Source organism: Protopterus annectens, chromosome 1.part1, assembly GCF_019279795.1.
Source record: "Protopterus annectens isolate FY-2018-M chromosome 1.part1, PAN1.0, whole genome shotgun sequence".
In the NCBI taxonomy this organism is placed as follows: Eukaryota; Metazoa; Chordata; order Ceratodontiformes; family Protopteridae; genus Protopterus; species Protopterus annectens.
In genome coordinates this window covers 1,338,704,327-1,338,848,505 of record NC_056726.1, presented here as the reverse complement: position 1 = coordinate 1,338,848,505, position 144,179 = coordinate 1,338,704,327, and the positions used below count along the sequence as shown (strand labels likewise).

Here is a 144,179-nt window from a genome sequence, read left to right as displayed (position 1 = left end):
TTCAACTCTGCAAATTTTCTTTAATATGTCCTGTAGAAACAGTCTTAGATAGTGTCTCCCAAAAATGTATAATGGTTTCTTAGGTATTACTTGATCCTTGCTATCTTTTGTCAGCCTGGCATGTCAGTGAGACCAGTCCTTGGATTAGTAACATTACTATCTTCAGAAAATGGTTCCAGTGGTCACACTGTGCTCTGAGATGCTTGTTCAACTAAGTGCTGACAACTAATTTTTGCATTTCATCTTGTAATATGTTATCATCATTCTTTTAATACAAATGATATAACCATAAAACTATTAAGTTCTGAAGACCAACAAAATTCTGTCACCTGTTGTGCTCCATTTGTTTATGGTCATCCCTGCAATTATTGAAACATCTCTGTATATTTCAAGTTGTGTTATGTAAAACAGCTTGGTCCTCCAGTTCAGTACTCAGCGGGACTACCTTCTGTATGGAGTCTACATATCTTCCCTGTGTATGTGTTGATTTTCACTTGTTACTTGTTTCCTCCTACATTCTTAATGATTGCTGTAAATGACTCGGCAGTTCTCCAACTTGTCCAAAGGTGTGACTGCTATGTGATTTTGTGTGCATGTGTGTGTGTGTGTGTGTGTGTGTGTGTGTGTGTGTGTGTGTGTGTGTGTGTGTGATGTGGGAATAAGACCTCACTCCCTTGTGTCATGACTCCTTTGTGTTACTTTTAATTGGATGAAGTGGGTAACAGGAAAATGAATGAATGGCATGGAACCTTCTGATGGGGCTTAGCCTTGTGTCCTTGGTAGCATTTTTCCAGTTGCATCCACAGACAGTCTAAGAACAAACAAAGAGAAAAATAGTGAAAGGGTTGACTATGTCTCTCAACTGTCCGTTCATTTGCAGAACACCCCTGATTTTGCCTTATATTTTTGCCCTATCCCTCCTAAAACTTTTGATTTGCTGGCAAGTCACTCAGGATTACAGTCAGTCAATAATGTAAGACATTATTTCATACTTGTTATTGCTCAGAAAATGCATATTGCTCTGTTGTTCTACTATTTATATATTTATTTTATTTATTTTACATTTGCTTAACAGGTAATGTCTGAATGGGCCAAGAGACCATTTTCAGTGGAGACCCAGGGAAAAAGGCTTCAAATAATATGGAATAAATGCAGCAGAAAAAAACATGATGAAGAAAAAACACATATAACAGCAGAATAAAACGATTAAGAATACACATTTTACAAATATTTTTGCTTTACCAGTTAACATAAATGCTAAGTTATTTAAGAATTGTACATATAGCAAAGTACCATAAAGTAGTGGTATATACCAATCATAAAGTAACAGAGCAGGCAAAACAGTATATATTTAATTTCTAACAAATCCAGGCTGTAGTTGCAACATAAAATATGTTTTTGGGTACATAAGTGTGGTTCAGACTAGCAGGTGTTTGAAAAAGTGCAGGTAGACTAAAGAACATGCTTAACATAGTCGATAAATATTGATTGAAGAGGCTGATTCAGTGGTGAGAGATAGAGGAAAGCACGATTGGTATATACATTTTTAGAAATTTAGAATAATTGTCACTAGTTGAGTAAAAAGAAACCATTAATAATAAGAGAAGGTCCTGGTGGTAGAAGCTACAGCTGGAATATGAGGTTGGTATAGGTATTGGGGTGTAATTAGCTAGGTGATGAGCAGGAGCATAGCCAATGATTAGTTAGGTGTTTTTTCAGAAGCTGCTTAAATTTGTGAACATTTGTACTGTTTAGGATGTGTTGGGGTATTGAGTTCCAGGTGTTGGACACTTTGTTAGAGAATAGGGTATCCTCAAAGTTTTTGCTGGATTTAGTGACCTTTAGCAGAAGTTAATCGGAGGGCCTTAGGGATCTGCAGTTAATATTTGCTTGAACAAGGTCTTTGAGAGCAGGGCAGTCTTTGAGTTGGTAGATGATGGAGTGAGCAATGATTAGTTGGTTCAGAGATAATAGGTTGGATAGTTCAATCCATTTGAGTTTGTGAAGTACAGTGCAGTGGTGTGATCTATGTGATTGGTTTGTAGCAAACTTGGCTATTTTATTGTAGCAAGTCTCTAGTTTATTTAAGTCTGCTTTTCTTAGCTTGGTAAAGATGTGAGCAGTGTATAGGAGGGTGGATAGTAGGTGTTTTCTAGCGGTGGATAGTCTAGTGTTGTTGGTAAGGTATGGTGTGGCTCTGTAGAGTGAGCCACGTTTAATGTGTACCTTTTTGGTGGTTAGAGCTATGTGTTTGACAAATTTTAGACAGTTGTCTATTTAATGACCCCTAGAAGTTTTGTTTGTTCTACACATATTGTTTGAAGAGTAGATAATGAAGGGTTGTTTTTAGGTTTGATATTGGAGAAAAACATTAGTTTTGTTTTGTCTGGGTTGAGTATTAGTTGGTGGTCAGTGAGATAGTTTTCTATGTCATGTAGTGCTCTTTGGGTTTTTCTAGAAGTTCAAGAAGGGTTGGGCAGAACAGGTGAGGAAGGAATCATCAGTAAATTGTATGATGGAGGCTAGGTGAGTGATAGTACTGAGGTTATTGGTAAATATGATGAAAAGCAGAGGTCTAAGGATAGAACCTTGTGGTACTCCAACAGAGATGGGTATGAGAGGAGAGAGATTGTTATCTCACTTGACTGACTGTTGTCTGTCAGAAAGATAGCTGTGAAACCAAGATAGAGAAGGTTGGATGAGGTTATATGTTGAGAGTTTGTTGAGTAGTTTTTCTTGGGATACAGTATCAAAAGTTATTGACATGTCAAGGAATATGGGTGAAATGAGTTGGCCTTGAACTTTGAGGAGGTCTACAGTATTAGCGAAAGTTATTAGTGCAGTAGTGGTGCTGTGCTTGGCTTGAAACAGTGTTGGGAATCAAATAAGAAGTTATGTTTAAGTAAGTAATCAAGGAGTTGTTTATGGATGCATTTTGCCAGAATTTTGGCTTGGGGGAGAGAATAGCAATGAGTCTGTAGTTTGAGAAGTCTGTAGAAGGGCCACCATTGTGTAGGGGATAGGTATGGGATATTTTCCAGAGCTTAGGTATGTATTATTTGGACATAGAGTGGTTGATTAGTATTGAGATAGGATAAGAGATGGAATTAGCAGTTAGTTTCAGAAATTCATTGGGGAGCAGATCACCTGCAAAAGTTGAAGGTTTTAATTTGTATAGGAATTTTTTTATGGAGCTAATTTGTATGGTCTTGATAGAAAAAGAGTTATGGTTAGATCCTGGAGTGTTTGGGACTGTTAGGGGTGAGCTGTTATTACTGTTTATAAGGGATGTTATGGATTTGATGAAATGTGCATTGAATTGGGATGCTATGCTATTGGTAGTATTAGTGGAGGTAGGTGATGGGGTGGTGGATCTCCCTGGATTAAAGAGTTGTTTGATACTTAACCAAAAAGTTTTGAGGTTGTTCTGGTATTTTTGTTGGGTTGTATGGTAGCATGTTTTTTTGTAATTTTTGATTTGCTTTTTGGGCAGATTTCTGAGTTGTTGATATGAAATAAAGTTTTCTTTGTTTTTGGATCCTTGGTGTAATGACCAGGATCTGCCCCTCTGTTTGAGTAATGGCTTGGTGTCTTTACTGAGCCATGGTAATTGTTTACCTTTGACATGATTTTTTTCTTGAGGAAGCCAGGTTATTTAATATATTGAGAAATCTATCATTGAAATGTTGAACTGTGAGGTTCAACTGGAGGTGTTTTAAAAGAGACCAGTCACATTGTTGAAGTAGTGTACTGAATATGGTAGGGGAGAAGTTTTTTTTTTTTTTTTTTTTGCTGTGAATGTGTTTAAATCTGATGTTATTGCCTAAGAAGGAAGATTGGCAAATGGAAACTTAGGCTGCCTGGAAGGCAACCTGTTTAGTGACCAAGGTTGGGCTTGTTTGTTACTATCCAGCCCAGGACTGAGTGTTTTGTTGCTATGTTTATCAATGCGGGTGGGGGAGTTTATAGTTTGAGAGAAGTTATAGAGGTCAATAGAGGGATTTTCAGAGGAGCAGGTGAGCTGGTCTAAATTAAAGTCTCCTAGGACCATGGTTTCTTGGCTGAATGTTGCAGATGACCAGCAGAGAAGGGTTTATATGTTGGATTGCTTATTTCCTGTTGGGAAGTCAGTAGTGATTATTATTATTATAGCCTTTTTGGGATTTATTTGCAAGCCTGTTGTTAATATTTCAGAGTTGGCAAGGTCTGGTGATATATAGTTCAGTCAGTCTAGTTTGAGAGTATCTTTGATCATAATTACAGTTCTGCCTCCCTGCTTGTTTATTCTGTCAAGTCTTATAATGTTGTATCCTTGGGTTAAAATGTCTTCATCTTTTATGTGGAGTTTGAACCAGGTTTTAGTTAAGACAAATATATCAGGTGAGTAAGGGCATGGATAGCATGGAATTTGTCTACTTTGTTTATAGTGCTTCTTAGATTCATGTTAATAATTAACAGATCAGAGTTGTTGAGTTTTGTAATGGGGCTGTTGGGTGAAAGGTTGCTATGGTACTGATTGGGTGTGTTTTTTGTGGGGGGAGTTGGTAGTAGTGGGCTTGGGTTAGTGCTTTGGGGAGTGGGATGTAGGCGGTCTGGGTTAGGGTGTATATCCTCTCGTAGTTTGATTTGGGTGAGAGAGTGTAGAAAATGGTGAGTGATTTTGAATAACAGTCTGGAATATTTATAGAGTGTGTGTTGGGGGGTTTGTGTGCAGGCATATTTGATAGTGAAGAACAGTGTATTGGACGTATTGTATAGTTGTGCTGAGATGTGTATGTTAGTTCTGGGTGTGCTGTGGTTAGAGTTACATGGGTGGGTTGGACAGTGGATGTTAGTGACTTGGAGTTTTTGATAGGAGGTGGCTTGGTAAGCGAGGATGAGTAGATAAAGTAGTGCAGTGATTGGTGGCAGGATGTTTCTTGAAAGCATTGTAGTGTGGGGAGATGAGGTGCCTGGGATAGTGGATGCAGCTAATTAGTGTTGGTGGTAATGGGTGGCATTAGAGACACTAACTATTTAAGTAAATTTGAGCAATATGTAAAACCTGACACTGATTTGGGGCCTATGCCCCTCCATTATATTTGGTTTTGTCACAGATTCTTGACCAAAGAAGAGGAAAGCTATGTGAGCTGATGTGTCTCTCAGTGATTATTGAGGCTCTTCTGACTAAATCATGAACAAATGCTAAACTGCTGCTCTCAGGTGGCAATATTTACATTCACTAAACACCAATAAGAGTATTTCCCAACAACTCGCTGACACAAAATGGCAGAAAAGTAAATATAAAAACAACATCAAGGTAATATGCTGCAAAGACTGGAACATAAGTGCTAAACCTCTCAACCTCTTAAAGCAAGAAATCTGGACAAAGCCATAAATAAAACGGGGACAAAGGCCCCAAAATAGGGACTATTTTAAAATATTGCTCTTATAAACTTGAAAACTTGATAGAATAGCAGGTTTTGCATTAGCATGAATTTTCTGATAGATATGAAGTCTGAAACTCAAATGTCTGTCATTATTTGCTAACCTCAATCTTTAGTGATTTTCCACTAATTTGCCAGAAAACCACAATTTTATGAAAAAGGGACCAAAAATATCAGGCAAAAATCTGGACATTCTGTGAAAATCTTTACAGTTGATAGGTATGAAATGGACTTTGAGGCACCCTACAAGTGAATCATCAGAATGTCTAAGGCTAAATAAAAGTAGAAATCTGCAACCGTTCATATGTCTCTTTGCTATCAGATGATGTGACTTGATAAAATAATAAATCAGCAGTGAATTGCCTATTTAACTCAGTGAATGTTAAATGTGCTGGCCATGTATAAGAACTCTTGGAACTGATTGTGTCTAAGCAATTTTCAAACTCAGAATAAAATGAAATATAAATACTAAAGTGAGATAACTATTTCAAAGGAAATGCCTCACCAATACTCTTAGGTGCAATGCATGAAACATGCAAGGTCAATTAAAATGTGACCACAAAAGCATTTGTTTGGCTTTGTGATCATGTGAGGCAGTAGTACTGTATTAAAGCTGCCATTTGCTTGTATGGACTTATTTATTTTTTTATTTTATTTCCGCTCCAGTTGTATAAATTGTAGTTTTATGTGCACTTACGAGATATAGCCTGCAGATTCTATTATCTGGTCAGCTGTGGGTAAAATGTAGTTACATATGTTTTTTTTTTTTAAAGTGCACTTGCTAAACATAGCCTGTACATTTTATTGTTTGGTCACCTGAGGGTAAAAAAATGATTTGCTGCATTAGGATAGCTGCTAATCTATGACCACTAAGATTTTATTAGTGCAAAAAAATCAAGACGTCTCTGAACAATGAAGTAAACTAGAATGTCCTGACACAGAAAGCACTGGTTGCATGGTTTGTCCTTTCTACAAAATATATAATGTCTATATGCAGAACCTCCTGTAGAATTCAGATTCAGTCATGAAGTCAAAAATTAGCATTCGCATTATTAAGAGTCTCTGTAGCTTGCACGTGTGGTTAGGTAGTAAGCAGTTCAGAAATGCTATGGCAACTGCAAAGACAGATGTCAGTATATAGTCACTTATTATCTTATACAGGTGTAAGCATGGCCTTGGTAAGTCACTGGCATTGGTACAACAATGTGCATCCATTGCATTTGGAATTACATGTAATGTTTGCCACTGACCTCTGATTATATGGAATGTTTTAAAGTGATGATATCAGAATTAAAGTTTCAAAAGGCTGATAAATGCTTTCACTGTTTTATCAACAATTTAAGGTTACCTTACTTAGATGTGATCTGCTTTGTTACATGCATAGTGCAAATATATTAACAAAAATACAGTGATTATAAAAATGTATACAGTTATTATTTTTAATAGCTGATATCCATTACTCATACACAGAGCCAATATGTTTGTCATTGTAAGTTCTGCTGTAAGAACAAGTTATAGAACCTGACAGAAGTGAATGAACATCTTACGAGTAAAGGTGCTCCTGCAAAATATAATATTACGGCTGTGTTAGTAGTTATGAAAGTTACTGGGATTCTTTAGTAAATTAACAAAAGGAGGAATGTGATGTAATAAGTTTCAAAATGTATTCTTGATTCAGAGGTATACTATGCTAAGGCTGAGTACTGATTAAAATGGAAACAGCATGTCACAATAGTGCATATTTCCTTTTGGAAGGCATATCACTAATGTACTAAGTATATATTATGGTGGTTGGTAAACGTCTTAAATTGCAGCAATATGGGTTATAAAGATTAATGTGAAATTGTCCTATCTTGCCTTCATTCTTAACTGATGGGTTCAGAGCCGATCCTCAGCTCCGACCCGGCCATTTATTTCTAGTTCGAGGTCTTCAACCAGCTTGAGGCTAATCTCCTATCCCATCATGCACCAGTGTGTTCCTCAGATCTCATTTACCGTGAAACAGGTCGAGCGTTGTTTGACCAGCTCAGGCTAAGTGTTAATATTTTTTGGATTATAACTTGTTTATATTCAAGCGTTGTCTATTGTTGTTGTTAATAGTGGGTAGTTTTTTCCTACCTTTAAATCCTTTTCATAGTTTAAATAAGGTTTTTCCAACTTTTAGAGTTTAAAAAATTGTATCCCTTAACTCCCGGCCCTTTTTTGTTTGTTGGCTAACCTATCCCATTTTTCTTTGAGTGTGTATTTTCATAGCTTTGTGTGCAATTCAGTTTATAAGAATCCTTCTCTTTAGCCTGTTTTAATTAGAGGGCTGTAATATTCTTAATCTTTGGTGTGTGCATTAACCTTTAACATATTTTAGATATTAGTGTAGTATTTTTCCCCTTAGAGAAAAAGTCCGTTTTAAGTTAGCAAACTTTTTTAATTTCTTTATTGTGTTGTTTGAGGAAGGCTCTTGTGTGCACGCATAGCCAGCCTTAGGCATAGGCCAACTAGATGGTGGCCTAGGGCACCGGTCTAGCAGGGGTGCTTTTCCAGTATTTATTTGGTGTAGGTAGATGAGGATGGGGGCACCAGGTAGTGTGGTGGGAGGCACCGTGGAGCCCTTTTGCCTAGGGCACCAATTGACATAGGGCCGCTCCTGTGTGCACGTGTGTTTTTTTCTGCCTTTACTAATAATTTTTAGTATAGTTTAATAGTTATCTTAAAAAAATGCATTTAAGTTAGAGGACTCCTGCTCCTTTTCTATCATAGTATTGTTAGTGGAAGGCTTATGTTTGTGCGTGTGTGTGTGGTATTGCCTTCTTAATAAATTAGTGTGGTTGCTTGATAACCTCGTTTGAGTTAGAGAGGATTACAACTTCTGTTTCTCTTGGTTATAATGTCAAAGCAAGGGAAAGACACAAAACCTTTGGGTTTTAAAAAAATGCCCGAAGTGTGGGCAAAAAAATGTCATTGACAGATGGACACACGCTGTGTGTCTATTGCTTAGGTGAGAGTCACTTACAAGACCCTTGTTCTATCTGCCATTCATTCAGCAGTAGATTCCTACATGAGAGAAAGAATAAATTGATTCTGAAGTGTATGGTAAAGTCTAGCTTTGCTGAAGCATTAGAGAAAAGTCAAAACTCTCAGTCAAAGTCTAAATCCTCTTCTTCAGACAAAACAAAATCATCCAAAAGATCTTCTACTTCAGAGGAGTCAGAGCTGGCCAAGAAAACCCCCAGGATGTCTCCGACAGTATCTAAAGATGTTGCTTCTGAAAAACCATCAACCTCGTCTCCAATACCTTTGGAGACATTGGTTTTAACTGTACAGAGCCGGTCGCCCACTTTGGAACCGGTATCCCCTACATTACGGTCTCCATTATTACAAATGTTGGCTTCTCCAGCCCCATCATCCAGGTCTTCTAGGAGCCTTTCTGATTTGGATGTGGATCATGTGGTGCAGTGACTGCTGAAGACACCAGCATTAGCAAAACTGTTTATCGGAACCAACACTTATAGCCTCAGAACTGACTGTGCCTATGCCTTCTTTATCCATTCCTCCTCCGGCCCGACCAGTGGTTTCTGAGCTGGAAAGGGTGAAACCAATGGTGATGGATGTGTTGGAACCAAGATCCACTCTGGGACTTTTGGCTCTGACTACCTCGGTGACATCTCTGGAGTTTGGGAGCCGACACTCACCGGCCAGCTCTGGGGGGATGAGTGGAGCTGACATTTTGTCAGATCCTACTCTACCTCTTGGTGCCCCAGCTCATGTGAGCTTGGCAACTACCTCTGCCTTGGAGCCTGCTCCTGGGGTGCCAGAGCCTCCTTCGACTTATGGGAGTGGGGCTTTTGAGGCTATGAGGAGAGCCCTGTCCTCTGAGACAGCATCATCTTCAGTTACTCCTATTCCATCCCTTAGAGCTCTGGTATCTGTCTCTACAAAAGCGATTCCACAAAACCATAGAGATCCGGAACTTCAGGAAACCCGAGTGGGTGAACCCTTATCTTTTCAAGACCTCTCAGGAATATCCTTCCAAGGAGGGTCCTCGGAAGAAAACTTGCAAGAGGAAGCATTTGAACTCCCCACAGGAGTCAATTACATCTGACATGAACCTCGATGAATCAGAGGGGTCCCCATAGTCACCCTCTGAGGATGTCTCCTTTGCAGACATCCTAGAGATCCTGAAACAGAGAGGTGGTTGGAATTCCATCGACCCTAATAACAAGAAGTCCATGTACCTGAAAGCTTTTGGATCTTAACCATCCTCCTCCTGGGTGTCTCTGGCTTTTGACGAGCTTATTGATTTAGTTTGCCGAAAGGCGTGAGAGTCTTCAGACTATGTGGAGCCTGTCCCTAGGAGGCCTAATAAGTTTATCACTAGTTCTGATGACAAAAGTTTTCTAACAAAAGGAGTTCCAGTGCATGCTATGGTGGTGGTGGTGGTGGCCACTTAAAAAGGAGTTATTGGAAACATCTTCATCTGTTCATCCTCTGAATAAAGATTTGCGCACGATGGGCAGATATGGAAAGTGCATGTTGTCATCAGTGGCCTTTACCCTCTGGTCCCTGAATTATTTAACCCATTTTACAAGGTTAAGTGCCGCGGTGGTACAGCGGTAGCATTATTGCCTCACAGCAAGAGGTTCCCCTGTTCAATTCTCGACTGGAGTGCCTTCTGTGTGGAGTCTGCATGCCCTCCCCACGGTCGAGTGGCCTCCGAAAGACATGTGTGAATGGGCATGCCTTCGCTGAAGGTTGGGCATCGGGCTGGCAACTTGGCACCATAAAAATCTACTGCCAATCATTAGCGGATTGAAGTTCTGCTGTGGCGACCCCTAACCGGGAAAAGCCAAAAAAACAAACAACAGAGAGATCTCATAAAGGAGCTAGGAGATTCTCTCCAGGGTTCAGTAGCTGAAGGGGTATCAGAGAAAATATCATCCCAACTCTCCACCCTTAACTCCTTGGTGAACTCCTCCATGAGGCTAATCTCATATGCAGCCAATGGAGCGAGTAGATCAGCATCTTCAGGAATCGCCCTTAGGAGACACTCCTGGATGCGTTTATGTAACTTCGTGGAACCCTGCAAGTCATCCTTTATAAGCACCCCCTTTGATGGCTCGTCTCTTTTTGGGCCTAAAGTAAAAGAGACTTTAGCCAGATGTGAATAGGAGGGAAAGACTCTCTGCTGTGGGAGTATATTTTTCCACCCCTTCCAGACCCTACCCCAAGGGTAAAAAGGGGGGAAAGATGTGGTTCCAGAAATCCCAGAAAGCCTTTCCTGACACACATGGTGAACCTTCCCTCCTTCAAGGGCAGAGGAGGAGGTTACAACGGAAGACATTGACCTCACGGCAGAGGGGGTCTGCAAAATCAAGGCAACCGCGAATCCTTTTTTGATAAGCCTTTTCAGTGCCCCTGAAAGGAGGCCTACCTGTCCCACTCTGGAGGGAGTCGGAGGAAGCTTGTCTTTGTACCCAGTCGCCTGGCTAAAAATTACAAAAGACAAATGGGTACAAAGAATCATATCCAGAAGTTACTCAATACCCTTTTCAACACCACCTCCACTAAACAAAAGAATCCCACATGTGCCACCCAATCAAAGAGATTAAGCATCCATAGAAGTTCAAAGGTTGCTAAAAAAACAAGTCATCAAGTCAGTCCCCACAGACCAAACAGGATCCACAACTTACTCAAAATTCATTTTAGTTCCTAAGAAGACAGGAGACTGGAGACCCATTTTAGATCTCAGCAGACAGAACAAGTCAGTAAAAAAGACAAAGTTCTGGATGGTCACATTGCAGTCAATACTTTCCTTTCCTAGGGAAAGACAATTGGATGTGCCCAATAGACCTTCACGATGCGTACTACCATTTTAAAATGGACAGACCATCCAGAAATCACCTGCACTTTTGGCTGGGAGCCAGTCATTTTCAATTTTGGGCTATGCCCTTTGGCCTCACTACAGCCCTCAGAGTGTTCACCAAATGCACAGCTCACATGAAGTGATTAGGATTCCGGGTGTTTCCAAACTTGGACAACTGGCTCCTAACCACCACTACCAAGCAACTACTCATCCAGGCAAGGGACACAACCTTTGAAACTATTTGCACAGTTAGGAATTACTGTCAATTATGAACAATCTGCCTTATTGCCATCGCAACATACCATGTTTATAGGAACAAAATTAAACACACCAACAATGAGGCTAAACCTTCCAAAAGAAAGAATTCAAGTCCTTCAAAAAAAAGCTCAAAATCTTCTGCACAAAACAAAAGTTCAAGCCAGAGAGGTCCTAAAGAAACTGGGCACAATGGCAGTTGCTGTCACAGTAATTCCCCTAGCACGCATGCATATGAGGATCCTACAGTAACTTCTTTTGGCACAATTGTCAATGCAGACGATTCCGATATCTCACAAAATTATTATGATGCAAGCTTGCAAAAAAGATCTACTTTGTTGGCTTCAATCAGACCAGGTGAAAACACGCAAACCCTTTGCTCCCCCAGCTCCACTAGCCACGGTGACATGGATGCTTCCCAGATAGGGTGGGGGGCATTATCTGGGAAGAACAGCCCAAGGCACATGGCAAGAACATGAGGAACATTTGCACATCAATGTTCTAGAGATGACAGCGGTGTTTGCAGTGTTACAGGCATTCCAAGACTCTCTACCTGTAGGAATGATTGCAATTCAAACAGACGATATGTCAGTGGTATGGTATACAAACAAACAAGGAGGAACCATATCATACCCTCTTTGTTGGGAGGCCCTCAGAGTTTGGCAGTGGGCAACATCCTCCCAACACTTTCTAATAGCAATGCACATCCTGGGAATATCCAACGTGATTGTGGACAAACTCACCAGAGAAATACTGATGCCTCACGAGTAGTCCCTCAAACAAGAGGTAGTGGAGAGCATTTTCTGCAAATGGGGCCAGCCTTGCTGCAACCTTTTTGCCATGTCCACAAACACAAAATGCAACAACTATTTTGCCCTAATTCCCCCTATGGGGAAGTCCCTGAGGGATGCATTGATACTCAATTTGCCCCTGGGTCTCCTATATACTTTTTCTCCCTTCCCATTAATTCCCAATGTTATACAGAAAGCCAGCATATTGGGAAGGACTTTAATTCTGATAGCCCCTTACAGGTCTCACCAAATCTGTTTCCCCTTCCTACAACCTCATCTTCAGGAGGAACCTTGGATCCTGGACCCAGTGCCGAATCTTCTGAGCCATTCTTCAGGGATTCCTCACCCGTCCTTACAAACCTTCAAGTTGATAGCTTGGCTGCTCCAATTCCAAACATAGCCCGGTTACAAAATCTTTCATCTGCCACATGACACATTTTGATATCTTCTCATAAGACATCAACAAGAAGACTGTATCTTAGTAAATGGAAAAGGTTTTCTAGTCAGGCTTTGGAAAATAAGATTAATCCTTATTCCGCACATCTTTCTTTTTTGGAATTTCTAACAAAGCTTTTCAAAGAGGGTGCTGCAGTTGCTACCATCAATTAGCACAATGGGTACAATTAGCAGCAATATCAAATTTTCATCTAGGTGAAAATGGACCAAACATTATGTCACACATATTGTGTAAAACTTTTCTTAAGGGCACTTATCTCTTAAGGCCACCAATAAAATCTCCATTACCACAATGTAAACACAATTTTGTCTTATCCAGGATAATTCCACGCTTTGAACCGGCATCTTCATGCAAATTAAAATTCTTAACTTGGAAAACTATCTTCCTACTGGCAATCACTTCAGCTAGAAGAGTGTCAGAACTGCTAACACTTTCAATGAAACCCTCATGCCTCTTGTTTTATAATGATAGAGTTTCCTTGCGAACAAACACATCTTTCCTTCCTAAACTCTGTTCAGAATCCAACCTAAATCAAACCATAGAATTGCCAGTCTTCTTTCCCAAATATGGCAATAAGGCAGAATACATGCTACACCAACTTGATGTCCACAGACAGTTATGCTTTTATTTACATAGAACAAAATCATTCAGAAAATCTGATCAGCTTTTTGTATCTTTTTCATAAAATAGGAAAGGTACAGCAGTAACAAAAAACACCTTGTCCATTTGGCTATCTTACTGTATTTCCTTTACTTATAATTCAGCAAACAAGAAACTACCAAACAAAATAAAGGCTCATTCAACTAGGGCCATTGCTACTTCTTTGGCCTTTTGAGCCAAAGCACCTATAGATACCATTTGTGCAGCTGTAACTTGGGAAACACCTCATACCTTCATCATTCATTACAAAGTGGATATGGCCTCCAGGGACAGGGCTTCCTTTGGCTCCACTGTGCTGAAGAATATACTCCCATGAGCCACCCAGGGTTAAACGTGTTGAGGACGCTGTCCCATCAGTTAAGAATAAAGGCGAGATATGACAACTTCACATAAAGAAGTTATGTTCTTACCATAACATTCCATGTGAGTTGTCCATCTCACCATTCATCCTTACGTCACTCCCTTCAACCCCCAGCCTGTGGGCTCCTAGTGGACCTGGACTTTAACAATTTGACTTTGACATTTCTCCGGTTTTGCTTATAATATGAAATTTGACTTTGATACTTCTCAGGTTTTGCTTATAAGAGGTAATTTATCCAGTTTTTTTATTATTACACTTGCAAACAAGATCTGAGGAACACACTTGTGCATAATGGGATAGGAGATTAGCTTCGAGCTGGTTAAAGACCTTGAGCTAGAACAAAATGGCTGAGTCAGAGCCGAGGATCGGAACCGAAACCATCAGTTAAGGATGAATGTCGAGATGGACAACTCACACGGAACGTTATGGTAAGAACATAACTTCTTTTTTTCTCATCTTGTATAGGCAGTATTAACCAATATATTAACTATCCTACATAAAAATGTAAGTTGAAATAAAGTTCAGACTTGTGAGCAAAAGCAGCTGTTGAATATATAAAGACCATATCCTGCTTAAAGTTTGATTTAAAATATGTAGTTTATTAAACAAAACAAAATCACTCATTTTGTAAAGAGGAGCCCTCTGTAAAGGAAGTGGGGATATCCCCAGCAAACAGCCCATTGCATGTCCCTCCACAGTGCCTAGCTGAATATGCAGTGTTAGGCTCATGGAAAAAAGAAAAATTTGAGGCATCCCTGATGGATGTCCAAATGACAGTCCCTCTCAGTCAACCCACACCGTGGTGAAGAGGAACAAATGGGCCAATTAACTGGGAGCAGGCGGATAGTCAACAGACAATGGGGGTAAAAATAAAAAAAAAACATATTAATCAACATAACCTGATTTTTAAATGCCCAACTGAACAAAAAATATATTGAAAAAATACATTAAACAAATCAAACCAATTACCGCACAATAGTGGGAAATGGAGAATTTCTCCTTCTCCAATTAATACCAATTTCATTCATTCAACCAAATGTGAATCAACAAAATGCATTCAGCATAATGGCACAAGAAAAAAGAAATTAAACCCTTTTGCTTGACTGGACAGGCCATGATTACATTTGCAAAGTAAGATATACTCATTTGTCAGAATTGGGGTGCCCAGTGCACTTTTGTCTATTTCTAAAATTCAAATTTGGCTGTGCATGCTGTAGTAGCCATTTGCTTTTCCTTTCCTCACTCATTTTATATTTGCTTTTGAGCTGTCCTCACTTGAGATGTGCATCTAGTGAAGTAGTATTGAATATCCTTCTGCTTTTGTACACAGAAATCTGCTATAACAGACTATTGCATGAATATATTTGACATCTCGGTTTGTATGTTTACATTATTTTGTTTTTACTGCAGTTTTATTGCAATGCAAATTTAATTTAAGGATATTTTATTGGAGTTTTAAAAAGCATAGATTAGGAAAGAAATAAATCATCTGTGTTTCTTTATGTGAAGCAAATAAATTAACTCCTTGTGAACTGTGGAAGGAGGTGAAAATTAGTCTTTTATTTAAGGTAAAACAAACCAGTTCAAGACCTTCTTGTGAGAGCTGCTAGAACAGACTGCTGTGAAGTTATATCTGATTTTCCCCAACTCATTTACTTGCTGTGTGTCTGTTATGTTCTTAAGCCTTTAAGTATTCTCTCATTTGTATTTTCTGACCCACTAGTTTCATATTTCAATATCCACAGCTTTAAGTGCTTTTCCAGCTTACTTTAAAATTTCCTACAAGTATCAGTACTTAATGTCCTACAAAGTAACTATAACAAAATAAAATACACTCAATTTGTTTAAACAGAAACCTTATTACAAACTTACCATTTTAGTGATCCACTGACAAAGGCAGAAGCAGGTTTTGACTAGCAGTGCGTATCTCTCTCAATTGCATTTTACTTAGAAAAGATCAACCTTAAGATTAGGTAGGAAGGCACTTTATAGTGATCATGATTAGATGCAAATGAGATATAAAGACCCCTGGGCTTATGAACACAACAGTTTTGCAATCCATTCCCCTATCATTTACTGAAGTTCTTGTTCACAGTCTGCATGTAATGCCATCTCATCTGCATACAGCAGCTTTATTGATCTGTACCCTGCAATCTGTTAATGTAGTCCATCACTAGTATGAACAGCAGAGATCAGATCTAAACCCTGATGTACACCCACTCCCACTGGAACCCCCTCTGTGAGTCTGAATACTATTATTGCTTGTGTCATTGGGTCCTTGTACATAGTCCACAATAATTCTAGCAATGTTTCTGGGACTTCAGACCAGAGGACTGTCCAAATCAGCTTTCTTCTCACATTAAACAAACTAACTGTGGAATATAGCAAGAACACAAAAAAGAAAATCCAAAAATGCCCCTAAATACAAATATTTATTGAGGGCTTTAATCCTCAAATAACACAAGACTTCATCAGAGTCCCCTATCAATCAAATCATTAACAACAGGGAAACAAGTAATTGATTAATCTAACAGAATCAAGATGATATATTACTTCAAAAATAATGTTAACAATAATCTAATAAAACATATAGACAAAATTTATACATACAATATAAATTAATTACATTTTCAATCTATGATTCAATAAAAACTTTATGTTTACTGCTTAATTTAAATATGTAACTCTATCAGCACCCAGCCTTAACTGCCCAAAGGCTTTCCTCATTTCTACTTAATTCTTAAATTTACCATCACTTGGATGATGATTCTTCCACTCCTTGTTCCAGTACACTAAAGTAAAATTTATTAGAGTTAACAGATGTACTCAAGTGTTTAAATACAACATTCCCTACATTTTTCATCTTTATATCATACAGAAGTTCACTCATCTGTTTATCAAATTTACAGGTAATCATACCAATATAAAAAATGGACATATCATACATCAGGAAATATATATAAGAACTTTTTCAACACAAGAAAAATGCCCTAATATTGGCATAGTCCTTTTTGAATGAACTAAAATAATATGTGGACCTTCAATAATAAAAATGTATATCTTACTATTTCTTGGCACCTTGTCATATATTGCCCCAAGTCTAGGAATGTCCAATTAGATTCTTTCCTCATCTCGGTCTTCTCCATTATCTGTCTCACTACAAACATTGAGTCAGTTGTAGTGCCTCCTGATCTGAAGATGAACTCCTCATCTCCCATCTACTTTTTTGCTACTCTGCATATTCATTTATCAGTTACCCTCTCCAGAACTTTTATGCAGTGTCACAGGGGTTTGATATCTCTATGGTGCCCAGTATTCTCTTTGTTCTTGCACACTGCTACTAGAATGCTTATTCTCCAGTCATCTCTGATTCACTTCTCTCTCCATACTGCTAAGAGAACCCTCAGCAACTATTTCTCTCCTAACTCAGGCGTCTTTTTTCTGTTTTTTTTTTCTTAACTCATCCAACACCTTGATCATATCTGCTGTGACCTCATCTGAGCCTGCTGTTTTTTCTGGCTTATTTTTTTTTTTTTTTTTTAGTGCTGTTCTTACTTCTTCTAGGGTGTGCTTTTCTTCTTCTTTCACTGTAGGCTGTGTCAAGGGCAGTACAGCTTCTGTGGTGTTTTGTTCATCCAGAAACTGCTGGAAGTACTCCTTCCATCTGCTTTTGATGTCCTGTGGACTGGTGAGCAGACTGCTGCTGGTATCCCTTATGATGAGTATCTGATTACTATCTTCTTTATCTTTCTGTCTTTGCCTTGCAACCTGATAGAGTTTCTTTGTGCCATCTGCTGAGTCACATTTTATATTCACTGCTCCAAGTTGGTGGAGGACCTCTGATGCCTTGTTCTATTGCAACTGTTCTCTTAGCCTCTTAATCTCTTAGTCTGCTAGCCAACCAGTATCCTTCTTAGCTTGGTCTGTGTTTTCCATCTCCCACCTTTTCCTGCATTCCTTCTTTCTTCTGATGACTTCCTGGACTTCTGCATTTCCCCAATCATCTTTCCTTATGTACCTTATTTCTGTACCTGGCTTGACCCCATATCTTTCCTATAGTCATACTCATGATTTTGGATTTGTGGCCATTCTTCTTCAGCTCCACCTATTTCTTCTTCTTCCACCACAATCCCCACTAGAGGTCTGAACATTTACTTGAACTATTGTCCTTTCTCTCCAGTCAACTTCTAGTTCTTCAGCCTAGTCTCTGTTGACCGTAGAGCTGTCTCTGAATACTGCTTGCAGGTGATTATGGCAATCAGTGGTTTATGCTGTAGGCCAACAGTTTCACTGCGGATAACTTTACAGTTATTGATTCTACCCCAGTGTCCTTTTCTTACCAGGAAGAAGACTACTTGAGTTGTCTGTTGGCCATACTTGTATGCGATCATGTGACTGTCTCTCTTGATGACCCATGTGTTGGCCATGATCAAGCCATTTGCTAGACAGAAGTCAAGAATAGCCTCTCCTACTTTATTCTTGTTTCCTCACCCATGCGGAACCAGCCAGTTCTCATCTCCTGTTCTGTCTTACCAATATGTGCATTCAGATCTCCCATTAACAACACCAACTTGTGTTGTCCTAAATATCTAATAAGTCCTGCAACTGCTGCCTGAATGCATTATTTTCCGCACTATCACATCTGTAATATGGGGCATAGAATGATATTATGAATACTGCTTTTTCTTAGTAATTCTGATGAGATCCTCAGTTGTCTTCTGAAGCCTCTCCTTCAGTTCTCACACCATTTCTAATCTGTCCTTCCCCTAAGTAGTAGACTATGGCTCCCAAGTCAAGTGGCTTTGCTGCACTGCCCTTCTGTCATGTTTCTTGGATACAGGGGATGTTCAGTCTCCTCCTTACTATCACATCATCCACTTCCAAGCTGCATTCTATCAGTGAACCTATACTGAGTGTAGCAATTGTTAGTTCATATTTGGCAGGCTGACTGGTTTTACATCCAGCTTTCCCACAACAGAGCTTTCCCAGGTAACTCAAGCTGGGCAATTAGACACCAGCCAGCCAGTAGTTTATTGACCATGGGCTGCTTGACTTTGTGGCAGGCACACACTAGCTGGTAGAGGCACATAGATTTGCCCCACCATTAACATGTGTCCCTGGTGTAGGTCAGAGTAGTCCAGGTCCTCAAGTCACTTATAACCAGCAAACACCCATGCCCAAGCTCATGCCTAATTTTGGCTAAATTAATCAACATGAGGAAATCACCTAAAGCCAGTTTTTCCACCATCAACATGGCTGACAATGCATGCAGTCTGAAATCCATGTTCTCCTATGTACATGATACTGTGCATCACAGCCAATGCCCAAGGTGGTTGGTCTATACAACTCTTCCCTAATGGGCAACATCTACAGTCTGTGCTGCTGCCCACAACTCCATTCTTGGGCAAGTTTGAGATGGAGGCACAAGGAAAACATGCAAACTCCACACAAGTACTGGTCAGAGGTCAAGACCTTGTGCATGGGAGGCAAAGACCTTAACCATTATGCCAGTTGCATAGCAGCATCCCAATCCTGTGAGCAAATGCATACATACCACTTCTTAATTTCTTTTCTTTACTTCTCTTTACCCCCACTATCTGTCAATCATGAGCCTCTTCCTGTCCAGTCAGTCTACTCATTTCCTGTCAGCAGGATGAGGAATGACCAAGAAGGGCATCATTTAGATAGGGTAGATTGTGATTCTATTTGGTGCTCTATCCACCCATCTACCTGGTGAAGCACTAAGTAAGAGATATACAATGGGTTGAAGCAAAGGGAGTTCCCTCACTTATGCAAGGGGCATTTCCTCTCAGGCAGCTTCATCCCTCCTCTAAAGCAAGGCTGGTTGTTTCCCTAGTGTCCACCAGGGAAATCACACCACTCAGTGTGCTTCTGAGTGCACACATCCCCGTCCCCACAGCCAGAATTGAGCAAACCATATCCTTTCATAACTCAAACTACTTGCTAATTAAATGAACCTCAGCTGCCTGGGTTGTAATCAGGACACTGTCTTCTACTCCATGGAGCCAGGCTATATCACTTCTTATGCAAAGGTTCTGTAAAATACATATATAGATATAAATCTCAGTAGGTACCTTAAGGAGCTATAAATTCAAGAAACCTGAAGACCTCATAAACATAACACATTACACAGACCTCAAAAGACCTGAGTAAATTAAACATGCACAGCCATGTTATTAAAAAAAGGAAAATTTAGAATAAGAAAATACCACAGGTAAAAACTGAACCAAGCTACTTTTAAATGTCCATTAGGAAGCAACAGTAAGCTGGCAGTGCTGAAAACATCATAGTAATTGATGTCCTCATTGTAAATAAAAGACACATACATCATGGAAGTTTACAAGGAGTCTGTGATAGTACCACACCTTCCTGAGCCAAAATTAGGGATACCTCATCTAGATTAAAAAAGATTAAGAGTAATTATGACATAGTCATTGTTCACATGGAGTGAACAATCTAAGGCTGTCCCTTCTGGATATGTGGCAGGATATGATAGGACCCCTGAATATCATAGTAACCATTAGAAAAACTCATCTGTTTTGTGCAATTTTCCAATAACCAGATATGGCACCTGAATATCTAGACAACATGTTGGCATTCAATCAGTGGCAAAGGATATGATACCATAAAAAGGGGACTTTTTCTAAGCTTGTTTCCTGGCTTTCCTGTGGGTAGTCTAGCCTGGATATAGATTTGCTGTGTCCAGGACTATTTGTAGGCTTCTAGGGCCCAAGCCTTTCTGTGTTGGAGGGAGGCCTTCTAGCTTAATTTTGTTTCTTAGAACTAGCCAGTTTTTTGTTTCAGCACTTGTTCAGAACTTATTGTAAGCACTAAATAAGCTACAAATTACTACAGCACTCAACTTTCCTCACTGTCTAGAGGAAAACGTTTCTAGTACTTAACAAATAAGCACCTATCCAGGCATGTCTAAGGGTCATCCCCCAGTGTTTTCTCCTGTCTATCTGATGAATCTGGGCATCTTGGGACAATGCAGTAATTGCCTCATGTACACAGACAACCCTCTCCTCCTACCACCCAACACTACAACCTGTGAGAGATGCACTTATATAGCCAAACTGGAAGCAAAGGTCTCTTCACCCAAGACTGGACTAGACAGTCAAGAGGAGAAGGTAAACACTTGCACCACACCACACTCAGCACATAGTCCCTCAAAACCTACACCACCAAAACACACACATAGAAACACAAAACACACACCTACATTCGCGGAGGCTCTCAGTAAAAACCTGCCCAAGCAACAGGGACCTCCAAAGCAGAAACACAAGCAACCTCCGCCCCCCAACACAACCCAAATGACACATAGCCCACAAACTCAGTGTGCCACTCAACCACAGCCCATAAGGCATAACAACGTACCCAACATTCTAGTCATAGGTGACTCTATAGTCAGGCACACTGATGTTCCACTCACCAGGCTAAACAAGGAGAAAGTTACTGTCAGCTGCCTGTCGGGTGCCAGGATCCACCACATAACGCATGCACTCTGGTCACTCCACAACAAGTACAAATATGACTATGTCATTGTCCATGTTGGTGTGAATGACCTGAGACGTACCTCCTTGGACTACATGAAAAGGGACATGGAGGAGCTGTCAGATCTTATAGCCCAGGCAGGTATGACCCTAGCCCTGAGTGGCATCCTGCCATCACCCAGAATGATACCACAGTACAAGGACAAAATGATTGACTTCAACAATTAGCTAAGCTTCTGGTGTCATTCTAAGGGGATCCAGTATCTGTCTGCCTGGGATGACATGATCGATAAGCCACGATGCTTTGCCAGAGATGGCCTGCACCTGTCGCCCCTGGGATTCCAGATACTGGCTAAGGCTCTAGCCACCCCTATAGTGCCTTTTTTAGGCAAGGTTCAAATGACAAATTCACCACCCTAACAGGTACAGGGAAGAAGAATCTGAGGGTATTGCTACTCAATGCTAGAAGTCTAAACCTCAAAATGCACTCTTTCGAGGCACTCCTTAAAATGGAGAACATCGACATCTGTGCAGTGACAGAGACCTGGTTCAAGGCTCCAGAGAGTACCCCTGTATTACCAGGCTATAATTCATACCACACCTTTCGGCCACCTAACCTGGACCGAAACATTAAAGGTGGAGGCGTGTCCATATTCATTAAGGATATCCACACCTCCAGGCTAGTTGCTCAGCATAATACATCCGAGATTATCCAAGTGCAACTAACTCTGGGCAAGACCGCAATCCAAATTGTAGCTTGCTACAGATCCCCCACCATTCCCCAGGATTCTCACTCCACACTGGAAAATATTAGGGTACAACCTAACACCCTAATAACGGGCGATTTCAACTACCCTACCATTAACTGGGAAAACTACTCATGTACCAACTCTTGTGCTCAACATTTTCTGGAATTCATAAATTCCAATGCCATGGATCAACTTATCCACACCCCCACCAGGGGCAGTAATATCCTAGACCTGGTTATTACCAACATGGGCAACCGGTGCTCCACACCAGAGGTCAATTCCTCATTGGTCAGATCCGACCATAAGCTAATCACCCTAGACATCCACATCCCTCCCCCACCCCCCATTAGGGAAACCACAGTAAAAAAATTCTCCAAAGCCAACTTCACGCTTCTTAAGACAGAAGTGGCAAACTTCACGACACCCATGCTGACAGACAATAGAGGTATGACTGCTGAATCCTACACAAATGCACTTTATAAGCACTTACATGAGTGCATGGATCGTGCAATCCATAACAGAACCAAGATGCTATCCACCAAGAAAAGGAAGCCAATCTGGTGGTCCCCTGCCATAAACAAACTACAACAGAAGAAAGAAACTGTTGCAAAAAAGAGTAAAATCCCATGATTGGAGAAACTCCCTGGTCAGCTTCAGTAAGAAGCTGAGATCCCTCATAAAATCCTCCAAAGCTAGTTAAGAAAATAAAATCGCCACTGACTCTAAAGACAACCACAAAGCATTCTATAGCTATGACAAGAATCTCAAAGGCAACACTCAGATCTGATCTGAGTTACAGCACAATGGCACTAAATATACAGAACCAACAGATATTGCTAACATCCTGGCAGATAGGCTCAGTGCTAACTTTACCCCTCTGTCATCCCCTAAAGGGCCCATCTCTATACCAGAAGAATGCAAAGTTCCTGTAATCACGGCTGCACAGGTAAAAAACACACTATCCAAAGCCAAGAACACAGCATCCATGGGACCTGACGACATCCCAGGCTGTGTTCTACATGAACTACAGAACGAACTGGCACCCCACCTAAGTACCATGTTCAATCATAGCCTCACCTCAGGCTATGTGCCCACTGAATGGTGCACAGCGACAGTTATCCAACTCCACAAAGGGGGAGCCACCACAGACCCCGGAAACTACCGACCCATTAGCCTAACGAGCCTGGTCTGCAAGGCTATGGAGCGTATCATCATGGAACTTATAAACAATGACATTGGTAATCTCCAAACTCAGGACCCCACCCAGTTCGGGTTTGTAAAAGGCAGATCATGTCTCCTAAACCTGATAAACTTCTTTGAAGCAGTCACCAAAGCTGTAGATGAGGGTAAGGTGGTTCACACAGCCTATCTAGATCTCGCCAAGGCTTTTGACACCATCCCCCACTCTGGAATTATAGATAAACTCACTAAACTAGGTATAAATCCCTATGTCACAAGATGGGTTGCCAACTGGCTCACTGACAGAACCCACACTGTGAAAGTAGCAGACTCCAAATCCAGCTTCAGACCAGTGACAAGTGGAGTACCACAGGGTTCAGTCCTGGGTCCTCTCCTGTTTGGTGTCTACTTCTCTGAAGTATAGGCCAACACAGAAGGTCTTTGGCTAACGAAGTTCACAGATGACTGCAAACTAGGAGCCATAATCAAAACTCCAAAAGATGTGGACATCCTACAAAAGGGCCTTGCTGAGACAGATGCCTGGTGTCAAAGCCATGGCCTCAAGCTCAATGCCAAAAAGTGCATTGTCATTCCTTTTGGTAAACACTCAGTACCCATGAACTACCACTTAGGTGGTAGTCTACTTAACACCGAAAGTGTGATGAGACCTTGGGACACAGGTGGACAGTAGTCTCTCCTTTGATAATCACATCACCACAGTAGTCAGGAAATCCTTCTATGTGGCACACCTCATCACAAAAGGTTTCTCATCCAGGAAAAAAGAGGTCATTGTTCCCCTCTACTCATCACTCATTAGACCCATTATAGAGTACAATGCCCCTTTTGGTATGTACCTCACAAGACATCTACAACAACTGGAAAAGCCACAGAAATACCTCACAAAGAGGATTACCGGCCTCAAAGAGATGCCCTATGCAGAACGTCTCAAAAAACTGCAGCTTTACTCCGTTGCATATCGCCTACTCAGAGGCGATCTTTGCCTAACACACAAAGCTATGTCAAACCCAAAGCTTTTAGACATGCTCCACTTAAAGAAATCCCAATCTCTACGAGCTACACACTCTAGGGACCTAAACCTCATCACCACAATAAACAGAACATGCTGGAGGGATAGATTCCTGCCCAGAGACTTCCCATACTCTGGAACAAACTACCTATCTATATCAAACAAAGCTCCTCATTAGCACTGTTCAAGAAAAATCTTGATGACTGGATGGGAGATAGGAAATTCACCCTGGGGATCACTTCTGTGGCTCTGCTCAACAGTGGCACAGGAAAATAATTTTCTTGGGTGGCAAAAGCCAGGGTACCTTTGGCTAGGCTTATATAGGCCCTAGGGCCAATAGCCTAGTACCTACCTATGAACCTATGAATACCTGTGTGCTCAATGTGAAATGTGCAACCTGCCAGAGAACTTTGCACCTAATGTATTTTCTGTCTTCCTATTGCATGCAGGCACTTAACAGGAACATTTCCATTATGATAGTATTTTTTTGGAATACTTCAAATTTTAAAACAGAGAGAACCCCCAAAGAAATCACAAGATAAAAAAAAAATCAGAGGTGACGGTGTCTTTGCTAAATTCTAGAAGTTTCTGTAATATATTTTCTGTACATGAAGGATATTCATAGTGCAGCATTACTGAAATCTGGCTTATGCATCTAAAATACATATGTAAATTCCTTTGAATATCTGTTTTCATTGCTACAAATGTCATGGTGCATACTGCAGGGTCTCAAAATTTGTCAAAGAATATGTAAATGTCAAAAGTTAAGAAAACAGTTCCGGGCTAGAAACTACTCATATTGATTATTGTGAACCCAAATATAGTATGATAGGAACCTGTCTTAAAAACTTGTGCCACCTATAAGCAAGAGAATTTCCTAAATAAAGTATAAGATGTGAAAATTCACAGAAATACAGACTTTACTGAAGGACTTTAAGTACCTAAACACTGACTGTAAAAACTCCTCAATGTCAAATAAGTATGCCAAAATATGAGTTGACTATGGAATAAATAATGTAAATCCACAAAACGGGTAATCCAAAGCAAGACACACCAAAAAGCCCCAGTAGGATGAACGCAGTTTTATTTTTATAGAAAAAAGCGTTTTCGCCGCAATCAGTAATGCAGCTTCATCAGAATAAGCACAACACAACCACTCAACGCAAATTTAAATTACAAGAACAGGAAGTGACTAAAAAAAGTCACAATAGCAGTATGTACTTAAAAAATATACTATCTGTTCACAACAATCCTATTAACTTACCCTAAAAAATATATATATACAATAGAAAGAACAATACTAAAACAAGCAGTGTATTAAATTTTACATCCGCTTCAATAAAAAACATAGGATTAATAAGACTAAACTCGTATAATCAAAATTAAAATACTTCTTCTTAAAGGGAACTATCAACAATGTGGCGAGTAAACCAATTGTAACATTGAACCTAATAACCATGTTAGCTATCTCAAATAGCTCCGCAATTTTAAAACTGCAGTAATGTTGCAGTTTTCATTCAAACCCGGAGCTTTGAAGGCATCTAAGGAAAGCTGCCATTCAAGCTCATGGGTCTCTAACAGGAGGGATGAGGGACCACCTCTAATACCACCTTGTATATGATCAATACCCATAAAGCTGAATGAGTGCCCAGGGTTTTTTTCAACATGCTTAGCCAGCGCGTTGTCGCCCTTATTTTTTCTTATTGCATAAACGTGTTGGTATACACGTTCACGGAGCTTGCGGTCCGTCTTTCCAATATAGAAAGCTGGGCAACAATCGCAGAAGGCAGCATACACAACGGAACAAGTTTGGCAGTTTATCCTATGATGTATTTGGTATTTTTTGTTTCCAATGCGAAAAGAGCTCCCAGGTTTTATGAACCTACAATAATTACAGGAACCACACTTAAGGGTTCCTTTTTGTCTGCAAAAAGAAAAATTAGACCCTTTTCTAAGTTCCTTGAGATTATTGCCTCTTTTATATGCCACCAAAGGGGACGGACCCAATTTTTCCAAAAGGTCTGCAGAGCTGGCAATAAAATGCAAATTATTTTGGATAATTGAACAAATAGCTAACACATTAGTGTTATATGTGGTAATGAAACTTAAACTAAACTGTTTCTCAACACTAATAGGTGCCACATCAACAGTTAGAGTTAAAGTGTCCTCAACAGGGGAAACTTCTCCTTGTACTTCAATTGTTGGGAGTTCTTCCTGACCAAGGAGAGGTTTGAAAAAACCATCAAATCTTTTCTGACTAACTTCGTTAAACAATTCCTCCACTAAATGTACAGGATAACCACGGTTGCAGAACAACTCCTTCAAAAACGTACATTCATTAAGAAAGTCAGTCAAGGTACTACACATTCTCCCTGCTCGGACAAACTGACCCTTAACTATAGATCGTTTCTGTCTAAAGGGGTGTGAGCTAGAAAAGTGTAGAAATGAATTACAATATGTCGGCTTTCTGTAAATAGATGAAATAAAGACATTTTTGTTTAAATCCTTGACCAGCTTAACATCGAGATAATCAATCTCTGTTGTGGAAAATTTATGTGTAAATTTTAAGAAGTCAGTAGTTTGGTTAATTGCTTGAACAAATTCACCAGCTAATCCAACCTCTCCTTGAAATAAAATAAAGATCTCATCCAAAAATCTGGTGTAAAAATTTACATACTTCATCAACTCAGGTTTCCACATAAGGAAATGTTTCACCCAGTACGCGACAAAAAGGTTGGCAACACTTGCCCCACAAGGGGAGCCCATGGCCACCCCTTGCTTTTGTAAATAAACCTCCTTATCGAAGATGAAAAAGTTAGATGTGAGGACAATCTCTAATAACTCAGTAACCAAACAAATTTCAAGGTTGGGTGCTCCCAATTCAGCTAACAACATCTCAATCCATTTCACTGCTTCCAAGTGTGGAATGGAAGTGTACAAATCAACAACATCAATAGTTAATAAGTTGTTGCGGCTATCAAAAGGGATGTTGTTAATATTGCTCAAGAATGTCCAAGAATCTTTACAGATGCTTGGAATCAATTTAAGGTATTTAGACAGAATACTGTCTATAAATCTTGAACAAGGGTGAGTCATCGATGATCGGCCATCGACTGCAACATTACTGCAGTTTTAAAATTGCGGAGCTATTTGAGATAGCTAACATGGTTATTAGGTTCAATGTTACAATTGGTTTACTCGCCACATTGTTGATAGTTCCCTTTAAGAAGAAGTATTTTAATTTTGATTATACGAGTTTAGTCTTATTAATCCTATGTTTTTTATTGAAGCGGATGTAAAATTTAATACACTGCTTGTTTTAGTATTGTTCTTTCTATTGTATATATATATTTTTTAGGGTAAGTTAATAGGATTGTTGTGAACAGATAGTATATTTTTTAAGTACATACTGCTATTGTGACGTTTTTTTAGTCACTTCCTGTTCTTGTAATTTAAATTTGCGTTGAGTGGTTGTGTTGTGCTTATTCTGATGAAGCTGCATTACTGATTGCGGCAAAAACACTTTTTTCTATAAAAATTAAACTGCGTTCATCCTACTGGGGCTTTTTGGTGCGTCTTGCTTTGGATTACCCGCTTTGTGGATTTACACTTGTTTTTTTACTTTCATTTGGTCTATGGAATAAATAATGTGATATACTGAAAGAAAATAAACTATGATCTTTATTCTATACACCAACGGTTAACTCAGATCATAACTCATCACCTTTATAAGAGTTGCTTCAAACTTGGTGAAAAATAAACCATTCTTGCTAGACTTTACCAGTGGAAACTAGATGCAATAAATTAATTATTTATGGAAACAGACTGAGATACCATCACTAATGAGCCAAGGGAACTTGCTCAGGACATTGTCAGTTGTAAGTGAATTCTGTGAAATTACTAACTTCAATTACAATATTTTGCTGAGGGCCTCTTTTGTTGAACTCTTATTAGTAAGATACAAACACATATGCAAATGTAATACAAGGCAAAAAAAAAGTTTGTGAAACCATGAAATTAAGATATACAAATAAAAAAAGAAGCACAAATTAACTTTCAAAACTTATCTTAGTCCTAAAAAAATCCAGATTAAATGAAGTATAGCAACTGCTTAATTTACTATTAGATATTCTTGAACTAAGACCTCAGTTTGATCTCAAATGCAGAAAGCAGCAAATAAGGTATTCTTTAATCAAATTAGCCAGTTTAATGTGAACATTTGTAAATCTAACAAGTTATCAATAAACAGTGACATGACAGTGCTGGTCCAGGTTATACTGAATTTACTTGCAGAAAAAGGTGTGCTAAGATTGCAGCAAAGAAAGACTTATTTTAGAGCTCTGTAGACAGAAGATAAATATCCCTTATATAGGTACATATTACTTAACTGTTACCACATGTAAAATTAAAACTCAAATTCCACAGGACCAGACAACACACTTGATGTTCTGCTACACAGAATCAAGACAAACTTAACCAACCCTATTATCAGTCAAATTAAATGAATGTTGGCATGTATACTTATCTTTGACCATGGTTAACAGGCCATGAAACAAGGGGGATCACATTAGATCCAAACACTTTTAGCCCTGCCCACCTGGCCAGTATTCAGTGTAAAATAATAGGAGTCATAATGAAGTTTATCCAAAATCACACAGGGGACCTACTTCTCTTAGGTATGAACTAGTATGTTTTTTGTAGGTTGATATCTTTTGAATCATGACAGTTTTGAAAAAAATGACTGCAAACACTTAATGAAGGATTGACAGTATATTATGCTTATCTTGACCTAAGACATTCAACACTGTTCCACATAATGGAATAATATATAAATTAACAGCATGAAATGGCAAACCTTGTGTAATCAATGGATGAAACACTAGTTAAGCAGTATGGCAACTAATGGTGGGGGGTTTTATCCTGATGAGGGTTACTAATGGCATCCCAAAAGGTTGTGCGCTAGGACACCTTCATTTTGAACTATTCTTCTCACATATAAAAGTGGAAAATGGACAACATAAAATAACTTCAATAAAATAAGTCATCAATCTCCTATATAACCTACAAAACACATACCTGGTACAGTACTAATGACTTCATCTTTAATGCCAGTAAATGCATCACTGTAAGGCTTGACAAAAAACATAAATTATTATTACAAAATAAATGGGAAATTGGAAAGACTATGCCAGCATTAAAGATGTAGGACAATGACAAAAACAATTTAAAGTGTGACCAGTGTGTACCTACAAAGATCACAAAAGTAGATTTTGTAGCCTTTCTACTTTTAAAGGGCACCTCTACTCACTACAGAGACAGTCAAACACATAACAGGGCTCACATTTTTTTTTTTTTTTTTTTTTTTTTATAACTTTTGTAATTTGGTCTGTACTTTGGTGCCAGATTTCTAAAGCATGCCCTTACCCCATGTTTATTTTCAGATGCAACTATGCACGCATGGCAGACTTTACCTGTAATGCATGCTTCATCACATCCAACATGCAGGTAATGCTGTGGGGATGGCTGACTTTGGAGGCCATTGTTGCCTATGCAGCAGGTTCATCGGTGCTCAGATTACACCAGGCATAGGTAATAAGACTGATTAACATAGTATGTTTCTGAATATCATAACCTCTTCCTTGTGCAGCATCTAAACCTTTGACTTGCAACATCGGTGTGGTGTTGTATTAACTTTACCATACTCTTTCTCCCTGTATGACATTATACCAGGGGTAGAGCAAAATTCTACTTGCAGTGTAGAACTGCAGGATGGAAGAGGCATACTACTTAAAGTTCATCAAGACAGGTTAGCTAAAAGAGGAGGCAGGTTAGCTCTTCTCTTCAAAACCCAACTATCCTTCAACACTAAAGCTCTGACATTTGATAATACAGAGCTCCTACTTACAAGACTGATCATTAACCCTAGGAATCAGATAAACATAAGTGGCATATATATCCCACCAGGAAACAATACACACACACACACTAGAACACATACTACATTGGGTATCTGAAAACCTTCATCAGGAAACAATAATTTTGGGTGATTTTAACACTGACTGAGCTGATTGCTCTTCCCAAACCCCCCAATATTTTATTAGCCTGCATGGCTTTACCCAGCTCATGCAACACCCGACCAGATATAATAAAACATCAAACAGGCAATACATACTAAATTGGATATTAACAAATAGGCTCACTCTCTCATCTCACTGTGGCTGTCTACCAGACTATGTTGCAGCACAACTATATCATGTTTGCTTATTTATTTATTAAGGCAATCATGACAGGGTGGGAAGAATGTATCAGCACACTGAAATGCATTACTATGGGCATTATTTCTTTTACTTCTGGTGATCACACTTTAGTAACTGCAAAACAGCTGTTTTGGAGAAGACTGTAGATGGAAACATATTGCAGTTAGTCAATTGCAATGAATGTTAGCCAACAGCAATGCAAGGGTAATTGCTATGGCTTGTGGGAGGGCAAAGTGCACATACATGTCTGACAGCAGCAAGCTGAAATTCATTATTATGGTTTCGTTCTTTCACTTTCCTCAAAACATATTATCAAATGGTTAAAAACAAGGTGATTTCCGTCCAGGGGACAGAGAAGTCAGGCTATGAGTGGAAGGATAAGGAAGTTATATAATCAAGCTTGAATCATATGGCTTTTGCTGGGTGCAGCATGACTATGAGTAATTTCATTACTGAGGCTACTATGGCTTTCCATCTCTTCACAATCACACAGAAGTCTGCATAACAAATGTTTTTCTTTTTTTTGGGGGGGTAGCTACATAATTCATGTAAAACAATCACTGATGTGCATACTTTTCAACCTGGAAAAATCAAAAATCTGGACAAGGCCCATGAAAAATAGGTACAAATCTGTATGCTGATTAACATCTAATTTGCATACATAATTACATAACCCCACCCACTCTAATGGAATTGTGGGATACCAACTTTAAAATGCAAACTGAAGAACAGACAACCAAAATATGGCACCTCGCCAGAGTCCCCTGCAGCCATTCCAATGTTCCATTGCCTGGCGATTTCTCCATTTACCATAAACACTAATGTGTGCATATTGATTTACTTCTACAATGATTATTTGGATTTTATTTTTACATTTTGCAGCACAACAATGCACAAAACACTAACAGACATCCGCTAAACAAAGCACTACTGTCTCACAATGAAAATACACTTGGCATTAAAACTTCTCTGCCCTTGAAACTCACATTCATTGAAGTAGCACTGAAACCCACATACTACATCCAAAGAAAATGCATCTGGCCTGTGGTAGATTACCTTTGGGCTGTTTTCAAATTATTAGCTCCTTGCACACAAAACAATAAACATACATGTGTTCTTTTCTTTGATACACCTTCCTGACTTTATTGTTATATTCCTTGTACAATATATCACACTTGTTAGAGTGCATTTTAAATTTGTTTGAACATTTTTCCAATAGGCTGTACTGTATGCAATGAAACAAAATGCATGAACCAATAATGACAAAACTGCCCAATTCAGAACATTTCCATCATAAAAGTCTACTTGTAAAATTTATGTTACTACACTAAAAGGTAGTCTGTACTATTACTCAATGAAAACGATTGAGCCAGTTCAATCTGATATGGCATTCCTTTTACTGCATATGAAGTAACATCTAGTATAACAATGAAAGATACACATGTAGCAAAACCGTACTTCAGTTTACAGCCCCAACTGTAAGAATCAACGTCCCTCATACAAAAGAAGTTCAAACTTTATAGTCTCTTCCTTGCCTGCATCAGCAGTTTAGAGAATTTCCCAGAATAACAAGTCTTTCTTTTGAAGCTGGTCTGTTGACAGTTTGTTTTCCATATCTCACACATTCTGTTCCTGAGGAATAACTCATCTGCCTTGCTCTTATCTTGCATGTCCTGTTGACAAAACACAGCTGCATACAAGAGTTCATCTTGACCTGCTTGTAGAGACAGAATTTCACAAAGTGCATAGTTTATAAAAGATAAAATATTTTACTTCTTTCTAACAATGAATTCCAAGCTATATGCCTTTTTCCAAGAGTTTAAACTATGTGCACTGGTACTACACTGAAAAGCACATTATTTATTTTGCATTTTCAGAAAAATCCAGTGAAAGCCATTTTTAACTTGTTGACTGCTGAAAGCAGAATATGTCAAATCTCACAATTCCCTCTTTTCAATTAAAAGGAGGAATTTGACTGTTCGTTTTCGACTTCAGTTGAACACATTGAAACCTTTTCCAATTTATTCAGGTTAACCATTATGATTTATTGGATTATGTAAGTTTTTCGTAAATGACAACTTAGATAGCAATTCCAGATAGTTAATATGACTATAATGGCTAACACTACTACTACAGGATGTATTAACCAATTCAACATTTTTTTTTCCTGATGTGGACCAACCCATAAAGATATCCCACCAATTGTGAGCAGTGTCTTTTTTGGTCTTTTCAGCTAATTAAGTAATTTATCTTTTGCAATGTTACTGTCTGTCTACCTTTTTACAAGTAGAGGGATTCTAACCAAATGGTCTGTATGAACAGAGTAGGTTTACCTGTTAATATTGATAGAACATATGCCTAATGTATACTGCCTGTAATGACCGTGGTATTAGTACATATACTTGTACCCACCTTTAGCTGGGGATGATGTCAATTTGGATGGCATACCAAGGTCCATCCTCTGGAGTTAACTTTAGTAACTATTGATTTTTCAATTGAGCATTAACCTGCAAACATATTAAGCATTCAGCATGCACTAAATCACAGATTTTCTTTAGCTGTGGATGCCAGTAATTGTTTTTTACAATAGGCCATAATGTTTGTGTGCCCAAATGTCCCATTAGCCAATGATTAAACTTCACTAACTGTCCTGCCTGTTGGAATGGAATATAAGGAAGACTAGAACCGTCTTCAAAACATTTTGCATAATATTGCCCTGGACTGTCTCCTACAATAGTACATTTCTCTTAATTTTTCCTTCAGTCCAAACTTGGTTTGGATCTGCAGCAAATCATGTTGCAAATTCTGAGTTGAAAATGTCTGCATGGCATATACTGCAGTAGTTTTATCTGGTACACCAGAAAGGTGTTCTGTAGGATGCAACTGCATTCCTTTCCTGGCTGCCTTTTTTGCCATCTGATCTGCATAGTTATTTAACTGAAAAATCTCATTTGTAGCTTTTTGATGAGCTTTTACCTTTAAAATACTGCAATAACCTACAAGGGACTGACTAAGTTTCAAATAGTCTAACACAGAAGCATGCTTGAGTGGTTTGCCCATATTATCAACAAACCCTTTCCTTGCCCGTGTAGACATATGCAGCTGCAGAGAATTAACTACGTATGCACAGTTTGGAAAAAAAAAATTCCTTCATATTCCATGAAGTTAGATAAGGAATACTTATCTCCTGCCTTTACTGTAATTTGCTTGACACTAAATAATGCCAACCATTTTGCAAAACACGGCTTGAATGAAGTCATCAATTAGTTTATTTAACTGAATCTTATTTACCAAAGCCTGTATGGCATAATATGATGTCTGCACTATGTCTCTGGAAAAAGCTGTTAAGTATTTAGTTTGTTTTAAACCCCAGTAAATGGCCAACAGTTGCTAAATGCAGGGGTGGTATTCCCTTTCAACATGTGTCATCTTTTTACTGAAGAATCTTTTTCATTTTAGCATCAGAGCCGTGAGGCCACTCCTGTAAAAGCACAACAGAGAGGTGTTGGGTCCAGCTGCTGCCTGTAACACAAAGTGACGTGTTAAACTTGGAACTACTAATTTTGCAGCCTTGGCCAATGCTGCCTTTAAATTACAAAAAGCTGTATTTTCCTTTGATCCTTACTCCAGAAAGGGTAATTCTTTCTGGCTAGAAAGCATGTCATGACATGAATTGTACCCTTTTACTTTGAACCTTAAACCCTGCCTCCTGCAGTGTTTGAAGGACCTGTATCACTTTAGCTAAATACGTTTTTTTTGCTTCAGACACAGTTAGTGTATGCTTGCCCTTTGGCTGTTACCTACCCTCCCTTTTTGTAAAGGGACCTGCATATTTTAAATGTATACCATAGCCCATGTACTGACTGTATTTATAAGATTTACTTGCAAACAGATTATTACTGTTTTTGCTGGAGTCTGTGCAATTTTTTATGCTATCATACAATTACAAAATACTGTAAGAAACAAGAGATACATTTGCTGTTGTCTGCCTTTTGCTGCACTTTGAAAAGAAAATACACGCGCTCAGTCTTGTGACGTCATGTCTTTACTGCGTTTAACTACTGTAGTAGATTATTTATCAGCATTAACTGCTGTTGCTTTAACTCTTTACTAGCCAGATTACATTGGTCAGTATTCTGTTCTGCTGCCTTTAAAGGTCTTACGCACTTCTGAAAAAGTGTTTACATATGTTGTCTGAACTTTTTGAACTCACTCTGGCTATGTCTTGGAAGTTTATTAAATCTGTTTGTCAGTTTACCATGAACCACAGCTCTTTTCTTATCTGTTTTGTAATGTACAGTGCTTTTATGCCACTTTTGCTGTATATAAGCCATGAAACACTGAGGAATAAAATTCCAGACGCAACACTGAAGAGTATCATTGCATACAGTGCCTACAGTTTTAAGAACCCAAGCTTCACATGTAATTCTATTATTAAAAATACCCTCCTGTTCATCCCACTTGGGGAGAGTTTTTCTCTAACTGAGCTTGTAATGTGTTAGTCTCCTTCCTTGCAACAATTGTCATGCTGTGTATCAGACAGTTGCCTGTCATATGTTTATTACAAACTGACAGTTAACCATTTTATTATACAAATAGCTTTACTGCCTGGTTTGACAGTTTGTGTCTTAATTTTAGTCTGTGAGACTTTTAAAAACTGCACATTTTTTTTGTATATTTAGTAGTGTCAGCATGCAATTTACCAGATGCATTGCATTTATCACAGTAAATCTGAAAGTGACCCATGAGGTCAAGATAAACTCCTGGAAATCAGACTGTAAAGTACAAACTTTGACATCTACATCACCCTCTAATAAATTTTTAGAAACAGGAACCATTGTCTGTGCTTCAAGCATTACTTTAACCTGGTTGTGTTCCAGGTTTTGTACAATACGTTAACAGTAAAATACTTAGTGCACTTCTTGGCATTTTCATGAATTGCATTCATTGTTAAAAGAAAAACAGAAAAAAATATTTACCACAAATGTTCAGGAGAAGGTGGCCGGTCTTGACACGAAGATCAATTGTGGAAGAATTTTCTCCTGTCAGCCACTAGATGCTGGTGATGTTAGGTCAGGCAGTATGACCCACACCTCGTACTTCAACTGTCTGAAGAAAAAGTACTGTACTGCCCTGTACTGCACTGGAGTGTCTGTCTGCCAGGCAATGGACAAAGTAGTAGAAAAAAAGAGCCGACTCAAAAGAACTGTGCAAGAATGTCACACTGTGAGAGGCACCTCTGCAGGTCACACCTCCCCGTTTTGTTCAAACTTGGCCTGGTCTCGCCACTGTAAAATTTATGTTACTACACTAAAAGGTAGTCTATACCATTACTCAACGAAAACAATTGAGCCGGTTCAAAAGGATATGACATTCCTTTTACTGCATACGAAGTAACTTAGTATAACAATGAAAGATACACATGTAGCAAAACTGTACTTCAGCTTACAGCCTCAACTGTAAGAATCAATGTCCCTCATACAAAAGAAGTCCAAACGTTATAGTCTCTTTCTTGCCTGTATAAGCAGTTTAGAGAATTTGCCAGAATAACAAGTCTTTCTTTAGAAGCTGGTCTGCTGACTCCTTGGCCGTGCTCTTATCTTGCATGTCCTGTTGATGAAACACAGCTACATACAAGAGTTCATCTTGACCTGCTTGTAGATAGAGAATTTCACAAACTGCATAGTTTATAAAAGATAAACTATTTTACTTCTGACTTCTAATAACAATGAATGCCAAGCTATATAGCCAAACTGGAGGCTAAGCTCTCTCAACTCAGTACTGGCGTAACCAGTCAGGAGAAGGAAACCACACTCACTACAATTCCAGTCTCACATAGACCTACCACGACAACAAACCAAACAAACACACAAAAACATACTCAGAGGCTCTAAATAAAAATCTGCCCAAGCAGCAGAGACCTCCAAAGCAGACACCCAAGCAACCGCTACCCCAAAACAAAACACGTGCAACACATAGCTCACAAAGCCAGTGTGCCGAACAGTCACAGCCCTTAAGGCTAAACAACACACCTGATACACTTGTAATAGGTGACTATCGTCAGGCACACTGACATCCCGCTCACCAGGCTGAACAAGGAGAAGGTCACGGTGAGCTGCCTGTCGGGCGCTAGATTCCGCCACATAACACAAGCACTCAGCTCACTCCAAGGCAAGTACAAATATGACTCAGTCATTGTCCATGCTGGTGTGAATGACCTGAGACGTACCTCCCTGGACTACATGAAAAGAGACATAGAGGAGGTCCCTGAGCATGTAGCCCAGGCCGGTATGACCCTGACCTTGAGTAGCATCTTACCCTCACCAAGAATGATGCCACAATATGAAGACAAAATGATCAATTTCAACAATTGGCTTAAGTGTTGGTGTCATTCAAAGGGGATCCAATGCCTGTCAGCCTGGGATGACATGCTCGACAAGCCACGATGCTTTGCTAGGGACGGCTTGCACCTGTCACCCCTGGGCTTTCGGATATTGGCAAAAGCTCTTGCTACCCCCATAGTGCCTTTTTTAGGCAAGGCTCAAAAGACAAACCCACCTCCATAGGTATCACAAGGGATAAGAAACTAAGAGTAATGCTACTCAACGCCAGAAATCTAAACCTCAAGATGCACTCGAAACTCTCCTTAGCATGGAGAACATCGATATCTGTGCAGTAACAGAAACCTGGTTCAAGGCTCCCGAGAGCACCCCAGCACTACCAGGTTATACCTCATACCATGCTTTTCGGCCCCAAAACGTGGACCGAACCACAAAAGGAGGGGGAGTATCAATATTCGTCAAAGATACCCACACCTCCAGGTTGGTGGCACAGCACGAAGCATCAGAGACTATCCATGTGCAACTAACTGTGGGTAAAACTACCTTCCAGTTTATAGCCTGCTACAGACCACCCTCCCAAACACAGGAACCCCACTCGGCCTTCCTGAGAATACTGGAAAATATGAAGGTCTCTCCAATTACATTGGGCGACTTCAACTACCCAAACATAGACTGGAAGCATTACTCTAGCTCCAACATCCTAGCCCAAGGGTTCCTAGAATTTATAAACTGAAATGCTATGGAACAACTTGTTACCACTCCCACAAGAGGGGAAAACAAACTGGACCTGATCATCACCAACATGGGGACACTATGCTCCAGACCAGAAGTGTATCCCTCACTGGTAAGATCAGACCATAAACTAATCTCACTGGATATTCACATCCTGACCCCACCCCCTGTCCAGAAAACCACAGTGAAAAACTTCTCTAAAGCAAATTTCACACGCCTCAATACCGAGGCGAAATCCTTCAAAGCCCCCGGGCCTGTGGAAAATAAAGCCCAGACCGCAGAATCCTTTATAAACACATTCTATGAACACCTTCAGGAATGCATGGATCATGCAATCCCAAATAAAACCAAGACCCAATCCTCCAAAGGCAGACGTCCTGTCTGGTGGACCCCAGCCATAAACAAACTATACAACAGAAGGAGGAAGCTACTACATGATAGAGCAAAATCCCAAAAAGGGAAGGCATCTCTGATCAGTATTAGCAAAAACTACAGGCACTCATAAAATCGTCTAAGGCCAGCTTCGAGAGAAAAATTGCGCAGGACACCAAGGATAATCACAAGGCTTTCTTTAGTTATGTTAGGAACCTGGGTGGGAATTTGCAGATATGCTCAGAATTAGTCAAAAATGACAAAAAATACACCGAGCCCACGGACATTGCCAACATCCTAGCTGACAGGTTCAGTGCAAACTTCTCCCCCCCCTTCCCCACCAAAAGGGCAAATATCTGTCCCAACAGAGTGCTGCCCCCCTGACATCTCAGATGCTCAGGTAAGAGCCGCCCTCTCCAAAGCAAAAAACACAGCATCAATGGGACCAGATGGTGTCCCGGGCTGTGTCCTACATGAACTCCAAGAAGAGCTAAACCCAAACATAAAACTACTGTTCAATCTTAGCATTACTACAGGATATGTACCCAAAGAGTGGCGTACAGCAACAGTGGTCCCTCTCCACAAAGGTGGTGCCTCAATGAATCCTGGAAACTATCGCCCCATAAGCCTGACTAGCTTGGTCTGCAAAGCTATGAAAAGGATCATCATGGACCTCATAAATAAAGATATTGGGGACCTACAGACACTGGATCCTACCCAGTTTGGCTTTGTTAAGGGCAGATCCTGCCTCAAACCTGGTCGATTTCTTTGAAACAGTCACCAAGGCCATTGACGAGGGGAAGGTGGTCCACACAGCCTACTTGGTCCTCGCAAAAGCCTTCGATACAATACCCCACTCGGGCATTATAGATAAGCTCACCAGCTTAAATATAAACCCCTATGTCACTAGATAGGTTGCAAACTGGCTCAAGGACAGAACCCACATGGTTAGAATTGCTGGAGCCATGTCAGACTCCAAACCAGTTACAAGTGGCGTCCCACAAGGCTCAGTCCTGGGACCTCTCTTGTTCGGTATATATTTCTCGGTGGTACAGGCCAACACGGAAGGGCTGTGGCTGACCAAGTTCGCAGATGACTGCAAACTGGGAGTCATAATCAACTCTCCAGCCGACACAAGCATCCTCCAAAAGGGCCTCATAGAAACAGACAACTGGTGCCAGAGCCATGGCCTCAAGCTAAACGCCAAAAAGTGTATAGTCATCCCCTTTGGCAAAAACAAAGTGCCCACAAATTACCACATAGGTGGTAATCCATTAAGTACAGAAGAAGTCATTAGGGACCTGGGGACCCAAATTGATAGCAATCTCTCATTTGACAACCACGTGGCCAAAGTGGTTAGAAAAACATTTTATATAGCCCACCTAATCATGAAGGGATTCAGATCTAGATCAGGGGAGGTCATCATGCCTCTTTACTCATCCCTCATCAGGCCCATAATTGAGTACAATGCCCCTTTTGGGATGTACCTTACCAGACACCTGCAGCAACTGGAAAGACCCCAAAAGTACCTCACCAAGAGGATCAAAGGGCTCAAACAGATGCCATATGCTGCCCGGTAAAAGAAACTCCAGCTCTAACTCAGTGGCATACCGCCTGCTCAGAGGCGATCTGTGCCTGATGTATAAAGCCATGTCCAACCCGGAATTAATGGACATGCTGCACCTCAGAAAATCCAAATCCCATCGAGCTACGCGCTCGAGAGACTTGAACCTCAGCACTGAAATAAATAGGACATGCTGGAGGGACAGATTCATAACCCAGAGGCTCCCTTCACTCTGGAATAAAATCCCAGTCCAGGTTAGGCACAGTCCTACATTGACTCTCTTCAAGAGGAATCTTGATGAGTGGATGGGAGATCGTAGGTTTACCCCAGCTATCACTTCTGTGTCACTGTTAGACAGAGGCACAGTATACTAACCTCAAAAAAAGGCATAGCAAAATTAATTTAAAATGGGTGGCGAAAGCCAAACGCACTCTGGCTAGGCTTATAAATGCCCTAGGGCAGATAGCCTAGTATGAACCTATGAACCTATATGCCTTTAACAAGAGTTTAAACTATGTGCACTTGTACTACACTGAAAAACAGAGTATTTGACATTTTCAGACAAATCCACTGAAAGCCATTTTAAATTGTTCACTGCTGAAAGCAGAATATGTTAAATCCCACACTACTTCCACAACCACACTATAAATAGAATGACAGTAGTGTAAGCCATAGGCTGCATGCACAGCTTCTCGCACTTATTTTCAACTTCAGGGTGTTTTTCTTTTGGGGGGGGGCAAAAGGTCAAAAACCAGGGACACATTTTAAACATTGCTTGTATAATTTTGAAAAGTTGCTAGAATAAAGAGTGGTGTTACCACCATGCAATTCACTGGCAAGTCTTGAACCCAGGACCCTATGCACTACAGTTAGAGCAACATACCACTATGCCAAATCAGCAGTCCCCTAAAAAAATAGGAAGACTGAAATTTATTGGCTATCATGTAGTAAATTCTGTTCTCACTTCTCACCATAGCTCTCAACCTCTTAGCACAAAAAATCTAGACAAAGCCAGTAATGGGGAATACAAATTCAGTTCTCACTTCTCACTCACCATAGCTCTCAACTCTTAGCACAAAAACCTGTACAAACACGAAAATCAATAATGGGGGAATACAAATTATGTTCACTTCTCACCATAGGCTTAGCTCTCAACTCTTACCAGAAAAAATCTAGACAAAGCTCAGAAATGGGCCAGGGACTTTAGGCTCTTTTTACCCTGTACTAAAGGTACAGGGTTTGAGCCTGAATACCTCTAGCTACCAGGCGTATTACATTAGGGGCATTTTCTCACACACACACACACACACACACACACACACACACACACACACACACACACACACACACACACACACACACACACACACACACACATATACGCACACGCACACCTACCTTACAAAACATTAATCCACTTCACTACGAGTGCTGGTGCTGCTGATTTTAACATTAATAATCCACTACACTGGATTCCCCTTAACCACTCTTGATAACTACAAAACGAGCAAACTGCTGCTGCTAAATCCACCGCTGATAACTGTTGCTCTTGATAAATAAATTCCCCTTCAGATGAACGAATAAAATATCCACTACACTAAATTCCCCTGCTGGTGAACCGAGAGAGTTAACTACTCTTGATAAATACAAAACGAGCAAACTGCTGCTGATAAATCCACCGCTGATAACTGCTGCTAATAAGAAATCCAAATGAGTGCTTTCCCGCTCGCATTTGCAGCTGGAAATGACCTTGTGAACTCAAGGAACTCAATACCGACTGATTGATAGCCCTGACGGAGCCAACGTCATCATGCACATGATGACATCAGCTCCGACAGCGCAATATTTGAAAATAATTCAGAAACCGAAAGAAAAAAAAATTGGAAATGAAAGGGTGCCACTCAGGAATCATAGCACCCCTTCATTTGGACTCCAAAACTTGGTAAAAAACGAGTAATTTGGTATGGTTGAGATCTGCTTATATGGCTTTTGGGGGTAGTGTATGCATCTCCAAGAGCAACAAGTCAAATTACATTACTGTGGTCATTACATTTTTCACTTTTCTTACAAGCATCATAGGTATACACAGAATATGGCTATCTTAAAACAGTAGGGGTGGGAAGGCATCTTGTGTATAAAAACCTAGGCCAGTTACAAGATCACTGACAAATGCCACTGATATGGCTTGTTTGCAGCAGTGTAAGTGTCTGGTAGCAGCAAGTTGAAATATACAGTATTATGACCACTAGGTCCGTCATTTTCTTCCCAATGGAACATCAATGTGCAGAATGTATTTGTTTGGGGGAGGCATGTTATGTTCGTTAGCAAATACTAGTTAAATGACCACTTCTGAATGATCAAAGCTATGGTTTTCCGGAGAAGGCAGTATATGCCACTGAAGGTAATATGGCTATTATATTTATGTTGCTTCTTTTCGGTCCAAGGTGATGTACCCTCTCAGAAGAGTGCATTCAACAGACACAGTACATGTGCAAAAGTAGCTGAAGGTAGTGTACATTATATTTTTAGAATCAATGCAGATAAAATATATACTTTGGCTTCTGAGTTGCTACTTATTAACTTCATGGCCTTTCTCATGCAAACATACAGATGGAAAGCATTACTGGGAGCTGTGACCTGACACTCGGAAATTCTATATGCAGCTGCTCTACTACCTCTGCATACAAAAACGCACCCTAAATATAGTTTATAACCGATTACCATTATTTTTTGTCCAATACATCTAGTAGAGAAGACCATACTGTTTCAGAGATGTAACTCTGTACCGATAGTCTACATGTGTACCTAGCCAGGCTTGAAAAATGATACAATATTTAGTTTCCACTAGGCATGAGTATACAGATGCTGATAAAGGTGATGGAGTGTAGCTTACATCTAGAATTCTTTTTTATTCTATTGTCACAGTTCCCCCACTACAGTCTACAGAGATGTAGACTGGCATTGTATTATTATTGTTATGATGATACAATCAACATATGCATACTTCTGAATATGTACCAAACATGTCCTTTTTTTATTTTTACCTCAGTTCTAGCTGTGTGTTTTTATTCCAACTATGTTTTATTCTACCTCGTGTCCTGATTTACTGGCAGTTTTATAATAGAAATATAGTGTTTGTTCTTGGAATGATATAGTACCGATATATTTGGGGGCATGAGTAAGTAAAAAAGAGAAGGCAAGTGCAATACACACTTTCTTGTAGCAAGCTCCTTGTCTGACAGCAACTTATGCTTTCCTCATTGGATTTTTTTTCCATATTTTTAGAAGGGCTCATATTTCTGCCCCCTCCAGATCTGAAAGACAACTTATAGTACTTATAATGATAGAATGTGAAAAAAAGCATCTCCTATATACATACAGCAAAACCTGTGCTATTCCAAGCAATTTCATACAGACATGTGTAACTAAATTTCTGCCGCCCCAGTCTGAAAGACAACTTACAGGTATTTTACAATAATAGATTTTTCACTTTGCTTTTTTTTTTTACAGTTGTAATTTAGATGACCTGTGATGTCCATTTTTGTTTCGTGATGTAACAGTTCATGTTTGTTTTCTTACAGCTTTAAAAATAAGTTTTGGTCATTTGAAAGTCCCAAAATGAGTGCACAATGATATCAGTATACTTACATTTTCTCGATCGTGTTTTCCATGCATTTCCCATATTTTCATTAATTTTTTTTGAAGTATGTAAGACTTGGTATGAGTATAGACATTATTCTTTCAGATATGACATCTGAAATGCTGGTTCAAATTCTGTAATGCTGTACTTGTGTATTATAACAACCAAGGGCTGAAGCACACTGCTTGTTATAGGTAAAGCAGATATGCTGTTTCCAGTTTTACAATGCTGTTACGAACACATCACCACTGCCAAGGGATGAAAAAAAGTCAGACTTCCAGGTATTATGTTACACATAATGCTTTTTCTACAGCTGATGGGGAAACAATGCCAACACAACACAGTAGCAGATGAATTCATTCATTCTCCAGTATTCATTTTATCCAGTTCATAGTAGCAAGGGAACTGAAGCCTTTCCTGACACTTGATGTACGCAAGGTAGAGAAGCTAGTTTTGGATAGGATGTCAGTGTATCATTAGTTAGACACACACACACACACACACACACACACACACACACACACACACACACACACACACACACACACACACACACACACACACACACCTACCTACAAGCAGTGTGGAGGATCAGCAATTCATCTGTTGTAAGCCTTTGAGAATTGGGAGAAAGATGAAGCATGCAATAAAAACCCAAAAGGAAATGCAGATACTACTGATACAGAAGACACCCCAACCAATAACAATAGTGGTAAACCAATTGCTGTGAGACAGTATCATTAATCAGTGCACCCCTGTGTTGTTCAGGGAGAATATGTAATAACATAAAATCTCAAAAATATGGTTTACACAGTCTAACTAGTATTGCAGAATATATGTAGACGTATCAGGAAATCAAATGCACGTGACAGGCTAAGCCCTACAACAATGCTAAAAACATTTCTTGATTTGAACTATTGCTTAAATAAAGACGATGAAGCTTCAGAAAGCCAAAGTATTGTTGGACACTCTTCAAGAATGTTCTGCAGCAGACAAGAAAAAATTAAAACAAACTACCACGGAGTTAAATGCGAACTAGAACCTTAACTAATAATACAGAAAATATAATTTACAAGTCAGTCTTATCACTTGTGATTTATTACATTTACAATAAAGATGATACACATTTTAAACCAGCAATCAAGTACAATACTTCAGTCTCCTATACAGAGACAGAAAAAAATGTACAATTCCAAGTAATTTCATAAAGCCATGTGCAACTGATAGAGGCATTTCAAAGTCTACCAGGAAAATGGCTACAAGTCCTCAGTTGATGATATCTGAAGTAGAAAATATAAAAAAAGGTAATAATTGCAGTTGGTCTCAAGTTCAGTCCAAATTATCATCATACTTTTAGTTCTTCAGCCAAAAAGGATGAGCAGCACAATTGTTACAGAGTTCAGTATTATTAATGGCACTGAAAAAAAGGATGAAAAGGTCTGTTAGATGGGAACTAGTCCACAAGAAACGTATGTACACATTCAGTATCTATATAAGCATTCTAAGTAATTAATAAAAATATCAATGTAAATACAATTGTATTTCAGTCATAGCAACAAAAGAGAAGCAATGTAATTTTGTAACAGGAAAATGACCATGGTCTATGCGATCCATCTGAGGTCACGCATCACTTTCAGGCATCTTTCACTATCCTCTCCATGTCTTTCTATAACCCAGTGAATAAACACAAACTACAGCTTCCTACAACCTACTTCTACCATCCACTACTCTACCTAAATAAATAGCTCCTACCATCCCCAATAAAGACATCCCGACTTTTTAATTAGTACATCACCCATCTTTGGCTCCCAAATGAAATCTTGGGACTAGCATTGTAGAGTCCTTTGAAGCCAAAAAAAAAAAAAAAAAAAATCAGGAGGAAAGAAAATATTGAAAATGTCTGCATCTTTAAACTTGTTTTTCTGCAGGGAGGGAAGCCCCCCACAAACTTATATATACCACCTCTGCCATTTCTCCAAGATTTGGAGATTCCAACCTTGGACTTGGAATATTTTAAGTTCAGACCGATGACCATTTAGTCTCTACTTTTCATGTAATGCAGGTGCTGAAATTTTAAATGGTTGCCTACATCTTCCAATCATTCTTCCTTCAAATCTTTAGCCTTCTCAACTCGTAATCCTTTGTGTCCTTATCATGTAATTTCTCTTCCTTCTTATACTCAACAAATTTAAGTTCAACTTCTTCAATCTCTCAAAACACTGTAACAATACTAAGGAAGAGATCATGAAGGCCATGAGATGCTTAGCCATATACACCTTTAGGTAGACATACACAGTTTGTGCCTCTCTTTTGAAGCACGTAATAGTGCTCAATGCCTAAACTAAGCAGGGCTGTACATAACAATCCTGGTATAAATTTGTGTCTACTCATCCAGTTATCAAGGTAGCCCAAGTAGTAATTTGTTTGACCTGCAATGGTAACTTATTCCATAGGTGAGGAATATATTGAGCTAAGAACGTCTCTATTACATCTTGTTTACTTGTGGGAGTAGATTTAAGATCTCTAGTGCAGGAGTTTATAAAGTCAATGGTCATCTTGGAGCAGGCTGTAGGCTACTGAGTATAAAGGAGATTTGTTGTAATCTACTGGAATAGCTGAAGGATTTAAGGCCTTTAATGTTTTTTTGGTAAAGTATTTCTGTGCCCTTCCTATAACAGCAATATGCTTTAATTGTACCAAAGAGGGCACTATGGTCATTGATAGGTAGGATAATTTCCTTGGATCCTGAAGATATTCTCTTGGGAATTAGCTGGGCCAGATGCAAGGATTGCTCACAATAGTGGAACTGATGAAATGAAACAGAACTGTCCACGTAAGTACCTTGGTCTCTTATGACCGTATCTATCTGAAAAGGATTATTATTTAGACTATACTAGGTGGGAAAATCTTCTTTGTTGAATGCCACTATACTACCCAGACTACATGGAATTGCTGAGAATTTTACATTGATCTTCTGCAAGCTGAAGTAGGTTTGTCCTTGTTAAGAAGCAAGAGACTGTCTCATTTAGTGGTGGCGTGGTAACACACCAAAACGTATGACAGAGAGGATGACTGACTTGTGGTCTTATTTATCCAGAGATGAGAAGATTGGGTGGGGGTAGAGGTAGGGACAAGATCAAGGACAGAGCCTCTGGTGGGTAGGTTCATAATTTACTCTAGCATGTTGACATAAACGTCTAGACAATATTTTTATTGGTGTAAGTATGCCAATTAATGCTTGGGTAATTGAAATCCCCTAGCAAGATGGCATTTCGTTTGATATTTACCTCTCAATGGCGTTAAGGTAATTTTCATTGGGTGACACTGCTAGGCATCTAGTAGTGAAAAGACACTTGTATTTAGCAGTGATTTGGATCTTAAAGTTAGGGCGATGGGTAAGTTAGCATGAGGTACTGATATTTCTGACAAAGATACTCTCTCCCTAATTAACAAATGGCTGAAAGATACAACATGTTCTGAACCCAGGTATAGAGGGAGTGCAGTTACTACACTGAAACAACACAAATATGAATGTGTTCAAATTGCAAGAGGATTTCAAGTTCAGGCCTCTTTCTATCTGGACTCATAGCATCAAGCAGTGCCACCATGACATTGTCTGAATTTGAGTTCAAGTCTGTTACATAGGAACGCACTGTTGTGAGACTCTGCCTAAACACAAAAGGCACTGTTGAGGCAGCAACGGCTTAAACCAGTTTGCAGAAGGCGGTAGTTAAATCCAGTTATCTTGTCTTGTATGTAGGCATCATTCTTGGGGAAGGCAAGATACTACTCAAGACTACTGCCTTTCCTGCATACACAGCAAGTTCCATCATGTTCCGCTGGATGCAGCATCCCAGGTTACTCACTCCCACATTGGCAACCACAAGTTATACCCATATCTGTCATGTTTACAGGCCTTTGTAACTTCATGAATTGTGGCACCGCATAAACATAGGTTCATAGGTGTGTACTAGGCTAACAGCCCTGGGGCCTTTAAAAGCATAGCCATAGGATTACCCTGGCATCGTGCCACCTGACCTTAGTTCCCACTGCCTCTGTTGAGTAGAGCCACTGGAGTTATCCCCAGGGTGAATGTTCTATTTCCCATCCACTCATCAAGATTTCTCTTGAAGAGGGTCAACGAAGTGCTCTGCTTGACATGTATGGGGAAGTCTATTCCATAGCATGGGCAGTCTCTAGGTTATTAACCTGTCCCTCCAGTACGCTCTGTTGATTGTGGTAATGAGGTCGAGGTCTCGAGTGTGTGGCAAGGAGGGATTGTGATTTCATTAGATGTAGAATTTCTAGCAGAACTGGGTCAGACATGGCTTTGTAAGTCAAGCAGAGATCGCCTCTAAGTACGCGATATGAGACAGAGAATGTAAGAAGGTGGAAGCTTCAAACCCTGCAACTCTGGCATAGGAATAAACAACATTAACCCACTATACTAGCTGAACATCTTACAGTCACCCTATTCTTGTTCATTCTGGTGAGTGTGTAGTCTCTGTGTTTAACTATACAGTCATCCATGCCTATAACACTTTGCCAGAAACGGATGTAATGGACCTTATTGGCTTAGGTTTGCTTTCCTGGTCACTCCTGGTGTGTGTGTATGGAGGAGGAGTACACACTGCCTTGTGTGCTGGACACTGGAATCTACAGTGGGTTCTATAAAGGTTTGACAAATTTTGCTTTACAGCTTCAGGACAAGTTATGGGCCTAGTGGTGCATTGTGACTGATGTTGTACTGTGAAGGTATGACACTTACAGACAGTTGATGCAAGAGGTTTACAACTCTCTCTTTCTTAGTTACATCTCTCACAGGTTGTACTATAAACTGGCAGAAGCAGTGAACTTTTAGTTATGTACTTACCATAACTTTAGATGTTTGGGATCCATCTCGCCTACATTCTGTACTGATGGGCTCGGAGCCGATCCCTCGGCTCCGACTCGGCACGCTATGCTATAGAGCGAGGCCTCTTATTGGCTGAGCTATTTCTTATCCCAGGATGCACCACCACTAATCCCCCAGATCTTGTTTGTCTGCATTCATGCACACATGCACAACTTGTTTATATAACATTGTTAGATGTTTCAAGATGAAACAACAGGATTCGGACCTTCTGATATCGTCTGATCTCCAAGGAAGGGGAAGGAGGGTGGGTTATTGGGAATGGCGAGATGGATCCCAAACATCTAAAGTTATGGTAAGTACATAACTAAAAGATGTTATGTGATCCTATCTCGCCTACATTCTGTACTGATGGGACAGCGTCCCTAGCACCTAAATCCTGGGTGGCTCATTGGAAAACACTCCTGAGCACTGTGGAACCAAATGAAGCTTGTCCTCTAGATGCCACATCCAATTTGTAGTGGGAAATGAAAGTGTGCGGGGAAGACCATGTAGCCGCAGCACAAATGTCATTAATGGCAAGCTTAGAATGAAATGCTATCGAAGTAGCCATAGCCCTTGTAGAATGAGCTTTGACAGAGGTGGTAAGCTCTTTGTTAGAATAAGAATAAGCTTGAGTAATACAGTCCCTGATCCATTTGGCAATAGTGACCTTTGTGACAGCTTTGCCCAATTTATTGTCTGCAAAGGATACAAACAACTGATCTGTTTTCCTAGTTTGTTTGGTCCTGTCTAAATAAAAACACAACTGCCTGTGGACATCTAATGTGTGGAATATGAATTCCGCTTTGTTAGAATATTTCGGAAAAAAAACTGGAAGTTCTAATGATTGTTGTAGGCAGAAACTGGAACAAACTTTAGGGACAAAGGAAGGATTTGGCCTGAGAGATATTCTGTCTTTGTGAAAAACCAAGTACGGAGGTTTTACAGACAAAGCTTGAAGCTCTGAAACTCTTCTGGCAGAAGTAATCGCCACCAGAAAAGCAGTCTTCCACGATAGAAATTTTAGATCACATGTCGCTGCCGGTTCGAAGGGGGAGGAAGTTAAGGCGCGTAACACCACATCGAGATCCCATGGAGGAGCAGGATGTGAAATCGGAGGTCTTAAAAGCGCAGCACCTTTCAAGAAGGTCTTACACAATCTGTTGCTCATTAAGGGCGGGTTTATAGATTCGTGAAAATTGGAAATCGCTGCCAATTGAACCTTGATGGTAGAGACTGAAGAGCCTTGATTGAAAAGAGAAGTTAAAAATTTTAGTACTTCTGATACGGGAATAGTGATGGGATCCAGGCCCCGGAGTTGAGCCCAAATAGCAAATCTTTTCCATTTGCTAGAATACAATTTCTTTGTAGCAGACTTGTGGGCCGAAGATAAGATATGTACAACTTCTGGATCCAATGTATGACTCCTGACTATAGTCGGAAGAGGAGGAGCCAAGCCGTCAATTTTAAGGTGTGTAGGGACTGGTGGAATAGTCCCGACTGAGTAACCAAAAGGTCTGGGATCTGATCCAGGAACCATGGACCTTCCAGAGCATATTTCCGAAGATAGGGAAACCATACTTGACGAGGCCAGTAAGGAGCAACTAAGATAATTTTGCTCCCCAAGAGAGATGCCTTTTGGATCACCCTGGGAAGGAGAGGAACTGGGGAGAAGGCATAAAGCAAGCTGGTGGGCCAAGGACGGGCTAGTGCGTCCATGGGGCTCTTCCCCGGAGCCGGGGTTAGGGAGAAGAATTTTTTGCACTTTGCATTCAGTGGAGTCGCGAAGAGGTCGCAACACGGAACTCCCCATTTGCTGAAAATCTGATTTGCAACTGTCATGTTCATAGACCATTCGTGAGGAGAGAGGATGGTTTTGCTCAGTCTGTCGGCTATCACATTGGACTTGCCCGGGATATGAGTAGCCACTAGAAAGCGTTTGGTCGAGACTGCCCATTCCCAGACCCTCATGGCCTCTCTGCAAAGAGGATAGGATCTGGTCCCTCCCTGTTTGTTCAGGTACCAGACAACTGACATGTTGTCTGAGTGAACGGCAATTACGCCGAGGGAGGTAATCGTGAAGGGCTTGAAGGGACAGAAGCACTGCCCTCATTTCTAGGATGTTGATATGAAGTAGGGTCTCTTCTGGGTGCCATTTGCCTTGGACTGACCTGCCCAGGGAATGCCCCCCCCACCCCATCTGGGAGGCGTCCGTGGTCAAAGTGGCCACAGGAGGAGGTGGAACAAAGGGTCGTCCCCGATCCAAATTGGAGGGCACTAGCCACCAGCGAAGGTCCCGTTTGCAGGTTTCCGTGATCCATATGAGGTGACAGAGGGAGTTCCTGAAAGGACCACTGAGCTGAAAGAAGCCACTGGAGAATTCTCATGTGCAACCTTGCCAGGGGGACTAGAAGAACCGTGGCGGACATGGATCCCAATAGCTGCAGGACCATTCTGGCTGGGGCTTTGGACCTGGGAAGTAAGGCTCGAACTTGAGTTTGTATGGTTTGTATTCTGTCTGTAGGTAGATAGACCCGCATTCGGTTTGAGTCTATCTCTACCCCTATGAATCTTATGCGTTGAGATGGCAGCAACACAGACTTTGGCCAATTGAAGGTGATTCCAAGGGAATTGCCCAGTGATATAGTGGCTTGTAGGCTCCGCAATAGTAGATGCTTGGAGGTGGCAGTTAGGAGCCAGTCGTCTAGATATGGAAACACCTGGAATCCTAGACTTCTCAGGTGAGCAGTCACGACCGCCAAACATATGGTGAACACCCTGGGGGCTGTGGTGAGACCAAAGGGCAGCGCGCGGAACTGAAAATGACTGCCTCCTATGCTGAAGCGCAGATGTTTCCTGGACGCTTGATGTACCATGATATGGTAATAAGCGTCCTTGAGATCTATGGAGCACATCCAAACACCTTTCTCCAGCAATGGGAGAATGGTTTGTAGGGTGACCATTCAGAACTTGACTTTTTGACCGAACGGTTTAGAATGCTGAGATCCAAAATGGGTCTTAAGTCCCCGGTCTTTTTTGGCACCAAAAAGAATCTTGAGTAAGTCCCTAATCTGATCTGGTCTGCGGGGACCGGTTGGATGGCTCCTTTTTGCAGCAGCTTTGAAACTTCTGAGGCTGCAGTTTCCCATTGACTGGGTGTCGAGTCCGGGATTTTTTTGGACTGAGGTGGATAGTGAGAGAAAGGGATGGTGTAACCTCTGGCGATAATTCGAAGCACCCATCGGTCCTGAGTGATACCTTCCCAGGCTTTTAGGTGCCTCGAAAAACGACCCCCGACTGGCTCCGGAGCTGCACAGTCGGGCAATCCCTCAGGGACTGTGAAAGGCTGAAGAGCCACGAAAGGACTCGCGGTCTCCAGTGTTGCGAGGGCCTCTGCCGCCTCTGGGACGGCATCTTCCGGAAGAATTTCCCCCTCCCCTGCCTCTGGAAGGGGGATCATCCTGCTGAGAGGGGTAAGGATTCTGAGATCTACGGAACCACATTTTCCCTCCTCTTTTAGCCTTGGGATAAGGCCGAAAGGGAGTGGAAAATCGTGCCCCTACGGCAGTCAGAGTCTTACCCTCCTGTTCGCAGCGGGTCAGTGTGTCCTTTACCTTGGGTCCAAACAGGGAGGACCTTTGCAAAGGAAGACTTAAAGGCCTCCGCGAAATGACACAGGCGGAGCCAGGCTTGTCTCCGTAGAGCAATGCCTGTACCTGCCGCTCTACTCGCCCCTTCGGCCGCATAAGAAATGAGCCTCATGGACGAGTTTGAAATGGACGACAATGTAGCCAGCTGAGAGCCAACCGTCTGGGCCAGCTCCTCAGGCAGGTTACCCAAGAGGGTATCGGAAAGTTCTTTAATCAGATCCCTCTGAAATCTGGTAAAGTGCGTAAGGTAGTTCAAAGACCTTAATGTAAAGGCCGCTGAACTTAGGGTGCGCTTTCCGTACCGATCCATGCTCCTAGACTCCTTATTAGGAGGATGGACGGACGTCGAAGCCTCTGCTACATCTTGCTGGGTAGCAGATGCCACCACCAAAGCATCTACAGCCACACCTTTAGTTAGAAACTCTTTTTCAGGGGGTGCCGAGAGGAACTTATTAGGACGAGCAGGCACCGGTTCCACAGAGTCTGGGTGTTCCCATGCCCTTCAACAGATCAAATCCAAGAGCTCGAAGGGCAGAGACAACCAGGAGGCGGGGGGCTGAGCCCTGAAGGCCTTAAGGAACACCGACTCATCAGCAGAAGGGGGTTTGGACTGCCAGCCGCCTCGTTGTTTAAGGGCTTCCAGGATGTCTGCAAAGGAGACATCATCAGAGGACGACTTAGGGGACCCTTCTGCATCATCGAGATCAGTGTCTGATGTAAGAGACTCATCAGGGGAGTCAACGTGCTTCCTCTTTCACGATCTTTTCCTGGGGGGTTCTTCTGAAGAAGCTTCAGAAGGACCTCCAGGAGGGGGGGGAAACCCCAGTGGGGGTAACCTCAGGCCCCGGGGCTCCGCTGTCTAAGGACAGGGGGACTGCCAAAGACCCAGTCTCGGTATGCAGGGAAGGAGCTGGGGAGACCGTGGAGGTAGCCAAAGATGATTTGGCTAACACACTCCTCATAGCCCTGAAGGCGGGACCACCAGAATCCTGGGAGGGTCCCACCTCCGTGGCCACGACGGTAGACGGCACTCCCGCAGCCGACACACCGAGAGGAAGTCTTGGGACCGAAAACATCAATCCCGAAGCATCCCCCCCGGGGCCGACGGAAGAAGTCCGCGTACCGAACTACGACTCAAGAGCCGGAGTTGGAGTAAGGGTCGGGCCCGACCCTAAAACCTCCACCGGTTCCACCAGCACCGGCTCCAACGGTGCCGAGGCTGTTGGAGGAGGAACCATATTAGCAAGGTGGACCATCGGCTCCGAAGCCGAATGGGCTGGAGCCAAAACTAACTTTTGGAACACCGGAGACTGGAAGAGTCTTAGGAGCACCCTGTCGATGTCCGAATCAGACATCTTGGAGGATCTGGACGATACCGATCAGGTCCGAACAGATTTCTCCATCGGCTCCATAGGACTAGGGGACCAGCTCCGAATGGATTCTATAATTATCGGTTCCGAGGGAGATCTCAAGGCAATTTCCCTCGGTGCTGATGAGGACTTCGGCACCGAAGGGGAAGAGTCTGAGCCGGCAACCTTCATCGGCTCCAATATCAGTGGAATCGATGAAGGTGATCCGCCTCTCGATGCCCCAGTCCTCGGCTCCGAAACCAGAGGGGTCGAGACTGGAGGCATCGAGGCAGACCGTTCCGCCCTCGGCTCTGAAGTCCGTGGAGCCGATGGAGAAGCCTGCCTAGGTATTTTGGCAGTCGGTTCCGACAGACTGGTCGGAGCCGACGCTTTTTTCTTTTTTGAAGGAGAGGAAGATGAAGATAAAGCCTCCTCGAAGGAAGGCTTTATCAAACCTTTTAGGATTAATTTGTTCTTCCTCTCCTGGAGGACTCTTGATGAAAAGGCGTGACACACGCTACATGACTCTTGTAGGTTCATGGCGCCTAAGCAATAAACGCACGAGGAGTGGTCGTCCGTTATGGACATCTTATAACCACACCTCGCGCACTTTTTAAACCCGGAGGGTCTATGTTCTTTTGACATGTCTACAGATAGAAAATGCACCAAAAACTAGTAGTTTAAAGTTGAAAGAAATGTATCACAATACAGTTAACAAAAACACAGAAAGAGAGGGTCAAGACCCTACTTGACCCACAAAACAAACGCTAGAATAGCAAATAGCAAAAGGGGAAGGCCCCTCTAACTAAAACGGGAAACCTTCCCTTGACGAAAAACACAAATTCCTCAATAAAAAATGCAAAACACACTCGTATCACAACAATAGCTGTTAAAACAGCTTTTGGGTTCAAAACAAGCAAATTCCTGACAGGAAAAGCCTAAATAAAGTAGTACTTAGCCCAGCCAAGTTGAGACCACATCTTAGCTTGTAAGCGGCAAACGAGATCTGGGGGATTAGTGGTGGTGCATCCTGGGATAAGAAATAGCTCAGCCAATAAGAGGCCTCGCTCTATAGCATAGCGTGCCGAGTCGGAGCCGAGGGATCGGCTCCGAGCCCATCAGTACAGAATGTAGGCGAGATAGGATCACATAACATCAGTTGTTAACACTGCCTCAGAACATCTAATGCGATCAGACTGGCCGCAGATGTGTAGGAAGCAGACTGCTGAACCATGCTGTCAGAAGGTAGATGACTATACCTTGTGACAGTCTCCCTCCAATCTTTGAGTACTATTATAGTAGTCCTTGAAGATTTAAGAATGAAGTGTTTAGAGTGCCCAATATCTAACTCAACTTTTACCAATCTAGTAGTCCTAAATGAAAAGAGAATTAGAGAAGGTCTGCCAAGAATGACAGGCAACAATGATTCGCCTACTGGCTACCACTTGGCTACTAGTATTGGTCTCACCACAGCTAGGAATCAATGACCCTTTGCTCTCTCCCCAGGAGGCAAAACAGCTGCACGAATCCCAAACTAGTTCCTGACTAGTATTATAGCCCCAGATATTGCTGGGGTCAGTAATCTTGCTATAGTCTTCTTGTGACACACATACAGCAGCTGGGCAGAAAATGCCAAACTACATAGGTTTCTAGACATGACTTCCAGGAGACCCTTAAAGAGAATAGCCAAATTACACAAGTAAAATCAAACAAAAATCCAGCAAAGGTACAAAATAGAACTGTAAACACAAAACTAGTACCCTTGACATGAAAACACAGCAGCAAATTGTTCGTTGATGCAAAAATCCACTTTTAATCCACACAAGCAGCTTCCAATATTAAAATCAAAGCACAAATTACTTGCTCAAGATCATACAGATGGCAAATTAAGGCTGAGGAAAAAGCTCATTAACAGGTCATAGCCATAATATTCTGAGCTGCTAGACAGTGCAGAAGACTGAGGGAGATTCAAAATTAAAATTGAAGGGATCCCAACCAAAACAGCAAGCAGATCAATCTTCTCAGCACAAACTTAATTCTCATATCATCTTGGTATTTCACTTCTTAGCCCCTGCTCCATTTTTAAACTTGTTCTAACAAAAAAAATGCACATGATGCTCCAATTGTGAACCACCAAAGCTTTACACAAAAGGGTCGTGATTTTTGACTCACTATAGTCTAGTTCCTTCACAGCACAGCCATCAATTTACTGGCTTTCATTTTTTCCACATTACAACTTATCTCCATTATATGACAAACTTGCGCTGGTATATCCCACATACCTTTCTGAAGGGCATAATTCACATTACGGTCTTGAGTCCTACCAGTTATGCTTTGGGGGTGATGAACATCTGGTGTCCACCGATACTTGGGAATGGACGGTGTTGGGATAAGGATGTTCTTTTTTCCTTGAAACACCAACTGTACAAGGGAAAAGACAATAGATGGAACACTGCCACAGAATTTGACAGACTTCTAAGACTGAAGCAAGAGGGTGCTCAGTCCTTCGGTTTTGTAACTCGTCACCCTCTACCAGCACTTTGCTGAAAGGTTGTCTTTGGCTTTCAAGTCCAAATCACCTCACCCAGCCAATTTTCCTGCAAATTCTTGCTGATCATCTATAAAAGATAAACTGAGAAGCTTTTCATTGATACCTCTTGAAATCTTTATAAAAAACTTACCCAGTTTTCATGTTGCCAGTATATAATCAGTACAGTTGTGTACACTTACCATAAATGTAGATGTTAGAGTATATTCACTATTGCAGTCCTAACAAATGGGTTATCTGGCTCCTGGTAGCCCTCAATCGGCCAGAATAACAAAGATAAGCAAAAATGACGTTGGCTGCCAGTCTTTCTTTCCATAACAGTCAGAAGCCCCCAGAAATAAGGCTAAACCAAATGAAATTTTGGCAAATAACATCCAATTCAGCCTGTACCTCAGGAAAAAAGAATAGGAGAGGACCAAAAAAGGGAGGAGGAGGGAGGGAAACCAGGACTGCAACAGTGAATACACTCTAACATCTACATTTATGGTAAGTGTACACAACTGTACTATGTTTTTGTTTCACTGTTGCAGTCCTAACAAATGGATCGATTACTAAAGCCCAGAGAAAAGGGAGGCGGAACCAACAGAATTAAGGGTTGGAGATAATGCCCTGCAACACAGCAGTGGCAAACCCCACCCTGGCTCTGGAAAACAGAAGCAAATTATAATGTTTTGTGAAAGTATGAACAAAAGACCAAGTGGCAGCTTCCAAAATATCTTTAGTAGGGACACCCCTTAAAAAAGCTGCAGAAGTGGAAGCTGTTCTAGTTGAGTGGGTCCTAACCCCTTGAGCAGAAACCTTGCCATGAAAGGAATAACAAAAGGTGATGCAATGTGCAATCCACTTGGAAATGGTTTGCTTAGAAACAGCTTTGCCCTGAGCTCCAGGGGCAAAACTAACCAATAACTGAGCTGATTTCCGAAGATCTTTAGTCCTGTCCAGGTAAAACTTGTGCTGTCTGTGCACACCAAGAGAATGTAGGATCCTTTCACCTCTATTTTGAGGATTAGGAAAGAAAGTAGGAAGGTGTATGGACTGATTAAGAGTCAAACTAGAAACCACCTTGGGCATAAAGGAGGGATTGGTTCTCAAAGAAACCCTGTATGTATGGAAGATAATAAAAGCTCCACAGCCATCAAAGCCTGCAGCTCCGAAACCCTCCTTGCTAAAGTTACAGCCAAGAAGAAGCCAGTCTTCCAAGAGAGAAACTTTAAATCTGCAGAGGCAGCTGGCTCAAAAGGAGGAAGAGTGAGTTTCTCTAGAACAAAATTAAGATCCCAGGCTGGAGTAGGTGCCCTTCTGGGAGGTTTTAAGTTGCAAGCACCTCTGAGAAACATTTTCATCATGGGATGAGAGAAAATTGGTCGTTCAAAAGAGCAATGAGCAGAAATGGCTGAAGCATGGAGCTTGATAGAGGAAAAAGAAAGACCACTCTGAAGCAATTCAGCCAGGTATTTCAAGATCAGAGGAAGGGTAGGCGGAGAAGAAGATTCCCCTCTAGCCTGCATCCAAAGACAGAACCTTTCCCATTTGCCAGCATAGGACTTCCTAGTGCTAAACCTCCTGGCCTCCGTCAGCACATCAATCACCTGCTGGGAAATGGAAGGAGTCATACAATGAGCCATGCTGCCAAATGGAGGGACTGAAGATGAGGATGCAGAATGATTCCCTCTTTCTAAACCAAAAGATGTGGCTTCAGAGGAAGATGCCAAGGATGACACTGGGAGAGACTGCAAAGCAGTGGATACCAATGCTGTCTGGGCCAGCCCGGAGCTATGAGAATAGTCCTTGGTCGTTCGTCCCTGATCTTCAATAACACTCTGGGTAGAAGAGGAAGAGGAGGGAAGGTGTAAACTGATAGCAATGTCCAAGGGAAGGACAGAGTATCTACTCTCCAGGCTCTGCTGTGATGCTGTCTGGTGCAAAAGAGAGGTAGAAGATGATTGTCTGGGGAGGAGAAAAAAATCCACCGGAGGTGAAAAAAAAGTACAGTTGTGTCACTTACCATAAATGTAGATGTTAGGAGTGTATTCACTGTTGCAGTCATTACATTTGGGGTAATCTGCTGGCAGGTTGCCCTCAGTCAGCCTGAATTCCAAAGTCTTGGGTCCTGCATCGGTTGCTGTCTCCTCTTCCATGACGTCAGGTCATCAGTGGTATAAAACAAGCAGCCAACGCCATTTTCTTTAGTTTTTCTTGCCCCAGATGTCAGATGCCCCCAAAAAGGTAGCAAATTATATATATATATATATATATATATATATATATATATATATATATATAAACAAATTATATATACATGCATCAATACAAACTTTACCTTCATCTACAAGCAAATACACCACATAGGTTGTAGAAGATAGAGAAGGAAAGATAAACTCCAGAATGAAAGGAGGATGGCGGGCAGGTAACCTGGACTGCAACAGTGAATACACTTGAACATCTACATTTATGGTCAGTGTACACAACTGTACTATGTTCTTTGTGTTTCACTGTTGCAGTCATTACATTTGGGTAGAATCCCAAAGCTATGGATGGGAGGCTGGAGCTAAACAGCATTAGGGGTGGCTATAAGGCCCTGAAGAACTGCAGTGGCAAAGCCTGCCCTGGACTTAGAGTAGAGAGACAAATGATAATGCTTTGTAAAGGTGTGAACAGAACTCCAAGTAGCAGCCCCTAGAATGTCTTTGGTTAGTACTCCTCTGAGAAAGGCTGCTGAAGTAACTGCAGCTCTAGTGGAATGAGACCTAATGCCCTTGGGCACAGGTTTGCCATGGTGTAAGTAGCAGAAATGAATGCAATGGCTTATCCACTTAGAAATAGCCTTTCCTTATGATCCTGCAGCATATGTCACTAGTAATTGCTCAGTTTTTCTTAGAGCTTTAGTCCTACTCAAGTAGAATCTTAGCTGTCTGTGTACGTCCAAGGAATGCAGAATTCTCTCCCCCTTGTTCTGCGGATTTGGATAAAAGGTTGGCAGATGAATAGCTTGGTTAAGAACCACACTGGAAACCACCTTAGGCATAAATGAAGGATTTGTCCTCAGAGATACCCTGTCTGGGTACAATATGATAAAAAGGCTCCAGAGCCATGAGGGCCTGTAGCTCCGAGACTCTTCTTGCTGAAGTAATTGCTAGTAGCAGAGCTGTTTTCCATTACAAGAACTTTATAATCAGCAGTAGCATCTGGTTCAAATGGAGGAAGGATGAGCTTTTCCAACACATAATTGAGGTCCCATGCAGGTATTGTCTTCTAGGAGGCCTTAACTCTAAGGTAATTCTAATTATTAAACTCTAATGCTTTAGTAAAGGATACAAAAAGATTGGTGGCTATCTATTGTAATGAGCTGAAATGGCAGAGACATGGATTTTAATTGATGAGAAAGATATCTTTTGTCAAGCATCTCAGTCAAGTATTGTAATATCTGAGGAATATTTGGTAGAATATTTGGTTCTGCTGTATCAGTTCCTTGTGCTTGATTCCAAGCACAGAATCTCTTCCATTTATCAGCATAAGATTTTCTAGTACTAGGCCTTCTGGCTTCCAAAATGACATCCATCACAGCTTTACTGAGAGGTGTTGTTTGTGTAACTACATGATCAGCCATGCTGCCAGGTTCAGTGTCTGGAGTTGATTGTGCAGGATCCGATTGTTTTGCTGGGACAGTACTTGTGGTCTTTGAGGTAAGGTCCAAGCTGGGTATTGAGACAAGTTCCTTAGGATTGGGTACCAGTATTGGCGGGGCCAGTCCGGGGCAATTAGTATCATCTTGGTTTCTCTTGTCTGACTTTTAGTAGGACCTTGGGAAGAAAAGGCAGAGGAGGAAAGGCATAAACTGATAGGTTTTTCCAACTGAAGGATAGGGTGTCCACTTTCCATGCTTGTCTGTGATAAGTCCTTGTGCAGAATCTTTTCAATTGATAATTTTGAGGTGAGGCAAATAGATCTATGTCCGGGCTCCCCCATTTCTTTGTTATCATGCTGAAGACTTGTGGATCTAATTTCCACTTGTGAGGGTCCATAAAATTTCTGCTTAAATCGTCTGCCAGAGTATTTTGTTTTCCTGGCAGGAATTGAGCTTGAAGATGTATTTGGTAAGAAAGCTGTGTCCCACAGTGCCATGGCTAATCTGTAAAGGGGGTATGAGTGCGTGCACCCCTGCATGTTTATATACCACATAACCGTGGTGTTGTCCGTCTTTATCAGTAGTTGTCCTGGATGAAATAAGTCCTTGAAGGCTGTCAGGGCATTTTGAACAGCTAGCATCTCTTTTTGGTGGATATGTAGATGCATTTGTTTTGGGGTCCATATGCCCTGAAAGCATCTTCCAGCCATGTGGACCTCCCAGACATAATCTGATGCGTCTGTTAAGGTTTGGCTGGCAGGGGGTAGAATGAAGGCCCGTCCCATGTTTTGGTGACATGCCTTTGCCCACCATAGAAACTCCTGTTGTAGGCAGGGAATAGAGGAATCATTGTTTCCAGACTGTGACAATGTTGACTCCATAAACTTTTTAGGTACCACTGAAGTTTCCTCATATGCAGTCTTGCATATGGAATCAGTAGGATGCAGGATGCCATGAAGCCCAAAGCCTGCAGAGTTTATGTTGCAGATAACTGGGCTTTTGTTGCCATCAGTTTGAAGTAAGTAGTCAGTTGCCTTTGTTTGTCTGGCATGAGGTAAGCCATCTGGGCAGTTGTATTCAAGCTTGCACCCAGGAAAGTACAGTTTTGTACCTACCATAAATGTAGATGTTAGAGTGTACACCCTGTTGCAGTCATCACACTTGGGTTATCTTGTCGTCAGGCGGTCCCGCAGTCGGCCTGAATTCCAAAGTCTTGGTCCGGCGTCGGTTGCTGTCGCTTCTTCCCTGACTTAAGTGCGCCAGGGGTATATATGATGCATCCAACGCCATATTCTTCAGTTTTTCTTGCCCCAGATGTCAGGTGCCCCCAAAAAGGTGGTCAGTAATTAGTACCAATCTAATAAATTTAGCACAAACACAACATCCCTCCAGCTATAAGCAAATACATCAGAAAGGTATTGTAAAGATTTAGTTAAGTTAGTCAGAGGGGATGGAGGGAGGGTAACCTGGACTGCAGCAGGGTGTACACTCTAACATCTACATTTATGGTAGGTACAAAACTGTACTATGTTCATCGTGTTACCCTGCTGCAGTCATCACACTTGGGTAGAATCACAAAGCTAAGGATGGGAGGAGGAGTCAAAGACGGTTAGAGGAGGCTAGGAGTCCCTGCAGAACTGCAGTGGCAAAGCCAGCTCTAGTCGTAGAGTAAAGTGGTAAATGGTAGTGTTTGGTGAAGGTGTGCACTGAACTCCAAGATGCAGCTTCCAAAATATCCTTGGTTGGCTCCCCCCTGAGGAAGGCTATAGATGTAGCTGCTGCCCTGGTAGAGTGGGGCCTTATGGTAGCAGGAACTGGTTTTCCACGATGGGTATAGCAAAAAAGAATGCAATGTCCTATCCATTTGGAAATGGTCTGTTTTGATATAGCCTTCCCTTGTGAAGCTGCAGCATAGGATACAAAGAGCTGGTCAGATTTTCTGAAAACCTTAGTTTTATCCAAGTAGTAACGAAGTTGCCTGTGAATGTCCAAGGAATGCAGGAGTCTTTCTCCTTTGTTCTGTGGATTTGGAAAGAAGGTGGGTAAGTGAATGGTTTGATTTAAAGCCACACTGGATACCACCTTAGGCATGAAGGAAGGATTAGTTTGTAGAGAAACTCTGTCTTGATGGAAAATGAGGAAAGGTTCCAGTGCCATTAGTGCCTGAAGCTCTGAGACTCTTCTGGCTGAAGTTATTGCTAGCAGCAGGGCAGTCTTCCATGATATAAACTTTAGAACAGCAGAGAAAGCTGGTTCAAAGAGAGGTAGCATACGTTTTTCCAGAACCAAGTTGAGGTCCCAGGTTGGTGTAGGTGCTCTCCTGGGGGGCCTAATGTTGTCTTGCCCCTCTGAGGAACTGCCTTAGAAGTGGATGTGAAAATAAGGGTGGATCCGTGTTGTAGTGGGCTGAAATAGCTGAGGCGTGGATTTTAATGGATGAAAAAGAAAGTCCTTTGTGCAACATATCAGTTAAATACTGTAGAAACTGAGGCATGTGAGGCTGAAGCGTATTTTGGCCTTCAGCTTGGTTCCAGGTGCAAAACCTTTTCCATTTGTCCGAGTAGGCCTTCCTGGTGCTGGGCCTCCTAGCTTCCAGAATAACATCCATAACTGCTTGAGGAAGAGGAGCTGGCTGGATGCTTAGGTGATTTGCCATGCAGTCAAATTTAAGGTTTTGAGCTGGCTGTGTAGAATCTGATTGTCTTGCTGTGTGAGCAAATGGGCAATTTGTGGTAAAATCCAAGGTGGGCCCTGGGCCATATTCCTTAATAGTGGGTACCAGTGCTGGCGTGGCCAGTCTGGGGCTATGAGTATCATTCGTGGTCTCTCCTTTCTGACTTTCAGAAGCACCTTTGAGAGAAGGGGCAATGGAGGGAAGGCATATACTGCCAGGTTTTTCCAACTGAATGAGAGTGCGTCCACTTTCCAAGCTTGATGGTGAAGTGTCCTTGTACAAAATTATGTTAACTGATAGACATGTTTGCCAGCCCCCAAAACTATGTCTGGGTGGCCCCATTTTTGAGTTATCATTGCAAATACTTGTGGATCCAGTTTCCACTCGTGGGGATCCATGATGTTTTTGCTGAGGTCGTCTGCCAATGTGTTCTTTTTTCCTGGCAGGAATTGAGCTTGTAGCTGAACTTGATAAGCCAGTGCTGTGTTCCACAAGGTCATTGCTTGCCTGCATAGAGGGTAGGAGTGTGTACCCCCTTGTTTGTTTATGTACCACATTACTGTGGTGTTGTCCGTCCTTATTGTAAGCTGTCCTGGATGTAAGAGGTCTTGAAGGCTGTCGGAGCATTCTGTACAGCTAGCATCTCTTTTTGATTGATGTGCAGATTCCTTTGATCTGCAGTCCATATGCCTTGAACGCACTGTCCTGCCATGTGTGCCCCCCAGGCATAGTCCGATGCATCTGTTGTCATAGTTTGCCTGGCTGGGGGCAAGGTGAAAGGCTGACCCTTGTTGAGGTGACATGCCTGTGACCACCATAGAAACTCTTGTTGAAGGCAGGGAATGAGAGATATCACTGTGTCCAAGCTGTGGCTGTGTTGAGACCATACACTTTTTAGGTACCACTGTAATTTCCTCATATGCAGCTTTGCAAATGGTATTAGTAGTATGCAAGATGCCATGAAGCCCAAGGCCTGCAGAATTTTTCTTGCAGGGAGTTGGGTCTTTGTTGCCACTGTTTTGAAATACTGAGTCAGTTGTAGTTGTTTGTCTGGCGTCAGATAAGCCTTCTGGGCCGTTGTATTCAAGCTGGCACCCAGAAATGTCATATTTTGTGAGGGTACTAGTTTTGATTTCTTTTCGTTTACTGTGTACCCTAGGCAACTTAGATGTTTTACAAAAGTCAGATGTTGTAAGAGGATGTCCTTGCTTTCTGCTTGGATGAGGCAGTCGTCCAGGTATGGGTATATTTGAATTCCTCTTTGTCTGCAGTATGCAATTACTGGTGCCAGGCATTTTGTGAAAACCCTGGGCGCAGTGGATAAGCCAAAGGGCAGTGCAGAGAATTGGTAATGGGTTGAACCTGCAATGAAACGGAGGTATCTTCTGCAATTTTGTCTGATAGGGACATGCAGGTATGCCTCCTTGAGGTCCAACGTTACTAGCCATGCTTTCTTGCCCAACATGGGAAGAAGCTGCTGTAGTGTTAGCATCTTGAATTTGAGTACTTGTAAGAAGGTGTTTAGAATTGAAAGGTCCAGAATTGGTCTCCAGGCATTGTCCTTTCTGGGGTCTAGAAAGAGTCTTGAGTAAAATCCTTGGCCTTGCTCCCGTGTAGTTACCAGTTGAATGGCTCTCATGTCCATGAGAGCTGTAATTTGTTTTTGTGCCTCTGCCCATTGATTTTTTGGCAGGTTTGGAATTCAAGGTGTGGAAATGGAATCTGTATCCTAGTAAAATTATGTCTAGGACCCATTTGTCCTTTGTGACGATGTGCCAGTTGTCTGAAAAAAGTGCTAATTTTCCTCCCAAGGGAGCTGCCAAGAGAGTCTTGCTTGGCCATATGAGGTTTAAGTCATTGAGTCTGCCTTCTAGTAGTTGTTTGGGGCCTGTCTTCTCCTCCCTTCTGTGTTGCAGTGCCCCATTGTCGAGGTTTGTAGTGGGTTTGTGGTTGTCCTCTGCCTCTTGGGCATCTGTATTTACCCCTCTGTGGTCTGTCAGTAGCTAGAAAGGACCAATTTTTTTGTTGGCCAATTTCTGCTGAAGTGAGGGGGCTGAACCTGTAGAAAATCTTTGACCGTCTGCATAGATTTTCCCTTATCCTCCATTTTCTTTAAGACTTCTTCTGCTTTAACTCCAAATAGGATATCCTGCTGTAAGGGTGCATCTAGAAGCTTTGCTTTAACATGATCAGGCAGAGTTTGTTCCTTTAACCAAGCATGCCTACGTATAACAGACCCAGTAACAGCTGCTCTACAGGAAGCCTCCAAAGAATCAAATCCACATTGTAAAGTATGTTTGCCCACCTGTTCAGCTGCATGCAACAGATCCTGCATTTCTTTCAATTCAGATTGTTGAGGGAGTGTGCTCATTTTTTGTCTTATTTGAGACATTAGAAATTGCTGGTATTTTAGCATGTGAAATTGACAATTTAGTGCTCTCATAGCTAGAGTGGCTGAGGTGTAAACCTTTTTCCCCCACCTGTCTAGTGCTCTGGAGTCCCTTTCAGAGGGTACAGGATTTTTCGCCATAGAAACCTTAGCCCCTTTTGGACCCTGGGAGATAGTCTCTGGGTCAGCAACAGGGCTTTTATAAAGGAATTTGTGGGAGTCAGGCACTCTATAATATCTGTCTGGTTTGGCTGGAGCAGGAGGCAGAGAATCTGGATTTAAACTAGATTCTAAGTAAACATCATCCACAATGTCTAAAACAGGGGGGATAGCAAGAGGTCTGTGCTGGGGGAGTAAAATAAATTCTCTGAGCCTTTTCTTTGAATCAGAGTAGTCCTGACCTTCCCAGTGAAAATGTTCCCTCATAGTGTGTAAAGTTTCTCCAAAGGAATAGTCTTCAGGGGGAGAAGCTGAGGGAATGGAATCCTCAGCATCAGAATCTTCATAAGGGGGAAAGGAGTAATCTTGGTCCTCAGAGTAGCCTGAGGAAATAGACACTTGATCAGAGGAGGCATAATCTTATCTTCCTCTTGTCTAGGCCTTTTGTCGGGGGGGGGGGGGGTTGGGAACCCCTGATTAAAGAGATCAAATCTTCTGCCATTTTAAGCATCTATTTCTTAGGCATGGGGCCTTGAACTGGAGACTGAAGTGCAGTCTTTTTTGGTTTAATAGGAGTCTTGAGCTTAGGATACATTTTTATAGTGAGCGTGGTCAGTCTGAAGACACCTTCAGAAACTGAAGGTGTTTCTGCAGCACCGACATCTCTTTCTGCAATGTCGTTGGTAGGGGCTAAAGAAAATGGCTGCGTCGGCCTAGCACTCTCCGCCAAAAGCTCCGAAGCGGTCTCGGGTTCCAATTCTGCGGTAGCCAGGTGCTACGTAGGAGCCTCACTGAAAACCGGAGACCGGCCCAGCCGAGGCCTCAGAGTCTGGCTTGGGTCTAGGCTGCCTGTCCTTATTCCTTGCGTTTTTTGTGCACGCCGGTAGTCGGTTGCTCTGACGGCATAGTATAGTTAAATTTTCTACTGAAGTAGTGTCGTGCGAAATCAAAGCATCTTTTTATAGTACACTTATTGAACCTAGCACAAAAGCGACAACCAGTGACGTCGTGGTCTGGGCCTAGGCAAGGTATACAATAAGAATGAAAATCCTTATGAGGTATTTGCTTCCCACAAGAAATACAATTGTTAACTTTTTCTGACATCGGTCTGAGGCAAGAAAAGTTTCCCCAACGGGGTACTTAGCTTTATTGAAGACTTCGGATCTGAAATTCGACTTCAAAAATCTCATGAGTCGGCCGACCGGCACTTGCGAACTGCTTCTGCTTCAGGCACCGCGCGGCAAGAAAGATTGAAGAAAATGGCGTCGGATGCATCATATATACCCCTGGCGCACTGACGTCAGGGAAGAAGCGACAGCAACAGATGCCGGACCAAGACTTTGGAATTCAGGCCGACTGCGGGACCGCCTGATGACAAGATAACCCAAGTGTGATGACTGCAGCAGGGTAACACGATGAACATTGTTATCTTTTGAGAGGGTACCAGTTGTGATTTCTTTTTGCTTATTGTGTACCCTAGGCATGTTAGAAGACTTTTCACAAACGCCAGGTGTTGAAGAAGAATGTCCTTGTTCTCTGCTTGAATGAGACAGTCGTCCAAGTAAGGATGTATTTGTATACGTCTTTGTCTGCAAAAAGCAATTACTGGTGCCAGGCACTTTGTAAAGACCCTGGGTGCAGTAGATAAGCCAAAGGGCAGTACAGAGAATTGGTAATGCATTAAGCCAGCCTTGAATTTGAGGTATCTTCTGCACAATTTCCTTATTGCGACATGCAGGTATGCCTCTTTTAGGTCTAATGTCTCCCGCCAAGCATTCTTGCCCAGCATGGGCAGAAGCTGCTGCAAAGTCAGCATTTTGAATTTTGGAATGTCCAGGTATGTATTCAAAATCAATAAATCCAGTATTGGCCACCAGGCCTTGTCCTTTCTGGGTACCAAGAACAGTCGAGTAAAAACCTTGTCCTTTTTCCTGTTCTGGTACTGGCTGAATGGCCCCCATATCCATGAGGGACATAACCTGTTTCTGTGCCTCTGCCCATTGATTTTTTGGCAGATCCGGCCAACCGTTTGCCATTGACAGAGTATGGAAATGGAATCTGTATCCCTGTGATACTATGTTTAGCACCCACTTGTCCTGGGTTATTAACTGCCAATTTTGAGCAAAAAGTGCTAATTTTCCCCCTAAGGGTGCTGCCAAAAGGTAAGTGGTGCTGCCAAAAGGTAAGTGCTTGGTGAAGGCAGAGGGAAGTCATCGGGACTTGTTTTCTGTAGGTTTGCACTTCATCTCCTCCAGATTTGGAGGTAGAAGCTCCCCATTGCTTTGACCTGCAAGAATCTTGTGCCTAGTATCTGGAACCCTTAGGGCATCTGGATTTGCCCCTTTGAGCTCTGACACAGGAAAGGACCAATTTTTTGTAGGCCGGTGTCTACGGAATCTTGGTGGCTGCACTTGTAAGAAGTCTTTTACAGTTTGCATAGACTTAGCTTTGTCTTCCATTTTCTTTAAAACCTCTTCTGCCTTAATACCAATCAGAGTATCATGCTGTAAAGGTGCATCCAGTAATTTAGCTTTAACATGATCAGGCAAATTTTGCTCTTTTAGCCAGGCATGCCTCCTAATCACAGATCCAGTAACTGTGGCCCTGCAGGAGGCCTCTAAGGAATCAAAACCACATTGCAAAGTATGCTTTCCAACCTGTTCAGATGCATGCAATAATTCCTGCAATTCTTTATTTTCTGCACATTCAGCAATCCCGTAACATGTTGTTGATACTTGAGCATATGAAACTGGCAGTTTAAGTCCCTAACTGCCAAGGTTGCGGATGTATAAACCTTTTTTCCCCATCTATCCAGTGCCCTTGAATCTCTATCAGAGGAGGTATGATTTTTTGCTGTCGAGGCCTTAACTCCCTTTGGACCCTGTGAAATAGTTTCAGGATCAGCAGCAGGGTTTCTAAATAAAAATTTGTGTGAGTCAGGGAGCCTGTAATATCTGTTAGGCTTGCTGGGAGACGGAGGTAAGGAGTCAGGGGTCAAGCTTGACTCCAAAAACACATCATCCACAATGTCTAAAACAGGGGGTATGGCTAAAGGCCTGTGCTGAGGGAGAAGAAGGAAATCCCTGAGCCTCTTTTTTGATTCTGAGAAATCTTGACTCTCCCAGTGAAAATGCTCCCTCAAAGTATGCAAGGTTTCTCCAAATGAATAATCCTCAGGAGGTGATGCAGATGGTATAGACTCCTCTGCATCAGAATCCTTATAGGGAGGTATAGATAATTCCTGATCAGAAGAGGAATCAGAAGAAATAGAAACCTGAGCTGAAGATTCATAATCAGTGTCTTGCCTAGGCCTCTTATCAGGAGGGGGATGGGAACCCCTGATCAAGGTAATAAGGTCTTCAGCCATTTTGATCATCTGTTTTTTAGGCATAGTGGCCTGTGCACGTGGCTCATGCATCAATTTTTTAGTTTTAGAAGTTGCTTTTGTCTTTGGTTTTGTAGCTGTCGTTGGTTTGATATAAAAATGTGGAGGCCTGAATACACCCTCAGAAGCCGGTGCCTGCTCAGCGGCTCCGGACCCATCCGTGGGTCCAATACTTAGTATCTCGCGGTGTGCTGGACTCCACATGGGTCTTGGTGGGGGCCTGTGACTCAAAAGTAGCGGGTATCAGGGGCTGCGAAAGTGCCTCACCGAGTACCGGCGAACCGGTGACTGGCTTAGGAGAAGCTTCATCGGTTTTGGACCTCGACTGTCTGTCTGTCTGTCCTTTTCTTTGCATTTTTTATGTACTCCGGTAGTCGGATTGCTATCAGATGACATTTCTGGGTAGTTAAATCCATTTCCAAAATACTTTGAGGCAAAAATATACAGACGCTTAATAGTGCATTGGTTAAATCTAGCACAAAACCGACAGCCAGGCACGTTGTGATCAGGGCCTAGGCAAGGAATACAGTACAAATGGAAATCCTTATGAGGTATTTGCTTCCCACAAGTAATACAATTATTAACTTTTTCTGACATCGGTATGGAGCAAGAAAAAAGTTTCCCCAATGGGGTACTTAGCTTTAGTGAAGACTTCGGTTCTGAAACTCAAACTTGAATATTTCAGGAGTCGGCCGACCGGCACTTACGAAATGCTTCTGCTTCGGGCACCACGCGGCAAGAAAGACTAAAGAAAATGGCGTTGGCTGCTTGTTTTATACCCCTAATGACATGGAAGAGGAGACAGCAACCGATGCAGGACCCAAGACTTTGGAAGTCAGGCTGACTGAGGACAACCCTGCCAGCAGATTACCCCAAATGTAATGACTGCAACAGTGAAACACGAAGAACATCTGCTTTGTTCAGCTGTCACCCTTGTGAGGATCCAGGGTTCGCCTGCTCAAAAGGTCTGCCAAAACACTGAGCCTTCCTGGAAGGAACTGAGCTAGGAGATGCAGGTCCAGGGATGCTGCCATGGACCAAAGATTCATGCTTTGCCTGCACAGGGGGTAAGAGTGAGTCCCTCCCTGCTTGTTGATGTACCACATGACTGTGGTGTTGTCTGTTCTGACAAGTAGGGTCCCTGGAGAGAGAAGATGCTTGAAAGCTAATAAGGCCTGCTGAACTGCAAGCAACTCTTTTAGATTAATGTGCAGATGCATCTGCTGGGCTTTCCACCATCCCTGTATGCATCTGCCATCCAGATGTGCTCCCCAGGCATAGTCTGATGGTCTGTAGTCAGAACTTGAGTGGCAGGAGGTGTCCGAAAGGGCATGCCCTTGTTTTGTAGACAGGCTGTTGCCCACCAAAGAAACTCCATCTGCAGAGATGGAAGCAGAGGGATCATCATATCCAGGTCCTGTGTGTGTTGACACCAAATGTTCTTGAGGTACCATTGCAAATTTCCTCATAAGCAGTCTTGCATATGGAATCATGAGAATACAAGATGCCATGAATCCCAGTGCTTGCAGCTATTTCCTTGCAGGGAGCTGGGACAGGCTTGCCAAGTCCTTGAAGTAAACAAAGAGTTGTCTGCTTCTCCTAGGTGAGATGTATCATCTGGGCGGCTGTGTTCAGACTCGCTCCCAGGAATGTTATCTCTTTGGATGGCACCATTTTTGATTTTTCCTCGCTGAGAGTGTAACCCAGGGAAGAGAGAAGAGTCTTTATGAATTCCAGATCCTTTAGTAGCTGTTCCTGAGAGCTTGCTTGAATCAGACAGTCGCCCAAGTATGGGTGAATCTGAATTTTCTTCTGCCTGCAAAAAGCAATGACTGGGGCCAGGCACTTTGTGAAGACTCTGGGAGCAGTAGATAAGCCAAAGGGCAGCACAGAGAATTGATAATGTTGCATGCCCACTCTGAAATTAAGATGCTGCCTGCAACTTTCCCCGATAGGGTTGTGCAGATAAGCCACTTTGAGATCCAAGGTTACCAGCCAGGAATCCTTTTCTAACATTGGTAGCAATTGATGCAGAGTGAGCATTTTGAACTTTGGAATTACTAGAAAAGAGTTCAGAATGGAAAGAACTAGGATAGGATGCCAGGTGCCTTCTTTTTTTGGAATTAGGAAAAGCCTGGAATAAAAGCCCTGGTCTACCTGCTGAGCAGGAACTGATTCTATTGCTCCCAGATAAAACATAACAAACAAAGACACAATTTGTTTTTCTACTTCTGCCCTTTGGTTTGGAGGAACGTCTGGGAATTCCTTGGGAGCTGGAAAGGTGCGGAAAGAAAACTTGTGCCCCAGGGACACTGTTCTGAGCACCCATTTGTCGTTTGTGATAGAGGCCCAGACATCTGAAAAAGGACCAACCTTCCCACCTAAAGGACTCTCCAGGCAAGCAAGAACAGGCAGAAGTCGAAAAAAGTAATTGAGAGTGTTTTGATTGAGATGCAGGCTTGGAGCTTCCCGCCTTAGAAGTGGACGCCTGCCATCGCCTAGACCTTTGAGGGGTAGCTGCTTGCCCCCTAGAAGAAGATTTGTAACCTCTAGTCCTGGAATGGTTCTGTCTGCTGGTATCAGGAAAGGTCCAACTCTTGTAAGGGTAATTCCTGCTAAAGCGAGGGGGTTGAACTTGCAGAAAGTCCTTAACAGTTTGTATGGACTTGACCTTATCCTCCATCTTCTTAAGCACCTCCTCAGCTTTGCTGTCAAAAAGATTGCCTTTATGCAAAGGTACATCCAAAAGCTTAGCCTTGCCAGGTTCTGGAGGAGGCTGTTCTCTGAGCCAAACGTGCCTTCTAATAACAGATCCAGTAGCCGTAGCCCTACTGGAGGCCTCAAGGATGTCAAAACCACAATGCAAAGAATGCTTATTGACCAGAGTGGCTGAATTCAACAAATCTTGCATGTCCTTACTTTCTGCCAAAAGAGGTACACTTGCTATCTTAGACTTAATAGCCTCCAAGGTGAGCTGTTGGTACTTCAGCATATGAAAAAGACAATTGGTAGCCCTAATAGCTAGGGTGGCAGAGGTATAAACTTTCTTGCCCCACCTATCCAGGTTTCCTGTCTGAAGGAACAGTATTCCTGGTAACAGTGGCCTTAACTCCTTTAGGGCCATGAGAAATAACCTCTGGATCCGCCAATGGGTTCCTTAAAAGAAACAGATGAGAATCAGGGACTCTGTAGTACCTGTTAGGTTTCCTGGGAGCAGGGGGAACCGAATTTGGAGACAAGGAATTTTCCAGAAAAACATCATCCACAACTTCCAACACGGGGAATACCAAGAGGCTTATGCGGAGGTAAATCCAGAAACTGCCTAATCCGTTTCTTAGATTGGGGATAATCCTGGCTTTTCCATTTAAAATGTTCCCCGAGGGTATTTAAAGTGTCACCAAAAGAGAAATCCTCTTGAGGAGAGGCCGAAGGGATGGACTACTCTGCATCTGAATCCTCAAACAGAGAAAAAGCCTGAGAAAATTCCTCTTCATCAGCAAAAATGCTGGAAGAATCAGATCCTGAATAGGACAAAACCTCAGGAGAAACATCCCTACTCCTTTTAGGAGGATGAGTCTGAAAACCCCTAATAAGAGTTAACAAATCATTAGCCATTTTAACCATCTAGGATTGAGGAGAACTAGAAGGAACTGGAGCCTGCCTTTTCACAGGCTTACGAATGGAAGGTTTACCTGCAAGCCTGAAGGACTCTGGAGGCTTGGCAACCACCAAAGGAGCAGCAGGAAGAAGCTCGCTGTCAGAGCGCAAAACAGAGGCCTCGGACCCCAGAATCAGCTTAGTGGTTCCAGCTCCAGCAGAAGAGGCGACCAGAGACAGGTCAGAAGACAAAATGGAGGCCGAAGGCCCAAGGGACTCAGACTTAAAAGGCCTGCGGACTGTAGTGACTGCAAAAACGTCTCATTGACTCCTGCTTGACTGACAACTAACTTAACCTCATCCGAGGACTTAGTTTTCTGAGGCCTGTCACGGTCCTTGTCCTTAATGCTTCCTCGGAATATCCGAAGCCTGAAGACCGGCGGACGACATACCAACAAACTTAGGCCAAACTCCAAAATGCCTAGCCAAAATCTTAGCCCGATGATGAATAGTACGCAGATTATAGGAGGCAATGAGATCACAATTGGGAACGTCGTGGTCAAGGCCTCAACAGATCATGCAATATGAATGAAAATCTCTATGGGAAATCTGCTTTCCACAGATAAGGCAATTATTAACCTTTTCTGACATTCGTTAAGGCAAGAAAAGAGGATCCCCAACACCTTCGATAACCACATCGCCACAACAGTCAGGAAATCATTCTATGTGGCACACCTCATCACCAAGGGCTTTTCATCCAGAAAAAAGGAGGTCATTGTCCCACTGTACTCATCCCTCATTAGACCCATTATAGAATACAATGCCTCGTTTGGTATGTACCTCTCAAGACATCTGCAACAACTGGAAAGGCCACAGAAATACCTCAATAAAAGAATCACAGGCATAAAGCAGATGCCCTACGCTGACTGCCTTAAAAAACTCCAGCTATACTCTGTCGCATATCGTCTACTCAGAGGCGATCTTTGCTTAACATACAAGGCCATGTCAAAATCAGAGCTGTTGGACATGCTACACTTGAAGAAATCCCAACCTCTCAAGAGCCACACGCTCCAGGGAGCTAAACCTTGTCATCACAATAAACAAAACATGCAGGAGGGATAGGTTCCTGACCCAGAGACTCCCCAGACTCTGGAATAGATTGCCCATACATGTCAAGCAGAGTGCCTCTTTGGTCCTCTTCAAAAGGAACCTTGACGATTGGATGGGAGAAAGGAAATTCACCCCGGGGATCACGTCAGTCACCCTGCTAGACGGGGGTCTAGGGAAGTAAATAGTGTGGGAAGAAATAGCCATGGAATTGTTATGGCTAGGCTTGTATAGGCCCTAGGGCTGATAGCTGTAGTAGACCAACTCTTGTAGTCGGAAAACAACCAAGGTAATCTGCCGACCGCCACTTGTGCATGAAAAGCTTCTGCTATGGGTGCCGCAGCAAGGAAGTCTGAGGAAGTGAAGTCGGCTGCCTCTTTTTGTATCGGACGCCATGACGTCCTTTACAAATAGACGTCAGCCAACGTAATTTTTGCTTACCTTTGGTATTCTGGCCGATCGAGGGCTATCGGGAGCCGGATAACCCATTTGTTAGGACTGCAACAGTGAAACACAATGAACATCTTGCCTTTGACATAAATGAGGCATCTCTGCTGCAGACAGTCTTAAACACAGCCAGGGTTTCACAGCTGAGCCTTTCCTCCTACAAAGTTACTTTCAGTCTGGTCGCCTCCTTATCCTTGTATAAAAGCAAGCATACAATCGGCCATCTTCTGTTCTTTCTTGCCTTCATCCTCCCCCATCACTAAGCATGCCTTAGATTAAGGTTAAGAGAGATGGCCTGAGAGGGATGTCTATGTCAGAACAAACAGAATTCTCAAACAAACTAATATGGTATGTGAGAGGTGTATTTACACAATGTCACTGGAGGCAAAGCTCTCACATAAAAGTTCTTCTAATATCAATAAGGTTGTCAGTAGTACACATGCTGCACCCATCATGTAAAATTCAAAGTGGACATATAGACCCACATATGCTGAGGCACTTGCATGTAACCTTCCTAAACCAAAGACCTCCTAGACGAAGTACACATAACAAATGCCCTCAGCAGCCCCAAATGCACTCTTTCAAAATACCCACATCAACACATAGAGCTACATCTCATGGAGCCTCTACCTCGAAGCCCATAAGGCAAGTCACCAAACAATCCAACATTCTAGTCTTTGGAGACTACATTGTGAGACACACTGATGTCCCTCTCACCAGGCTGAGTAAGGAGAAAGTTACGGTCAGTTACTTATCAGGGGCTAGGTTCAGTCACATCACACATGCACTCAGGTCACTGGAGCACAATTACCAATATAACTCACAGTATATGTGGGAGTAAATGACCTGATACGTACCTCCCTAGTCTATATGAAGAGAGACATCAAGGAGCTCTTGGAATATATGTCTCAGGCTGGTATGAGCCTAGCATTGAGCAGCATTTTACCTTCTCCAAAGATGATGCCACAATATACACAAAAGCTGATTCACTTTAATAATTTGCTTAGTTTCTGGTGTCATTCTAAGAGGGTGCAATATTTGTTAGCATGGAAGGACATGGCCAACAGATCACACTGCTTTGTCAGGGATGGTCTGTATCTCTCCCCTCCAGGCTTTTGAATATTAGCCAAAACATTGTCATCCCCCATAGTGCCTTTTTAAGGCAATACCAAGCAAAGTACTTCCGACACTGCAAATCAAAACCAATAAAATCTAAAAGTATTACTACTCAATGCTAGGACTCTAAACAAAATTCACTCCCTAGAAGCTCTCTTTATCCTAGAGAATGCAGAAGTCTGTGCAGCCACTGAGACATGGTTTAAAGCCACAGAGAGCACACCAACAGTGCAAGGTTACAATGCCTTCCACATTAGGCCACACCTCGGGTTGAGAGGGTGGCCTAATGGTTAAGGTGTTTGCCTTACAAGCACAAGGTGCAGGGTTTAAGTCTCACAAAGAATTGGCTAGGCTTAAAATGGCTTGCAAGGGCAGTTAGCTAATCTATGAACCTATGAACATTTACGACAGCTATTCACAGGCAGGGACTAAAGGTGGAGGTGCCTCTATTTACATCAAAAATAAATATACTTCAAGGCTGATCAAACAGGACAATGCACTTGAGCTGATCCATGTTCAAATCATCATAGGTAAAATCTAATACCACTTCCTTGCAAGCTATAGGTCCCCCTCTATGACCCAGGAAACCCATATCATGTATTTAAACTTATTAGAAAACACCAACCATGCCACCTAATACCATACTTATGGGTGACTTTAATTATCCCACTATTAACTGGGAATCCTATAGGACACCAAATGTACATGCACAGAGATTCCTGGACTTTGTAAACACAAACTCCCTGGACCAAATAGTCAATACACCAGGCAGGGGTGCAACCATACTGGATCTGGTCCTCACTAATATGGGTGACTGCTGCAACCCCCCTACTGTAATGCCTTCCCTGGTAAGGTCAGACCACAAAATGGTCTCCTTTGAAGTAAAAGTAAAACCTGGACCCCCAGCTAAACCTGGAATATTCAGGAACTATACTAAGGCAAACCTACTGCTATTAAGGGAGAACCTGGTAAAATTCGAGTGTCCAAAAACCCTAAGGACACTTCTGCCTATACAGAACTATTCACAGAAACCCTGTACAATCATGTTAATATAGCTACATAGAAGCAGCTGTACCCAATAGGAACAAGTACAGAACTAACTCAAAAAACAAGCCACCCTAGTGGAACCACAAAATCAATTGGCTGTACAACAGGAGGAAGAAAATCATGGCAAAAATTAGGAGGTTCAGCACCCATCAGGATAAAAGCACTCTCAAACAAACTCCAAAGACAAATCAAGTCTACCAAAGCCAAATTTGAGGTAAGTTTGGCCTCCCCGGCTAAGGACAACTACAAACCATTCGTTAGCTATGTCTGCAACCTCAAAGGCTATACAAAATTGTGTGAAGAGCTCATTATAAATGGAGCCACCTATACTGAGCCAGAAGACAGAACAACCCTCCTGGCTTATAAATTCAGCTCCAGCTTTACCCCTCTCTCCCCCTCAATCTTCCCTCAGGAAATATCATCAAATACAACTCCCTCTACTATCACTATGGAACAGGTCCTTAATGCTCTCTCCAAGTTCAAGAACACTGCCATCAGTGGGCCCAGACAATATCCCAGGATGCCTTCTAAATAGCATAAAACATGACCTATCAGGGCCTCTGGAATTACTATTTAAGTGTTGCCTCCAAACAGGCTTCCTGCCTCATGAATGGAGAAAGGCAACAATCATCCCTCTGCACAAAGGTGGGCCATCTACAAACCCTGAAAACTACACACTCATAAGTCTCACTAGTCTTCCATGTAAAGCCATGGAAAGAATTATCATAGAAATGAGCAACAGCAATATAGTAAACCTCCAGACACTGGACCCAACCCAGTTTGGTTTTGTCAAGGGCAGATCATGCCTACTCAACCTGGTGGACTTCTTCGAGAAGGTCACCAAAGCAATGGATGAGAGCAAAATCATTCACACTGCCTACCTTGACCTGGCCAAGGCATTTGACACACTACCCCACTCAGATATTATTGACAAACGCAAGAGGTTAGATACAAACCCCTATATCACCTGGTGGATTGCCAACTGTCTCACAAACAGGACCCATGAAGTTAGAATTGGGGAGTCCACCTCGACAGAGAGGCCAGTCACAAGTGGAGTCCCTCAGGGATCAGTCCTTGGACCGCTCCTTTTTTGGCATTTACTTCTCAGAAGTCAAGGACAATGTCAGTGGTCTCTAGCTGACTAAATTTCCAGATGATTGCAAATTAGGAGCGGTCATTGAATCTCACACAGACACAAATGTTTTCCAGGAGGGGCTGACACATATAAACTTGTGTCAGAGCCATGGACTAAAACTAAATGACAAGAAATGCATAATAGTATCCTTTGGGAAGTCATCCATCCCTGGTAACTATCATTGACAACACACCCCTTAGAGTTGACCCAGTAGTCAAGAGACTTAGGAACACACATAGATAGTAATCTAGCCTTTTATCATCACCATCTACAGTGGTGAGGAAATCATTCTATGTTGAGCAACTTATAAACAAAGGTATGGCATCCAAGTCCAAGGAAGTCATTGTTCCACTGTATTCAGCATTCAACAGACCTATCATACAGAACAGTGTCCCCTTTTGTATGTACCTAACCAGGCATATCCAACAAACAGAGGTTTCTCACTAAAATAATACAGGGCATAAGTAATATGTCCTATACAGACCGCCTCAAGGCTCTAACCCTGTATTCTCTGTCTCCTACAGGCTTTGGAGGGGAGATCTATGCCTGGCACACAGGGCATTGTCAGACCCCACTCTGATGGATCTCCTGCATATCCATAAAACAAACAGCACCAGAATTACTTGCGCTAAAGATTTAAACTTTGTCTGTGATATAAATAGGACCTGTTGGAGTGACAGGTATGTACCCCAGAGACTACACAGTCCACAGAACAGGCTCCCAATCCATGTGAAGCAGAGTTCCCCCCTAACCCAATTCAAGCGCAACTTGGACAATTAGATAGGAAACCAGAAATTCATCCCTGGTTTGGCACTTATGTCTCTAATGGACAGAGGTAACCTGTGAATTGTTCATCTCCTGGGCCCCTGCTTACACTTAAAGGGTATCAGAACTTGTCAGAGATTTGGGATGCATGGCTAGGCTTAGAAAGGACCTTGCGGTTGTTAGCCTAGTAAACACCTATGAACCTATAAGATACAGAGAGCTCTCCTATCCCCTCTGAACATAAGGAAGAGAGGGAAGTGGGTCTGGATGAGGACATGGAGGAAAAGGGGAGGGTCCACCCTGGTCAAGTTTCTGTATTAGTGTCAAGTGGGGATGGAGGAAGGGAAAACTGACCATACTGGTGACTACACTAAAACATACATGATCATGGTAAATGGATGTACAAAGAACTTAGCACAGTGGTGTTAACTGCTGCAGTCATATGCCCTTTAGAACTGCTGATAAAAAACTTGTTCTAGCCCTATTTATGTGATTGTAGTACCTGGAAAATGTGTGAAACACCATGCTGCTGCTTCAAGAATATCTTGGGTTGAAACTCCTTTAAGGAAGGTTACAGTAGTGGCTGTGCCACTGGTGGAGTGAGACTTCACCTCCCATGTGAAGGGTTTCCCATGGTACTTGTGATAGGGAGAAAAATATTATATAATGCAGCTAAAAATCCACTTGGAAAAAAAAAAAAAAAAGAGTTCTTTTTTTGCCCTTTCCAAAGGCCACAGTGAGATGGTCAGTCTTTATGCACTCCTTTTTTTCTGTCCAGATAATCTCAGAGTTGTCTTTGCAGATTCCCCACCACTCCATCCCTTGTTTTGAGGGTAAAGAAAGAAGAATGGAAGTTGGACTATCTGGTTAAGGAACCCGTTTGATAGTCACTCAGGCAAGAAGGGACTAGCACTCAAGGTTACCCTGTCTTTTGGAAGGCCAGGAAAGGCTCATTATGCATTAGGGACTAACGTTCTGAGACCCTCCTAAATTAAATTTTTAGGTGGGCTGAAGCTGCTTGCTTGACTAAAAGCTTGGTTAGGTTTTCTTGAGAATCCTCTTCTTAGTACCCCGGTCAGAAAACAGGCAATAACTTTTTTACAATAACATCATGTACCATGCAACACAAATAAAATGAACTTCACAAAATACCACTGTGGTAAACGAAAGTCCAGTCCACAAAGCTGAAAACCAAGTGCTGAAAATATTTTATTTAAGAACACCACTGGTAACGATAAAAACAAACGTGCAGTACATCCAATGCATCAAGCGCTTTCACCCAGGCACTCCCAGGCTTTCTCAAGACAACTAGTACACATTTTAGTGGAACCTTTTATACTAAACCCTGCCAATTCCACTGATTAATTAATCTTTCAATTATTCAATTTAAAACCATGTCCTTAGGGGGTGGAGGGCTAAGAAGACCATCAGATATTCAGTCACCCTAAGTCCTATCCTCCTGCCATTTTTTTTCTTTTGGAACCACCTGTTATCTTTTGGTTGCCTGCCCTTCCCTCGTCTCCCACAACAGAGTCCTCGTTTATCAGGAAAATTTCTACTGTATTTGGGAAGAGTGAAACATGTACTTCACCTTTGCCTTCAGTATACTCAGCACTTCATGAACATGGGGACCAAAGAGGAGGTATTTATCAAATTGGGAAATTCAGATGTTTTGCACAGAAATCATCTACAAGGGACTGTGTCCATAGCAATGCATGTCTTAGCTCTGGATATGGAATCAAATGCACTGTTTCCCAAATGGTTGGCAGTCTGAAATAGTGAAGTTGTGATCCCCTATAAATCTTCCTTTTCTGAATTGCAGCTGTCCAAGATCCGTTTTATAATATGCTGGAATTTTAATATGTCGACATGGCAACTTAAAGCCCAAAAGATCAGTGAGGAGGAGGTGCATGTTTTATGCCATATCTAATAGTCTACTTTCCTGATCATTCAGTAAGTTGTTCATCCCAGGAATGAACTGATCTCCTCTGTAGCCTTCATAGAAAAGGTGTCTGGTTGCCACTGGGTTTCTGTACAAACAGGAGTTGGGTGTTGGACCCTGCAGAATCTATCTGGTCTCCTAAGGGATGGATACTGAATCAGGCTCATGGCAGTAGGAATCAAAACCATCCACTAAGGCCCCTTGCATAGTCTTAGGAAGAGTCGTACCACAACAGGTCTAAGGCCCTTTAATGAACATCTAAGGACTTCAGTTTGCTATACAGAAGTTAAGAATGGCTTTATTATTTTTGATGGTCCAATCACTTGGACATAGACAATTCTCATATTCTGTTCTGTCTGCCCCAATAGGAGTATTCAGACACCCAATAATTAATGTCAATGAACTTAAGTCACTTTGTTCCACGTTATCAAGATCCCGTAAATGCTGCCTGAATACCCACTTGTCTCACCATTGGAAGCCCTGTTGTGTTGCAGGAGTTGAGGTGATGAAGACTGCTCTGTTTTTTCAGTGGAATCTGATTGCTAAGTGTCTGATTCTGATGACATCTCTCACTGTCTTAAGAAGAGTCTCTCACCACAACTCTCCCAGAATCTCTACCCAGTCTACCCTATGAACAGCAGACTCTGGATCCCAGGACAAGATACTTTACTGCACTGCTCTTCTACCTTGTTTCTTGGATAAACAGAACATCCAGTCTCTTCCCTTCCATTATGTCTTCTATTTCCAAGTTGCATCTCAATTAGTGAAACTATATTCAGTGCAACAATCCTCAATACATTTTTGACAGGTTGATTAAAATGTTTGTGTCAGTCTTTACACAACAGAGCTAGCTAACCCAGTTTGGGCAATTGGACACTGTATGGGCTGTAGCTTACTGACTCAGGGCTTTATGGGGATGCACACACTGGCCAAGAGGAGCACAGAGACCCCCCCTTGCTGTTAATATCGGTCCCTGGCATAGATCAGAGGAGGCCAGTTCCTCAAACTACTTACCACCGGCAAATACCCATGTCCCTTTTGGCAACATTAATAAAAATGACCAAGTCATTTAGAGGCAATTTTAAACCACCAAGTGGCTAACCCTGATTGTGCATGCAGTGTCCTATCCAGAGGATAATTCTCACCACAACTGATGCCTAAATTACCTGACGCACACAACCCCCCCCCCCCCCCCCCACCATAGTCATCATCTAAAATCTGTGCTACTGCCTAGGACTCCTTTCATTTAAATGGATTAAAACAAATCTGCTCATTTCCCAGTTTCCTTAAATTTCTTTTTCTCACCTTCTGGTATCATACCAGGACTGTACTTCCCATTCCTCAGCCTTCACATATACTTGGAGAATAACTTATACCCCTCCTGAATTGTTGTTTTCACCATCCTTTCTTTAGCACAGATAGTATGTTGGTCAAAGAGGAGTGGAGCAAGTCTCTCTCCTTGTGCAAATACTGAAAAAGGTCAAAGAACTCCATATTTTTGTGGACTTGGACAAGGTATATAAATATGTAGCCTGAAATGCTTTGTGTGAAGTGCTACAAGTGGTTCCACAACACTGCAGTATACCATCTAGTCTCAGTTTTTGAGAACTGAAGAGTTTTATCTGTAAAACACATTCAAGGTCAGTGTAAGGCTAAAACTGGCTGCTCTCCCAGGCATTACTTTCATGGTAAGAATATCAACGTGCGGTCAAGGTCTGGATAAACATCCAGTTTGGGGATGCAAGGGCTTCATCTTTATTAAATGATGATGGATTATGATGAGGATGCCCACTGAGCTTGAAATGACTGCTCTTCAGCACATACTGAATCAATTCACTGGTAAGTGTGAATGGAGCCCCTGGGGTGAAAGACAGCTCTAGAAACAAATGGACTGACCTCTGCAAGTGGAATGTGAGCAACTACCTCAGGAGAAGAAGTTTAAGTACCTTGGCATATTGCTGACAACTTAAGGAAGAGGGGAATAGGATGCTAAGCAGCACATAGGAGGGGTTACAGCAGTACTGCATATGCTGTATTGGACTGTGGAAGTAAAGCAAAGCAAGAGACACAGCTCTCATTATGAATCTATGTCCCACTGCACAACTATTATTATTATGAGCTTTGGGTAGTGACTCAGCTCTTGCTTTACTATAAAACCATGGAAAAGTGGCAGGAATGAAGTTTCTTTGCAGCGCAGCTGCTTCATTTTGTCAGGGAGAGACACAAGCTCAGCAATCCCTAGAGGATCTTGGAGTAAAGCAGCAACTGCCCTGTGCTGACAGGAATAAGGTGAGGTACTTTAATAACTGAAAATATTCTCCTGATCTCCAGAGTGCTTCTCACGAGTTGTACTAGGAAGACCTAAAAGATTGCTGGGGAATATACATGATGACAGACTACTGGTGGGGAGAAAGAGTAGTCTCTGCACCCCTGCAACCATCACCAGGATAAGCAGTCATGAAAACGGATGGAACCAGAGGGAACTCTCAAAGCAGAAAGAAATCAAAAGGTAGCAATTTAATGAAAAAAGTTTCACAATAATTTGAAAACTATTACAGTGATAAAAGCAAGACATCCATTTTTTAATCACAAATTTACCTCTCATAACTGTTCGCACAGATTTAACAAGGTTCATAAGCTGAGATTTAATTCCTTGTTCTTCTCCAAATCCTCCAGTACTGTGATCTGCTCCCCATCCAACTGAAACAGAAGAAACTGTACTTAACTGAAGTCTCCAATTTGCTAAACCCCCCCAAATCTCACTGCTGAAAAAAGATAATATCAATGACAACTAATGGTTCAGGATTCAATTCAGCCAGTCAAGTCAACATACAATACTTATGAAACCTGTAGCACTGACTTGGTAAAAGACAGAAACATTCCATTAATGAAAAAAGATCAGCAAGGTTAGAACAATCAATATAGAAAAATGTTATAATCATTATTTAGTTCAAAGACAATGCTGTATCTCCTATCACAGCAAACAGCCATCTCTGTTTATTTATGAATATGTTCATGTGGTAACAAGTGAAGTGCATTTGCATTAGGAACTCATCATAACAGCAGATTTTGAATATGATCACTGTTGTCATTTTTACACCCTGGATTTCTGCTACAGAAGGCCCAATATCTGGCCCACATATGAGAGCTGTACACCCTTCCCCCTATTGGCTTGACAGATGGTGGCATGCTCATGAACAAAGATGATGTCCATCTTCAGCTCTTTTCTGCTGTAGTTCATGTTCACATGAAACGCATTAAAAATCCCATCAGTTCAGATCACATGACTTGCGTGTGCCGGTAAGCACCCTGTTGGGGACTGTTTCTCTGTATTTTTTTATGCTGTTGCTTGTGGAAATAATGCTCTTCCGTGGTTGGACAGTAGGATTTGTCCACCATGGATAAAGTCTTGAAGATCCGAAGAGCAAGGTCACCAATGCCCCACAGTTACCTATATAAGAACACCTTTTTGTCTACATAAGAAGCTGGAGGCATTGCTCCCAGACTGCCATGGCATCAATGTCACAACATCCAGTGTTTCCAGACATCCCCCATGGAAAGAAGTTACCGGTGGTGAAAAACCCTGAGAAGGGGGGGGATGGGAAACACAAAGCCCAGGTAATCCTGGACATTTCCCTAAGCTGATGGGCCCTAGGCAAGTGAGATGTCTGTTCATTTCTCATCCTACCTTGCAGAGGCCTCTGCAGAAGCCCCTTCAGATAATTCCACGTCACCGAATCCTGCCATACCCTCCCAAAATGAAGCCTCAATGCCAGCTGGCCCAGATGCCTTTCCACAAGCATTTTGTTTCAATGCTTTTTACAGTGACCTCCAAGAGAAGAATGGAATCACTCTGGTATTAGTGAAAGAGGATATCCACAAAACGAAGAATAAGGTCAAGGAGACCCACCCCCATCCCCAAACCTCAGTGTAAGTCTACTATCAAAAAAACAGGGGAAAAAAGGAGCATGGAAATAGCAGACAAGGTGGCTCCTCTATCCAGCTGCATTGTTAAGTACTGCTCTTGCCACTCCTGCTGGAATCCAAATAATTTTTCTGTATGTTCAAGGCATTCTGTATAATTCTAGGCACATCAGAGCACCCTTTTTTTTGCAGTACGATTTCTGAATAACTGTATATACATCTTAAAATTAATTAAAGAAATGCATTAACGCTAAACTACTGTCACAAGCAATATGCAGTATATTCATATGTATTACAAAGCAGTATTTACCAGCGACCCCATAAAAGGGAAAGACACAGTGTTAAGTAATTTCTAATTAAAATGTTTTGCCCTCTCCCGTTCCTATCAGCACACCACTTCCTCTTACTCTTTATTAACACTATGTAGACAGTAATGACTGCACTAAAAGTGGGGGCAACATTAATGATTAAATGCAAAGTTAAATAGAGAGAGACTTTTTGTATTACAAGTTAAGGGGCACAAAAACAAATCAATATTTGTATATAATGAACACAGAATTATAGGAAACTTGCATAGCAGATGCAAAAGATATCCAAGGATACTTTTCTGAAAAGGATCTGAGAAGTAGTCACTGCTGTAGGCAGATAAGCTCTTTTACAAACACTGCCCTAATACAAAGGAAGTTCTGTAACCTCTGAACACAATTTTTCATTAGCAAATGAGGCAAAACGTCGAGAATATTTCCTGAATTATTTGGTTCTGTCCAAATTAAGTTACAATGATCAGTGGCCATCCATATGATGTAATAAGTACTCAGCTTTATCCCTCTACACCACATCAATAATCATTTTACTGTTATAATGGAACGGTCCTTTGCTTTCATATACAAACTGCCCCGAGAGATCACCTCCAAGATATGATTGCTCAGAATATGAAAGAAAATGATCACAGTGATGTATTTCAATTTGCTGTTACCATCACCACACCTGATCAATATAATAAACAAGTAGCGTTTACTGTTACAATTGTTCACAGATATAGCTGGTTTTCTGCCGCTAAGAGTCAAAAACGAAAAAAGAAAAAAAATCATGAAAAATGGAGTGTCTGCTTCTCTCAGTGTTTTTAGTCAGTGGACTAGAAATCTCTAGGTAAGCATCAAGACTAGTTGCTCTTCAGCAACCAACCTGAAGTGCTTCATTTACATAATACACAGGATACTGGCTGGTTAGCCTGGTTTTATTACTACATGGGACTGAACAGCACAGTGCCTCACATTATGTCCACTACAATATCATAACAAAAGTAATACATTATAAATATTTCATAAGGCAAGGAACATCCATGTAATGACAAAAAGCAATGTCTGGCCATGTAAACAACGTGAGTCCTTTGGAGTAAAAGGACATTCTTGAGTGCATTCTATACCACAGTTCTCAACACTTTTATTACTGCCATAACACAACTTGTGTAGTCGCACACACAGGTGCCAAATGCATTTTTTAGAGGACTTTTGGCATCAGAACCTGTCATTATGCTCAAGTTTCCATTCAGGGTATATGACCTCTGCTGAGGAGGCAGGGTGAAACTAACATTCTAAATATTAATATCCATTACGTTTCCATTACACAAGAAGTGAAAAAATCATCTATATTTCTCCAGAAAAAAAAATCTATCACACATTAAAGATAAAATGTCATAATGTGAAGCTGCAAAAATTGCAGGTTGAAATTCAGCACTAAGCTGTATTAAAAATTATAAGGGGTATAGCAGTCTGTAGAGAAGCACCTCTTGCTTCTGCCCAAAAGTTGCATAAATAAAGGTAAAAAAAAAAGGACCAAAACATGTCCTTTACAAATAGGTAACCAAGTGTGTATGTGTGTGTATGTGTGTGTATGTGTGTATGTGTGTGTGTGTTTGTGGTCATATACTTTCAACGTCAACATTCTTTTTGCAAAATACTCACCTTATACTGAAGGTGTTGTACTTAACTTCTGTTTGGAGTCTGGGAGACTAAATATCCATCAATAAACTGGGATACCTAAACCTCAAATGTAGGTTATGCCCACTAGAGGAGAAAATATTCTTGACCTGGTCCTGACAAATACTGAAACTATGTACACCAGTCCACTAGTATATCCCTCCTCCAGTTAAGTCTGACCACAAATTGGTTACCTTCTTCAAAATCCCCAACCATCAGATGTAAAAAAAATACTGTTCAAAAATTTTACTCAGTCCAAACTTCACCCCCCAAGACAACTATAGAAAAATCCAAACATTTTAAGGATCTCAAACTTATTATTACAAAAGAATGCTTGTTACTTTCTAAAACAAACAAACAAACAAACAAGAAATACATTATCCATAGGCCCTGTTAACATACCTGGCTCTAAACATGTGCTGGTGGATCCATTCCTACAGATATTCAACCGGAGCTTTGCCCCAAGGTATGGTGCACAGCAGTTGTGATGCCACTTCAAAAGGATGGCCCCACCATGACCCCCAGAATCTAGACACATTAGCCTGACTAGCCTCATCTTCAAGCCCACGGAATTGGTCATACTTAACTTGATAAACTAGAACATGACAAATCTTGTAAGACTTTACTCCTATCACTTTTGCTTCGTTAAGCGTAGATCCTTCTAAGGAATGTGATAAACTTTGACAGAGTAACAAAAGTTATAGGCAGTGGTCTTGTTGTCCATATAATGTATCATTACCTCGCCAATACATATAATACCATACCACATGTTAATATAATTAACAAGCTAAATGTGTTCCAAACTGATCCCTATGTAGTCAGGTGGATAGTAAAATGGCTGAGGGACAGAAATCACATAAGAATGGCAGGTATATCCTCAGAGAGCATGGGGATAAAAAGTGGAGTCCCTTAGAGACCTTTTTAGGGTTTTTACTATTAGACATATACTTTTATGATCTCCAAATGAAAAAGAAGGATGTTTGTTTAACCAAGTTTGCAATTGACTGGAAACTGGGTGTCATCCTTAAATCCCCCTCTGACATGCAGAGGATACAACTTGTACTTGCATACTAATAGCTGGTGCACAGAAAATGGAGTAAAACTAAATTCTAACGGATGCTAAAAAGTACAATAAAAGGCAGGAGTCAGATAACCACTTTTTGAATGTCAGTAAAGGATAAATGAGGACCATTGTTAAAGAATTTGGCAGGGGTGAAGGAGATGGAGGCACATGTATGCTGTATCAAAAGAGCAGGGTAACGGGCAGAATATACAAAATCCTAACAATACTGGGTTTAATAAATAGAGCTGTGATGGACTACTACAGCAATAAGTTGGTCTTGGAAGGGCATCTAGCCAGTGAACAAACTATGATCTGAAAGTTATCTCCGCATCTGCACAAATTAGAAGCCAAAGTTTTTAAGGCATAGGGCAGAAAATCATGATAGAAGAACAGGATGAGAGTTGGTATTAAAAGCCGCTGCTAGATCAAGAAAAAGCTCATTGTTCACAATCAAGTTTCTTACAGGCAAAGTCTGCAAAAGCTAGCAAAACTGATTCCATGCCATGTCCAGAGCACAAACAGTATTGTGTTGGCTAATGGAGGTTATTGGTTAATGTGTTGCTTGTGAACATAACCTTTTAAGCAACTTAGATAAAGGCTGAGAGCTGTGCAATGGGCCATAATTAGACCTATAAGTGGTTCTCCCTTATGCAAGTATTTCAGGAAAACAGAATTAATAAGCAGCGATTCCTGGGAACACTAATTCAAACAGATGGGAAGATAAAGAAAACATGTCACAGAATGATAAACGTATCTATACTCCTCAAGTGGGAGAACCTCTTTTTTTAGCTATAGGTAAATGGGCACAGTGCTTTACAGTAAAGCCCTTAAGTGTAATGCTATTAAATAACAGGCAAAATTGACGTGTATTAACCCACCACAGAGTTCACGCAGGAATGGGCGTGCCCGCTGTGAACGACATGAGGGAGGGCCGAGATTAACAACTGCAATGTGCCGTGATTGACACGCAATGTTAATGTAACGGTAAATCTGTGTCATGTAGCAGAAACAGTAGAATTAATAACAGAGCATTTAATAAGCACAAACACATGCTAATAATGACATGTTTAACAGGCACTACATAAAAGGTGTTGCATCCAGTAATTACTCCCTTTCCATTCAAACAATATAATGTTTAACAGGCACTACATAAAGGTGTCGAACAGAGTAATTATGGCCTTTCCATTCAAATAATATAACATTAACATGGTGCTGCATCTAGTCATATCACATTAATTTATGACTTAATTATGAGTCGCTTCATAACTTGTGTTATGTGTGCCCTTGTTCCGTTCATTGTCTCCGTGGAAGTTATGTGGGCTATTTGCAAGAAGCAATTCAAGACAATGAATGGAACAAGGGCACACATGGTGCCTAGTTATCTGTTTTTTGCCTTTTTTGGCCCGATTAAGTGCGCGGAATAAAGAAATATGCACATGCTAAGTGTTTTCTATTTATAGAAGTAACTGTACAAACAGTACTTGCCTTTGTACTTTTGCCACGATTAACTTCGCAAAATAAAAAAATGATTTAATTTCACATCAATCACATCTGCGTTTTTATGTTATACACGTTTTCTTTATAATCTGTCTAATCTTTTTGTGCAATTACCTTGTGTTTTGGTGGCATTCACATTACATATAATTACTGTTATATGTATATACGTATAATGTTTTCTGTATTTTCTTTATAATTTTGCTAATCTGTTTATAGGTCTATATTACCTTGTGTTTTGGTGGCATCATTCAATCAACCGGTGGGTGGTGCAGTCAAAATGGTCGCAGGCGGGGCTTGCTACTGCGCATCTGGTGGGTTAATACATTTCAATTTCGCCAAATAACATTGTACTGTCGGTGGAGAACTAGGATCAAACTGTGCTATGGCAGAACGTAAATGAAGGGAAAAAAGTCTTTCCACGATTTAATAAAAAACAGAACAGACTACTATACAGAACACAGCATACCACAGTACATTACAGGGATTATTGAAGTCTAGGGGAATAAGGGAAGTATCTACATGAGTCAAATTACTGGGTCAGCTATAACCTTCTCATTGGCTACAGACTATAACAGAGTACCTGTTTCACAAGATCTTACTGCAACATGCAAATAACGAAAGACTGTTCAATCACTGTTTCTATATGTATACAATGTAGACAACTGAAGAACAGTTGCAGAATTGTTTAAAAAATATGGCATATGTCTGTAAGAGTTGTTTTGTAAACTGCATGTGGAAATTGTACAGTACAAAGCCTTGTTCATTTTGGAAAACTAGCAGGTAAGACGAAGATACCTATACACAAGGTGCAACTACTTTGGTCTGTTGTACATCTACTGTGGGAAGGGGAGTTCCAGTGCCAAGTTTCCACAGGATAACCACTGCCTTAATACTGGTGGCACAGATTTTTATTCCTATGAACTCCACCTAACTGGCAAAATGCTGACTGGAATGTGGTCATAGATGTTAAACAAAAAGAAACAGATCACAGTGGTGTGATCTCAGAGCTGCAGTGGACTGTGTTAAGCGGTTATTTTACTGTATTTTTTTTTTTTTAATTTGGGCAGTGTTTTGAAAATGGCACTTATGAACTCTGACTGCATCACAATCAGGCAAGTGTTATGTATTACACAATTTAAAAAAGCAGCTGCTTGAATGGACCACCACTGCATCTCAGAACACTACTGTAGTTTATGTGGATTTACGGAGTATTTGAGGATTAAAATATAAAATTACAAAAACAACCTACAGAATGCAGTACTGGTTGTACTGTACAATTACAGGGACACCGAGAAAATGAACATTACTGTTTCATTCATACAATAAGATGGTACTTTTCTAGATTTCTCAAAATGCTTTGGGTTTTGAATAACAAGGCAGGAACGGACCTCATTCATAAATCAGGGCAGGATTAAAGTAGTTAGTGAAATTAGTATTGTTTCTGTCTTTGATGTTTGCCAAGAATGCTCTTCCCAGCACCCACACTGTACCCAGAATTGCTTCCTGCAGTTCATGTGGGGTTACACATAGCGGTAATGTTTAAATACACTTTACTTTTTATTTTATTTTACATTTGTTGACTGGGCTAGTTCAGCTGGATATATGTTCATTTTCAGTGGAGGCCCGGGGAGAAAAGCTCCACATACATCAAAATGTTTACAAAGACAATGGTATTTACAAGACACTGGCACATTACAAAGCTTAGGCAAACATTACATTTCATAGGATTTAGCATTTGAATATGTAAAATCCTAGTGCAAACAGGTTTGGATATTCCTAATAAAATATGTCTAAAGACACTATTAATTATAAAGTCATGCACACAAATGTCACACAAAAATGCTAGTGTGTAACAGCAATGGATATTCATACAAAGTATGTACAAGGACACTCTTATTCTGTAAAGTCTCACCAGAAGTCCTAGTGTAAGATGGCTATGGATAATCATTCAACATATGTACAGGACATTAGTCCGCTGTATAGTGACATTAACGTGATTATCAATAGAGATCATTCAAAATATGTACAGGACATTAGTCCGCTGTATAGTCATATTAACGTTATTATCAATGGATAATCATTCAACATATGTACAGGACATTAGTCCGCTGTATAGTCACATTAACTTTATTATCAATAGAGATCATTCAAAATATGTACAGGACATTAGTCCGCTGTATAGTCACATTAACTTTATTATCAATAGAGATCATTCAAAATATGTACAGGACATTAGTCCGCTGTATAGTCACATTAACTTTATTATCAATAGAGATCATTCAAAATATGTACAGGACATTAGTCCGCTGTATAGTCACATTAACTTTATTATCAATGGAGAAGACACAAGATTATACTCATGAGAAGATAGGTGTCTAGGGAAGGGTTTGGTAGTTAAGTCTGGGTTGACACAGGGGCATAACCAGTGTAATTTAAGGTAGGGTTTTAGTTTGCTTTTAAATAGGTTAGCTGAGGCTATGGAGGTTAGGTGATTAGGGAGGCTGTTCCAGGTTTTACCCACTGTATTAGGGAACAATGCGTTACCAGCTGAATTATTGGATTTAGCTATATGTACTAGTAGTTTGTTAAATGAGCGTAAAGTTTTGAGATTATTATAGGAGGTGACTAGGCTATTGAGTATTGGTGTATTTGTAGGTTGATACAGGATCTTACGGACTACTGTTAGTTGGTTGAAAAGTATTAGATTTGGCAATTCTAACCAGCCTAGTTGAGTCAGATTGATACAATGATGGGTCCTATAGGAGGACCCAGCTGCAAATCTGGCAATATTGTTGTAAGAGGTAGACAGTTTACTCAGGTTGCTTTTACATAATTTAGTATAGATAGGCGAGGCATTTTTCCCCCAATAAAAAATACATACTTTATTAGCCTTGTTGCTCCTGCTATAACTGGAATTGTGTGCGTGCTCTATTTTCTGCTTGCAGATCCTAGTATTTTTCCGACTTTATGCCTCATGGATACGTAGGTCACTAAAATTGTTGAATTTAGCTATTTTAATGGTACTAGATAACCCCATATGATTAAAACATTTTTATTTATACTTTGTGGTTCATGTTTCCAATGCTTCTCAGCTACTTGTATATTGTAGTGTTTGCAAAATCTTCAATGCAACAGTCTTGACACATTACTGTACCTTGTATTATGCAAGCTCTCGCTCATTAGTATATCTCAACCAGCAACAAGATGCACAGCAATTTCTTGTGATGCAATACATAACGCATTTGACTGCATCTCAAACTTCTTTTGTAGATTTTGTAAACAAATGTGCATGTAGCTACTTTGTACTGCCATTATTAGCATTTCATTGTTTGGTTTAAATTCACCTCACCTTAACCATTCATGCATCAAATCGTTATCAACATGTGGTTGTTCCAGTAGGTTGATACTTTCTTGTGCTGCTGCAGTTTTCCCTGATACAAGTGGTGCTTTTGCACATTTATCAAGACCAATGATCATTCTGATATAATCTAAGAAAAAGTTTTAACCATTTACAATTGTGCTTTCAGATGCTCATCTGATGAGCTGTCCAATTTTAAAATCATCCACAAAACGTAGTCTTCAAACAAGACTGGTTTCTGTAAATTAAACAGAAACCATAGCATAAGCTAAGTAAACAGTGTGTTTGGTTAAGGGCAAGACAAAACAGCAGTGTGTTTGGTTAAGGGCAAGACAAAACAGCAGTGGTAAAGAATCACTGTGGAGTATCCTCCTTTGAATTTCTGTCACTGGGATGTTTGACATTATTCATGACTCATTTGTAAACTGGTTTGCCATTGTTTCATAGTCACCATAATGTAACTGATCAAAACAGGGTGTTTCTTGTACATCTGTAAGCATTTTAGAAATCCATGAATATGGGATGCTGTCAGATGATTTTTTTGTAATCTATCCATGACATACCTAGATTCTGCCCCTTTTTTACAGCTCTTTATGATGACTTTGTTAAAAAATAGATGATACTTTACTCCTTACAAGATTCTTTTGGTTCTGATGTCATGGCTGATTTTTCCCCTAAATTATTATAACAATTCCCACACATAATTTATATATTGCTGGAAGGCAAGTTATTGGTCTATAGTTATTAGGATGGCATACAGGTTCAAGCTTAAGGAGGAGATTTTTTCCTGTTGTTAACAGGTTGTGTCGTCAGGATGTGCATACAAGTAGTTTTTACTTGGGGCTAAATCTGTTTAAAGAAGTTCAGTACTGCATCTGGACACTGGGTTTATCAGTTAGGAGCCTTTCTTAGTTGTGTCTTAATTTCTCTGGCTGTTACTTTCTCCTATTTCATGTCCTCTGTATTAGAGCTTCTCACTCTTCCTTTTTTACTCTTCCATCCATTCAGGATCTTTATGTCTTCATAAAGGCTTCCCCAAAATTTACTGATTGCTTCATTTTAGGTGATGTTACTACTTGGTTTTGCTTTGTTTCTCAACATTTTTGATCATCACTCTCTTCTTGTCTTAGTTTCTTTATAATATTCTCTATTTGATGCTTCCGTAGTTCCATTCTACTGGTTTCCCTTCCTTTCCTAACTGTTGCAACAAAAATGTAGCACAAAAATCTTTTAGAAGTTTAGTTGCACAGTAGTATATTCTACTAATGTCAGTTATGCCACATACATTTCTCTTAATAGACCCATTTACCAGTCAAAATGTTGGGTCTTATTCACTTCAAAGTTCCTTCATCTGTGTTAATAGGTTTTGCCACCTCTATTAAAATGAGTAGGTCTTACAGTCTCTTGTAGAGTGAGAGCATCCTCTCAATTTCATACCCTTTCCTTTGCTGTGCAATTCTAATTGGACTTTCCGGAGAGTCTTCTACAGATGTTTTTAGAATGCTGATCTGTGTTATTTCTTCTTCAGATGCATTCTGCTCTATCTACTGCTCCTCCACATGGGGACTCAATGGACCATCATATTGCAATATTGCCTGTGTCCGAGTTTCCACACATAATACTTAATTTGCAGCTAGTCTACAACTTGATTTCCACCTCAGTAAATATTACACTCTGCCTTGTGATTTTTTTACTGTAAAATTTGCCACATCCAGATGCCTCTGTCTGTATTTCTTTTTAAATATCTTGGGAGATGCATTTTTGTATTGATTATTTTAGCTTTCTGTTGTGTATGAATACTGCATTGTATCAAATGTTTATTTGTTCTTTATTATTGCTTCCTCTTTTGTTTCCTCTTCCAGACGGCCCAGTGTTTCTGCATCTGGGTAATCCTTTGTTCTGTTGCATTAAGCATCTTATCAGTAGCATTTAACAGTTTTTTGAGCAAGTAATTTTCTTTCCTACTACTGCTACAGATCCTGTGTGTGGAAATTCTGGGTTTATTGCACAACATATTCTCACCATTATCCTCACGGCCCAATTTATTGTCTGTATGCTATTTGTTTGGCCCATCAGTTTTTTTTTTGTTTTTTGTGGACTACTACTTCCTTCACCTGCAAGGGGGGGGGGGCACCCCAACCTTAGGTTGTCCTAGCCCTGTAGTAGGGATGTCTCCATGTTATGAGGATTCTATGTTGCCTTTTTTTCAGTCCTGGCACCAATACATACATATACCAGGAGTGTTTTTTTTTTTTTTTTTTTTTTTTTTTTTTTAATCCTTGGACCTATGCACCAAGTATTCTTTTTTTTAAATTTTGACCTACATTACATGTTTGCTAAATACATTGTTTCCAGTGACTAAACAAATAATTTTTTACAGGGTCACTGTAAGCTCAAGACCCATCAGCCATCACAGAGCCTGATGTCGAGAATTCCATGTTGGAAAATGTAAGCACTCGTGTAGTTATCCAATTTTTTCATGCAGGTATGAACTGATCAGCTATTAACACTGATTCTAGTTAGTTTTCCCCTTTGTCATCTGCAGAATTATGGGTTATGGGCTACAGCTACATCATACTCAAGGCTGACTTAGGAGGCAAGAACAGTTCTGGAACTACTTAAAGGTGAAGAATACTGTTATCATAAAAACTTGCAGATCTCTTACATAAGCCAAGAAATCAAACAAATGTACAGATGTAATCAAATATAACTAGTTTTATGCTAATCTTGCATTATAACTTTTCCACATTACAGCCATGCAGAAAGTAGTCACATTTAAGAAGTAAAGTCTGCCTTGTGAATATCTGGTTGCAGAATGCAAACATATACGCCTAGTGTTATGTTAATCCCACTGTTAGTGTGTGCAAGGGTTAGAGAGCTCAAAATCCCAACACTGGCACCAAGTATGTGAGGAAAGTACAGTTTTGTACCTACCATAAATGTAGATGTTCGAGTGCTAATACAGCTGCAGTAATCACAGATGGGTTCTCTGCCGTCAGGCGGGTCCTCAGTTGGCCGAATTCCAAAGTCTAGGTCCGGCGTCGGTTGTTGTCGCTTTCTTTCCTGACGTCAGTGAGGCAGGTGTATATAAGACACAGCCGACACCATTTTCTTCAGTCTTTCTTTCCCCAGATGTCAGGTGCCCCCAGAAGGAAGGCAATATATATATACATGCAATGCAATATAATCAAAAATCAGTAGTTGTAAGCAAATATACCATAGAAGGATAACCCAATCAGATTGTATGAAGAGGGGTTAGACCCTAGGCCTTTACCAAGAGGGGAAGGAGGGAGGGAAACCTGTACTGCAGCTGTATTAGCACTCAAACATCTACATTTATGGTAGGTACAAAACTGTACTATGTTCATCGTGCATACAGCTGCAGTAATCACAGATGGGTAGAATCCCAAAGCTACGCACAGGGTGGTAGGCACTAGGTGGAACTGGGATGAGCCAGAATGCCCTGCAACACAGCAGTGGCAAAGCCTGCTCTAGTTTTGGAATATAAAGGCAGGTGGTAGTGTTTTGTGAAGGTATGCACAGAACTCCAAGTGGCTGCCTCCAAAATATCTTTGGTAGGAGCTCCTCTGAGGAAGGCTGTAGAGGTAGCTGTGGCCCTGGTGGAGTGGGATCTGATGCCTGCAGGGACAGATTTTCCATGATAGGAGTAACAAAACCGTATGCAGTGGCCTATCCATTTTGAAATTGTCTGTTTGGTAACTGGCTTCCCTTGAGCTCCCACAGCATAGGACACAAAAAGTTGTTCTGATTTCCTGAAGGACTTTGTTCTGTCCAAATAATAACGTAGCTGTCTATGGATGTCTAAGGAGTGTAGCAGCTTTTCCCCTTTGTTTTGAGGATTGGGGTAAAAGGTAGGTAAGTGTATGGCTTGATTTAAAGCTACCCTGGATACCACTTTAGGCATAAATGACGGATTGGTTCGAAAGGTAACCCTGTCCTGATGGAAGATGAGAAAGGGGTGCACAGCCATGAGGGCTTGTAGTTCCGAAACCCTACGAGCTGAGGTAATGGCCAGAAGGAAAGCTGTTTTCCAGGACAAATATTGCAAATCTGTTGAGGCAGCTGGTTCAAAGGGAGGCAATGTTAATTTTTCTAGTATGTAATTAAGATCCCAGGCTGGTATTGGTGGTTTCCTTGGTGGTCTTATATTCTTAGCCCCTCTGAGGAACTGTCTTAAGAGTGGTTGAGAGAATAAGGGTGGATCCGTGTTGAATTCCGCAGAAATGGCTGAGGCATGGATTTTTATGGAGGAAAATGAGAGTCCACTGTTCAGCAGCTTAGCTAGATACTGTAATACCTGAGGCAAAGTCAGTTTTCTAGGGTCCTGGCCTTTTTTCTCATTCCAAGAGCAAAACCGTTTCCATTTTGCAGAGTAAACCTTTCTAGTAGATGGCCTTCTGGCCTCCAAAATGACATCCTGCACCTCTTTGGAGAGTAGGGTCTGTTGTGGTAAGGAATTTTCCATGCAGCGAGACTGAGTGTTTTCAGCTGACTGTGAAGAGTATTGTAGCTGTGCTGAGTCAGCAGAAGAGGCATTAGAGGTAGGGACCAGGGAGGAGTATGTGTTAGGCTCCTCAGGAGTGGGTACCAGTGTTGCATTGGCCAGTCTGGAGCAATCAGTATCATCTTCGGTCTGTCTGCTCTTGCTTTCAATAGCACCTTGGGTTGAAGAGGCAGAGGTGGGAAAGCGTAAACTGTCCATGCTGTCCAACTGAATGAAAGGGCGTCCACTCTCCAGGCCTTTGGATGAAAGGTCCTTGAACAAAACTTTTCCAATTGATGATTCCTGTGGGTGGCGAAGAGATCTATGTCTGGCCTCCCCCACGCTTGGATTATCTTTGTAAACACTTGAGGATGCAACTTCCATTCGTGTGGATCTGTCATATTTCTGCTTAGATTGTCTGCCAGCATGTTTTTCAAACCTGGCAAGTACTGTGCTTGAAGTTCGATTTGCCATTCCAGAGCCAAGCTCCAAAGAGTCATGGATAGTCTGCACAGGGGGTATGAATGTGTTCCTCCTTGTTTGTTTATGTACCACATTACTGTGGTGTTGTCTGTTCTTATCAATAATTGTCCTGGATGCAGGAGGTCTTTGAAAGCTGTAATTGCATTTATCACTGCTAGCATTTCTTTTTGATTGATGTGAAGGTAATTTTCCTTTTGAGACCATTTGCACTGAATGCACCTGTCTGTCATGTGCGACCCCAGGCGTAATCTGAGGTGTCTGTTGTGATGACTTGATTTGCTTGAGGCTTGCGGAATGGTAGACCTGTATTTGTTTGACATGCTTGGGCCCACCATAGAAATTCCTGTTGCAAACATGGAATTATTGGTATTATTGTTTCCAAACTGTGGCTGTGTTGAGACCATAGGTTTTTTAGGTACCACTGAAGTTTCCTCATATGCAACTTTGCACATGGGATTAAAAGAATGCAAGATGCCATGAAGCCCAGAGCCTGCAGGATTTTCCTTGCAGTAAGCCTGGTACATTTTGCTAGTATTTTGAAGTACTGAGTTAGTTGCCCCTGTTTTTCTGGCGTAAGATAGGCCATCTGGGTGTTTGTGTCCAAGTTGGCACCCAGGAAAGTTATTTTCTGAGATGGTGTTAGCCTGGATTTCTCTTTGTTGATTCTGTATCCCAGAGACTGCAGTAACTGTGTTACATAAGCCAGATGTTCCAGAAGAATGTGCTTGCTGTCCGCTTGGATCAGGCAGTCGTCCAAATAAGGGTAAATTTGTATCCCTTGAAGTCTGCAGTAGGCAATTACTGACGCCAGGCATTTTGTGAATACTCTGGGCGCAGTAGATAAGCCAAAGGGCAATGCAGAGAATTGATAGTGGATTGAACCTGCAAGAAATCTAAGGTATCTTCTGCAGCTTTGTCTGATTGGGGCATGCAGGTATGCCTCCTTGAGGTCCAATGTTACCAGCCAAAACTCCTTGCCCAGCATGGGAAGAAGCTGCTGTAATGTGAGCATTTTGAATTTTGGTACGAGTAAGAATGTGTTCAGGATGGATAAGTCCAAAATGGGTCTCCAGTCGGTTCCTTTCCTTGGTACCAGAAATAGTCTGGAATAAAAACCTTGACCTTGTTCATGAGTAGGTACCTCTTGAATAGCTTTCATGTCTATGAGCTTTGAAATTTGTAGTTGTGCCTCTGCCCTTTGATTGTGTGGCAGGTTTGGCGTGCCTCTCATTTTGGAAGTGTGTGAAAATGAAATCTGTAGCCTCTGTTTATAACATCCAGGATCCATTTGTCTGTTGTGACAATATGCCAATTTCTTGTAAATAATGCCAGCTTTCCTCCCAAGGGTGCTGCCAGCTGAGACTTGCTTGGCATTGAAAGGAGGAAGTCATTGGGTTTGTTTCCTGTATTGTTGTGCACTGTCTTCGCCACCTCTTGGTGCTGGAGTTTGCCATTGCCTGCCTCTATATGATCCTTGCGATTGTCCTCTGCCCCTTGTGCGCCTGTATCTACCCCTTTGGGGCTTGTCCGTGGCTGGAAAGGACCATTTTTTAGAAGGCCAATTTCTGCTAAAATGTGGTGGTTGAACCTGTAGAAAAGCTTTGACAGTTTGCATAGATTTGACTTTTTCTTCCATTTTCCGTAATATCTCCTCAGCATTGGTACCAAATAGCACATCCTTTTGTAAAGGAGCATCTAAAAGTTTAGCTTTCACATGATCAGGCAAGATTTGTTCCCTAAGCCAGGCATGTCTACGAATGACTGATCCTGTAATAGCAGCTCTACTTGAGGCCTCTAGGGCATCATAGCCACATTGTAAGGTGTGTTTACCCACTTGTTCTGCACTATGCATCATATCCTGCAACTCCTTCAAATCTGGTTGTTCAGGTTGAGACATTTTATTTCTTAATTGTGATAACAGAAACTGCTGATATTTAAGCATATGAAACTGACAATTTAAAGCCCTCATGGCTAGGGTGGCCGAGGTATAAACCTTTTTTCCCCACCTTTCTAAGGATCTTGACTCTCTTTCGGAAGGTAGTGGATTCTTAGCAGTAGAGGCCTTCATTCCCTTGGGGCCTTGAGAAATGGTTTCAGGGTCAGCATTATGGCTTTTGTAAAGAAACTGGTGAGAGTTAGGAACTCTGTAGTACCCATCAGGCTTGACTGGGGCAGGAGGCAGGGAATCCGGATTAAGGCAAGCCTCCGAATAAACATCATCAAGTATGTCCAAGACAGGAGGTATCGCCAGAGGTCTGTGTTGAGGTAGGAATTCCCCAAGTCTTTTCTTGGAAATCAGAAAAGTCTTGGCCTTCCCAATGGAAGTGTTCCCTCAAGGTGTGCAAGGTTTCCCCAAAAGAAAAATCCTCAGGAGGAGATACAGAAGGAATGGACTGCTCTGCATCAGAATCTTCAAAAGGGGAGTAAGAGTGTTCCTCTACATCAGAATTTTCTGAAAAAATGGAGCCCTGATCAGAAGAGGGAGAATCTTCCTCCACTCTGGGTCTCTTGTCTGGAGGGGGTTGGGAACCCCTGATAAGAGTAATTAAATCCTCAGCCATTTTAAGCATCTGCTTTTTAGGCATGGGGCCTGAAGATGGGCCCTGTGCAACAGGCCTCTTGGGATGCCTGGCTGATTTGGACTTAGTAAAGGCCTTAATGGAAAAGGAGGATGAGGGTCTAAAGACACCAAGGGTGGAAGTGGACCTGTCCACATTAGGAGGCTCAACGCTCACAGTGGCTTCGGTGGTTGTAGTCTGGGTATGGGCCGAAGTACCTGCGGTCTCGGTTACAGAAGACACCGCCAAAGAAGTGTCGTCGGTAGTCAGGGACTGCATAGGCATCACGCTGAGAACCGGACCACGTGTAGCCGGTTTTGGCGTGGTGTCGGTCCTTGCGTTTTTTGGACAAAACGGTAGTCTGAGTCTCCGATGACATTTTATAATCAAAGGCTGTACCAAAAAAGTGTTGGGCGAACTCCGCCCGACGCTTAATAGTGCGTTTATTGAAAGTAGCGGAAAAGCGACAGCCCGAGACATCGTGGTCTGGGCCTAAACAAGGTATGCAGAGGGAATGGAAATCCTTATGCGGTATTTGCTTCCCACAAGAAATACAATTGTTAACTTTTTCTGACATCGGTCTGAGGCAAGAAAAGTTTCCCCAACGGGGTACTTAGCTTTAATGAAGACTTCTGTTTCCAATTTTTTGTAAATTCAGGAGCTGGCCGACCGGCACTTGCGAACTGCTTCTGCTTCGGGCACCGCGCGGCAAAAAAGACTGAAGAAAATGGCGTCGGCTGTGTCTTATATACACCTGCCTCACTGACGTCAGGAAAGAAAGCGACAACAACCGACGCCGGACCTAGAATTTGGAATTCGCCCGACCGAGGACCAGGCTGACGGCAGAGAACCCATCTGTGATTACTGCAGCTGTATGCACGATGAACATCAGGGGTTACTGACCTTGCATCCTGCCTGTTGCCACCAATTAGTATGGAAGGTAGTGAACTTAGAAATGTACACTACTGCCTTAGTTTCTGACTATCATCTGCCACACCCAAACAAGCTTCAAACTGTACAATTACATACCAGGTTTATAAATAATTACTGGCTTCCCAGAACTTCACCCATCTCAGGGAGATATGCACTAAAAGACAATGTATTTTACCAACAGTAGCTCATACTTTTTTTCCCCCTTAATACTTCCACGTAAAATTTCCCAGAAACGGCTACTGATCTCTCTCTCTAGTGCAAAAAAAAAAAAAAAAAGACAACTTTTTGTGTTCTTAGTACCTGCTAACACAAATTTGGTACTATACCGTCAGTTACTTCCAATGTGCCAACCCATATATTACATTATAGTAACTCACAGCCAATTTCACTTCCAAAAAGGATTTATGCCAAAGGTCATACTAATGCCAAGAAGTTCTCCTTTATAAAAATAAAGACAACATTCATAATCTTTTATAAATAAAAACAGTATTTAGTGTTTTGGCAATGAAACGTGATATCTGATTAAGTGCCATGTTACACTTAACTGTTGTCTACCTGTATTTATTTGAGCCTTTTTAAAACTTTTTAAAACTTTTTACTGACCCCACATCCCAAACATGTTTAGCGTTTCTCTAGGCAAAGTCATGGTAGGCAAAGGTCCACAGACTTGAATGATGCATGTGCGAGTATGAGCAGCATGCACTCATTAAGTCTATGGGTGCACCAAGCTCATCCCAAACATTCCGATCAAGGAAAAAAAAATTAGTGGCACCTACTACCCATATTGCTCTACCCGGTATCCCTGAACATTTAGTTTCCTCAAAAGTCACCTTAAAAAAATTCTAGAATCCCATTCAAAGGCTAAAAATAATAATTCTATGGGACCAGGCAACATACCCAGCTGCATCTGCATCAGTGCTAAGTATGTACTATATACACCACTCCTTAAAATGCTCGGTCTTGTGTCTGATGCCTGGAAAGCAGCCACTATGATTCCCATACACAAGGCTGGCTCCTCTACAGATCTGGGTAATTGGGTCTATTTACTTTAGAATACACTACAGGACCTCGTTTCTGCAGACACAGGGATCTAAGTCAATTAAGCTGCCCATCAGTTTGGTTTTCTGCAGGGCAGGTTCACCCATCTCCTGATCCTAGTAACTTTCTTTGAAAAGGTTACAGAGGCTGTGATCGCTCACTATATGCTGGTCATCTCAGCTTGGTCAAGGCTTTGGACATTATCACCCATACTGGCATGGATATTAAAGAGAAATTAGTCAAACTTAATGGAAACCCCCATGTTTCTTGCCGGACTACAAACTGGCTATCTAATATATCCCATGTTGTGAAAACTGCTGGTACCCTCCCTGAATGTAAAACTGTAACTAGTGGGGTGCCACGGTGCTCGGCCAGTTCTTCTTTGGAATGCATTTTGCTTACACTGAACAGGTCTGTGGGCACTGCGAGCTAGACACTGCTCATCCCCTTATATTAAACAGCTCCAGTAGGGGCTGGACTATGCACATACCTGGTGTAAAAACACATTCTCAAGCTAAATGCAAAAAAAGTGCAGCACAGTTCCGTTTGGTTAAAATATATTTACCTCATGTTATTAACAGTATTCTTCTTCAGTTGTAACAGACCTGGGTACTTCTGTGCACAATTCTATTTTTCTGCCATTATTTCATCATATTTCAACCACAGTCAGGAAATTCTTCTATTTGATCCAGTTACTATCCAATTCAATCTTCGATCCAAAGACTACTCTTCCCTTATCAGGTCCATCACGGAGTGCAGTGCCCCCTTTGAGATGTACAAATACAAGCAGAATCACTCAGCTGGAAAGGGCCCAAAGACTTCTAAGAAATAAAATTAAACATCTTAAATCCTTCAATTTTCCAGATGGAACAGGACAACTCCCTTACACTTGGCAGCCTACAGTCTGCTCCAAAATGACTAGTGTCAAGCTTTTTGATTAATGAAAGACCAAATCCATTTTAACTCATTTCTTCTAAAAAATCAGTAGCTCTATAAAGACACGCACACTAGGGACCAAAATCTAGACCAAAAGATAAACAAGACTCACTGGATGGATAAGTTCTTAACTCAACACAGTCTTAACCTATAGAATAGGTTACAACTACAGGTCAAACAATGTATTTTTTTTAAATACATTTAAGGCTATTCTTGAAGAAACAAACTTACAACAGGGCTACAATGTGCAGCCCGTTCCCTTCAATTTGGGAGGTGAGGATTCTTTTGTACTTGAAAGGGGGGGGGGGCAAGAACTTTTTAAGGGAGTATATGGTTTGGCATCTTATGGTCCTTGTTATCACTTGCCTACTGTTGTTGCAACAGTCCTTCAAGTTATGATACTTGCTTTCCTGTCCTGAAAGTGATCCAATCTGCAAATGCATCACTGACACCATTCAAGTGCTTCGCTGTCACATTGTTAAGACTGTAATAGCAATACGACCACTAGCTTGGTGAAACCACTTCAAGGGATTATGAATTTTCTACCACTATGTTTGTTTAATGCTTTTGGGAAGCACACATCAACCCCAAATATTCCTCTGTCACAGCTGCAAGATTCATCATTTGGTTGGAGTCCTACAATTAAGATGCACCACTGGCGAATATTCTCCATCTGAAAACGTGGCTGAGTATAGCCTTACATCTACCTGCATATCATGTTTCTGGCTATAATCAGGGCTGCCTAGCACTGGGAGTTTACTCAATGCATCCTTAAACTTCTGCAATGTCTTCTCAAAAACTGGCATTCAGTAAACTTACACCTGGCCTGTTCTTTCAAGTAAGGTCTGCAAGATGATTGGCTATGGGACTACAATGAGGGATAAGCTTTCCGTAGTATCCCACTGTTCTAATGGATGCCCAAAACTGCTTTCTGGTAATAGAGGTTGATCATGACCATATATAGCTTCTACCTTCAGAGGCTCTGGCTAAAATCATACCACCGTCAACCCAATGAATAAGGTTTAAGATACCCAGACTAGCTTAAGACAGTGATGCTACCTATATAAGCATCTGCCACTACATGATCTACTAGCCTCTGGAAAGTGGTGGTGACATTTCCAAATGGCACTTTGGTGAATTCATGCAACACAAAAGGCCTACAAAGATGACCTTTTCTTTGTTGCGGGCATTAAAAACCTTGTGTGAATTCCCATCTTACTTATCCAAATATCCTTTGAATTGGCAAGATCTAAGTGGCATTAGTGGACTTCGAAACAATCACAGAAAAAAATCTCTTGGAATGCTTAAAACAGTACTTTTCTGTAAGCTTGTGGGATGCAGTTCACTCCATTCTGCCTAGCAGCATGACAATGGAGTCAGTGTCAGAAATATTTGGCATATTCAGTAAATGCATGAAAGTCACAGAAAAGACACTCAAACAACTAACATTTGATGAATACATGACGTTATTCATTAAACGTTGGTTAGTAATGCCTGTTCTGATATTGTTTTATTTTTTCATGCATTCAAACCAGGAGGTCAACAGCAGAAGGGAATGAAAAGACTTGCAGTTTCCCCCTTTTTAAAGCTGTTATATACAATTATTCCAGGCGTTAAACAGTCTGCTTGAATTTCAGCAGCACTGCACAGAAATTTGCAAGTTATATTGTTCCGCAAAACATGTTACTTCAGCCATACTGTAGAAGCCTACAGAGGACAGAGCCTATCTCAGAGATCATGTCAATAAGTCATGCCTTTCACAGACACATAGAAGAAATGGAAAAAAAAACCTTGGGCATGAAAACAACAGTTGCATTTTCACTTAAAATTGTTAACTTTATATGAAAGTATGTCCAGAAAAGGTCCTGCATTTCATTTAGTGCCTTTCCATATAATATTTAAGGATACCTGCCAGTAACCTAAGTAAGCTTAATGATAGTCAATTACTTAGTCCTACCAAACTATTCCAAATCTTCAGCTGTTCTGAACATGGAGAAAGCATCTGAAATGGCACAACCTTTTAATTCTGTACAGTCAACACAAAACTTGCTACTCCTATCCATTATCAGCATCAGCACTAGCTAGGAGGCTCAAGCAGCTGTGGATTCCTTGATTAACCCCAAATTCAACACCTTCTTTAGTTCTTCCTGCATGGCTTGCTTAATTTGCTCTGGCACTGTGCAATAAGCCTGTGTGACTGAGTACTTGGTTTCCCAGTGTCCATACTGTATTCCCATCATCTATAAAATAAACCTGGCTTAAATAAACATGCCTTGGAACTTGAAGCTTGGATTTCATGAGCCAAGTTAGGGACTAGCCAAGTGACAGCATCAGTGAGAAGGCCTATCACAATACCCCCACTTTAATTCCCACTGTAATTCAGTACAAATACTCAGTGCCAATAACTATCTGCAATTGTTATACAGGATTTCTGTGAATAACTTCATATAGGTAGTGGTGTTCTCAGGGTTTGAGGTGGAGCTTAAAATTTTGCCAAGGTGTCATGAAGTATACAGTTTGCCATAGAATAATTCCTAAAAGTTCCAGTGTTAGGCCTATGTCCTTGGTTTTACCTTTACTTCAAAAGGAGGGAGCTTTATGGTCTGACCCGAGTAGCGAGGACATTACATTAGGGAAGGTGCAATGTTCCTCCATGTTTGTGAGTACCAGGTTAAGTATATTTCAGCCCCTGTTTGGCACAGACCAACTGGTCTAAAGTATTTGCATTTACAAAGTCCAGGAATCTCTCGGTCTGCATGTTAGGAGTCGTGTAGGATTCCCAGTTTATAATGGGGTAAAGTCCACCAGAAGTATAATGTTAGGATGAATGGGGAGCATCTCTAGTACATTTATGTATATATTATGGTTTCTCTGGGTCACAGAGGGGAACCTGTAGCTTACAAGGACATGGCATCAGCTTTTGTCTAAGGTAATTTGAACTTGAAGAAGCTCAAGTGTATCACATTGACAGACCAGTCTTGAGCTGTGTGATCTTAAGGAAAGCAATACTGAAGAATGCCTATATGGAATCTATAGAAAGCTCAAGGCTGAAATACTTACTGTGGAATAGTGATCAGAGTTAGCATACATAAGTAACAGAGGTTTGAGTAATAGGAGTAAGTCGCAGGGGTGAGGGCACAACCCTACACTGGAGAGTGCAGAGGGGCAAAGCCTCACTGCAGAAATGCTTTAATGGGACTTCAGCAAGCGTCACAATTCAATTCATCGCAATTCTTTTTTATAATATTTGCAAGTTTCACAAATAGATGACTCACATTTCTGCTAAGGGGCCCATAAAAACACCTTGAATCAAATTAGCACAAATAGACTTTTAGCAGACAGATTTTTGAATCAACTTTCTTTGACCACCCCCAACACCCACCTATAGCCAAGAATTTCACCCATGTTCCCACAAAGTCAGCACCTGTTTTCCCCTGTCGAACAGGGACACAGGTGGGATCCCAGGGGTATATTTTCTGTTTCCCATCCTGTCGCCCACGTTCCTCTAAATGAGGGCTAGTGAGGTACCTGCTTGACATGGAGAGGAAGTCTTTTCCACAGATGGGGGAGTTGTTGGGACACAAATCCATCTCGCCAACAAGTTCTATTAATATCACAGACCAGTATGAGACCTTGCGTGCAGGTTGCGAGAGTGGAGTTTGACTTATGGATAAGCAGCAACTCCATCAAGGCTGAGTCTGAGACAGCCTTATATGCCAAACACAGGTCAACTCTGAGTATCTGTACGAGACTGTACAGAGACTGAGTAGAGGGGTAGGGCTTTTAGCCTAGCTGTATAAAAGATAGGTATTTGACACCCTGGATTTTCCTGGTCAGGAACCTCTCTGTGGTCTCTCCAACTGCTGCATGTGCTTGGCAAGGTATATGCCAAAGGGGGCACTGTACTGTATAATGGGTCTGATAAGGGAGGAGTACAGGGATGTTATGACCTTCTTGTTCCTGGATGAAATACCCTTACTTATGAGGTGGGCCATGGAGAGAGCCCTCCGTAAAGTGGAGGCAACATGGTGGCCAAAAGTCAGGTTGCCATCAACCTGGGTGCCCAAGTCCCTCACGCCTGACTGCATGCTTAGTACGTTGTTATTAATGTGATAATTAGTGGGGACACCATTTTCCCCAAAGGGGATGATACATTTCTTGGCATTCAGTTTGAGGTCATGCTTCTGGCATCAGTCATTAGTTTAGTTAAGGCCCTCTTGGAGGTTGTTCACATCACTAGGGGAATTTATGATGTGTCCAGCTGGCAGTCATCTGCAAACTTGGTCAGCCACAGACCACTGGTTTTGGCTTGCACCTCAGAAAAGTATATCCCAAACCATAGAGGCCCCAAGACTGATCCTTGGGGTACAGCACTTGTTACGAGTCTACTGCTAGAGGTGGCTTCCCCTATTTTGACTGAGTGGGTTCTATCAGTGAGCCAGTTAGCTACTCATCTGGTAACATATGGGTTGAAGCCTACCTGGGAGAGCTGATCTATTATGCTCGAGTGAGGAACAGTGTAGAAAACTTTGGCTAGGTCAAGGTAGGTGGTGTGCACTGTCCTGCCCTCATCCATGGCTTTGGTGACTGTTTCGAAGAAGGCGACCAAGTTTAACAGGCATGGTCTCCCTTTGACAAAGTCAAACTGTGTGGAATCAAGCATTTGGAAGTTGCCAATGTCCTTGTTTATAAGGTCTATGATAATGCATTGCATGGCCTTGCAGGTCAGACTAGTTAGGCTGATGGGCCCTTACGTGCCTGGGTCGATGGATGCTTGAACTTTGTGCAGAACGATTACACTGGCTGTCCTACATTCTGCTCGGGCAAAGCCGGTACACATGCTTTGGTTGAATAGGGTGCCTAGTGGTGCTGAGAGCTCTTTCCTGAGTTTGTGCAGGACACAACCAAGGATGTTGTTGGGTCCCATGGAGGCTGTATTTTTTTGCCTTTGCGAGGGCATTAATAACCTGCTTCCTGCTGATGAGGGGAGCAGGTGTTGGGATGTCCTGGTTTACTGATGGAGGGAACGGGGGGGGGGGTGAAGTTTTCACAGAACCTGTCTGCCAGCAGGTTCGCTATATCTATGGCATTTGTGTATGCAGTATTCTTGACCACCAGTTTGGGAGCTACTTTTGAGATTGCGGACATATGCGAAGAAGGCCTTGTGATTGTCCTTAGTGGATATGGCCAATATGGACTCGAAGTTAGCCTGAGAGGATTTCATCGGTGACCTTATTTGCTTGTTCAGACAAAGGAGAGATTGCTTCCAACTTGGCACCTGCTCCTTCTTGGTCAATAAAATGTTTACAGTATTACGCAGTCTCTATAATCAAAATGTAGTGTGGACAGTTAACTTTGCTGCATTTTTCCATTTAACTAGCACATTGTGTGTACATTTCACTGGTATATTGCATTTTTTTCCATATAACCAGCACATGTATACAGTTAAATGTTTGCTGTGGTTTCTCCATGTAACCAGTGCACAATGTGTACAGTTAACTGCTGTATTGCATTTTTTTTTCATATAACCAGCGCACAGTGGGTACAGTTAAATGTTTGGTGCAAGCTGTGCCAGAATTTAATCCTTATGTTATGACATACTTTTCCACTGACAACCAAAAGAAAGGGGGAACCTTATGTGTGCATTTCAGCACTATCAAACTATAATGGAAATTTGCATTCACTGCCACTTAGTCGTTTCAAATTTGCATTTAAGAGACTGTAAGATTTCTGAATGAACAGCACTTTGAGTGGCCTTTTATAGTGCAGCCATTCTTTATGGATGACAACTCCCTAAATTCCCACAATTTAGACAAATGTCAGAAACAGTATTCCAATAAAAGTTATCATTACCAGTTATACAAAGAGGGGCAGATTCAATAAAGTCTGCACCAAGTATACACTGTTCTGAGTGAACGGATAACACATAACTCGTACCTTCTTCCTCCTAATTTTAGTTTTCCGAGTGATATTCATGCAATTTTAAATATTTACAGGGATTCATAAAGGTTACCACAAAGTGTTGACTACATGTACACAGTGTAATCTTTCTGCGGGACTAGAAAGCACAAAATATGTAAGAATTTTATTGACTCCATATTGTGTACACTCAGTGTAGGCTTATTGAATCTGGTCCAGAGTCTGTCTACCTGGGATTTGTAAATTCACTAAATCAGCATGCCACTACAGCAGATTTGGTTTCCTGTTAAACGTCTGTCTTTCATAGTGTCAATACTTATAGAACCTGCAGCAAATTTTAAACTAGTTAAGAGTACTCAATTACTCCAAGGGTGCTATAACTATGCAACTGGGCAGAACTAAGGATTTTTTTTTTACAGCACTTTACAGAAAATTTACTATTTGTTAATTATGCTATTGAATTAGTTCCAGGTTATGTTTTCAATTCAAATAAGCTGCAACATTTATAAGATATAATTAGTTTCAGCTACTTTTATGAAACAATAAAACACATAATGATATCAGAACATAAAACTTTCACAAAATAAACAGCTGTTGTAGAACCAGCAGTCATAACACAGAAACATAATGTGGCTAAATAACAAAATTGGAATGGACCTTAAACAGAATATTTTCAGAAAACACGGTGATGCTGCGGTAGCGTTGTCGCCTCATAGAAAGACGTTGTCCTGTTCGATTCTCAGCTAAAGCGTCTTCTGTGTGGAGACATGCGTGAATGGGCATACCTTTGTTGAAGGTTGTGCATCAGGGCTGGCAACTCGGCACGTAAAAATCTACTGCCAATTATTAGCGGACCGGAGTTCTGCTGTGGCGGCCCCTAACTGGGAAAAGCCGAAACACACAACTTACTGCATAGAACACACCTAACATGCACATAAGTATAGATATGTGACGGGGGGGGGGGGGGTTCTACTAGACATGATCGAAATTGCAGAAAGCCGAAACCCATATGGCTGAGACCATATGTTCGACTTACGCAATTTCGAACATGTTAAAAAAACAAAAAACAGTAACTCACTTTCTAAATGTTAGCAGGGGGGCTACGCCCCCTGCATCCCCTGTGGGGGGCTACCCCCGTAATTTTAATATACCAACTCCGAGATCGCACTGCAGTGTGGAAATGGAAATCTTTCCATTCCGCACTGCACGAAGATGTCAGTTACACATGTTCGGGATTTCTAAAGTTGAACATATGTTCTCGGCCATATGGGTTTCGACTTTGTGGCATTTCGACCATGTGTAGGGGACCCGTGACACGAATAATAAATGAATATTTGTGGTGTGGGTTGTGCAACATTTACCCACTCGTGCTTCTGTTACTGACCAAGCAGAGTTGAACTCATATTATTGGGGTACGAAAGAAATGAGTCCAAAGCTGACAGATATAAAAGTACCACTATATGCTGCACAAATTCTGGAGGAGCAGCAATTTGCACATCTTACATAAAGTTTAGTGCCCTTTTCAAAAATAACATGGAATACAGAAAGATCTACTAAAAGTGACTGCCCATCCTGATTATGATTTATTGTATTACTAGCCAAACAAGAAACAAGTTACACAGTATGTACTAAATCAAAGAATAAAGTGACCGTCCACTCTAATATATACTTATTTGCATTTGTTTACCGGGATGGTCCAGCTGGGCCATAGGTTCCCGGGAAGAAAAGCTCCACATACAATACATTTTACATACACTAGAGAATTTACATTAATAAAAAACATTTAGTACACATTATTGGCAGCTTATATAACTGGTGAAAAAAACAGTACATAAGTAATTACTCTCAAATCAAAGATATCATACAAGCAATACAGAGTATATACATGAGAACATGCCATACGAGTAGTTTTCAGCTAGCAAAATTTACACACAACGCTTCATGCAGTGGGTGCAAAGCAGATATAGGAATTATAGACTAGGTACTTAAACTTTTCACATGTTTAGGAGATGTAATAGCTGAGTGGTAGGCTATACGAGTCCCACTGCAGGAATCAGCAAAGTCAGTGGATATTGTTGCAGATAGAAGTGGTGGTATGATATTAAAGTAGGCTGTGAGAGTACCTGAATGTCTCGTCTGGTTCAGTGGTAGGTCTATAAGCGTTAGGAAGAGAAGGAAGTAGACAGGAGGGATCAATGGTAGGACAATGAGGGTTAGTAGAAGAGAGAAGTGGACAGGATGGAGAGGCGGAATAAGTAAAAGACAGGTGGATATGAAAGGAGGATGCCAGAGTAGTAGAGCAGGGGTTAGAATAGTTGTGAAGGTTGAAGTTAGGTTATATGAGATGTGGTGTTGGCACGTGCACAGCCAAGATGAGGAGAGGTGTTGTTTTTGAGATGTGTTGAAGAAGGTTACCAAGTGGGTGGATCTAAGTGGTGGGGGAGGGGGTTCCAAAGTTTTATGATGGTAAAGGAGTAAAGCATCAAGACAGCTGAAAGTCTGGCTTTCAGAGTGGTCTGTTAGGATGGTATAAAGTAAGTATAGAAGACAGAGCAGGGCACATGGTTGGATTATGAAGGAGTTTGTGAGCTGTAGTTAGCTGGATAGAGGTGAGATAGTTGGGGAGTTCAAGCCATTTTAGGTTGCGTAATGATAAGCAGTGGTGGGATGAGTAGGAGGCAGTTACAAACTTAGCAATTTTGTTGTAGCATGAGTCTAGTTTGGACTTTAGAGAGGACTGAATGTTGGTAAGGAAGGGGGCACCATATAAAAGAGAAGGTAATAGAAAAGAAGAGGCAAGGGAAAGTTGGGCTGATGCACTGAGTAGATGTTTGTGTTGGTAGAGAGTGCCAAGTTTTGATGTGTTTTTTTGACACTGGACTGGATGTGCAGGTCGAATGTGAGGTTTTTGTCTAGGATGACACCTAGGAGTTTTGTGGTAGGTACAATGTCGATGGTGGTACCATTTTGGGATTGAATGGTGAAGTTCTCTTTGTGTAGGGGTGTGGACTTTTTGGGGGCAACGATTACTAGCTTGGTTTTGTTGGGGTTCAGGGCAAGATGATTATTAGACATCCAAATTTCAGTGAAGGTGAGAGTGTTTTGGGTGAGTTGGTTTAGTTCTCAGGAGTTGTTTGCAGTGCAGATGATAGTGGAGTCATCTGTGTACTGCATGACTGAGCCTTGAGAGAGTGTGGTGTGGAAGTTATTGATAAATATGCTAGACAGAGGTGGGACTAAAATGGAGCCGTGAGGAACACCAGGAAAGGGGAGTAAGAGTTCTGCCATTTAGTTGATTGTTGCCTGTTAGTGAGGTAATTAGTGAACCAGTTTAGAGTTTGACGTGAGGTACCCATGTTAGACAGTTTTGTTAGCAAGAGAGTGGGATATAGTATCAAAAGCTTTAGAAAGATCAAGAAATAGTGAAGCTACAATTTTACTGGCATCATGGGCTCGGTTGACGATGTCCATGAAGGATATGAGGGCTGTGGTGGTACTATATCCTGATTTAAATCTGTGCTGGGTGTGGGAGAAGATGTGGCTGCAAGTCAGGAAGAAGTTGGGAATGAATACATTTTTCCAGAATCTTAGAGATGGGTGATAGTACAGCAATGGGGAGGAAGTTAGTGGTGTCTATGCTGGGGGCCCCCTTGTGTAGGAGGAGGATATAAGCTTTTTTCCAGATGATGGGCAATTAGGATTCTTGGATAGATCTATTGAGAAGTATGCTGATAGGGTAAGCGATTGAGTTGGCTGAGATTTGCAGGTATTTGGCGGGTATACTGTCAGGGGCATTTGTGCATGGTTTGACTTTTAGAAGCAATTTTCTAATAGTCGAGGTGGGTATAGGTGACAGAGTAAAGTTAGGAATAGAGAGTGTACTGGTGTTAGCTGTGGAGAGGTTTGTGGTGGGCAAGTTGGTCTTGGGAAAGGTAGCAGTTAGACTGGTATAGTATCTATGAAATAGGAGTTGAAGGTTGCAGCAATTTCAATGGGTGTTTTATTTGGGTCTGGGCAAGGATTATTACTAGAACCTGGGTTTAATAAAGAGTTGAGAGAGCTCCAGAACTTCTTTGGGTTTTGCTAGTGTTGATTTTGTAATGTAAAGTAGTGTTCTTTTTTGTTTTGTAGTACTAGACGCTTAACCTGGTTTTGAAGCTGTTTATATTGTGTGAGGTCTGATGGGTTTTGTTTTTTTGCCAGATTTTCCATGATGTTGTTATCCCAATACCAGCCCCTTCCCCCAGGGAAAGCAAGAGTGGTACTCCCTTGCCCATGGAAGGCAACCTACAGCTTCAGAAGTGTCTGTCACCCAGTCCTTAGTGGCTGTGAGTGCTACACCAGAGGGACCAGGGGAACAATAAGTGGTCTAAGTAGCCAGAACCAGCCACATCAGTCACCCATTGGCAGCTAAGCAAGGTTAGGAGCCAGCCTGACACCCAAAGACTCCCTGGCAAATGTTTTTCTTCTAAAAGATGGGAGAAGAAAGAACTAAGGGAGCCCAGTAACCATTTCATAAGTCCAGCCTCAAAGGTAATTAAGGGAGTCTGCAAGAGTTGGCACATTCAGCTCGCACTAAAACCTGTTTCTGAGGTAAAAAATTACTTTGTCTGTTCCCAAACGGAGTAGGTCTTGCCCCCTACACAAAATCTATACAAGAATAATAATATTAAAAAAGAAGCTCAACATGCAGTTTTAAACATAAAATGTTTCCACGAGCATCCGCAGTACTCAAATCCCCTGCGAAAGAAGGGCAGTCTAAACCAAATATAGCTTCCTAGCACAAACAAAATTAGTTTTACAGAAATGACACTAGTTTTCCCATAAAAATTAAATATTGAAAGGTCTTCCCCAGCAGGGTACTAACTTGCCCAGCCCTGAAGGACCTTTAGCCAACTGACTGTTCCACAAAGCCTGGCTCCAAGAAAGTTCATTATGTCTATTTTTATATAGAGCCTGCTTGATCTCCCAAGAATCAGAGCACATGGAAGGTGCCTTAAACTCAAATACTGTCAGGTTGGCAGGGGATGGATCTCAAACAGTGAATCTAATGTTGAACATCAGCTTTGTTGGTATTCTCTCTGCTGAAGAAGTGTTTCTGCTGGCACCATTCTGCTACTTATTCTTGTGTTCTCCACAACTTTTCGTCAAATCCTCACTTTTCTTATTTAAATCATCCACTACTTGTTTTTGATGCATGTATGTCTTGGGACCCAAAACACAGAAAAAAAACTTTAAACACAACTGGAAATTGCAATTTAAAATGGATAAAACACCAAGCAAATTCTGTCCAATGAATTTGTCTGGTGTTTTACACACCTGTGGACTGGCAGTTTTGAAGGACTCAAATACGTGTGGAGTAGATTTATTAACTTAGACCTGAGATTAATTTCTTTGCATTCCTTAATAGCAGGAACAAAGGCATTTCTTCCGGCAAGATTTTACTGCAAAAAGTCACTGCCCATAAATATCCTGGTATCCTCCACTTTAGAAATGGCCTCCTTTTTCTATAATAATGTCAGGACTCTTTCCTTCACAGTATACATTTGGAATGTTATTCCTACTGGCCTGGGTTGTTTTTATGTTGGCATTGCAAGTCATATTAATTCTATGAGCTTTACCAATCAATATTTCTCTTCCTAAAATCCCAGTCCATTTCTGGAGACATCTTTTCATAAATGGCATACTGTTTCTACCTTCTGTTTGTTCCAGAAAAGCCATAAACCTAATGTTCTCTCCCCTAGAATGATTTTCTAGTCCTTTAAGTTTGGGTTCTATTCCATTTTGGTTGGTTTCATTTTTCCCTAGTTTTCTTATCCAGTTGTTGTAATTCTGAGAATTCATCTGAGTGCCTTAATAGAGCCTCTGCTATACCCTGTATCTTTGTATTATTACTGGCAATGTAGTCCGCCAAGTGTTCTACTAATTTTAAAAAATTATTTGTATATGTGGTCATTCTTGCTTTTCAAAGAGGGGATCCTCTCTTCTGCTTCTTCCACAGTTATTTCAGTTTCAAACAGATCCACTACATTGTCTAGTTGTATTTGCAAAGATACCAACTTACCTTTAGTTAAAGAAGAAAGCTCTGCACATGAGAAATTATCAGTGCTTTTCTGGGAGCATTCATGCTGACTGAGGAGGGCTTAGATCAACTTTCAATAAATCTACCAGCTTTTTATGAAAAAGAATGATGTATCAAGTCAGCAAGCAAACAAATTCCTGCTTCATACTCATTCACTGTCTGGAAGTCTGTGAATATATTTTTACATTTAATGCTCCATTTTACTCTCACTTGTTAAGTCAATGCTAATCCATGACAGACATTAGGTGGGGGGGGGGTGGGGGGGGGGGTTCTACACACATCTGCCTGCATACAGTGGTAAAGTCACTGCTGGCCAGCAGTCTATCAGGCTTTTGATAGACGACTTGCTGTAGAGGTAACAAGGTGTCTGTGGGTGTACGGTCAGGTTTCACAATTAAGGAGGTGATGCATACCATTAAGTTAATGGACAGCCTTATGGCTGTCATAAGACAGTTACATACCAGGTCAGCATACCATTATTCTTTAATTGTGCCGACAACACGCTTTTTCTTCCCCTTTCATTTCCAGTATAGAACGAGATAGAACTGAAAAGGCATAAATACCGCAGAAGGCTGAACTGCCTGGCCCTTCCTGTCCTGTCCTGTCCTTTTACTCCTCAGCTTTCAATGAATTTTTCATTATTTAATCATTTGCGTTACTGTAATGTTGGTTTTCTTCCCATTTTGTTTCCCTCTGCAGATCTAGAACAGCCTGGAGCACCTAGGTTGTAACCACCTACTGCTGTTAAGGAAATAACTCAACTTCCTGTGCATGTCAGGATCTCTTATAGGGGAGACGCAATGGTTCACCTTTACTGGGCAGCCTGGATGTGCTTCTTTGCCCGATTAGCTGCAGTTTCAGGTAAGAGGTGGCGAGGCCTATATCAGCACCTCCCATAGGAAGTGCAAGCTTCGCTGAACAAGCTGGCAATGGACAATGAGCCTACAGAGATTTGTTGTGGGTTCCAGGACTAACTTACTGGGGGTGGGCTTTGTTTCCTCTCCAGCAGTCAGTTTGGAATGGGCTCCTTTACCTGATCAGCTCTGGCTGCAAGCAGTTGTGGATGGTGTAGACAGGGCTTTGGAGAGGCAGTGGGGCCCATATCAGCTTCTTCAATGAATGCAAGAATCTCTGAGCCAGCAGGCAATGGGTATCAAGCCACTCAACCAATCCCTCCTGCCCTTAGACCCCCACTCCCCCAGACATGGTCCTGATCAGTCTCAGAGTCTGTTTGGTAGTGCATCTGTCCCCATGTCTCCTCTTATCCATAATAGCCTGCATTCCCATCCTACTGTGTCATAAACCATTTTTCCATATTTTCATCTACTGCCAGATGTCCATCATTTGTCTGTTTTTCACTCCCTTGGTGAGCCCTTCTTATTGTATGATCACCCACCCTTGTATTATCTTGTGTTTGACATTACCTTTTAACTCTTCCCTAACTGATATTTCTACCCTTGCTACCTTATATGCTTTCCCACCTTCCTCTCATATACAAAAGAAAAAAGGCATCTATCCTCAACAAAAAATGAATATACACTCTTCTCCCACCTTCTCCATCTTCTTTTGTCATCCTCCTGCGTTTCTCTTGTTTTCCCTTCCCTCACCCCTTTTCCCTACTTTACTACCCACCCCCTTTCAATTCAAACAAAATTAAATACACTGGTGTTCATTGATGGATACCTTCATATTATGGTTGCTGGTGAAATGGATTTACTCGCATGCCAGTGCTGCTATGTTAATGAACGCAGAACCTACTGCAAAGTCTTGAGATACTGGCACAAGACCACACTTCCTTGCTTACATAGTAAACTTACAGCGGACTTTCACGTGTGTGTATATTTTAATTTTTTTACAGGACTTCTCATGTACACTTTCTGTGACCTGCACAATTACAGCTCTGCACAGACTGGTTGGGTTGTTTGTCATAAGCTACACATGAATAAAAACAACTTTGCTTTGTTCAAATGTAGCACATCTGCCTTCTGCGCAGTTATACATATTCAGTGATTTCACCTGCATATTTGTGTAATCCATGACTAAAACTTCAGTCTAGGTCGATCTAAAGATCACAGCAACACTTGTGCCAACTCTGTGATCCCACTGGGAAAGGAACACAAGCATTAAACTGTAAAAGTAATGGTTCAGCAAATTTACCAACAAATGAAAAAAAAAAAAAAATCATACTACTACAATTTAGCAAATCCCAAATGAAAGAAGTACTTGCCACCTAGCAATTATGTTTCCACTAGGCAAAACTTAAAAACAGAATCAAACATAGAAATCTTTCATGTCCATGTTGACTTCAAGCATTTCACTCAGAATTCAGTCTTGGAAAGCAGAAGCCAAAAAGACAAAAGTTAAAACACCTGCGTTTTTCCAAGAAAAATCGCCAAAAACTAGGTACCCTTCAAAGAGTACAGAAATTCCTTACAAACTCTGCCAAGGTAACTAGCTACTGCTAACATTTTACCCCATCTCCTGTCAACTGACAAGCCTCACTTAGTTCTAAACTTGTACAGTGATACAAATCTGCCAGATTTGCGTGCAGAAATTCCACATTTGCTTACAAAGTCATGCATCTGGAGCATTTCTCACTGGGCCTCCACTGAAAATTGGCTCATTCCAAGTCGGACTTTCCCAGTAAACAAATGTTAAGTAAATAAATCAATAAATAAATAAACTACAAGACACATCACTGTTTAGCACTAAAAACGTTCAACTGGTTTTGAACTTCCTCACCACCTATTTTATACCCCATTCATCTTAACCAACAAAATCATATATACCCAATTTGCCTGCCCAACAATTAGCCCATACACCAATTCTGTCTACCAAGCTGTCCCAAACTGCCCACTGTCAATCAAATGATAAACAACTACTTACTATCTACAAACCACAAAGGGCTGCTAAGGTCAGTCTCAATTCCAATAAGGTAGCTAGAACTAATCAGGTCAATCTCACACCTTAAATCTTTCAAACCATTACTAAAAATTTCTCTCTGCCTCCTGCCTTTGCCCCTGCTCCTCACCTGGAACATAGCTTCTTCTAACATCCTTAATCACCTTCTCATGCCTCCTGCCTTTGCCCCTGCTCCTCACCTGGAACATAGCTTCTTCTAACATCCTTAATCACCTTCTCATGCCTCCTGTCTTTGCCCCTGCTCCTCACCTGGAACATAGCTTCTTCTAACATCCTTAATCACCTTCTCATGCCTCCTGCCTTTGCCCCTGCTCCTCACCTGGAACATAGCTTCTTCTAACATCCTTAATCACCTTCTCATGCCTCCTGCCTTTGCCCCTGCTCCTCACCTGGAACATAGCTTCTTCTAACATCCTTAATCACCTTCTCATGCCTCCTGCCTTTGCCCCTGCTCCTCACCTGGAACATAGCTTCTTCTAACATCCTTAATCACCTTCTCATGCCTCCTGCCTTTGCCCCTGCTCCTCACCTGGAACATAGCTTCTTCTAACATCCTTAATCACCTTCTCATGCCTCCTGCCTTTGCCCCTGCTCCTCACCTGGAACATAGCTTCTTCTAACATCCTTAATCACCTTCTCATGCCTCCTGCCTTTGCCCCTGCTCCTCACCTGGAACATAGCTTCTTCTAACATCCTTAATCACCTTCTCATGCCTCCTGCCTTTGCCCCTGCTCCTCACCTGGAACATAGCTTCTTCTAACATCCTTAATCACCTTCTCATGCCTCCTGCCTTTGCCCCTGCTCCTCACCTGGAACATAGCTTCTTCTAACATCCTTAATCACCTTCTTATACCTCCCTTTGGAGCACTAAAGCACTTAAACTGCTTAACCCCTTCCACTACTTCACTTTATGGTAGTACTTACAAAGTACCACTTCTCTATTAAACCTGCTTATTTTCTCCAAGACCTCACTGTAAAGTATTTGCTAAAATACTCCTACCTATGTTATACACCACTCTTCTATCTGTAAATTCTCAACATGATGCCTGAATATTCATGTTACTGAATATCAATACAAATTTTATTATACTGACTACTAGGCTATGTAGTCACTAAAACTGCATTATAAAAATGTATTACTGTAAATACTGACTCATTAAATTTGTTACCTTGTAGCTTTTCTCCCCAGGCTTCCCATGAAAAGGAGCACCTGTGCAGTCACTTTACTGGTAAACAAATGTCAATAAATAAATCTGTGATTTTTCCAAATGGGCTAAAGTTGCTATGCTGGACTAAGCAGTTGAAGTCCTTGACCTACATAACTGTGGTGCATCCTGATCCCTATTTTACTTAAAAAAAAAAAAAAAAAAGAAAAGATTGATAGGTAATGAATATTAGGATATATTAACAGTAACAGTATCATCATCCTACTATTTCGACACACCCTCTTTTCTTTCCCGCCAAAACCAACCTTCACTCAACTCCCCATCAACATCCTACCTAACCAATCTATTCCATTTCCACTCCCAAACCACACCTCCTCTACATCTAATATAACACCTCACACTCTTTATACTACATTGTAGTAACTACATTTTCCTTATTCATTTATCTCCTCTTTACTACATACACACTCTTATACTACATTGTAGTAACTACTATTTCCTTTATTCATACTTTATCTCCTTCATATTTCATACCCTACTATATACTCTCTTCCTAATAACTCTTCACAACATGCTCTCAAAGCAATCCTTCATCTCCCTTTTACTACTCCATCTCCTCATCTTATCCTGTCTGCACTATCTCTCCCAGCCCACTATTTCCTTCCACTCTCAATCCTTCCATGTAACCAACCATCAGAACTCACCTCTCTCATACTCATACTCCCCTATCTCCCCCCATTTATACTCCACAGAAAATCTCCTTCTTTTCCAATACAAACTTATCACCTCCCCAGCAATCTCCATTCCTATAACTACTAGCAAATTTCTACACCTTACTTTAGAACCTGATCTTATTACATTACTGTCGTCTCATCTAAACAACTTCTTCTTTCATCCAATAATTGCTCTCATATCTGGTGATATACATCCCAACCCAGGCCCTACCACCTTAACCACCATAAACAAATCCTTGTTATTAACTTCCTTAAACTCCCAAAGAATAGTAAATAAAGTTCCAAACCTTCATGCTTGGCTCACACACAATAAACCTGACATCCTATCTATTTCTGAAACCTGGTTAAAACCACATATAAAGGACTCTGAAATAATTCCTGCAAACTACTCCATCATAAGAAAAGATAGGCCCCTCAAAAAAGGTGGAGGAGTAGCTCTCCTATACTCATCCTCCCTAATAGTCACCCCCTATAATAAACCTATTCCACACTTTAACAACGCTGAACTTCTCCTTAATCTTCTACAAATCAATAATCACAAACACATATGTCTTGCTTCCTCTATATCCCCTGGGGATAATATTTCTACACTTGAACACATCCTTTCCTGGCTCTCCAGTAACATTAATAACGAAACCATAATCCTAGGAGACGTGAACATTAACTGGGCCAGCATTCAGTCTCCAACAAACTCCGTTAACATCAACCTCTACAATTTCTCTCAACTAATCAGTTCCATAACTCGCCCTACTAAAAATCTCTCCAATGGAAGTATACTGGATTGGATCCTTGTCTCCCATCCTCTCTATTTCTCCAACAGTGGCACTCTTCCCGATCCCCTTAGTGACCACATACCCATCTTCACCCACCGACTTCCCTCAATCTTACAACGAACCCATAACTATATTACTATTCGTGACCAAAAAAACTTCAACCCAACAACCTTAACAAACTCTTTACAGGCAATTAATTGGAATTGTTTAAAAACACTACCACTAGACATTGCAGTCTCCCACTTTAACTCAATATTTTTAAAATTATTAGACTCCTAGGCTCCCTTAAGGACAAAGAGAATAAAAATGAAATCAGCACCCTGGCTTTCCAAAAATACTCTTGCTATCATGAGACATAGAGATAAAGTCTGGGCACGCTACCAGAACAACAAGACACCACTGCTCCTCAATGACTATAAAATGCTTCGAAATAAAGTAAAAAAACTCATCACTTCAGATCGACAAAACTACTTCTCTACACTCCAAAACCATAATAAAAACAACCCTCAGAAATTCTGGAAAGGCATCTCTAGTCTCCTACACCCTAGTAAACCAGATACTCCCTCCCCAGACTCAAATGCTCCTGAATTAGTTTTGGCCACTCAATTTAACTCCTTTTTTATTGACTCTATTTCCAAATTGACTTCCTCATTCTCCAACACCACCACACTCGCCAATACTCCCTCTCCCACCCCCACTCTATCTCTGACTACTACTACTCCCCATTCCCCATCTACTAAATCCTCTACCTCCTCCTCTACACAAACTTCTTCCTCATCTCTACCACCCCCTAATTCCCCCTCTCCTGACTCCCCCCTATTCTCATTAAAACCCATACCTACATCTACTATAAAGAAACTCCTTCAGAAATTGAAGCCATGTACCAACGCTCCTGATAATATCCCTTCTTACTTTCTTAGTATAGCTGCAGAATCTCTTGCCTACCCCATTAGCATCTTAATAAACCGTTCCATACAAGAATCTACAGTACCTCAAATCTGGAAACAGGCCTTTATCATACCTCTACACAAAGGTGGTAACAATAACAATATAACAAATTTCCGCCCCATAGCTCTCCTGTCCCCTATCTCTAAGATCCTAGAAAAATGTGTCCAACTTCAACTCCTTCCATATCTCCTAGATAATCACCTTATAACTCCCACACAACATGGATTCAGACCAAACCATAGCACCATGACAGCCCTCCTCTCCTTCCTTGAAATTGTAAATAAAGCTCGAGATTCTGGCCAATTTGTTTCTACCCTACTTCTTGACCTCTCTAAAGCCTTTGATACTATATCACATAGATTAACTTAATTTATCTCCCTCCTCCTTGAACTGGTTCTCTAGCTACCTATCTAACAGAAACCAAGCAGTAAAATGGAAGAAAGCCACCTCTTCATTTCTTAGGACTCCTACAGGAGTTCCACAAGGCTCCATACTGGGTCCCCTTCTCTTTAATATATTTATAAACAATTTCCACAAATCTATCCCACTCTCAAACATCATCCAATACGCAGATGATTCAACAATCATCTGTTCTGCCACTTCTATTGCTAAACTTCAAAAACTAACTCAAGATGCCTTCTCTACCACTGAGCAATGGATGCTAAGTAACCATCTAGCTCTTAATGCTTCCAAGACCAAACTAATGATATTTACTCCTTCTAAAGTTACTCCTTTTGATATGAATACATTCTCAATCACTAGTCAAAACAACTCACCTCTAGAAATAGTGTCACAGACTAAGTTACTTGGGGTCCAAATTGACAACCAACTTAAATTTAACTCCCACCTACAACTAAATATCAAAAAAACCCATCAAAAACTAGGCATGCTTTACAGACAGAATCCCTACCTCACTCCTGCCACTAAAATCACTCTCTCTACTTCCTTCCTTATCCCCTCCCTTCTCTATGGTGCACCACTCCTAACTAATCTTCAGTCCTCTTTAAAAAAAAACAGCTTTCCTGCTGCTATAACAAAATCGCAAAATTCGCCACTAGCCATAAGTCCTCCACCCATCATTGTTCCTCCCTCCAGAAACTTCAATGGCTAGAACTTCCAAATCAACTAACCTACACCCAACTAACTCTAGCCCATAAGCTTATTCTCAACCCTTCCCTCTGTCCATCCCTTTCATCAGCCTTTAAAATGCACCGACCCAATAGAGTATTAAGGTCAAACAATCAAAACCTACTAGAAGTGCATAAACCTACACATCCCCCAGGCAAAAACCTTCTATCCTTCAGCCTAGCTCGACCGTGGAACTCCCTACCACCATCCATTCGCACCACCATTAACCACTCTACCTTCAAAAAATCTCTTCACTCACATCTAACATCACAGTGGGAATGCTCTTGCTCCCACCCTACATAACTAATCCTGTCTTCTCACCTCCCCTGCTTCTTCCTGCTTCTACTCTACTCTTTCTATATAATTGTATAGAATGGACTAGACAAGCTTTTAGTTTACTTCCCCAACTATGCAACATCCTTTAGTATGACGTTGTGCCTTTCCACAGTGTGAATGATTCCTCTCGAATTGTGTAATTGTTATTTGCTGTAGTATTGTTGTATATCCTTATCAATCTGTATTAATTGTTGTATTTGGACTATTTTATTTTAAATATTTGCCTTTCTCATTTGTATAACTATCATTACTACCTGCTGTACCTATATTGCTACTGTTTCATGTATATTTTTGCCTGTTTTGGAGCTTTTCTCCCCAGGACTCCATTGAAAACGGGATCTTTATGGCCCGATGGACTATCCTGGTAAACCAACTGAAATAAATAAATAAATAAATAAATAAATATAACAGACATGTGACTGTGTTTACTGGTAAGCTACACCTCAGAGATGTATAGTCAGATACAGCAATGGCATCATGCAACACACAACTGCAGTTGGACATACCTAAATATTAATAAATAAGTTTATAGGACAGCTCAGAGGCAAGTGACAAGGTGGTGGTTCAATGCCCAAATATCACTGTTAAAAGGTCCTAGTGTATACAGCAGGTGGAGTACTTAATGAGCAGCTCCCAGAAGGTATTATGTAGACCAAGTCTGAATAGGAAGATGTGCTTTGAAAACTAAACATTCTGCTGGAGGTATGGGGTTAGACAGTCTGTCCTCTTATTAGAGTGCATCCCATCACTCAATGCTTTTGCAGTAGAGTCTGTGGAAAAAGGATGATTTTTGCATCAAGTTGTTCCAGTACATTTCAATAAGCATGCAGAAAGGTATCTTGAAGGGAGGTTGCCAGCAACTGGTATGAGCTCTAGATTTCATAATCTCATGGTAAAACTGCTCTAAGTCACTGGTGCTTACCATGGTTCTTTCAAGGCTTGACTGCTACTCACATCTGCTAACAGATGTAAACAACAATAAAAAGGACAGCTCAGACATTATTGCTATACTTTCTTCGTAGCTTAAAATTAAGGAAATAAAAATATTTCAAGACACCCTTTTCATGCTTCATTAATGTCCATATGAATTACAAATTGTATTATTAGTATTGCTTGTAAAAGAGAATGGCACCTTTCCACTTACCCACCCACCCCTCTTCCACAGTTAGGTATTTATACATTAATTTATTAATAAATACACTAAAGATGGGGGAGGGGGTTATCTCCCCTTACAGCAAAGGAAAGTACAGTTGTATAAAATCTTACCATAATGGTAGATGTTCTTGCCTTTATTGCTGCAGTATTCCTTACCAATGGGGATTCCCTGCCACAAAGCCTTCTGTTTGGCTAGTTTACAAAAGTCTACCATTGCTTTAAAGTATGCTGAACGTTACCTGTGTACTCCTTGCGTAAGGTAGGGCATAAAGGTGACATTCAAGTGTACCATCCTCAGAAGAGATTGGGGCAGGAGGAAAAGCAGTCCAAGGAAAACCAAGGAAAATCTGTACAGCCAGGAAGGGAAAAAGGCCAGGGGGAGGGAGGGAGTGAATACTGCAGCGTTGAAGGTAAGGACATCTACCATTATGGTAAAATTTTACGCAACTGTGCTATGTCCTTACATTCACCGCTGCAGTATTTCTTACTAATGGGAGAGTGCAAAAGCTCAAGAAGAAACCTGGGAGGAGTAAGCAGCAGAGCCCTCCAAGAGCCCATGAAGAATGGCAGCAGCACAACCAGCTCTAGCTCTGGCGATACCATCCAACTGGTAATGCTTGGTAAAGGTACGCACAGAACACAGCCAGGTAGCAGCTTCAAGAATAGAATTAGTGTCTAAGCCTTTGAAAAAAGCACCAGAAGAAGCCACAGCTCTAGTGGAATGAGCCTTTATAGAAGGAAGGCTCTCACCATGAAAAGTGTAACAAAAGGAAATAGCCTTTGAAATCCAAGTGGAAATAGTTTGCTTGGAAACAGCCAAACCTAAAGACCTAGGATGAAAGGAAACAAATAACTGGCCAGACTTTGATAGCTTTAGTTTTATCCAAATAAAATTTGAGCTGTCTATGCACATCTAAGATATGCAGCACCCTCTCACTGTCAGATTAGGGAGAGGGAAAAAAGTTGGCAAATTCATAGACCGATTACGTGACAACTTATTAACCACCTTGGGCATGAAAGGAGGATTAGTACACGCAAGGACACCCTATCCTCATGAAATATCAAAAAAGGTGGATGAGCCATAAGGGCTTGCAACTCAGACACCCATATGGCAAAAGTAAGAGCTGACAAAAGAACTGTCTTCCAAAAACAATGTTGCAAGGAAGCTGAAACAGCAGGCTCAAAAGGAGCCAGAGTCAATTTTTCCAGAACAAATTAAGATCCACATGCTTCCTGAGAGGTCTAATATCAAGGATGCTTTTAAGAAACTGCTTAGCCAATTGCTTAGCCTCACATCTAGAAGCTAATGGGGAAGTTAAAGGCAGACAAGTGGAAAGAGCTGATAAGTGGGCCTTAATAGAAGAATAGGCCAAACCAGCAATGAACAACTCATACAAAGGAACATTCACAGAAAGTGGGTCCAGGTCATGATAAAGACACCAAATAGAAAACCTCTTCCATTTAGACAAGTAGGATTTCCTAGTAGTAGTAGGTTTCCTGGCCTCCTGCAGGACCTGCAACACGTCCTCGGAAAAGAAGTGTCTATGAGGAATCAAAACCCTATCACCCACAGTGTTAGTTGAAGCGTGGACAGGTGGGGATGGATGAGAGACCCATCGTCTTGTGTGAGGACATCCACCCTGTGAGGCAACTTGTGAAGATTGCCCCTTGGCTAGATGCAGAAGTAGAGGGAACCAGTGCTGTTGCGGCCAAAAGGGAGTCACCAACAAGATTTTGGGAGCATCCTGTTGAATCTTGAACAGGACTCTCGTCAGGAGAGGAAGGGAAGGGAATGCATAAAGAAACATTCCCATCCAAGAAAATGAGAGGGCGTCCTTCCATACCAGAGGACCTGGGACTCTGGCACAAAACAGAGAAAGTTGTCTGTTCAGAAGGGAGGCAAAGATACTTACTTAGAGCGTGCCTCACTAGTGAACAATGCCCAGAAACGCATCCATTTGTGGGATTGAGTGAAGGACCTGCTCAGATTATCTGCCACAATGTTCTGATCTGAAGGAATGTAAATTGCCTGAAGAGTCACACTATATTGGACAGCCAGATCCCATACCAGATGTGCCAGCCTGCAAAGACGGTAGGATGTTGTACCCCACGGTTTGTTGATATACCACATGACTGTGGTATTCTCAGTGAATACCTTGTAAGGCCCTGCAGAGAAGAGAGGATGAAAGGTCCGATGAGCCAGCATAAGAGCCCTCATCTCTTTGATGCTGATGTGCTTGTTCCGCTGACGAGGCAACCACACTCACCGAACCCTCAGGGAGCAAAACATTGCTCCCCATCCCACATATGAAGCTTCTGTGAACAAATTCTGAGAGGGAGTGGAGGCTGAAAAGGGAGCCCTGGATTCAGACACAACCACTGAATCCACTATAGAAGTTTGTTCTTGAGCCATGGGAGAGTCCAGAGGATGTGCATGCTGAAGCTACGTCAACTTCAGAAACTACTGGAACTTCCTCATGTGGAGTTTGGCCAGAGGAAGCATTGTAATGGTGGAAGCCATAAACTATAGAGCTCTCAGAAACTCCCGGGCTGAAATGGAGGCCAGTGGAAGAAGAGTTTGAAAGAAAGAAATGAGAGTTAATGCCTTTGGAGGAGGCAGGGATGCCAGCATTGGCACCAACTGAAACCTGCAACCCAGAAAGACATGACCCTGAGAAGGAGTCAGGGAAGGCTTGTTGAAGTTTCTTGTGAACCCTGGCTCTGAAAAAGAGAAATGGTAAATTGAAGATTTTGCAAAAGGATCTCTGGAGAAGATGCCTGAATCAGTAGGTCGTCCAAATAAGGAAAGATTTTACTTTATTTTTAATTTACATTTGTTAACCGGGAAATTCCAACTGGACCAGGTCCATTTACAGTGGAGGCCCGGGGAGAAAAGCTCTGAAACATGGTAAAAAACAAAAAAAAAAAAAAAGAGAGAGAAGCAAATTTATACAGTGTTACACGAAGGTCATTTAAATAATACAACCTGGAGTTAGACATTTTGCCAGACAAACACTGAAAATATATAAAATAAATTGGAAAAAGACATTTTCCAGGAGAAACAGGAATTCCATTTAATGTGCAGGTGTATAATGATTGTGACAAAAAGATGAGCAATCGCCCGCTATGAGAAGTAGCAACCAATAGCCAGAGCTATTGGCTGGGTTTAATACTGTAGAGGGTTAAAGTAGAAAAAGAAGGGGGATATGGGAGAGAAAAAGTTAAGTGATATCATACAAGGACATAACCAGGTGTTTAGTAGATGTGATTTGAGGGAGTTTTTGAATTGTGGGGTGGTAGAGGCAGTGGTCAGAGAATGGGTGAGGGAATTACAGTTTTTAGCAATGGTATGGGAAAACAGTGCTTTGCCTGCAGTATTGTTTGCTCTGGAGATGCAGAGGAGAGATTTGTCACTAGATCGGAGATGCCAATTTGCAATGTAATGGGTAAAAAGATTGGATCTAGACGTTTTTTTTTCAGGGTACTTAAGGATGTTATATGCAGTAACTAGCTGGTGGTAGTTTAGTTGTGGTAACTCTAGCCATTTTAGTTCTTTTAGTGCAACACAGTGATGTGTTCTGTAACTGGAGTTTGTATCAAACTTGACTATCTTATTGCAACAGGATTCCAGCTTGTTTAGGTCAGTTTTTTCTAATATGGGTGAAAATACGTACTGCGTACAGTAGTGTGGACAGAAGGTGACTCTTGCTTGGTGTTGAGAAAGTTTTTGTGCCTATATAGTGCGCCCATTTTTTTGTGAACCAATTTGATGGTTTGTGAGATGTGGATATCAAAGTGAAGATTGTTGTCAATTTCAATACCAAGAAGTTTGGTGTGCTCAGAAGGGGAGATGGCAGTGCCGTTTTTAGAGGTGATGGAAAAGGAGAGGAGAGCTTTTGATTTGTTAGGGGAAAATAGTAGTAGTTTTGTCTTACTGGGGTTTAGGATTAGTTGGTTACCTGAGATCCATTTTTCTACAGAGTTAAAGGTCTCCTGGGTAAGTTGGTGTAGAATGGTAGGAGATGAGGCAGTGCAGATCAAGGTTGAATCATCTGTATATTGAATAAGTGTGCCATGCTGGGTAGAGCTATTCAGGTTGTTTGTGAAACTAGAAAAGAGAAGTGGGCCCAGTATGGAGCCTTGTGGGACTCCTATGGTAGTTGGAAGTTGGGGGGGGGATAGTGCTCCTTGCCATTGGACAGATTGGTGCCTGTCAGATAGGCAGCTTCTGAACCAGGCTATGGTAGATGGGGTGAAAGACAGTGAGGCTAGAGAATCTAGCAGAATGGAGTGAGAGACCATGTCAAATGCCTTTGAGAGGTCCAAGAAAATGGCTGCTGTAGATTTGTTGTCGTTCATGTGAAGGTCAACTAGATTAGAGAATGAAAGAAGAGCAGTGGTTGTGCTGTGATGAGGGCGGAAGCCATCTTGTGTGGTACAGTGGAGCTGATGTGTGTTCAGGAATTTCATGACTTGCAAATGGATGCATTTCTCTAGAGTTTTAGATAGGGGCATAAGATGGCAATGGGTCGGTAGTTTGAGAAGTCATAGGAGTTACCCCCTTTATGAAGAGGAATAATATAAGATACTTTCCAGAGTTTGGGAGTATAAGACTCCTGTATAGAGCGGTTGATTAGTATGGAGATGGGGTAAGATAGAGTCTCAGAGGCCATTTTTATGAAGGTAGCAGGTAAGTTATTGGCTGCAAGGGTGGAGGGGACAGGTGACAGAGTAAAGGAGGGAATCTTTTCTGGTTGATTAGTTTGCGTATGGGATGGACTACAATTGGTTAGCTGGCTGGATAGAGCCAGGATGGATTTTGTGAAGTGGTGGTTAAATTGAGTGGCTATGTCTAAATTACTGTCTGTAGAGTTTGGAGCTGGAGTAGTGGTTTTGCCTGGTTTCAGTAAGGAGCTAATAGAATGCCAGAATTTTTGTGGATTTGAGTATTTGTTTTGGGCACTGAGGAAGTAGTTTTGTTTATTTTGTTTAGTTTGAGCCTTGGCCTGATTTCTAAGCTGTTGGTAGTTTTGCTTGGAATTGGTGGTGCTTTCTCTTTTCCAGATTTTCCAGGCTTCATCTCTGGCTTTTAGTAGGGCTCTAGTGTCCCTACTTAGCCAAGGTGCATAGGTGGCTTTCACTCAAATTTTCTTACTGAGGCAAGTTTGTTAAGAATGTTAATAAAAGTAGTATTAAAGTAGCCAACTGCCTGGTCTAATCCAAGGGTTTCTAGTGGTTTCCAGTTAGAGTGGCTGAGAACTTCTTCTTCTTTTGGCTTTTCCCAGTTAGGGGTCGCCACAGTGGATCACCTGTCCGCTCATGATTGGCAGTAGAGTTTTACGGTGTTGAGTTACCAGCCTGGTACCCAACCTTCCACAGAAGTCACATGCACGCACTCACACCTAGGGCCAATTTAGAGTGTCCAATACACCTACAGCATGTTTTTGGGATGTGGGAGGAAACCTACGCAACCACAGGGAGGACATGCAGACTCTACACAGAAGGCACCCCAGCTGAGGATCGAACCTGAGAACCTCTTGTTGTGAGGCAAAAATGCTAACTGCTACACCACCGTGGCCGCCCAGTTACAGTGGCTGAGAACAGTATTGAGAAAATGTGGGGCAAGGTTGCGGTTATCCCGTATTAGTTTGTAAACAATGGGTTTGAGTAGGTTGGAGTGTTTGCGTAGTAGGAATATGGGGAGGTGGTCACTGAGACTATTTGGAAGGCAACCTACCTGGTAGTTTTGTTTGGAGTAGTTGATAACAATCCAATCAAGAAAAGATTTTTTTTCGATTTTTTTATCTATTTTAGTAGGCTCTTCAATCAGTTGAGAGAACCCATACAGATTAATATGGTTAGTGGGGTTGTTGGAATCACAAGCTGTCCAGTCAGTATTTAGGTCACCTAATAGGATAGCTTCTTGTGGTAGGTTATCTTTTGTCCAGTGTAAGATTTCTTCTATAATGAAAAGAGTTGTTACCTGGGGGTATATAGCAGCAAAGAATATTGATTTTCTTAGTTTTATTTATGGAAAGGACAGTAAACAGGGTTTCAGCATTTAGAAATTTGGGTGGTGTGGTCTGGAGGAGTTGGAGGTTCAATGTGTTCTTAAAGAGTATGGCTACCCCACCCCCTTTTCTGCCTACTTTATCCAATCTTAAGGTATTATAACCTGAGGGGAGGAAGTCTTCATTTTGGAAGCTAGGGTTTAGCCATGCTTCTGTGATTGTCAGTATGTCAGGTGTGTAGTGGGCTACAAATGCGTGCAGTTCAGATATCTTGTTGGTGATACTTCTTATGTTGATATTAAGAATCAGCAGGTCAGATATCCGTTTGGTTTTGAGAGGATCTGGATTAGGGTGTCTCAGCAGGTCAGATATCCGTTTGGTTTTGAGAGGATCTGGATTAGGGTGTCTATTACCAGAGATTAGTACTTTCTTTATGGATGATAGTATGTGATTTATAATGTTTATTTGTGAGTTGGATCTATGTGAGTTTTTTCTAGAGTTATATCTTGGTATTGTAATGTTGTGCGAGTAAGGTGTAGTATTAAGATTTAGAATTATAGGGCTGATGAAGTTTGCGTGAGTTTGTAAGGGTGTGGAAATGTGTGTTATATGACATGTGTTACTGTGTAGAGGTAAGTTTGTTTGTATGGATGTGATAAAAGCTAGCGATAGGAGTGCTAATGATAGGGATGATAGTGTTTTTAGCATGATTGTATGGTAGAGATGTTAGGGGGGTGGTGGTAGCTCAATGAATGAGTTTATGTGGTTCTTCAGGAGGATGGGTGAAGTGTGAAGGCATGTCTATCAAATATGTGTTGTTTGGAAGTGGTGGTAGCTCAGTGAATGAGTTTATGTGGTTCTTCAGGAGGATGGGTGAAGTGTGGAGGCATGTCTATCAAATATGTGTTGTTTGGAAGTGGGAGTGGTGTACTATTTGAAGTTGATGTTGAGTGAGTGATTGGTGTAGGTGGAGGTCAGGTGGTATGGTCAAGTGATGACAGCTTAGAATAAATGTAGGTATAGAGGGGGTGGGTGGGAAATGTAGGCAGGGTAGGGGAGCGCAGTGAGCTGAACGGAGCGGGGCCCGACCAGATCGCAAGGTTACAGAAACAATCAGGTTCCCCTTTTCTTTGAGGGAAAACAGTAAGTAATCTATCTGAAGTCTTTAAAAACAGCAGATTCAACTTGCGGCTTAAAATGTTAATGGGAGAGGCCTACTGGGAACTGTCAGTGCTGCAGAAACCCTGAGCGCTTAAGTTCAACCGTAACACTTATGCAGAAGGCATTAAGGGAATTTATATATTATAACAACTTTGCAACAGTTGTTTCAGAAAGATTAAACACTTACATCAAGGTATACTGAAGGCCAGAGGGGTACAGGCAGCTGCTTTGGGAATCCAAGATGGCACCACAGGTTTAAATCACCTTTGCTGAGACCACATTGGAGGAGGAGGTGAGGGAGGTTTACATCACCTTTGCTGAGACCATATCGGATGAAAGTGTGTGTGTGTGTGGGGGGGGGTTGTAAAGTGTAATGACTAATGAGAGCAGGGGCTGGCCTTGGGTAGGAGTGAATCAGACAAAAAACAAACAATCACTCAATCCACACAGACTGATTTAGGTATGTCTGTTTTGAGAAAAAGTACCTTGCCTGTTAGTTTTTGTTTTCTTTTGAATACATGCAGGACCTTACAGAACAAAAAAAGTGATGTCCTTATTGCCTACAATGTGCTGTTTAGCCAATGCAGAAACCTTGTGCTGTGTATTTGTACTTATGTTCACTTTAGTGTGCTTGGCTTAGCTGGGAGTCAGGAACAACTACTAAAAAGGGTATGTGATGGTATATTAAAGATGTTTGTAGTTAAAGCTTACAAGAAATGCTAGCTTGTGAATGGGGGTGTGGGCAGCTGCCGTCCCTGGCCTATAGTTAAAGTACACTATGCACTTAATACAGGGATAAGCCCAAACTATTGTAGAATTCAGGTGCACTTACAATGCTTTTTTAGTCTGTTTTCTTTCAGGATGATTGTTTAGTGGCCAGGTTCATGAGGTTGGTAGAGCAGGTAAAAACTGTTGTGGACCAGTAGGAGGGGAACGGCTGAGCAACCCGTTCGCAGGGGCTGTGGAAATCTAAAAATAAGAATGGAGAGTAACAGACAGCTGCAGTTAGTAAGGTCACTGAAGAAGCTGGAGGGAAGTACAGGAGAGACAGAATACCATAGCTGAGAAATGCAAGCATGAAATGTGAAACAAAAACATTATTATCAGGGTAGACTGCAATTCTAACGATTAGTAGAAGTTAAAAGCATACCAATGAATAAATGCAACACAAATACAGCAGAGCAATGCTAACGTGATAAACCGTCCACATATGCTACACTAACATTAGTATGTGCACATGGTACATAGAACATAGCATGCAGGTCTAAGAAAACAGTACAGGAGTCACCAGCTGCATATTAGCTAAACAGAAGAAGGGAAACACTCCTGAATAGTTCACTAGACAGTGTGTGTGTGTTAATACAGTTTTAAATGCCTTGCAAGCCTAGGAATCTTAGCCCTCTAAACAAAGGCTTAGAAACGCATTGCTTGCATCATAAATAGCAAACTCTCTGCAATGAAACAGACGTGGCTTTTCATAAGATTGCAGCAATAAAATAAGTAAAATACAGAAAGTTCCCCACAAGACACAACTAGTCACATTTATGTTACAGAAACAGCTACAAAATACATGTTAAAGCAACAGAGACATTGAACAGTACAGACAGATTGCTTAGGGCTGCACCACAAGATAGTACATGGGAGTGCTAAGCAAAAACAACTGGCTGCAAAAACAAAACATCATAGCCTTGAAGCATGCAAAAGGCAATCACAAGAGCGAGGCATTTGGTGAACACCCTTGGGGCAGTAAAAAGGGCAAAGCAAAGAACTGAAAATGCCAGGAAGCAACAGAGAAACGCAAAAATCTCTTGAAAAGAGGATGAATCAGAATATGGAGATAAGCATCCTTGAGGTCCAGAGACACCAGAAAGGCCTGAGTGAGCAAGAGAGGAAAAAGGGACTGAAGGAACAACATCTGAAAGGAAGGCACCTTCAGAAATGTGTTCAGATGGGAGAAGTCTAGAATAGGTCACCAAGGATCTTCTTTTCTGGGCACTAGATATACTCGAATAAAACCCCTTCCCATTTGGGACACAGGCACTTCTTGAATAGTACCTCGAGACAAGAGGTCCCAAAATACCTCTGACAAAAAAGGAAGCTGTTCCTAAAAAGACTGGGGAATGCCCATAAAAGGAGGACGTGAAATCCAGACCATGAAGTACCCTTAATGAATGACTGACCAAAACCCAAGAATCTTGGATGATCTGGAGCCAAACAGGAAGAGAAAGAGAAAGGTGAAGAGAAAGAGGAATGTAGCTGGGAATGGGCAGACAGTCGGACAGTACCTGGTTTGTCAGGAAAGGAAGACTTAAGAATCCCTGCAGTCTAACAGGCCTTAGCAGGAGTTGTCCGTTTACTACCTTTTTTACTTTTGGAAGGAGGGCGAGACTGCCTACGAACACAGGCTGGCTTAGAAGGGTAGTTCCATTGAAATTTAAGCACAAGAGAAACAAAGACATGCTTAAGTGCCTGTAAAGCCTTACCCTTGTCCTGAAGAGAAACTTAAACCAGCAGCTGCTTCACCAAGCAAAAGGGTATTATCCAGAGGAGCATCTAGCAACTTAGCCTTAATATCATCAGGCAAAGTTTGAAGAAAAAGCCATGAATATCTCCTCAGAACCAAACCAGAAGCAGCAGCACTTGAAGAGGCATCTGCCGCATCATAACTACATTTAATAGAATGGCGAACTACCGAGAGGAAGTCCCAAGCAAGGAAAGAGCAGAAGATTTACCTTCAGAGTCTGCTGAAGATCAGAAAGAACATAACAGGCCTGAGAAAGAAGAGCCAAGACATACCTAGAGATATGGGTCTGATAATTAATGTCCTTAAAAGCTACGGTAGATCAAGTATAAACTTTCTTACCTAGCCTATCCATGATCCTACTGTCCTTGTCAGAGGGCAGTAACTTGGATGAAGGAAGCAATTGAGATGGCTTATCAGAGGCTACAGACACCACAGAGGAGTCAGCAGCAGGACATTTAAACAAAAGGGAACAATCCTCAGGCACCCTATAAAACCTATCAGACTTCCTGGGAGCAAGGGGGCAGAGAATCTGGCACGTTAGAGACAGTGGAAAAAACATCCAATGAAGCAAGCAAGACAGGAGGAATGACCACAGGTTTAGGGGATTCCATCTGCAGTAACTCATAGTACATCTTATGGATATCCGAAACCTGGGCACAATCCCACTTAAAAAAGCCCATCATCCTAGAAATCGTGTCCCTAGAGGAAATTGATTATCTAGAGTATGAGAATCCTCCTCCTTAGACCCGTATTCCAAAGGAGAAGGAATCTGGGCAGAATAAGCAAGGGAGTCATCATCAGAATCCACCTCAGAAGAATGCAATTCTCTGGGCCTTTGATGGGAAGAGGCAGACCAAGGAGGAGCAGTGAATGAAACCCCTTGAGGAGACCATAGCGACAGTAAAGCATTAAATAACCCCCGAGTTAAGGCCTGACACTCACTTTGTGGATCCCTAGGACCAGAAGAAACATGGTTAGTTTTCTGTTTCGTTTTTAAAAAGGGACAGCTGTCCTGGAAACCTGAGAAGTCCCAGACTCAGGATGGCATTCCACAACTGCAGTAGTAACCTCTTCCCTAAAGAGAAAATGCAGAACCCAACTAGACCCTTCAGAAACAACAAACTGTGGTTCCCTCTCAACACCCAAAACCGTGGTTCCCTCTGAATACCCAAAACGGACACCTGCAAAGCCTCATCAGATGTGCTGCCTGCCAGATCCTCACCAGCCTCCAACCCAGATGCGGTAGAAGAATCTGACAAAACAACCGGGCGAGCCTCCAGGTGCATAATAACCTCAGAAGAAACTCCCAGCAGAGGCTGGACAGCAGAAGCTTCAAGTCTCTTATGCACCTTCTTCTTCCCAGACTGCTGACCCCCGGGGCAGGAAGTTCCATCCATAGTACCACAGCAAGAAGCTTAAGTCGCTGGTTCTCAAGGTACAAGGAAAGGGAAGAAAGCCTACTACGAAGAGTTTTGGGGACAAATGCCTGATAAATTGAACAAGACGTATGGTTGTGAGCAGCATCAAGGCAAAAAAAGACACTTTTTGTGGCGGTCTTTATGGGGAATCAGCCTCCCACATTCACATTTACCCTTCCAGGACGACATTAACCCCAAAAAGCACTAAACAAACAGAAAAAGTAACCAAAAACCCAACTGGGTACTTATCTGCAACTGTGAGGAGTCCAGCAAACAGGAGAAAGCACAAAAAAGCCAATATGCAACAGACCAGCGGTTAAAATAGCATTTGAACTGGCGGCAAAGAAGTTCTGAATATGGTATGCCTGAACGTCAACTTTATGCCCTACCTTACGCAAGGAGTGCGCAGATGACATTCAGCGTACCTTAAAGCAACAGTAGTCTTTTGTAAATTGGCTGGAGGGCTTCATGGTAGGGAATCCCCATTAGTAAGGAATACTGCAGCAGTGAATGTAAGGATATCTGCAGTGCTTCTTCTATTTCTAAACTTCAATGTGCTTATGGTTTAAATAACAGGGCATAATAATGTGCTTACACCTATATATTCGTGGGACTAAATACTCTACATAATTTATTTTGAATGTGGGTGGTATACTTTACAGTCACAGAGTCATTCTGGTAAACTGGCTACAATTAAGGAAGTGACTTCCTTCTACAATGCCTAAATATTAGAAGTATATCCAACAAAGTCCATGAACTCCATGCCACCATAGACTTGTACTCCCCAGATACAGTCATCCTGACAGAAACCTGGCTAAAACCTCACATTACCAGTGAGCAAATACTGCCTACAGGTTACGGCATACTAAGAGTAGACCGGCTAAACAAAAAAGGAGGTGGTGTAGCTATATTATTTAAACAGCATCTAAACATCCAGATCTTAAAATCATCAGCTCCACAAATAGGCAATGAAGAAATAATATACACCAACCTCAAAATTAACCAAAACAAAACCATCAACATAATTGGATGCTACTTCCTACCTGGCCAAAACATCCCTCCCCTAGAAAACCTCCTCAGCTGGTCTACCCACCATCTCCCCCAAGAAACTATCATCTTAGGTGATTTCAATATTGACTGGCAATCCTGTTCTGGCAACAATCCAACCCATCATGTACACCTTCATGGCTTCACTCAACTAATCCAGTCACCAACCAGGATAAATAAAAACTCCACCAAGCACACTACCTTGGATTGGATACTAGTCAGTAAGAGCCCCCAGTCATATATAACAGGCTGCTTATCAGATAGCCTCAGTGATCACTCCCCAACATTCCTACTCAAAAAATACCTATACCAAGCTAAACCTGTCATCTACTGTCAAATACGTCAAAAACTAAACTTTAACCCACTCACATTCATCTCATCCCTCAAAGAATGTAACTGGCATCCTCTAAAGTACCTCAGTCTAGATGATGCAGTTGAATTTTTTAATACTACCTTCCTGAACATCCTTAATTACCATGCCCCCATAAGATTATCCAGAACCAAAGCACAACCCTCCCCATAGCTACAGAAAACCACTAAGTCAGAAATGAAAAACAGGGATAAAGCCTGGGAGCACTGGCGCAAAACCAAAACCTCCTCAGCTAGACAGAAATTCCTAGAACTACGCAAGAGAGTCAAAAAGCTGATAAAACAGGACAAATCCCAATACTACCAGTCTGCCCTAGACTCCTCAACACAGCCCCAAACAATTCGGGTCCTCCATAAACTCCATCCTCCACCCAGGTAAAGTCAGTACCCCTCCTCCTAACATCCCTCACTCCTCAGAAAATATTGCTTCCTCATTCAACACACACTTCACCCAAACCATACTATCACTAGCTAAACAACACAACCCCCCTCCCCTCCAGCCCACACCTTCAACTAGTAATCTCCCCACTGTCTTCTCTTTTTCTCCTGTACCTACCTCCAACATAAAAAAACTCTTAACTAAACTTAAACCCACCAAATTAGCAGCAGACAGCCTCCCAAATGAATACCTACAAATCGCAGCTGATGCTCTGGCCTACCCAGTATCCATCTTGATTAACCGATCTCTGTCAGAAAGTTACGTTCCCACACTGTGGAAAGTATCACATATAATTCCCCTCCACAAAGGCAGACCCTCCACAGAACTAACCAATTACCGCCCCATAGCTATTCTCTCTTCACTCTCCAAAATACTAGAGAGAGGCATACACTCTCAGGTCTCAGACTACCTCCTTACTAACAACCTCCTTTCCAGTACTCAGCATGGTTTCCGACCAAACCATAGCACCACCACTGTCTTACTCTCCTTTACTAACACTATCCTTCAGCATAAAAACAATGGCTATCTCTCCTCTGCTACTTTCCTAGACCTATCTAAAGCATTTGATATGGTCCCACACAAACAACTTATCTCTGTCCTCAATAACCTATCCTTCGCATAATCGGTCACAAACTGGTTTCAGAGTTACCTGTCTGACCACCAACAATCTGTTGTATGGCATAATGACATATCTCCCCAACTTCCTGTCTCCATAGGGGTTCCCCAAGGATCCATCCTTGGACCCCTACTCTTCTCGGTTTACACCAATAATCTAGCCTCTGCCACCAAACATGGCACACTCATACAATACGCAGATGACTCGACCATCATCTGCTCAGCCCAGTCCCTACCAAAACTGCAAAAAGTCACACAGGAAGCCTTTTCCTCTGTTGAAACATGGTTATCCGATGCCCGATTAATACTCAACCCAAACAAAACTAAACTACTCATCTTCTAACCCACCAAACATACTCAAAACAACTCTCATTTTAACATCATGGCAAAAGACAACACCACTATATATCCAACTGAACATACCAAATTGCTAGGAGTGGAAATAGACAAACTAAAATTTGACATATCCACGACTATAAAAAAAGTCCACAAAAAACTAGGAGCGTTATACAGAAATAAGCAATTTCTCACCAAAGCAGCAAAGATTTCAATAGCAAATTCCCACCTTATCCCCACCCTACTTTATGCCTCTCCAATATATACCAACCTAAGGCAATGTGATCTAAACAAGCTAGAGACCTGCTACAACAAAATCGCCAAATTCGCCACAGGGGCATCCTACCGTAGTCACCACTGTCTCTCACTTGCTGAACTGGGCTGGCTTGAACTCCCTCACCTCCTTCAGTGGTATCAACTCTCACTCGCCCACAAACTAGTAAACCATCCACTAAATGTCCCATCCCTCCAGAATCTACTCCAACCCTATCGTACCACCAGACCACTAAGATCCAGCAGCACAAATCACTTGCAGATCACTAAAGCCAATAACTCTGCTGGTGAAGCACTATTCTCTTGCGCCATAGCCAAATTATGGAACTCACTCCCACCCACAATTACCTCCATACCATCATGCACCCACTTCAAAACTTTACTAAAAGCACAACTAAAAACATGCTGGCTATGCCCTTGCAACTCCTACTCTAATATCATCCACCCCATCCAACCACTACCTTTCTTTCCACTCCACTAACTACCTTGATTATAGCAAGCTGAGATGCTCATAAGCCAGTACTTATTATACAGCACGAACTTCTTCTTCTTGTAACATTTGTTAATGTCTGGTATGCACTTCACAGATAAAGATTCTAGTTGTCTACTGATGTACTATGTTCTTCATCTGTAAATATGTTGTAAGTAATTGCTATGTAAATTGTTAATCACTATGCAATCCAATGTAAATACTGTCTGTTTATTTTAACTGTGGAGCTTTTCTCCCCAGGCCTCCGCTGAAAATGGACCTACTTCCAGTCGGACACTCCCGGTCAACAAATTTAAGTAAATAAATAAATAAATAAAATTAAATGCAGGGCTGTGACAACTTCCAAGCAAACTGTTCTATTTGCGAATGTTTTATTTGTTGTGTCTGTCTTCTACCATTTCGAAACAACTGGTTCTCTAATCAGAGATATTGCAGGATGAGAAGTAAGAGTTGAAAGTATCCTGGTCAAACACCTTACTGATGTGGATATTTTTCGGGTCTTACTAAGGAAGTGTACACACAATTAAGTTAATAAATCATCAATGTACAAACAGAATACAACCAACACTGCCACTCTACGCAGCATCTAAAATAAAGTCAAAGTTTTGCAATATAAGACAACATATACTGCTCACGTTTAAGTTTGTCAGCAAGGTGTGGTCAGGCATACTTACTGTACAAAAAAATAGATTTTTTTTCTTCAGGATTTCTCAGATCACCCAGTACTATCTAAAAGTAATGTCAGTAATACAGAACTATGCATACTATGCTTTAAAAAGGAAAACTCCCCTAAAGTGGCTTTTGCAATCGTATGGTAACAGATGATTACACAGACTAACATGATCTTAATCAAAGTCATGAATTCAACTCTGTTGAGTTTATTTCACACCGCCGTGGACAGAAGTATGCACTAATGGTTACGTAGATGTAAGCAAGAATACGGGATATGAGAAGAAACAGACATCTCTGGATATAACCCCCTGATCTGCAAAGTCATCACACATGGGATAAGTAAAAACATCCCATATTATAACCCCCTTGTGCAGGGCAAACCTACACTTCTTGAAAAGCAAAATCAATTTATTAAACATTGTAATAAAGTATACAACGACATTCCTTCAGAAGTATGCAAAAGTATAGCTTACTGTCCACTAATTGTAACACATAAATGTAACCAGTGAAAAACACTTACTTCTGTTTAGGAACCTCTCTTCATTGAGAACAGCTATAGCATTAATACATAACAGAGAAGCTTGAATCAGAGAATATAAAGTGAACGCCATGTTAGTACTACACTGTCTTTTGACGTGTCAAGCACACGACAGAAGCTCGAGAGAGACAAAAAGAACTGATTCGTTACTCGCGTTTTAGGCGTATATCTTCCCTGTGCCGTAATTATTTTAAGTGTGTAGAGATCGTTGATTATTGTCCAATTTTCGGAGAAAAGGCAAACCAATTAATCGTCAGTGGTGTTAAAAGTCGGGTTTAGTACCAGATAATAAAATCTACATAGTGACAGCAGCAGAAATAATTTCTGTCTGCTGTCCGTACCAATAACGTGTCCCCAAGTTCTTAAACTCAGTGGTGTGTTAGTAACTTAGAATCTTTTTCCGCAAGGGTACAAACTCTGAGAAAAAAAGTGATGCTATTTAGTGACTTCCATTCTAAGTGGTTTTGCCCGAAACCACAGATTTTATGAGGAACAGACCAAAAATATGAAGCAATAATCTGGATGTCCTTTGAAAATCTTATGGACGGTACAATACCTCTCTGGCTCAGTGGCTCTGTAAGTGTTTTACGACTTAGTTTGAAAGCCGGGAAAGATCACCCTTGTAAGTAATACTACATGGATGGAGCAGGTAAAGCTCCATGCATTGCAAATAATTATGACCAGTTCGCCGAGTATAACCTTCAACTATAAGTTCTCTACTTGGAATCGTGGATGCCAAGATTCACAGTGCTTTGAATACATAAATACATAACACAAAATGTCAATATCTGAGATGCAAGAAAAAACCCAGGTTGCTGACAAAAAAACCCAGACGACACCGAAAAAAACCAAGATCTAGTAAAAAAAAACCCAGCCGTGGTAACGCTGAAGCGAATTACGATCGCGAACCGATCATAATCTCTTTGCTGCTGTAAATTTAAGTGACAAGGCGCTGAAATTAGCGTTACCGAAACTTCAAATGGGGGTAAATGAAAACATTTTTGTTAATCTATATTTTCTGAAAATGTTGGTACTTTTATGGCGAATGTTTATTGTAGTGTTTTTTTTTTATCATGTCTTAATCACTAGAATGGGCCCTGTTGTAAAAATACGAGATGCGGATTCTGAAATCTGCAGGGGTGCGAAGTCTGATTAATTGGTTACTTGGGGGGGGGGGGGTGAAGTCTGATTAATTGGTTATTTTGGTGGGAATGGGAAAGTGGGACACTGGGTTTAGGTAGTGTGGAAAGATCACCTTAAGATGTTCTGACGTGTGAAAAGACAGCAATATATACTCAGTTGCACTTGATTTTGCTGTGGATATTCTAGTAAAAGCAGGCATTTTCTATGCAGCATATAGCACATTTACAGTACAAATAGCACACGTTTTAATGCTGCCAGAAAGAGAATTTTTTTGCCCATTCTAAGTCACATTCTCCTTCCATGGCATAACTGGCTTATTCATTGTTATCACCAATGAAACAGTCCCACTGAAGGTGATATTAGCCATAGCGAGTACCGTAGTAAAATAATATATGTGGAAACAGTGAAGTTCAGTTAAGTACAAGTAACACAGCAATTAAGAAAGTAGATGCTGTGAAAACATCCCAAAAAACAAATAGTTTAGTAATTGTGGTAATCTCATAGATGATGTTACAAAAACAGGTATTTCCAACATATTCTGACTAAATACTTTCTGTGCTTTTATTAACAATGCTGTTTTAGTTTCATCTTGGATTTGTCTGTGTTACAGCTAAAAACATTAATGTCTTTCTTTTCTTCTTTTCATGGTATTCAGGTTTACAAGAGAAATAACCATTAATCCTGCCACTACATGAATAGCAGCATGTCCTATTTTGATTACCATTTCACATGTAATACGAATGTTTAGCAACATATGCTTTAAATACACAGGACACTTGAAATAAAATATTTCACAGACCCTGTTGGCAAAGGGGAAAACTTCCATGCATCAATCTGCTTAAATCTGGATCAGTCATCAGGGACTTGACTGACTGTAATGATAACAGACTCTGCATTGATCCCCTTGTCTCTGTGGTGGTTAGAAAATCCTTTAGCTTGAAACAGCATATCCTATGTATTATCCCACCATGGTCTAATGATGCTGTAGTGCCACTTTATCCCTCCCTTATTGGTGCAATCCCTGAATATAGTGCCCAATTCAGCATGTACCTCACTAAGCACTTAAACATGCTTAAAATGCAACAAAATTCCCTCATTAGACAGACTAAAATCTAAGTTCGTGTACTTTGTTTAACATAGACTACTCAGGGGTGATGCTTATGATCAACGCTCTATTCTAGGACAGCCTTTACCTAATATATTTAATTGCGATCAGATGTATATACACCCGGCATTCCTCCTTATGTCTACCCTCAAAAGCAAGCATCCTGTATATGTATGATGTTTAACTGTGAGAAAAATGAAAAAAACAGAGTCCAGTTTCTTTGTCCTGAACAGTATACGGCCACTAGACATGTGTCACTGTGCAAGAGATCAGCTGCTTTCACATACATCCTGCCTAGGCTACCCAAAATACTCATTTACAGTACTGCATATTTATTGGACAAATAAATGTAAATAACTGCAAAAACAGAGATAGGTAGACACTGACTTTCAATGCAACATTTTCCAGCAATGTGTATGCTTTCATTTCATACCATACAATACCATATAAACACCTTCAGGTACAAGTTATCAATATATTTATTAGCAAATGACATACATTTATAATATTTCTGGAAAATTACTCCCATTTTCTCTGGTACCCAGAACCAGATCATGGTCAAATGGGGCCCTAGAAAAGGTAATGGCTGCCCCCCCACACACACACACATAGCTTCCCCCCACAATCATTCTACTGTTCCATTAATTACTTGGCTGTTTCTCACCAGTTGCCATAAACACTTTTCAAACTTCTCAGTATGCATATTATTTTATTCTTTACTTTTACAATGATTACAGATATTTAGTCAATTTAAAGCTTTTATTTCAAATTTTATAGCACAAACACTGATAGATATTTGCTAAACAAAACAATACAGTCTCACAATGAAAACAGACTTAACATTAACAGTAAACTTCTCTGGCATTGAAACTCGCATTTATTGCAATAACATTGAAACCCTCATTCAAAGAAAATGCATGTGGCCAGTGGCAGAAAAAGTTTACCTCTGGGCTATTACATTATATTTCTTGTAGAATACAGCACCACTTGTTGGAGTTTGTTTTAAATTTGTAGTTTTGAACATTTTTCCAGTAAGTAATGAAATAAAATGTAAGACCCAATGATGACAAAACTGCCCATTTCAGAACATTTCAACCATAAAAGGCCAATTAAACTCCAGTCATTGCAATCCACCAATATCAGTCCAAATGTGCACAATTTCTGCAGAGGTCAAAGTAATCTGAATAATACCTCATAAAAGAGATCTGTAACTAATGAAGAGGTTGTTGCTAGCAAACAACTTTATATTTCAGGGTTTCATCCACAAATTCTATGCCTGCTGCCCTTGAAGAATACATTTTCTAGTTTACAAAAAAAAATGTTAAGCAGTAATATTGCAATAGGGAATGGATAGCAACAGATTCATAGTTATTAGGCATTGCATCCAAAGGAGGACACAGTAAGGACTGCAATACCACCCAAAGTACAACACATTATCAGCAATCCATCTACATGCTGTGGGAGTAAAACCCACAGCCTTTTGCATCAAAAGCAATTATGCTACCTGTTGTGCTACTAGCAATAATTTTGAATTTACAGTTGTGATGGCATTTGCTAAACAAAACAGTATCATATTGTAAACAGACAGCATGTGCAGCAGTAAACTTCTCTTCCCTTGAAGCTCACAATTCATTAAAAAATGCAACTGAAGCACATTTCCCTGAGAAGTGCATCTGAAACTCAATTTTATGTCAGCTTGGTGGTTGGGGTAAAGGATTCAGCCTTTTTATTTCCTGTTAACTTAAGGTACAGGTTTGAACGTGAGCAAATTAACCAGCTGCTATCTCTGATTAGGGGATTACACACACACACACACACACACACACACACACACACACACACACTCTTAGCACAATACATTGGAATAAAGCCTGAACAATAGGGATACACTTTACATGTTGCTGATTCCTCACTGATTTGCCACAAAGTCCAGAACAAACCAAATATATGAGGTGAAAATCTGGACCATACCTCTCAGGCTCTTACCACAAAACTCTGGACAAAGCATGCCCTAAATAATGTATAGAGTCCAAAACAGGGACATATTTTAAATATTGCTCTTATAAACTTAGAAAGTTGCTAAAAAAACAGGAGTTGTCGTCTTATTCATTTTTCTGAAGGATATGAAGTTTGAAACTCAAGTGTATATCATTATTTAATTACTTCAATCCTCAGATCATTCACATGATTTCCCAGAAAATCACAGATTTCATGAGGACTAGACCCAAAATACAAAGCAAAAGTCTGGACAGCTGAAAGGTCTGATCTGGACAGTTGAGAGGTGTATGTATGTATGTATGTATATGTATATATGTATATATATATATATATATATATATATATATATATATATATATATAAAATCTCACACACACACACACACACACACACATGCACACACTCTTTACATACCTGTCTGTGTTGTCTGCAGCACACACCTGCAGAAGCAGCTGGAGGAACGTCCCTTGTCAGTCCATGGATGCAGCACCCACACCTGTGAAAGAAGCTCGAGGAATGTCTGCCATTGCCTGTAACTTCTTAGCAGGATTGCTCTGGCTTCTGGAACATGATTGGACTGTGAGAATCAGCTGACAAGGAACTAATCTTCACAGTTCAATTGTTTTTCAGGAGACACACTTGCAAGGCACACACAAAAATATAAAATGGGAAACAGCAAGGCTGGACAGCAGAACTGCCTTCCAAAAGCCATACAGGTGACAGATGAATTGTCATAATAGGAGAGCTTAATTAGTACCACCAGAAAATCCACCAGTGAGACAGATATGATTGCATGCTAAAGAGCAACATCATTAAAATGAGGACCTAGGGGTATAGAAATTCGGCTAAACAATATGGCAAAGTGATTCAGAAACTCAGAAATTCTATGAACTGGAGATGATATTTACAACGTATTTGAACTCTGTAATCTTTGAGTTACAGGAGGGGGATACTGAAATGATATCAAATGTAGCTAATGCTTCAACAAATGTGTGTATGCAACAGGCTGTACTTACAGATGGTAGACATAGTGTTGCACATTGTTGCCGTGAGAGGTGTCATGTCCTCCAATCATGGTTAGCCTTTCAAGTCCTTCATGACACTGAAACTATAAACTGTTAACATGTAGATGGTGGTCCCCATGCAGGAGCTGGCTAATATGTGTCTCCCTCACCTATAGTTCTGTGGGATTCCTGGACTACCTAGCCTAGTGGGTATTAAGGTGTGCATGGCTCTGATAATACTAGCCACAGAGTCCTTACAGCAATCAGTGGGAGAAACAACAGGGGTATCCCAGGTATCTGCTTCAGGTATACTCCACCAGTTTTTCAATGAATGCAACTGTGTTTAGAGGAACATATGCAGTTTCCTGACACTAGACAAGAAAGAGCAAATACCAAGTGAGAACGTTATAGCCCATTTCCCTGAGGTGCTAGGGCCATAGACCACACCCACATTGAAATAAAGGCCCCATCTGCTCTGCTGAAAAAGAAAAGGTACATAAACCATAAAGGTTACCACTCCATCAAGTGCCAGGGGGTCTGTAATGTACAAGGTATACACTACAATGTGTCTGGGGCTACCCAGGCAGTT

General features: G+C 41.4%; 1 protein-coding gene across 1 annotated transcript; it reads right to left on the bottom strand.

Moving 5' to 3' along the window:
- Positions 1–44,262: 44,262 nt before the first annotated feature.
- IER3IP1 (immediate early response 3 interacting protein 1) lies at positions 44,263–138,688 on the bottom strand. Its single transcript, XM_044081856.1, has 3 exons — positions 138,323–138,688; positions 81,610–81,711; positions 44,263–44,599 (listed from the first exon to the last, which is right to left on the bottom strand). Exons 1-3 carry the CDS (start codon positions 138,411–138,413, stop codon positions 44,544–44,546), a joined length of 249 nt encoding a protein of 82 aa, XP_043937791.1. The 5' UTR covers positions 138,414–138,688; the 3' UTR covers positions 44,263–44,543.
- Between the last annotated feature and the right edge of the window lie 5,491 nt (positions 138,689–144,179).

What these genes read in the sequence shown, in the direction of transcription:
- IER3IP1 (XM_044081856.1), bottom strand. Translation starts at nt 138,413, where the DNA reads ATGGCGTTCACTTTATATTCTCTGATTCAAGCTTCTCTGTTATGTATT. An exon ending in AGAGAGGTTCCTAAACAGAA is followed by an intron (nt 81,712 to 138,322) that starts GTAAGTGTTTTT and finishes CTTCTGTTTCAG; the next exon opens with TTGGATGGGGAGCAGATCAC. An exon ending in TGTGCGAACAGTTATGAGAG is followed by an intron (nt 44,600 to 81,609) that starts GTAAATTTGTGA and finishes CCTTTTTTTCAG; the next exon opens with TGCCATTAATAATACTGAAC.